Genomic DNA, 144,179 nt, shown 5'->3' on the forward strand with positions numbered 1-144,179 from the left:
CGTACGCGCCTGATTTAAAACTATATCCAGTGACAATATGAGAAGGGTGATGGGTAGGAATTATATGCTACCAATTTATTTGAAGGCTGGGGCTTGCATTAAAAGGAGGGGTGGGTTAAATAAATAAAATACATACTCTATATACAATAAAAAAAATAACTATTAAAAGGATTTTAATTTATTTTGATCATAATGGTTAATTAAATATTACCATTCATTCACAGATAACATTTATACATTTTTAATTTATATATGTTCAACAATAAATTTTATATTAGGATTAGTAACATCTAGGGGATTATTAGCATTAACTGATATTTATTTAATATTCCTAACTTATATTATGGCGTCTGAACACGAGCTTAGCGTAGTGAAGATTTTTCCCGGGGAGGCACTATTAGGTGAGATTTATTTCTATAAATATTATTGGAGATCTTTTTGTAGGGCTTTGCCTATGTTAGATTTTAATAAAAATAATTTTCATTTTTTTACTATAATTATAGGCGTTACTTCTAAAAATTATTAACTTTTATTAATCTTTTAGTAGGTAGTGGGTACATAGGGGAAAACATTATATTGGCTTAAAATGATATTAACGAGAACAGAGGAGAATTTCCCATTGCCCTCACACTCTAAGTACGCCTATATGCCTGAATGAGTTTTAATTATAATTCTTTTATGAAGTCACGGCTCATTATAAGAATTTTCTGTTAATATCTGTTATGTTCTACCCCCCCCCCCTTATTTCTTTTATTTTTGTTTCTCCTTGTTTCTTTTGTTTTCCCATCTTCTTTTATTTTGTTATGAAATTAATATATTATACCTTATTTTTATATTGCAATTGAAACTGGTTCTTACCAGTTTCATGAATGATTATATCGCGATTAAATAACAACTTTTTCTTTCCCCCTTTGTTTTAAAAATTATAAAGGTGGAAAACAAAACACCATTAATCATTTTAATATTTTTTTTTGTAATAGAATTTTTTTTTTAATTGTAATTTCTCTGATTCGAATAAACTTTAAAACTTACGTTGTCCAAGTGATTCCATGACTAAATCGATAAAACCTGGCCCCCTGTATCCAGTCATTGACCATCCCGGACCCCCGATCACGGACTGTATTATTCCCCTTCAGACTGGGGGACCCATCGGTCCAAACTCAACAATATCATTCTTTACTACAGAGTAAATTTTGGAAGGTGATTTGCCTTAAACAAATTTTCGTTATGTAGCGGAGCATATCCTATAAAATAAATCAGAATTGTATATATTTTATTTCAGTTATAATTAAGTATATTATTATAATATAAATGTAATTGTAAATTGAATTTAAATTGAATATAATATTAACTTTTCGTTTGTAAATTACATAACCTGAAGGATTGAATTCATTATATATATATACGTGATATTTTGTATAAAAGATACTTTTACTTACTTTACTTATTTTACTTATTTAATAAAACACTTCAATTATGTTCCTAATTTTTGATAAATTATGTATCTACTCATTTTTATTTTCTTCCATAAAATTATATTTGATCGGATTGTATAATTACTAAATGTATATTTAAATTTCCATATATTATTATGACAATTTAGTCAAAATTTTTATTTAAAAATAGCGAATGAAAATTAGATTTACTAAAAGTATTACACAATTGAGTATTTAAGCAGTAAAATTTGTATTAGAAAGCTATTCTTGTTTATTGCAGGTGTTTTTGGGCAATTAAAATTTTCTGTTTCGTTTTACAGCTGCTTTTTATATTAATTTTGTGAAGATTTAATTAGATTATTTTAATAATAACCAGTTTACTTATTTTAAAAAAATAGTCTTTTACATACATGATGGCATATTTTTTTTGGAAAGAAAGCTAGGTGTTTGGGGCGAAGGTACTTTATTGACGTAAAATACTATTTAGGGAAATTGCCATTCTCTCTTAAAAGGTTAGGCCTTTTGTTGAGTCGAAAGAGAAAAAATATGACAATGTTACAAATTTCTTAAAATCATTTAATATGCAAAAAATTAATGCTTATAAAAATGAATTAAATGCATTTGATCAGGAGTCAGAATCTTTAGAATATGCAGAGAAAGTACGCAAGGATATGGTTGTTCCCCAAAAAATATCATTAAAGGTTGGGTCAAAGGATATTCAGACTGACAACGATGAAGATGCTATATATTCAAGAGCATCAGATATGAATATACCTGAACATTTATCTATTGCAGGTAAAATTTGTACTATTTTAAGAGAAAACAATATTTGCTGATTTTATTGGGATAATTTATGAGAATATAATTTTTTTTAGATACTGTTAAAAATGTTTCTGTAGAAAATGATGAAAATATCAATGTTTCACCAAAAATATTTACAAAAAAGAAACATTTTCTAAATTCTTCCAATTATATTTTTTCAAATGGTGGTGACTCAATACCCTTAATACAAAAGTAAATAAAATTTATTCACACTATTAACTACTTATATATGTATACTAAAAATGAAAATTTAATTTTTTTTAAAAGTATATTTATTTATATATAAATTATGATCATAGTTTATTTTGTTAAATGGCTTGATTTAAGAAAAAATGGCTAACCCATAACCAATATTTTAGCCAAAAAATTAGGGATGTGAACCATTCAATAAAAATTATGGTCCAGGTTCAGGAATAAAATTTAAAAAAGGATTCAGGTTCAGGGTTTGTAGTAGTGTTGTTAATTTGCCTAACTTTGACCATCTCTATTGTGGCTTAGTCAAGCTTTTAGCCTAAAAAATTAAATTAAGCCTCTAAGTTGAGTCTAAACTTGAAGATTGATTCGAATATTTTTAAATAAAAACATGGCTAAGCTGTTTTATAGTCGACTAAAGTTTGGTAGTTTAACTAACAACACTAGTTTGTAGAAAGAAATATTGACTCAAAATAAGCTATACTATAAAACATGAATATCCAGGATTTTGGTAGTAGAGGATAGGGGTATTAAGTGGGGTTTTCCTTCATAAATTTTATTGAAGATATTTATGTCCACTTGTTAAAGGCCTTTTGCTATATTAAATTTGTACAGAAATAATTTTTTTTTTAATCTATGTTTTTTTTTATTAAAATGCCTTTTTCTAAAAATTTTGAATTATAGACATTTTAAAAAGTTATTAACTTGTACTAATTTTTCTTTTAAATTCTTCCCTATAACGATATATTGTATTCTTTTTTTTTGGAGAGAGAAATGTGTAGGAGGATTTTTTTTTTTATTAGCTTAAGATGATATTTAGGAGAATAGGCAAATTTTTGATGAGGGGATTACCCTTTGGTTATGTCAGAGACCTGCAGAGGCACCATTTGCACTGCCCGGCCCGGATTTAAAAATTTAAGGCCCGGCCCGACCAGGATATTTTTTAAAAAAATTTTTTACGGCCCGGCCTGGATTTAAAAATTTAAGTCGGAATTTTTTAAAATTATATTCGACCAGGTATATACAAAAATTCACCTATGAGGTATTTTACCATATTTTTCAGCGAGTATTATCGCTATTATTTAAAAAATACATGTAAAAAGCTAATATTTTGAGAATATTATATTGAATTTATAAAAATTATAAAACTGTTATTTATAAAAATGGATATTTTGAGTATATACTATATTTTATATTGCATTTATAAAAATAAAACTAATATTCATAAAAATGGTAATAATATTTGTCATATACTATATTTTATATTACATTTAAAAAAAATAAAACTAATATTTAATTTATAAAAATGGGAAATATTTTGAGAATATAATATATTGTATTTAATTTACTATTTAATTTATAAAATAAAAATAAATCGCTATTTAAAAAAATGCATGTATAATAAATAGTATTTTGAAAATATAATCTAATTGCACAATATTAATATAATTTATTTTATAATATAAATTTTTAACAAAAGAAGATAATTGTATTATATAATATTTTTAAAAAAATAATGAAAAATGTTGGATTAAAAACTTTCATGACTCAAGGTAAATATAATAAATGCAATAAATATTTGACAGTTTGCAAAGTAAAAAACCAGCATGATTGACGAAACCCTATACTCAAGAAAGATATTAAAAATTCACAAATTATCATGAAGAAAGAGAAGCATATCTATCTTTTCAGGTTGAAGATTACTTCTTCTTTCTTCAAGAATTCTCCCAGTAGTGGAAAAATTCCGCTCAACAAAGTTATCCACCTTTAAATGTTTCATCTATTTTTTCTTTATTTATGTAATTATAATATTCATCATCGGGTATTGACATATTACCAGAATTACCATCGCCCCATTTGTCATAAAACGATTCAGTTTGTTTAACAACAGTCGTAATTTGACTGGTCGATGGTATTTCATTTACTTCCTGAGCCTCTTGTAATTTAATATAATCTTTTATATAGTTTTCCGTCATTTTGCGATCTGTCCCTGACTACATACCTAATTGCTTGAATTTGGGACAGAGAAAAAGAGAAATAAAATGATACTTTTGTAAAACAAATTTTTCAATTAAAAAATGCTTTATATTAAGTAAAATCAATTACAAACTTTAAGAAGTGATAATCCTTTATTTGATTGTTTTGGTAAAATATATTCTAAAAATTTAGATATGAATTATAAAAAAATATATTAATAATACTTGAATATTGGGGCTTATTTAAGATATTCCTTTATTTGATTGTTTTGGTAAAATATGTTGTAAATAGATATGAATTATAAAAAAATATATTAATACTTTGAATAAATTTGCAAGAAATTAATAATTAGATCGATCTGTGGGTTGTTAGGTAGTGTTAACCATCACCCAATATTATATTAATCATAACTATAATATAATATAATCTTATAACCATTAACTCATAATGTAAAAATTTTTATAAAAAATATTAAGGCCCGGCCTGGCCCGGATATATTTAAAAAAAAATTTTTTAGGCCTGGCCAGCCCAGATATGTTTAAAAAAAATTTTTTTAGGCCCGGCCCGGGTATATTTAAAAAATTTAAAATACGGCCCGGCCCTGCCCAGGTTGGGCTTAGGGCCGGGCCTGCAGGTCTCTGGGTTATGTGTCATCTACAAAATTCCCAATATTTTACTTTCTAAAATTGATATAAAACAAGAAATACAATACATTCCTATTATAATACATTAATAAATTATCATTTATTATAAAATATTATTACCTACACTATAAAATTCACAATATTTCAATTTCTAAAATTGATATAAAACAAGACATTACCTATTAAATGGAAGTAAAAAACCAGAAAATTTTGAAAAATGGGAAGAGAATAAATAATGATTTTACAAAAAAATTTAAATATATTTTTCAAGAATTTTTAAATATTTTTTATTTACCTAGAACCTTAAAATTTTTAGAAGGATCCAAGTTTGGGTCTGACAAAAATACTAGGGTGGGGACAAGGGTTTGGCTCCAGGTTCACATCTTTGCTAAAAATATAATGCAAGCCTGGAGATTTTGGTCATAGATGACAGGAAGGTTTGGACATCTATTAACAAAACTTTGAAGCTTGGCCATTTTTGAGGTTAAATCTTAATTTAAAATTGGTGAAATCGAGTAATTTAACAACTATATCTTCATAAATTGTTTACTTATATATTTTTTAATATTAAACCAAAAGCAATATGTACTCAACAACTCCCACGAATCCTTCACCTGCTCAAAGATTAGAATTACTTGAATTAAAATATAATGAGAATAATCAATGTTTGGCAGAATTGAGGCAAGAATTTGAAAGAAATAAACGCCTCCAAAGACTAACAGCTTACACACTAATTTTTGTTTATTGCTTCTCAAAATTAATATCATTTTTTAGGCGATAGATTCAATTTAAAAAACAATCTTTCTTCGAATATCAACTACAACCAATAGAATAAAGATCATTTTAGGACTCATTTTAAAAAAACCAATTAATTATCAAAAAATAGAAAATAAGCTAAATTTAAATGTAGTTTATTTTTTTTAAGTATTATTAAAGAATTTTTTAAAAATAATGTTGAACCATTCTGTTTTGAAATATTATTTAAAAATAAAAATTAATAAGGCTTGATTGGCAATTTTGTAATATGAACAACAATCTTTTCATAAATTTATTTGTCATTGCTTTTAAATTTATAAATTATTTATGCGACAATAGTCATTTAAAAAAATTTTTTTAAATTTTTTCCTCCATACATAATTTAAGGGCTTTACAATACATTACCCAACACATGTTTTTTTTCTTCTGTCTTTTCATCTTATTCTGTTGATTTAGGAAAGAACCCCAAAAGATAACAAAGTATTTTTCTAATCAATTGTATATCATTACCCTTTTTATCATTCAAAATTTTGACTATTATCCTTTTAGTGAATTGGAATTTATATATTTTTTTAGCAACAAATCTTATATAATATATATTATAAAAATAACATAGAAAAAAAAATTTAAACCAAACCAGAATTGTACTAAGGAATGTTTATTATAATATTTTTTTTATATCATAATCATTAAAATAAAATGCACACTTGAAGTGGAAATAACTTTTCAAGTTTATTTTATGATATAATTATAAAATTTGAATAATATTAATTAAATTATATATATATTTTTTTAATTTACTACATACTTTATAATATTAGGGGCAGGCAGATATTTGCCCAACTTATATTCTGTACGTAATATATTATGTAATTCACATTAAACGCTAAACAATAAGAAGAAATAAATTAATTAGTCAAAACCAAAAAATAAAATAGTTTTTATGGTTTAAATTTACCATATTTTATAATTTTTTAAAATTAACAATTTTTTGTTTAAATTTTACAAAATTTTTTTGTTTATTAGTGCTGTGCCGATCCATAAATTTTTCACAGATTCCATATTTTCCGATATTGGTTCAAAACCGATCCGAAATTTATATTTATTTTTTTTACCATCCCCCTTTGAACCAAATGTAATAAAAATAAGAATCCATAATTTCTATGCAAAAAAGTCGAATTATGCATTTAATTTAATTTTAACATTTTTATTTCTACAATTAAGACTATAGAATAAAAACTATATTAATAATAGATTTAAAAAATAAATATTTAAGATATATTTTGAATAGTATATATGTGTTGGTATGAATTAATGTTAAACGTTACTTTTGAAAGGTAATTACTTACACTACAAGTTACTTTATAAATCATAATTCCGGTATAAAAATCTCAATCAAATATACAATTTATTATATAAAAATATAATTACACTGAAAAAAAAAATACCGGTACGTTGAAGTAAAATACATATATCTGCACTGAATTTTTTTTTAGTCAAAATTCGGGCTTTATAAATTTTTATTTGCATTTAAACAATAAACTATTTACAAAATTTCTGTAGGACGCGCTCGTGTCAAGAAAATAATCTACGCTAGACAACAAACCTTCTACGTGAACACTTGGTGTGATAGCAACATTATATTTAATAAATGGAATAATTTAATCTCTTTTTAATTAACTCAGGTTCTGTCCTCAGATTTATTTATTACACAAATATGATATGGCAATGTTATATAACGACACTAGAACTCATTTATCAAAAAAAAATGAGCGTTTTGCAAAAATGTGGATATAGAACATTATAATACCAACCGACGATATACCTTTCTATATTTATTCAGTTAAACAATCGCGTTACACATTTTTTTTGTATGGTGAAAAAAAAAACTACGCATTCAAATTATACTGATATTTATATATTAGAAAATCAGATCTACTGAGGTTTGAAGTTTCGACCCGGTTTTGTAAAAAAAAAGAATCCATTCTCAAACCCGGCCCGGATTTTTTTGGCCCCACCCCGGTTTTTATTAGCGATTTTTTTTACGCCATATTGACTTATGTTTTAAAAACATTATTTATACCAAAAACATACTTGTTGCAAATTATTATTTGGTACACAAATAAAGGCATTTTTTAATAATATAATAATAGCCTGGTAGTAAGTATTTCTTATCTGGCCAGAGTTTTTGAGTGGCCATAAAAAATATCATCATTAAAATAGAAGAATCTCACAGTTACTTTGGTTGAAATAAATTTGAAGGAAATATTGGGAAGTAAATAAAATCCCTTTATTTAAAATATTAAATAAACCTAAAAAAAATGAACTTCTTTGTTCACGTTCAAAATTCGTCCAAATAAAAATAACGTCGTTTCACTGTGTTTTTTAAAAAAGAAACGGATTTTATTCACCAGCGCGATCAACTTGAACGATCCCGTTTACAATAACTAATATTTAATAAAAATTTGTCAAAAATCATTCATTTATAAAAAAATATAAATATAGGCATAATTATTTGAATTCATAAAATCTATTACAATAAAAATATAAAAAAACATTCATTTTTTTTAAAAAATACACATATAAACCATTTTCTTTATATATATTCTCGATAGATTGATATATATTTTTACGAATTAAAATTTGATTGAATTGATAAATTTTTCCAAGTTTTTGCGAGCTGCTCTTCTAACGCACTCTAAAACACCGAGAGTTTCATAATTTAGCACGTTGTAATTAACTTTAAATGCCGAACTTCTTTTGCTTCTCTTATCGGAACTCTTATTTGTTGGGGGCGATGGCCTGGAAGTTTTACTTTCGGGCTTTTTAGAATTGCAAAAATATTCATTGCTGTCCGGGGAATCCATAAGCAATCTACTAACCACCTTAACCATGGAATACATTATGTTCCCCATTTGAATCCTTTCATGGTTCCGTGAGGCTTTGCTGAAACGTTTTAAAGTTTCAGTGTCCTCTGATTTGAAAACGGATTTGAAATTAAGCAGACCTACCCTCTCTTCTCTAACATTATCCACAAAACTATAGAACTGGGTGTTATGAATTGGGTAGAAATCTGTGTATGTGAGAAGTAGAGTGGCCCACTCTTTGACAGGCTCTTTTCGGCCTCTTTGGAATTCGGAGTTCGTATTCGGGAAGTAAATATGATGCCTTTTATAGTTAATATAGAATTGTATGTAGGACAGGGGGTCGCAGAATATTTCTTTCAGTTCGACATATCTATCAAAATTTTTATGGTTGATGCAGTAATCCCGATCTTCGGGGATTTTGTCACTCGTGAACGGGGTGTCCAAGTCATCAGTCAGATGATACAATTCGTTGTTATCGAATACAACCACTTCCGAGATTTCGAACGAAACTATATACTTCTTAGGGTTATTCGTCGTAATGGGATCAAAACGGATCATGTGATAGTAATGATCAAGAGCTGCTACTAAAATGATAATATCTTCCGTCACCTTTCGAATTGAATGATCGAAATCGTGCTTGAGTCCCAAGTGTTCGATCCAGTGATAATTGTGAAGCAGTTTTTCGTCAATCACAATTTTTAGCGGAAAGACTATCCTTTGAGTGTCTAGCTTAAGGGGCATGAGCTGTATATTAGGCCTCTGGGGTGGGAGATTTGATATATCTTTTTAGGTATAAACAAAAAATTTATAAAAGAAAATTGTTTAATCCTTTCTTCAATTACACTTAGAATAGATTTGAACATCAGCAAGTATATATTATTATTAGTTATAAATTTAAAAAATTATCATGAATTAATATCATTTAATAAATCGCCCGGTCTCGAGTTTTGTATTAAGCATTCGGCCCGGTATAAGTTGCAAAAAGTATTCTACTTAAGAAATAAATATATTTGACACTTTCTTATCTGAAACAAATACTAGAGACGAGGTTAGTGAATAGTTTAAAAGATTAAATAAAATTTGATCGTTGTTCAATAAATTGCTAAATACTGTCAAACAACGTGGCAGAAAAATATGTGACTGACACCTTTAACAACTCTTTTTTTCATTTTAAGGCCCGGATAGGCTTTTGATATTTGAATATAATATATATATATTACTTAGAATTGGTAAGACGTAATGATTTTTGATAGCCCTTCCTCTTTGGCACAAATTTAACTCTAAAAATAGATTCTTATAAAGCACCAAATTTTTATTCAAATATCGAAAGTCTGCGATATTCGTACTCTTTTCGCTTTTCTGAGAGATGTGGTCCCTTTCATTATTCAAAGCTTCGACCTTCATCGTAGTTTTAGATGGCGCGGGATTTTTAACGATAGGTTTAATCATATAATTTTGTTCCCTTAGAGCCATTTCGATCAAATAAGACGCGTTTTGAACGATGATTACATCCTTGTTCGTGAACACGAACCCGTTAAAATAAAACATCGGTTGCGGAGTCCCCTGCTGCTCGTTGTACTTATGGATGAATCCGACTAGGAATGTATCTATCTCAGTCAAGGTGGTGAAAAAATCAAGTGGAATTGTTTTATCCAAGTATTGATAACGTAAGTTCTCTAAAACCTGATTCACCAATGGTTTGGAAGTGTTTATGTAGTATTTGAAATCGAAATTCTTGTAGACCGTCATCTTGATACCGTAATCTTTAAAGAGTTCTTGCTTGGGTAACTTTTTTACTCTGTTCTGATAATATTCGTGGGCGCCGTATACGACTGGGCAGTATCTTAGGTTAAGATATTAAAAACAAGTTAATGATTTTAAATCATTAGAGTTTTTAAAAAGAAAAGGAGGAGAAAAAAATGGTTAAATATATATTAATTTACCTGATGAGATTATTAAACAAGAAATTTTCATCGATGGTGGAAAAACGAAAATCGAAGGTAGTGAAAGGCAAGGTTTTTTCCGATTTTCCCGAAGAATTCGAAGAAAGTTTAATGCTGTTCGGGTGCACGAAATCGCAATAGGCCGATAATTTGTTACAAGAGCTCCAATCGATTTGAAAATTGTCTACCAATAATATTAGGAGAGATGATACGGTTAGACAAATTCTGAAGACGGTTTCTTTTGTGCATCCGAACGATGAGACTTTAGTTAGTGGCATTGAATATCATAATTATTAGATTTGATTATTATATATTTTTTGGGGTATTTGTAAGCATATGAATATATTTTTTTAACATAATAATATATCTAATTTTGTTATCAAATTTTTTTTCCCACAAAATCCAGGGTAATAAACATATTTTTTTTAAAAATGTTAATATTATAACATATTTTCTATTTCAATTTACGTACAAATAATTATTTGAGCATTTTTATTTTCTTGATAAATTGATGCGTTTTTTTCATAATGTAATCAAACGTCATTATTCATTTTACATTATATTGGTAAATGTATATGCGTATATTTTAAATTGTAATGCCCTTATAACACGCACGCATTATCTTGATCCCTAGCAACAACAGAAACCAAAGATGAAACAAGATATTATTATAAGAGGTCTGTCCGAACCACAAAAGCTTGGTCATCTGGTCACACAAGTTGAGTATGAAAAAAAAATCAACATCAACGCAATTAATTCAAATTTTTCATATATGAAAATAATTATTTTATACACAGTGCGTCGTTAGTTTATAGAGAACGGTACAGCTGTCCTCGGCCCGAACCCCAAAATTGGGCAAGGCATATTTTCGAGCCATTTGGCAAATTGCGCTAAATATTTTTACGGGAGTCCGGACCTGAAAATGTTTTTAAAAATAATAATTAGGACACATTTATGTCGTTTTCCCTTCAGAAAAAATCATTACTGATCATGTAAAAATAATCGAGTCGGGCCAAAAGGCCCGATAGAAAATTTTCACCGATTCGAGCTGGCCTGCTCCGACCTCTAATTATAAATTAACATATTGCGCATCAATTAAATATTTCAATATCAATGTACTACTACCTTTAAGGAATATTAAAGAATTTGATTAATATCAATGAAAAATATTACAAATAGGTTATTTTTTTTTATTAGTCTGACTATTTTTTTTAAATCTAAATAAATCTACTAGGTAATGTGTCATAAATAATTTAAATTTATAAAATATTATTTCAGATAAAATTGTTTTATTAAAAAAATGAGCCCTTTTGCTAAAGAGTTTTCCTCAATTTTCTAAATATTTTTTAGTTAATACTAGGTGTAGAATCAATTCCTTGAATGAAGAAAAATTTACATTTGACCCATCGGCTAATCTAAAAACTAGAAAAGGTAAATTTCTAAGGAAAATTATTTTCGTAGTGTTAAAACTTAATCTGATTCCTATAAAAATATTCATAAACAATATTAAAAAATTTAAGCATTATTTAAAGATTACAAAAGTTCCAATTTTCGTTATGTTTAGACGATGCAGTATCACCCACCATAAAGAATAAAGCTTAGTTAAAATATAAAAATTTGATCTAATTATCTGAATCGGGTTTAATCATGCCATTTAACCACCTGAAGTCTAAAAGAAAAAACTCTGAAGATCATTAAATACCTCCAAAAAAATTAATAATTCTATTGATTTATAAAAAAAACAATCTAAGATTTAATTTTCAATATTCATGATCTTTTATGCCATTACTTTATAAGAATAACATTCTTTCGCTTTGCATCACGAATTATCTAAAAATAACCGCATGGGAACTTATTTTAATCTCTTCTAAACATAAATTGCAAATCTATTGATGAGTAGGGGCTTACCAAATCTTAGTTTGGATCACATGGAAATAGGGTGCATAAATTTTAGGCATTTACCTAGATGATACATGTCAGACAGTCCTCTAATATCGGAAGTATTGAATACAATTTAATTTTGCGTTTTTTTGTAATAATAAAAAAAATTTATATAAATTTATCAAAATTCTCTCATTTTTACAGCAATACTTCCCTTTTCTATGGATAAACGAACCGCCTACTAAAGTAACTGCTTCAGTAAATTTTAAAAAAGGGGTAAGAATTTTTGAAACCATTGTCTTCTTAACTCAACTGTAAAACGTAACCAAAAATCGTATGCCACCTTAAAATGTTATGCAATGAATCTACAAGAAACAGCCATTTGTTTTTTTCCCATCTATATATATTATTTCTAAAATGATCCACACTAGACAAAAAAATAACATGATTTTTTTTCTAAAATAAATTACAAGTAATCGAAGTTTTTAGAGAAAAAAAGTGAAAAGGGAAATTAACACATAAAAAATGTAGAAATGGTAAAAAAAAATTTTAAATATAAAGAATTAAGTTATAATAATTTTAACATAGGATGTAACTGTTATCGAGAATAACTTCACATAATAATAAAGAGTGTTAAGAGAATCGAAATGATGTATTAATTGGTTAACATTATAGCTTTTATGATACAATAATATATAATCTGGTAGCGAATTTACGGTAAGATTGGCTCCTGGTCATGATAAAATATGGGTGAAATTTTCATTTCTAACAAAAAATTTGGCTAAAAAAATTATATATTATAATATATAATATATATATGTATATATATAAAATATGGCGGATTCATTCGCTACCCTGCATTTACAGTTAGAGCAAAATACAAAAATACAGCATATTTTGTATATTTCCTCGCGAATTCATGCCAACTATAAATGCAGGGTTAAGATATATTAAAACAATTGAAAAGAAAGAAACGGGAATATAATTTAAAAAATAATATAATTCTTTTATAAGATGTGTGAGCATGAATAATTTTTTTTTTTGATCCTAATTCTTCGGAAGGTTATCCCCTTTTATTTTTTAAAATAAATTGGTTTCTGTCAATAAAAATCCGAGCTCTTTGCTTACTGCGGGCCTGGTGGATCGAATAGTCAACCTGTACATCTTTATTCAAATATTTTAAAAGTGATAATAAAATATTAATTATATATTCTACGAATCGTGAAAGGATATAGAAAATTTGTTGTTACCCTGCACAGATGTTTTTACCATACATAATGATGGGGTTAAGGATCTTTTAATGCAAACCTAAATGGAAAAATTAGAGACCTGCAGAGGATCAAAATTAGATCAGAGTCGGATAAATTTCTTTTCATTTTTAAACCCCAAACCGGCACAGGTTGTAAAATGTATTTTTTATTTTTGATCATTTTAGGGTCTTCTGGCAAGGACTTTTTAAAATTCTTTATTTTGAATAATCTTGATGTATATTGCAAATTATTTCGAAAGATTGATTGAACCCATAAACGTTAAATGATTAAAGAAGGCTCTGTTTTACAAGATTTTACAACATTTCCCAATAACAAATTGATATAGTTTTTTTTTTAGATTAAACAACTGGCCTGGCCCGAATTTTTAAAATCTTATCATTTTTCGGCCTGTTTCGCGTCGAGTTCCGGTCCTGCAGGTCTCAGAGAAAAAATTAATAAGTTCTCTCATCAACTCCGCGTGTTTATTACCGCGTTCAAAATTGTAAAGTAGTTTACTTAAAATGAAGTTGAATAAGCATTCTTTTCTAAACCTATATATATTTGTTTCATTAAAAATTTGTCTTATAAATATATTTCAAAGCAAATTATAACCATTTATAAGGCGTCCAAAATCGTTTTTAAAAAATTTCAAAACTTTCGCAAATTTTAAAATGTTAAATTTTAAGAAATTTATAAAATTTTCTAGAATTATGTTTTGGAATTATTTATTTTTAACTAAAGTCTCTAAAATTTGATAATTTAATTTTTTTGATATTTTGGACAGAGCCTAAAGTAAGAGGAAAATTTTTTAAAAAAATGAAAATATTAAGTTTTACCGATGATTTCCTGTTCGGTTCTAATCTCAACAAACATCCTATTGGTTGAGATTCGGTGTTGATAATGCCTGTCGCTACTATGTTATCCTCATTACTGTCTATGCCAATTAAAACTGTCAATCCAAAATTGGTGATCTTGGGATAAATAAAAAGAAAGAAATATGAGGGGGAAGGGAATTAAATAATAATCATTTTTTTTTCTAAAAACGATGTCAAATTTAAAAAAATGTAAAATTAATTGTTTTATAGGTTCCAACTTTGTCACGGTTGGCTTGCGCATCGATAGGGAAGGAAGCTTTGAAAACTTTTTGATACTCTTGGCCGGGGTTTACCAAAGTTTTCCATCTAAAAAAACAACAATCATTTATAATTTACAGCTAAATTATACTATATACACAAATAGCGTTAGAGCAACGCCCGAATTCGTTTATTTCACACAAATTATTAATTATTAAAGAGACCTATTTTGACAAAGATTAATAAGATTTTATGTCGCAGACTAAGATGAAAATTATATTCTTCTAACATTTCTTGGAACTATGAAATATTAATCTATTCCTTATTTTCTTTTGTTATAATTTTTCAAAGTATCAAAATAGGATTAAACGCGACGTGAAAGAAGCAAGCTCGGACGACTTCTTAGGAGTTTTTTTTATTATGTACCTTGTAATGTATTAATATATAAAAGTACAAATGCGCATATAATTTTCTATATTCCTATCCGAATTATACATCACAAACCTATATAATAGCTTTTATTCGTAACGAAAATGCAATTGTCTAAACGTATTCACGATAAACGCAAATATTTTTACGCTTTTTAAACGGGAAGGGGGAAGAAAGAACAAAAAATAACCTTTGAAAAAATCCGCTTTGATCCATCATAGTTTGAGGCGACTGGGCATCACAAAATTTGTTGATGCAGATCGGTAAGTAGGTATCTATCATAAACCATTGTTTGGTTCCTTGCTGCTTGTTAAGGCCCCCGCCGGTGAAATCGTTAAAATTATCGCTGAAAATGTTGCTTTTGTTTGACGCATTGCTGTCGGAATTGAAAAGTGTCGAACTCGTAAAGGGGTCGGATGAGGAGGGGTTTTGGGTTTGGATAGAGAACTCAACCCGTAAGCGAGGTGTTCGATAGAAATACTCCGAGGTTGGGTCGGCTGAGGGTGAGACTCGGTTGATAACTGAAAAATTTTGTTGGGCTTGTACACCTATCCCTAATTTGTCGATGTTTAAGGCTGAAGATACTAAGCTGATACGTGAATCACATGACAAGACAAAAAGGATAGAGGAGTTAAGGATATTAATTTAAGAAGAACTTTTTGCATATCTCTTGACTACCCCCAAAATGGCGTTTCTACACTTAAAAAAAGAGGTTTGTTACGGTTTTACAAACCAGGTTAATAATGGAAGGGATTCTGGATCCGGTTTTAAATTCTGAAATACTCTTTGGAATGTATCGAGTAACTAGTTACTTTTCAGATTTAGTAAAATATGTTAAATTTCATTTTAAAAATACCTTTATATAATAATGTCTAATTAACATTAAGCGCTACTGTAGAAAGCTTGTTTAGTCTAAGGAAGCTTATTATTTTGGAGAAAACCGAGTGCGACTTTTAGACAGGAATTATGAATATAGTTTATTATTAAAGTCATAAAAATTTACTAAAACCCAAATTAGAATCAAAAATGAATATTAAAGTTATTTATGCATTTTTTTCAATACAATTGTTTCGTTTTTAAAAAATACATACTAGGTGAATTCCAACGAAGATCAAAGAATTTTTATATATTAAACAAAAAAAATTAAATCGAAATTTTTGGGTAACATTATGGTTCCTTATTGGGAACACAATTGTTAGATCTTTATTTAATTATTCCATTCTTTTAATTTTAGGCATTTTAATATATTTTTTTATAGAGTTCTTTGTATAAGGGATCTAGACCGAACCCGAACCTCTGGACTTAAAAGGATATTAATCTGCAAAAAAAGAAAGAAGGAAAATGATTGATAAAAAGTTCGAATAAAATCTCACAGATTTTTTCCCCCTCTTCTTTAAAAAAAGTTTTAAAAATATTTCAAAAAGGATATAATCATCGATAGAGGCTACAGCTGGTTTTGAAAACGAACTCAAGCCACCGTTGGTCAAACTTCCCGTATTATGCAAGTCTTCAGGTTTCCTTTCATCTTTTCCGGTGGAATCAAAAAAAGCCCGAACGCTAAAATTTTCCAAAACGTAGCGCGCACTTTTGTTCCCGTAAAAGACGGTCACCGATTGGTTGCTCGATTTGCCACCACCAGCTGATTGGCCAATTTTAGCGCCAATTTGCAAGCGCGAATCTTCATAAAGAAGACCCGCGTTCTTAAGAGCGAATCGGCCGAGGATTTCTCTCAATGGGGTGTGACTAATCGTTGGATGTTCCCTAAATATCGTGTTTTATTTATACTATCATAATATTTGTAAAAGTAAGACATGCTGCAAATCGCAATTTTCGTGAGCTGATCTGCAAGCGCCTAATTTTAATAGAACACTTATTAATAAGTCAGACATGTCATCAAGATTTGTCATAACTACTAATTTTTGTTTATATGTTTTTCATCACTTTAGGAGATTAGGGGTATAGTTGGGTAATATTTCTCCATTTTAAGCAGGAAAAAAAACAGATTTTTTTAGCCTAAAACTTGAAGAGGTAAAAATATTTTATTGCGTTTCAGTTCTTGGCGGATTATTCTCGGTATGCAGCGCCCGTAGATTAAGTCGAATTGGCAATAGCCATGACTTAAAAAGTTCTTAAAAAATTAATCTTATTAGCCCAATTAAAATGATTCAAATAGAATAGTCAAATAAAAACTTTAAAACATTTTATTATTTGTTATTCTGGTAGGTCTGCGACCAAAAAAGACAGGCGAGAAATACAGTCAAACAACGACAAGAGAAAATGTGACTGTAATGAATGCGGTTAAAGACCCGCTAAGCTGTGAAGCCAGTTCGGTATTAAAAGCGTGGGGGAGAGGATGCAACGACTGAAACTTGAAAAAGTCGAGGTGACAAGAAGATGCATTGTGAAGCTGTGGAGTGAAAGAGTCAGGGATAAAAATGAGAAATTTTCCTGGTTTGGGGGTAAGGATGGAAGGGCTCGTATCTAGGCGAGCGTCATAGAGATATTAAAGTGAATTAAAAGTTGCAAAAATAAATTATTTAGCGAATTTACTAGTGTAATCATCTTATGTTTCACTAATTAGATGAAACAATGAAGGAAACTTGCCTTAAGGTGTGTCCATTGTTCATGTGTTGCAGCATAAATGTATAATTTGAATAGTAAGAGCAGGATTCTTTGGTAAAATTTGTAAGAGGCACTGGTGTATCCAGGATTTTGCTAAATGGGGGGGGGGCACTATTAGGTAAACTTTTTCCCTATAAATTTTATTGGAAATATAAAGGTCCACTTATTGTAGACCTTTAGCTATATTATATTTTTATAAAAATAATTCAAAATGGTTCTCACATATTTTTTAATTGCTTTCTTTCTTTTGAATTATAGTCGTATTTTAAAAGGTTATTGACTTTTATTAATTTTTCTTTCAAATTCTTCCTTATAATGATATATTGCCTAAATTTTTAGGGGGAAGGGGGGTGAGGGTGTGTAGGAGGGAATTTTTATTAACTTAAAATGATATTTGCGAGAACAGGCAAATATGCATTCCCCATTGGTTACGCGCTTGGAACCAACCAGGGAGTGAGAAGTGATCGAGGTATAGTGAAATACATCAAGATATTTTCAATCACGCATATTCAGTTGTAATCACAAATGCTAGGAAAGGTAGGTCATTAGTGGCGTTTCTGGGGAAATTATGATTTTATTTTGTCGTATATATAATAAATAAAGTATACTCGTCATGATCTAGTTGACTCATCGATAATAGTAAACTTATATCAATCAAATCAGCTCATAACTAACAACGGTTAAATAGAGGCTAAACGATGATTAGATATGCCAGAAAGCTGACAACGCACCAAAATCTTACAAACTTTTAGTGCGAATAATTCAAGACAAATTTGATAAATAAACCCTCCAAGCTTTTATTTCATTCCAAGATTTAGATAATTAAAATTATTGCAAATACTGTTGCATTAGATTAACTTAAAAATTTTATCCGCAAATAATATTTTAAAAAATTAATTGGTTTCATTTTATCAATATTGTCATCTTAAATGTTCGAATGACAAAAAGTTATTAAAAAAATGAGAAAATCGGCAATCGTTAATTTAGTGAGAGTGAGTGAGTAGTGTTGTTAAACGGCTCGATTCGAGCCTATTTTTAAAAACGGTGAACTCAATAATCGAGTTACCCATTTCTAAAAACCGGCTCAAATCGAGCCATTTAAACATTCATTGTATGATGATTTTTCAATTCCAATGATTAAAAAAATGTACTTAAAATTGGTTTATTTTTTTTTCTTCTCACCTATTATCCATGGAATAGCCACCGTAAATGTCCTTAGTGATGTTATTATTCGTAGATTCGTGATGATTCTCTCCCGCGTCCTTAAACGCGGAAATGATGGGGTCATTTTTGGTTTTGTGTTGCGTGGGCGCGAACAATCGAGCAAACACGTCTCCTTCCGCCTCCATTTCAACTAACCCAGGAACGCTACGAGCTACGGATGGAGATGGCGACGTCACTGAGATTAGGTCCAGGTTGTCGTTGGCGTGCTCTTGTGGAGGATGGCGGGTATGCTTTTTGGGAGTGGCCATATCTTCCGTTGTAGACGTCTTTTTATTGTCTAGTTTTAAAAAAAATATACAGGTAAAAAAAGGTTGTTTTTAATTTTTTTATTAGGGGATACCGGGGCAAAAAAACAGGGGGCATATCAGAACACTTTATTTCATTTAAAAAAATGAAGCTCAAACACAATATCGATAATTATGATAAGAATATGTGAAAAAAATTTTTAAATCCCTTTTCTATCAGATAACAATAAAATATATCATGATAGCACATGATAATATTCTAATCATTTCGCTCAAAGTGAGGGAACGGGGCATGTGGGAACACTTAAATGTCAATTTTTATACACGTGATATTAGAATGAAGAACCCAGCCAATAGTTGATGACAATTTGATAAAAAAATATATTAAATCTTTACAAATAAAAGGTAATTATTATTATAATAAATGAGGTAGCATATCATATCAAGGTGATTCATATTCTATTGATTATTCGACCTTTTTAAATAAATACATAATACAATATATAGCTATAAATTTATATATTTTGTAATCAATTAGATCAGGAATGTAATATTTGTGTCTAATAGCTTAACGTATATACACAAATTTGTTTCTATTAATAATATTTTACTTTGCTTAATTATTGAGATGTAAAACCTGTATATTATAAATTTAAAATAAATGAACTAAACAAATTTTTAATGGAAAATATAGTTTGAGATATTTCTAATTTTTAAATTATAAATGAATGAAATATAGTAAATATAGATATAGCACATAATTTTTCAATTATAGAAAAAATATGAATTTAATCAGAGATCTGCAAAGGCATCTTTTGCGCAGTCCGGCCAAACCCGTAAAAGAAAAAAAAATCGGCCAGGTTTTAAAAAAATTTTTTTTTGACCCGGCCTGGGTTGGGTTTTATATTTTTAGGCCCGGCTCGGATATTTTTGAAATATATGCCGGGCCTGCAGGTCCGATATAAATAGATTGGTGACACACTCCAATGTGTGTTTTGTGAGAAATAAAATGATGATGTCCTACATTTTTTAGTTAATTACATTTTGAAATTAAGCAAACTCTTTTTTGGGGGGTTATAAGTTAAAAAAGTTATCAAATAGTCTTATTTTTTTTTAAAAAAAAAAGCTCAAAAATGCATTTTTTAAATACTTATCATCAAAACCTAAAACTCGATATTAACTGTGCAAACTACGCAGATATTCTTATAGTGAGCAAGAATTGAGTGTTTCAAACGCTGCGTTGCAAGCGCAAATAAAGCATTTCAAATGACCTCGAGCAAATTGGTTAAATTACCGTTTGGCGTTAGCAACCATTTAAAAAAACGCAAATAGGTTTGCTTTATCATTACTTCTTTTATTCTTCGCTTTGTAATATTATATAAAAATGTAAAATAAATAACGGTTACGTTTTTTTTACTAAACATTTATGCCAAAACGTAAACTCTCAATTTGGTCGACTATTATACTATGGCATATTACTAAAACCGGTAAAGGTGTTAAAGTTAATCTGTGCCCATGATGTGGAGGGGGGGGGTAGAAAGTTAGTCATGGAAAAAATAAGAAATTATGAACTGGTATTTTTCTTGTCCTTTATTAGTCTAGTGAGAAGCGAGGCCGAACTGGAATTTTCTGGGAAAGGTGGCATCTCCTCGAGAACCACTGCTAAAACATCTGGGGATACCACATTGCAGAGTTGCACGTATTCCACGGCCCTTTGCTGGATCTCTGGATCTGAAGAACGGATATTGGAATCGGAATTTAGCACCTTAAGGAAAAATAATGTTTTTAGAAAATGATATATATAATATAATACAAGTAAACTCGGTTTTTTTAATATTGAAAATATTAAATTTATAAGGAAGCCATTTAATATACTACCTCAAGTAATTGATATTCGACCACACTTATTAAATACACTTTAAAAATTTTCATATACCCCCCTGTTAACGAAAAATTTATTATTTTCGTATAAAAATTGTGTTACACCTAACAACACCTTTATAACTGTGTTTATTCTGTGTGAAATTGAATTAATGAGATTTTTGCACACATTCTGAGATATCGGTTTCTATATAAATTCTAATTCATTCTTCAAAGATTTCTTTGAGTAAACCTCAAATATTTACAATAGGTTTGAGATGATCTTATGATTTTAAGGTTTTAACAGGTTTAGAAGTATGACAATGAAATTCATCTTAATGTGATTTGCTTCATGTTACAATAAACGAGTTGATGATATCTTGATATTTAACAATAATAATTATATTATTTAAAGAGAACACATCCTAAACCTTTTGCACTCACGCGAACCTATATGGAAACTTAACGGTTCTTAGCAATCATGATGGAAGGTTAGTGCTTAAATCGTATTGGTACTGTCTCAAAATCAATATAAAATTTTGATCATTGCTCCCTTGTTTATTTTACATGTTAAATTTATATATTATATATGATTGAACAACTAAAAAGTGATTTTTAGTGCCTTCCCCTTTATTATTCTTATTTGGGGAACAAGATTTTATCTCCTCGCGAAAAAAAACTGGCGCACGTGCGTTTACCATAGGTTGGGTCTTAGACCAACGTGCTAAATAAATAGATGCTAAAAAATATTTTCTTCCTAGGCTATATGAAATAACACATATAAACAACAAATTTTTTCTCCTTTTAAAATGAATATCCAATCGAATATAATTTTCGTATATAAATTAACATGGAAAACTTGCCTCCGTAGAAAGCCTCTAAAATCATCTTTTTGAAGGTTAGAAATACCGAATTTAACAACCATTTTTTACAAAATCTTCTAAATTAGTTTTATTTTTAGATGCCTTTATTCTGAAGAAGTTCAAAAAACCTATATTTTTATATTTATGTCTCTAATGGTAGATTGACTTATGGCTGGCGAATTAATTTTGGTAAACTTCTCCCATAATTTCCTCTCGTATTTGAGTTGATAATGATCTCAGGAATATATAATCCATTAAAAGAAAACAAAATTTAAAATGTTTATAAATAAAAATTAAATTATACAATAATTGTTTTTTAATAAAAGCAGACGATAGTTAATTTTAAAAAATATCGGGTAGATAAATATGGACGAACATTTTGGTTATCATAGCGTAATGAGCAAATATCGACAAATCAAGGCGACATTTGTTTAAAACTCAAAAATTAAATTCTAAATGTATTTCTACATTAAATAAATCATATATAATTGCATTAATTAAGATTTTAATTAAAAATTAGTACTGACCTTTCTATATGAAAATTAATGTGAGTAAAAAAAATAAATAAAGGGTGGTGGCATACCGACATGGCGTAGTAATGTTATATACTGACTGTTTTATAAAATTCAAACACCCCCATTTTAGAAATCTTAAAACTTTAAAAATATCAAAAGTTGAAAAAACCCCTAATTTGGAAGCATCCAGTTATTAAAATGTCTTACAATTGGCTGGCTGGGTCAACAGATTAATCGGAAAAAAAATGGAAGACAGACAAAACCTGCAAAATCTCTTCCTTGATTTCGGGGAAGAGGTTAACGAATTTAACGTAAGTAGATAAAAGTAGAGCTTTGGTCTGGTTTGAACACAGATGGAATTTGGAGTGCAGAGCCGCGAATTGCAAGGCTGGTCCCGACCTAGGATCCCCGGCTATCAGGTTACCGAATTCGCCTAGTATGTAGCTTTATCGTTATTTAAAAAAGTCTGATATATATAGTGAAAAAAAAACAATTTTAACTTAAAAGTAGCTAAATTAAGTTGTATAACACTAATAAAATTAAAAGAGCAGTTCATTGTAATAATTTTAAATTTGAATAGAGATTTTATTCAGAAAAGATAGGACAGATGCTGCCAAAATTCTTATTAAATTATATTTAAAAAAAAATTTCTTTAGTTACGTTTTATAACGAAGGATAGATAGAAGAATTAGAAGGATTTGTGGAAATTTTTTTAAAAAATATATTGATTTCTTTTTACCCTCCGACTTTGATCAAATTTTCATGGCAATAAAAGTAGTCCACCACATTATGATCATTGGGATTTTGCGATTTTGCCGTCACCGGAGGTCTCACCAGGGCTTCGAAAACCGCCTTTGCCGCGTAACCCTGGTACACGGGAAATAAAATGGAGATGAGAGGTGAAAATAAATTAATATAAGATCCTAATTTTAAGCATTAATTTAAATTCGTTTCTCTGGTCGTTTAAACCTCATCACCTCCAAATCCAATATATATAAGATTAATGAAAGAGAAAAATAATGAATAAAACGATTTTTAAAGAATCTAAAACTTGAAGGTCTTCGTGGTTAACTACAATTTGAACTGCCCGGTACCAGACCTCTTCGCTGACGTGATCGCCCGCCATTCTAATAAGATTCAAGATAGTGTCGAGGTACCAGGTCCTATCCTTGGCGTACCGCTCCGCCAAAGCCGCCATTTTGAGAACGGTCTCCTCTCGGGCGCCATAATCGGCAGGGGCTACACAACCCTCACCTTAAATAATTATATTATTTAAAATTATCGAATTATGTTTTCAGCGGGGAAACTATAAGCCACGGTCTTCCATATTTAAAATATAAAACGGCCCAACCTAGAGGAGCAAGCGGGGAAAAAGCTAGATCGTAGCTCAACGACTCAGCTAATTTGTTTTGAGGTGTGGGTCAGTGCCTCGAGATTGAGCCGATATTGCGAAACTAGGCATGGGTGTGGTCATCAAAGTTTGAAACCAGTATCAGAAGTGGGACATGCATGACCCTTCTTTAAAAAAAATTTTGAAATTGGAACCTGTACCCATTCATAGATTTCAGGGATAAAACGAGCCGAAACCGGTTATAACAATGGTATTCTTGTATGATTCATTTTAGGTGGTTTATCTAATGTTTTTTTTAAAAAAATAATATCCCACGCTTGGAACTAGTACGTCTTATTTTTCAATTAAGAAAAAACACCGAAACCAGAACCTCCATTCAAAAAAATAATAAAATTTAAAACAAAAACAGCGAATTCGGGTTTCAAACCTCAATACCAGTTACCACTAAATCAAGTTACGAAAAATTCGATTTTCTTTTATTTCTAAGTTTTTTTTTCTCCTTTAAGATCCAAGGTGTAACTTTCTCATATACCTCCTCTTCCCCATTTATTTTGAAAGAATTACAAAAAAATAATGAAATGAAAATGGGAATGTAAGGGGAGGGGAAAATAGCATATAAATAAGGAATTTTTATTTACGAAGAATACATGTAAATGACAAAAAAAATAATAACAAGGAAGTTAACCCAAAAAAAATTGTCCACGATTCCTAAACTAAATTTTATATAAACTGTATGTAAAATTAAGTGACCATGACAAACACACCTGTCAAATAATCGGCCAAAGTGGAGCAAACGAACTCGCAGTCTGCGGGATTGGGTCCGCAAGAGGCGTATAGAAGGTCGGCGGCCCCTCGCCTTACACTCGGGTCCCGCTCCCCTCTCAGAGCTCCAACTATGTGATCGCGATTACGGGTTACGGCTGCGCTTATAGGATCCGCGCGTGATCCGCAAGAACTTAACAAACAAACAAAAATAAATAAAAATAAGATTAAAAATTTGTATTGGAAAAATAAGATCGACTTTTTATTTTTTTACTTCATTCCTAAAGATAAAAGCATGTAATTAAATTTATAAAATAGTTGATTATTAGATAATTTCCATTCATTCTTTTCCATATTCTCATTTCTTTCTTTCTTTCCTTCCTTTTTTTTCTTATTATTACCCCGACGAGACCGTGACGAGCGATCCGAGAGCGGAAAGCGCGAGAAAACGGAGATTGGTTTCCCTATGTTGCAGAAAGCGGCCCAAAATATCGCAAGATCGACGAATCAAGGATGCTTCCGTGATGGGGTGATGACTTTTACTGGTAGTAGTCGAAGTGCTAAGTGCCTAAAAAAAATTAAAAATAAGTTTCCACTATTAATTTATATATATTTTTAGTTATTTAGAGATCGAGAATACTTTGTAGGTTAAGGCTACACCAGAACATTCTGACGGATAAAAAAATCAAAAATCGAGCGTTGCAAAATATATTTCGAAAAATTCGGATCACAAAAATATTATCCCTCTATTTATCAGTTAGTTGTGTTATAATTCTGAGCCGCTTTTGAAAAACGGCTAACTCTCTATTTAAGCCGGAAAAAAATTGCCTAAGCCTCCAAATTTCGCTAATAGATGTCTAGACATTTGTACTATCTGTGAGCCAAATCTTCAGGCTTGCGTAATATTTTTCTGGATAAAATACTGAGTTAGCCATTTTTAAAAATCGGCTCAAAATAAGACGTTAACAATATCTGAAACTATGTCCGGTGGTTGAACAAGAGATTTAAGAGCCGGGTAGCATAACTAACTTGTACAAAATTATTTTACAGGTCCAACTTCATGCCGACTTTTACTAAAGAGTAGCTAATTTCATAATATTTATGACATAATTGTAAATTTAATATGAAATCGCATTTTATTTATTTTAAGTATTTTTTATAAATTCCGTAGTGATAATTACTAAAATAATTTGATCATGTAGTTGGGTAATAAGACTGGGTTCGTAAATATAACTACAATATATAACTTAGTGAAATAATTATGCAATTAGGGATAACACATTAACGAAGGTTACGTTGTACCGTTTTATAAAAGTTTTAACTCGCTTTTATCCCCAAATTTTGCCCTCTGATTCAAAGAATAACTATGGGCAAGTGGAAGAAGAGAAAAAAAATTATATATAATATAATCATCACAAAATTGATTTTAATATCATCTTTTAGGCAGGCATAGCATAATGCTACCTCTACAGTTTTTACAAAAAATCAAAAAAAAAAATTATTTTACAACTGTCTTTTGAGGAAGTTAAAAATATGGCTCTTAGAAGATTCCAGCAATGTTTTCGAAAACGGACGTTACATGTATCTAAAAACCTTACTGTATATTATATTGTCTGTTTTTTAAAAAAAAATTAACCTCTCCTTCATCTCCTATATCTCCATCTTGGGCATAGGTTTCAATTGAGCTATAAAGATGGGCCACTAAATCTATAGCTTCGAATAGCACAGCATTACGCGCGTTAGAATGCTGCACCTTTTTGGATTTTGGAGGTTCGGTTGCCTGTGATAAACATTTTTGTATTAAAAAAATAAGAAAATTAAATTTAGTAAAAAATTCAATAAAATGTCATGATACGGAAATATTTTTTTATCAGCATGGAACACCAATAGAATTTAAATTAAAGACACCTATCATGTCTAAAAAAGGGGGGGGGGGCAATGATTAAAATATTTTAGGGTATAATTTATATGTGAATAGTTTATTTAAATTTGGAAAAGTATGATGGAATGGGGAGGGGGGGGGGGGTGTATAATTAGGATCATTAAATAAAAAACCTTGAGTAAGACGGTATCCAAGCATTCAAGCAGCTTAACTTTCGTGGCAGGTTCGAGGCCAGGCCCAGTCCAATTCTGAAGTAATCGGAGCAATTGAACGCAGAGCCAAGGAGCCGGTACAAAGTAATAAGTGTAGTCCTGTAAGTCGGTGTAAGAAGCCGTTACTATGCGAGAGAGCCTTGAGACAGCTAAGTTGGGGCAGGCTGTAAAAATATAATGTTATAGCATATTTTTAAATGAGAATTGGACATAATCTCCCCCCTCCCTTTAAATTAGAATTTTTAAAAAAGTGGGTGTAACTTTTGTAGGCGCCCGGGTCGAGCCCCACCAATTCGTTGACGAGAGGACATGCCGCGGTAACGACTCCCAAATGCTGATCGTTCAGTAGGTGGACCACCCGCCCAGCCCATTCAGGCATATTTACGAGGTGCTCGCGATGTCCGGAGCGGAGAAGCTTGAGCAAGCAAAGTGAGGCGCTCTGCTTCACGCTGTCGCTGCTGTCCCCTGTACATAATAAGTTTGAAATTAAAAACGTTTATGAGTCTCTAAATCAGAATGAGCTGATCTCTTTTTTAGAAAAATAAATTAGATGTCAAAAGATATCGGCAACCTGACAGATGAGAGAACAAGTTTTAAGTTGTATATAATTCGATTCGAATAAACGTTCCCATCGTAGTCTTTCTTATTTATAATCTTAATATTACTTATTTAAATTCGCATTCGTTACTAGATTGATCAGAGGAGCAAAGGAGAATTTAAAATAGTTTAGTTTTGCAGTGTGAAGTGCTTATAGTAAAAAAAAATAGAAAGAAAAATATGGAAGAATTTTGTTTTATATCATTTATAAGGCTGTGTCCACATTCGCAAATTTTAATGAAATCGTATGGTGCTAAATTTTTGAAATTTATAATATAAAATTTTCCAGAATTATGTTTTGGCCATGTTTTTATTTTTATATTTAAGATTGCTTTTTATTTATTTTTTATTAAAGTTTCTAAAGTTTGTAAATTAAAATTTCATATGTTTTGGACTGGACACCGCCTAAAATAAAAAAAATACATTTTTAAAAAAATTAAAATTGGCTAAAATGATGAATATATTTTTTTTTAATTTAAGAAGGATGTACAACACAAGGCCTTAATAATAAAAAAAAAGTGCTATAACCTATTATTTGTAAAATTTCAAAAAATACTAATTGGTGTTTCGGTCTAGAATTGGAGTGTTCCAATCGACATTTTCAAAATTTTTGAGTTAGAAGTGGTTAATAACTTATTTATTCCCAAAATATATAAAAATAAAAACTAGATTAAAAAAATATTAATTTATTGTCAAAATTGATCAATAACTTTTTCCTATATTTTATTTTAAACTTTAATGTTGATTTTCTCATTTTAAACATTTGCGATCGATTTGGGTCTTTTGCCTCAGATGCAAAAAATTCTTCTAAGAGTTTTTTTAAATTAAGTTATAGTTATAAGGGTGAAAAAAATTGCTAAAGTTGATATGACTAATAGGCAAGTAAATGATTTGTTTATTTTTTGGAAGGTGAGATAAATAAAACATAAAAGAATAAATGAAATAAAATACGTGCTACTATAGTTTTGTAATAAAATTTTTTTTAAAACGACCATAAAAAGGGAAAATAATTATTATATGATGGATCATATTCGTAAATAAGTAAATTAGGGAGGTTGATAAAAAGCCCGATTCGGGTAGTTTTTACTTGTGACCCGATAAGGATTTTAGCCAACCTAATATTATGTAAGCCTAGAGATTTGACAAATAGAGGTCCAACCCTTTCTGCCACCCAATAGCGAAATCTATGGGCTTAGGTGACATTATTTTGGCTATTAAATCTTAGATTCGGGTCGGCTTTTTAACAACTCTTAAGCCACTAAAGAAAAAGAATAAAGAACTTAAACGCTGTATATATATAACTAGAAGACTAGTAGCTATGTCTTAGGGAGAAAATGCGATCATTTTTTTTGTCAGAGATTATAATTTAAGCGATAAGACAGTAGGGAAAAGAAATAGAAGCCTCAAGAATCGTTATCTTTACCGGTGGTCAATATTTTGGGGATATCCTGACCGAAGGCTTCGGCCATCTCTTTCGAAGATCCAAGGTTGGAGATGCAATTGAGAGCCAAGCATACGAATACGGGATTTTTGCTGGAGAGATCGTTCTTCAGTGCTTGGATGACAAGTTTCATGAGCTCGTTGTGGGGGCTTATCAGAACAGATATGAACAGGTAGCCTATTTGCTTCTCTGTGTACCTTGTTAATTATTTTGTTATATTTATATATATAAAAAGGGGAATATATTATAGATGGTTAAATATGGTTTCGACTCCGGCCCAGCTGTTCTTATAAATAGAATTTTTAATAGCCTTTCTTTTCTTCTGCAGATGATTTTTTAAAGAAAAACTCAATTTATATACGTTAGGTTAAAGGTGATTAACTAATACTTTTTCTATTGAACGTCAACTTCTCTTAGAGCTTACAAAATATTTTTTTTCTCAAAAATCACGAGAAAATTTATCGTTTTTTTACTTATTGGAACTGAGCAAATTAACGGCCTCCATACGTCCAAAATCGATGTCGTGACCGAGCAAGAATGCGAATAGAAGCTTGCAAACGTATTTCTTCTTTTGATAGCCATCCAGAGTTCGATCCCCGGCGAATTTAGCCCTCACGTGAGCTAGTTCCTTAATTTTTAAACGCGTTTAAAAAAGTACAAATATAATATGATGGGCAATCAAATTCAAAAACTTTTTTAAAAAAAAGTCAACTCCCTCCATTTATAAAAAAAAAATCATCCCTCCGGTCCTTTATTAAGTATAGCCTTGTATTAAAATATAATTGAAATGGCATTTCGGCGAGCCACACATTAACTGGTAAAGATGACCATCTATGACAAACTTTCAAGAAAAACTTATAAGGAAGAAGATTCTTGATTGGATTAGAGGTATTCAAAAATCTAAATTTTAAATCTAAGCCCAAATAGGAATGTTCAACAAATCAGCTAGTTATTATTAATATATTTTATTTATGCAATTTTGAGAGACCAAATCTGCTAGAAGAATCCAAATTGTATTAACCATAATAAGAAATAGACAAAAAGGAGAAACCTTATTGACCCGTTTGATTTCCGCTTCACGCGACTTGCAGTTCCGAATGTCACCTATAAAGGTAGCGAGGCCTCGCATACCGTCGGAGTTAGCCCCTGCACCCGATAGCACTCCTCCCGCGGCGCCAGCTACTCCCCCGACCACGCTACCCAATACGGCCGCCGCTGCAGATGATGCGGAAGCAGATGCTGAAGACAGTGCAGAAGTAGCCCCAGAAGAGCCCATGCTGCTATTACCACCACCGAGTTTCATGACAGCTGGCATTTGGAATGGATGGTTAAAAATGGTGCTAGGTATGTGTATGTGTGTCTAATGTGTTCAAAGCGGTGTCGAGAAGAATATATGAGGAGACATGAATAGTATTCGATAAGTTAAGGTTTTCATGAGATTCAGACGTTTATTTTTGTTGATTAATGAAAGTAAGTAATTTAAATAGGAGTTTTTGTAAAAAAAAACAGGTAAAATCAAGATATTTATGTATAAAATTATGAAATTGACGTTGTTTGATTTTGTGGTAAGCCTAACGCTTAAGTGGTAAGTAAAATAGGATAAGCGATTTATGAATATTTATGTGGTAGTTTGGTCCGGGGTATTTGTAGAATATTAATGTGGTAGGTTGGTCCGGAGTATTTGTAGAATATTACGAATTACACTATTTACAGTGATCTGTCGAATTAATTAGTTTATCGTTTTGATACAAATAGATAAAATATATTATTTATTTTTAAATAGCCACAAACTGAGAAGAAATAAAGACCGATAAATTTATATTTAAGTAGGTGATAATCGATAAAAAATTTTTTTTAGATGAAATCACACGCCGAATATTGGATAATATGGTTTACCAATCGCTATTAATTAAAAAATGCTTTTTCTATTGATTAATATGCGATTTGGAGATAGGGTTATTCAAGTATGTTGAATGTTGATTGATTTATTTATCTGTTGCAAATAATATAATAAAATAATGTAATTTGATTCTAGATCCCATCTAGAGTATACTCAGATCTAATTTAAGACCCCCCCCCCACTCTCTTTATATAAATATATTAAGTAACCCTGAGTGAATTCTATAAAGGCATTTTTGTATCTTAAGCAGAGATTTTAGGTTTTTCTTAGTGTAGGGGTGCCCAAATTGGGCAGGTTTACTTTAATGTAGTGGTAAAATTATATAAAAGGAAAAAAAAATGAGAAATGGAAAGAGAAACGGAAGGAAAGAATAATTCAATAAAAGTTCAAATTAAACCCACCTAAAAAAATGATGAATATTGATTTTAAAAAAATAATAAGCTAAATATTAACTGAGTATAGTATCTAAAAAAAATTCCTTTTTTAGAGCGATTTTAAAAATAATTTTATCGATTTTTTTGCTTAGTTGGTACGTTAAATTATCTTATTTAAAATTATGTTATATTTCTAAATTCCTCCCGATAAGTGGTTAACGTTCGAGTGTATAAGGCGCGTGGTTGGGTGGGACATAGCTCACCCGCCATTTTACGACTGTTTATTTCACTCAAATTTGTTATTTAGTTTTGATATTTTAAGACATTTATTCAGTTAAACCTTAAATTAATTTAAATGTAAAAATTAGCATATAAAGTTGTTTTCAAATAATTATTGCCTCCAAAAGTGTCTATATCTTACAAAATCATTCAATAAAAAAAATACGCATTAAACTTTAAAGAACAATTTCGCATAAAAAATAGAATAAGGCCAAAAAAATCAACGGGTTTTTGTATCGTTGGCTAAATATTATATTGTTCTATATCCACATTTATTGCAAAATAATTATTTTTTCGATAAATCAATTCTTCAGTATCAACAATAAAAATGTTAAAATAGAATTTAGAATGATTCTTTTTGCATATTTAGTTTTTTAAATGCTGTCCTAAAAAAAATTTTTAAAAATGGATACAGAACATTATAATACTCATCTGCTACGCCACTGTATACACCACTAAATTCAAGGGTTAATATGATTAGAAATTAGGTTAACGAGTTTGGAAAAGCATAACATGCTAAATAATCGGATTATAAAAGATCTAGAATTAAAACTAGTTTTTCCTTTAATTATTTTTCGTGGTAAAAAAAAACAAATTGCATGCATGCATAAAAAAAATCGTCTGTGTTTTAAAAAAACCTAGATAATTTATACATATAAATATTAAATGGAGAATATATCACTCTTTAAATTCTTTTATCTTTTAATTACAATAAAACATGTGAGAACAATAAATTTCTAATGAGATTAAGGAGTTCAAAAATGATTTACGTAAAAATAAAGTATTAGGTATCTAATATGCTATATATATTAATTCTTTAGAATCAAATTATATGACGCCTAGAGAAGAAGCCTGACGTCCAGCTGTAGATTAAACCGCCCTTCATATAGGACTTCCTGTCCAGCGAAAAATAAGGTGACTAAATGTAAATTGTTAAAACTGCTAAAATTTCACAAAAATTGATCATTTAAATCTTAAAATATCTAGATTTTTTTTAAACGAATTTTATTATTTTTCCAATTAACTAATAAATATATACAAATTTCATTATTATAAAAATTTTTACAATTAATTTCTTAATTGTTTTCTAAGTTTTCAGAATTAAAAAATTTAACGCTTATTTTACTAAAGAATAGGGGAACATAAATCATATCGGTTTTAATTATTTTTTTAAACCTGTCATTCTAGGTATATTTTTCAAACAAAAAATATTCGAATATTGGGATTTTCGCTTCATTATTGTGCATATAATAATAGCGTCAATTTTAGTAAAAATAACTAACATAATCAAATAAAATAAAGCTGTGCCGGTCCACAAATTTTCCACCAATCAGATCCGATAACCGATATTTATATTGATTTTTATTTAGCATCTAACCTTGAACATGTCATAAATTTTCTGTTTAAAAAATATCCAACTAATTCACGAATGATTAAGTGTATTTTATTCTCCAAAATTTAATAATCAGATTTAAAAAGTGTGCAATGTTTATAGTTAAATGTTATGTTGCTAAATGCCTCGATTTCGCTTATTCTAGGGCTAAATCAAGAATTTAGCCAATAAAAGTCCAAACCTTTCTGCCATATGCGGGCAAAATCAATAAGCTTGGGCAATTTACTTTTGGTCAAAATATCTTGAATTAAACATCTTTAAAAATTGGCTAAATGGATCCGTTTAACAGCACTGTGGAGATGTTTAAAATCATTTTCTTGTCGCAAATAATATCATCAGGGATGTGAACCCTTCGACAAAAAAAGGGTCCATGTCCGAGGGTCCAGTAATAAATTTAAAAAGGACCCGAGTTCAGGTTTCGGGTTCAGGGAACATAAAAATAATGACTCAAAATAAGACTTTTTTTTCATTCATTTTTTATTATACTTCAATATATACACATTCATAATTCAAAATGTAATAATTTATATTTTAAATATTTTATTCAATCGCACAATCATGATATCTTCTAAAATATCATCCTTGAGATTTCCACGTAAATTAGACAATATATATTTCAACGATGAAAATCGACGTTCTACGCTTACCTAAAACAGATAGTCGTTTTTATAATATATAAATTATTGTACTTATGTCGCCGGTACAGCCATGACGATTCTAGACAAGGTATATAATTCTGGATATATTGAAGAATTTTCCTCCCAGAATTTTAAAATATTGTATCCCTATTTATTCTCTTAACTTCTGAGAACTATTCTATTAAAGATACAATAGACATTTTTTGCTCCTTTCTATCTGATGAAAATTTGATTTTTTTTTCTCTATCTAATAGTAAAATTTGCAGATCATCAATATTGCTATCATTATCATTGTTATCGCTACAACCAGTAGATATTGTCGTAGCCTCCAATATATTGTAAATAATAGAGTTTTGGGTATGCCATAAATCCTCAAGATGGTCTATCTATAGCCATTTATTTTTGCTCAATACTCAAGAAAACTTGATATCGAGGGTCTAAATATATTGAAGCATCACTATTTTGTAAATATTGTTGCTCTCTAATTTTCATATTTTCTAATATTTCATATGAAAAAGAACTTGTAAATCTTTCTAACTCTAATCGACATCTTATCCATATGCCATAAAAATCCGATAAACATAACTGTTCTGCTTGCAATCTTAATGTAGTTATTTTTAAAGGAACCAACAGACTAATAAGGTCTTTTATTTGATTCCAATCATCTTCTGACAAAATGACTTCACATGCTTCTATAATAAAATCATTAAAGAAATCTTTCAAACTTATTAATCGCTATAGCATCATACAAATAAAGGACCAACGTGTTGTGCAATCTACTATTGCCATTTGCCGTTTCATAGATTTTAATATTCTTGCAATTGGGGAGTTCTTAAATATTTTACAACATCCCTTGCTTTATCAATTATAGTTTTATAGTGATCATTTTTTAGGGAATCATTAATAACCAATTGTAGCGTGTGGGCTGCCTATCTGATACAGTATATTTTTGTGGAGAAATCTTTTATGATTTCCTGTAAATCATTTTAACTTATGTCCTCATAATTATCAACATCATCATCATATCATCCATTTCTTCCAGTGAACATTCATTTAATAATTTGATTGAATTTACTAGATTAGCACATTATCCGTAGTAATTGTATAAACGTTTCTTATAGGCATATGAAATATATTTGTTTCTAATATCATCCTTTTTATATTTTCAGAAGTTGAACGCTCTTTAATCTCCTTCATAGCTTAATTTCTTAATATTATATTATTTCCTTTTATATTACTGTATATTTATTCCTAGAATATTTCTCCCTAATCTTTGGGCGGAATCAATTTTTAATGAAATTAATTTGTTTTTTGTTTCTTTTATTATTTTTGCTTGTATTTTTTTTTGATTCAATAACCACTAAGTCCTTAATTTTAAAAAGGTTAATTGATTTTCCAATTGCCTAACTAATAGGATCAATAATTTTTTTTAAACCAGAATCATCAATAATATTGAAAGGTCCACCATTTATTGTAAAAGCTCAACTAAAACATTCATCAAATTCTCCTCAGACATTTGAATATGAATGCTTTTTTTAAAGCAAAATTTATCAATATTATTTTCACCCTTCTTTACAATACTGACAGTAGACTTTGTAACAATGTCTTCTTCCAAAAATTTGGTTTTTCTATTTAAATATTCCTCAAAGATTATAGAATGATGTCTTTTTAAATGTCTTTCCAGGTTAGTATTGTGTGAACCTTTTATCATTATGTGGCAGGTTTTGCACTCAGAATCCCCTTTAGTTGCATTATAGTACTCTAACAAAATACCTTTTATTTTATACTAAAAGAGATGTTGTAAAATATTTAAGAACTTCCACAATTGCAAGAATATATAAATCTATGAAAAGTCAAATGGTAATATTAGATTGCACAACATATTGGTCCTCTATTTGTATGATGCTAGAGCGATTAATAAGTTTGAAAGATTTTTGTAATTAATTTATTATAGGAGCATGTGAAGTCATTTTGTCGGAAGATGATTGGAATCAAATAAAAGACCTTACTAGTGTGTTGGTTCCTTTAAAAATAACTACATTAAGATTGCAAGCAGAACAGTTATGTTTATCGGATTTTTATGGCATATGAATAAGATGTCGATTAGAGTTAGAAAACAAGTTCTTTTTCATATGAAATATTAGAAAATATGAAAATTAGAGAGCAACAATATTTACAAAATAGTGTTGTATATGCTTCAATATATTTAGACACTCGATATTAAGTTTTATTGAGTATTGAGCAAAAACAAATAGCTATAGACTATCTTGAGGATTGGATTTATGGCATACCCAAAACTCTATTATTTACAATATATTGGAGGCTACGACAATATCTACTGGTTGTAGCGATAACAATGATAATGATAGCAATATTGGTGATCTGGAAATTTTACTATTAGATAGAGAAAAAAAATCAAATTATCATCAGATAGAAAGGAGCAAAAATTTTAAGTTTTAAACAAATTAAATTTTGTTTTTTTAGTATGAAAGTAAAAGATATTTTGTTAGAGTACTATAATGCAACTAAAGGGGATTCTGAGTGCAAAATCTGCCACATAATGATAAAAGATTCACACAATACATACCTGGAAAGACATTTAAAAAGACATCATTCTATAATCTTTGAGGAATATTTAAATAAAAAAACCAAATTTTTGGAAGAAGACATTGTTAAAAAGTCTACTACTATCAGTATTGTAAAGAAGGATCAAAATAATATTGAAAATTTTTGCTTAAAAAAAGCATTCATATTCAAATGTCTGAGGAGAATTTGATGAATGCTTTAGTTGAGCTTGTTACAATAAATGGAAGACCTTTCAATATTATTGAGGATTCTGGTTTAAAAAAATTTTTGATCCTATTAGTAAGGCATTTGGAACATCAATTAACCGTTTTAAAATTAAGGACTTAGTGGTTGATGAATCGAAAAAAATACAAGCAAAAATTATAAAAGAAACAAAAACAAATTAATTTCATTAAAAATAGATTCCGCTAAAGATTAGGGAGAAATATTTTAGGAATAAATATACAATATATTAAAGGAAATAATATAATCTTAAGAAATTTAGCAATGAAGGAGATTAAAGAAAGTTCAACTTCTGAAAATATAAAAAGAATGATAATAGAAACTTTAAATAAATTCCATATTCCTTTAGAAACGTTTATACCATTACTAAGGATAATGGTGCTAATCTAGTCAAATCTATTAAATGAATGTTCATTGGACGAAATGGATGATATAGATATAGATAATGATGATAATAATTTTGAGGACATAAGTGAATTTGACATACCGGAGATAATATAAGATTTTTCCACGAAGATATACTGTATCAGATGTGCAGCCCACACACTACAATTAGCTATTAATGATTCCCTCAAAAATAATATCTTTAAAACTATAATTGACAAAGCAAGGGATGTTGATAAATATTTAAGAACTCCTACAATTGTACGAATATTAAAATCCATGAAAAGGCAAATGGCAATATTAGATTGCACAACCCGTTGGTCCTCTATCTGTATGATGCTAGAGCGATTAATAAGTTTAAAAGATTTCTGTGATGATTTTATTATAGGATCATGTGAAATCATTTTGTCAGAGGATGATTGGAATCAAATCAAAGACCTTACTAGGGCGTTGGTTCCTTTGAAAATTACTACATTACGATTGCAGTAAGAACAGTTGTGTTTATCCGATTTTTATGGCATATGGGTGAGATGTCGATTAGAATTAGAAAAATTTACAAGTTCCTTTTCATAGGAAATATTAGAAAACATGAAAATACGAGATCAACAATATTTGAAAAATAGTTTTGTGTATGCCTCAATATATTTAGATCCTCGATATCAGGTTCTATTAAGTATTGAGCAAAAGCAAATGGCAATAGACCATCTCGAAAATTTATGGCATAACCATAACTCTATTATTAACAATATATTGGAGGCTTCAACATCTAATGGTTGTAGCGATAGTAATGATGATAGTTATATTGACGATCTCGAAATTTTATTATTAGATAGAGAAAAAAAAATAAAATTATCATCAGGATCAAATAGAAAGGAGAAAAAAATATCGATTGTATCTTTAATTGAAAAAATTCTCAGAAGTTAAGAGAATTAATAGGGATAAAAATATTTTAACATTCTGGGAGGAAAATTCTCTAATATATCCTGAATTGTATACCTTGTCTAGATTCGTCATGGCTGTACCGGCGACACAGGTACAATAATTTATATATTATAAAGATAACTATCTATTTTAGGTCAGCGTATTTTATTCTTTGAAATACATATTGTCTAATTTACGTGGAAATCTCAAGATGATATTTTAGAAGATATTATGATCGTTCGATTGAATAAAATATTTAAAATTTATACATATTTCATATTGAATTATGAATGTGTATATATATTGAAGTATAATAAAAATGAATGAAAAATAAGTCTTATTTTGAGTCATTATTTTTAAGTTCCCTGAACCCGAACCCCGGACTCGGGTCCTTTAAAAATTTATTACAGGACCCGGACCCTTTTTTTTGTTGAAGGGTTCACATCCCTGCAAAAAATGTCTATTGTATCTTTAATAGAATAGTTTTCAGAAGTTAAGAGAATAAATATGGATACAAATATTTTAAAATTCTGGGAGGAAAATTGTTCAATATATCCAGAATTATATACCTTGTCTGGAATCGTCATGGCTGTACCGAAGACACAAGTACAGTAATTTATGTAATATAAAAATGACTATCTATTTTAGGTAAGCGTAGAACGTGAGTTTTTATTGTTGAAATATATTTTGTCTAATTTACGTGGAAATCTCAAGGATGATATTTTAGAAGATATCATGATTGTGCGATTGAATAAAATATTTAAAATATAAATTATTTCGTTTTGAATTATGAATGTGTATATATTGAAGTATAATAAAAAAATGAATGAAAAAAAAGTCTTATTTTGAGTCGTTATTTTTATGTTCCCTGAACCCGAAACCTGAACTCGGGTACTTTTTAAATTTATACTGGACCCGAACCCAGACCTGGACCCTTTTTTTTGTCGAAATGTTCACATCCCCGATTTTAAGTTCCTTTTATTAATTTATCATTATAAAATTTTTCATAAAAATAAAATTAAAGAAAACATTATATATTACAACAATAAAAAAAACCAAAGACATTTTTAAAAAAATATCGGGTCATTTTTAAAAAATATCGGCCAATATTAGCACCGATCCTATCCGATATTTAATCTCAGCATACCTTACCTTGCGGTGTTGTTAAAGTAGCGCGCTAATTTAAAAAAAAATAGCTATAGCGATAGCTAGCTACTTTCAATTTTATATAATAAATACACATAAAATTTATATTAAAAATCTGTTTTAAAAAATTTAAAATGTCGAAGATAGAGATTGATATTGAAAATAATTTTGGTACAGATCATATTGACAAAATAATTTCCCTGGAAAATTATATGGAATTTCCTTTTCCTAAATTAAAAAAACATTTAAATCTTGATAAAAAAAATTAACAAAGGGTATAAATTTCGTTGTAAGCTGTGCCGGAAGGTTCAAAAAAGACTAGTAGTTTCAACTTAAGGAAACATGTAAAATTAATATATCAAACAAATTTAACATCAACGTGAAGTCCATTCCTTAATCTTTAAAATAAAATTTGAATCAAAACTGTTTCTAATACAATTTTTTAGATAGATGAGTGTATGTGAAAGTTGATTTTTTAATTAAAAATTACAAATAATTACTCATTTTATATCATAAGACTCATATATTTAATGTATTTTATAAATTATTATCTGTATGTTAAACGTGTATGTTAAACATACTTAAACGTTTAACACTGCGACCTTATATGAATATTTATCTTATTGAAGTATATCGTCGGTATCATAGTATTTTATCTAAATCAACTTTTTGCATATTTTTTTTTCTCGATAAATCAATTCCATTTAGTACTATTTTTTTCCATATCAACAATTATGATGATTATTTAAAAATAAAAAAAATTAACGATCAATTTGGAATAATCATTTATAATGAAACAAAATGAGTATTTCAAACGCTGCGTTGCAAACACATATAATGCACCCTAAAAGGAATCGTCTAAATTGGTAAAATTACGTTTGGCATTAGTAAATATTTAAAAAAAACGTGGTTTGCTTTTTTTCAATACCTTTTTATTCTTCATTTTGTAATATATATGTAATATAAAAAAAAATATTAACTTAATTATATATCTCAAAATGGAATATTTAGAAATTAAAGAAATAAAAAAGCAGACGATAATATAATTTTCAATGACAAATCTTTTTTTTAGAATCTTTAGGACTCATTTATAGTAAATAAATGCGTAATATTCAAGGGTGGCCTAATTTAACGCTATCGAAATCACGGCTAGTTTTTCATAACGTTAATAATTTTTGAAATTAGTAGCGTATGTTTTTCAAATTTTATCATAGCGTTATCATCATAACGCTCCATTTTTATAAACTATACTTATTTATTGGCTTGATTTTGAAACGCAACGCTTGAACAAAACGCGTTTACTGTAAATGAGGCCTTAGTTAACATTTTATCGACGATATTAATAAATGAACCTCAATTTAAACAAGGATGCGTTACGTTTTCTTATTAAATTACGACAAAACGCAAACGGTCAACTTGCGTGAGATATTATATTTGCATTGCATTGTTATCCCTTATTTTAAAAAAAAAGGTCGAGTGCGATCTACTATGCATCTTTCCCCCAAGAGCGGAACCACCAAGACGAAAAAACATGATCCATGCTGGTATTCGAACGCCATCGGAAAGTGGCGCTCTAGCCGACTAGGCCAAAGACGCTTTCCGAAAACCACTATTATTCAAATACATATTATAAATTTGGCAGTCCCTATCCAAATGAAAAATAAACAATACAAATTTGATAGATACTACCTTAGGCAGTACCTTAGCTTATTCTGCATTATTTTAAAAGTTTAAATAAAAGTATAATAAATTGGGCGGGTTAAACAAAATTTTCAAGATAAAACCTATGGGCTGATAAGCATCGGGTTAATTTTTTAAACAATTTTTAGATGTCGGCAAGTTGTGGTTTGATCATATTCCATGTAAACATTTCATCCTCACAAAGTTATTATTAAAAATCGAATCAGCTGATATCGGTGATCGGGCGATATCAACTTGATATCGATAAAATAGTCGAAAAGGCCTGTAAAAGGTTTATATTTTAAAATTAAATTATATGATATTATTACTTTGATAAATGGAAAAAAGATATAAAGAGGCAACTAATATTCCTAAAGGGCATTTATATTTATTTTTTTTTTAAAAAAAGAGCTTTGTGAATATGTTATTTTATCATGTCATTATTTTAAAAAATAATAATAAATAGCTTTTGTTTTATTTATTATAAATTTTAATTATCCTAGACGTAATATGATCGAATTTATTATTCCTGATATAAATCCCAGAACACTTGACCAATGGAGATGCCATCGCCAGACCGGAAGCAACCCGCATTAAAATGTCCCGTGTACTTAATTTTTTTTATTAAAGAAAACTAGTTATTTTAAAATGTTAAAATCGAGATTGCGTCAATCGATAATTTTTTTTAATCGATTCAATTCGATATTATAAAAACCGATATGATATTTCGATCGATATAATTTTTTTTAAATATAATAGCTATCCTCTAAGCTCACTTATTTTTGTGATAGGTAGGTATGAATATAAATCAAGGATCCGAACCAACACAAACCCTTAAAGCCGGATTAACATAACCAAATTCCACAAAAAGTGGACCCTCAATAAAATTTAAGACATATTACTTTCCCACTATAAGAAAAATTTGCAATACGCCTAGTTTAGAAGACTTCTATACGATTGGCTAGCTGATACCGTCAAATGGCAACAAAAATATCTAAAAAAAAGTTAGATGCTAATCAATCAAAACTGATTGTTATCTTGAAAAGAATTAGAAGTTCAAGTTAGTTGACAAACCTCTCTATAGGCTCGATTCAGGTGACAAAATTTAGATGTAAAAACGGTTCGGCTGAAATTCCTGGTATGAATAGAGCAGAGTCTTCTAGAACCCCAAGATTAAATGTAAAATTATTAAATGTGATTGATTATGTATGTCAATGAGGGTTACCCATTTTAATGAATAGAGTATATAATGGTTTGCATTAACATTTAGATTCGATAATTCATATTATCTCAGCTCTATATTTTATAATACTAGAAATTTATATGCATCACAACCTTCAAATTTTGTTTGATATGATAAAATACACTCGTTTTTAAGAAATTTACTGAAATTTTCTTATACTTAAGAAAATAGAGCAAATAAACAATAAAAAATTTTTTGATCCCTTTTCCCATGATATTTTTCAAACATGACATTATTTTATCATACTTTTTTTACAAATATGGTGCTATTTTATTTTCAAAAGGGGTTGCAAATTTAAAATGAAATTTTATCAAAAAAATTTCATCATGATATCTAATGATTAATATTGTTTGTATTGGAGACACACAATATTAAAATTTTTCCACCAAAGTTGGCTTGTGGCTGGTACCAATTCATTTTTTAAATTTAGATATTGGTTTAGCCCATAACCCATTGTAGCCCAGTTTAAAAAAAGAGGCATTTAGGAAATAAATCTTAAATTCAAAATTTTTATTTTATTCTCCCATTTTAATGTCATTATACTAATATTTTACTTTATTTTATTGCAAAATATGAAATTAAAATAAATAGTAAAAACATATCTTACTTCCTAATTATTTTAAAATTTATTTTATAATTGTGACATTCAAGCATTAAAAAAAAAGAAATAATTGGAACATAATATAACCTTAATATTTTTGTGACATGGGCAGGTTTTATTTTATTAGTGATGTTAGTACCAGCCCAGTCTTTCCTGATCCATAAGATGGCCTTGCAGAATTCTAATTTGCGATAATATTGATGCCATTCCATGTGGGTGATATGGTGGTTTATGTTTGTTCATATTCTATATCTTTTACTAATAACAATGTGTGACATAATTAGAGATAATGTGGGATAGTGATCTGCATCGGGCCTAATTTTTCAAGCCCGGTCCGGCCCAAAATTTTTTTAAGAAAGTTTTGCTGGCCCAGCCTAAACCCAAATTATTTTTAAAAAGATTTGCCGGCCCGACTTGAATTTATTTAAATATAGAAATTAATTTTTATAATTACTCAAAATAAAAGACATATGTTATATGGCGTTTAGTTTCAATAAATAAAATCAAAAATTTTTATTTTACATAAAAAATTATAATATAAATTTGATAAATTTAGATATATTTAAAAATTTCCAAGGTCCAACCCAACCAGGCCTGAATTATTTTAAAAATATAAGGCCTGGCCTGGCCCAGACCCAATTATTTTAAATAAAATTAAGCCCAAACCTGGCCCAACCCAAACGGTCTTCGGGCCTGACTCAGGCTGGGTACAGGCCGGGCCTAACTTTGCAGATCTCTAATGTGGGCTAACTATCAGGATTTATGCCTAAGCCACATTTATTTTCCTAATCCATAAAATGTATTAACTTTAGCCTGGTCTGTAATAATTTTTTATGAAGTAAAACAATATAAAGTTGCATTCAAAATATCAATATTTGAGTAGGCTGGTATCATTTTTTAAACAGTATCTATGAATAACTCATAAAATGTATAATTTTGATTATATATTATGTTTTAACTATTTTTACAATATAGTTTACATTCACCATGTAATTTATATTTTTGTAAAAGTACTAAAATAACCTATATTTTACAGACTTTAATTGTGCATTTATATCAAAAATTGTGATTTTTTTTTATGAAAAATAAATTCATCAATTCTTACGTATTAAACCTGACCCAGAACTTACTTTTAATTATTGAGACAATTAAAGTGTCAAGCATTATTTCTTTACAAAGAAAAACACCATATTATGATCCAATTTTTAAATATTATTTCAAGCATTTATTTCTCATATTTAAGTTACAAGATTTAAATAAACAAAATCAGTTTAAAATATAGAATAAGTAAAATTTAGTATTAATACTATATTAAAATAATCAATAATACACTGTACATTTAGCATTAGAAATTTTATAATAAATAAATAAATAATATAATAAACACATCACTAAATATATGTCATGTAATGCATTCAATTAAGGCGACCAAATTTTTTTATCATTTTGATAAATAATTATATTATGAGTCTTAATGTATTAATATATAGGAGTTTACAAGTAATATTAAACTTATCTTCAAGGTAATAAAATAGGTAATAGATTAAAATATTTAATTCCCACGTAAATAAAAATGTGACTACTTTATGGTAGAATAAAGAATTCAGCAAACATTATAAATTTAATATTAATGTCCTGGATATTTTTCTGTCAATTATTACATTAACAAAATGTGTGTCGTTTAAAACCGTATGTCGTGACACCTTATTTAAACTCCACTAAAAAATTATTTTAATAAAGTTATATAAATTATGATACTTATTATATAAAATAAAAATATATAATAATATAAAACATATTCTATATATTTCTATTGTTAAGAAATTCTAGCAAAGAGCGTTATATAATAGATTATACACCAAAGCTTAGTGTTGTTAAAAAGCCCGATAATTTTATGTAAGGCAAAATATTTCACTCATAGCTGGTAAAATTGCTTGGACTTCTATTTGCCAAATCCTGATGCTTACATAATAATATTTTAGCCTAAAATTTTCCTTATAGATGACAAGGTTTGGTTTGGACCTCTATATGCCATATCTCTAGACTTGCATAATATTATTTTGGCTAAATCTTAATAAAATCGATTTAAACAACTTAAATCAAGCTTTTTAAAAAAACGAATGCAAGCATCCCAGGCATTAGTTCTAAGCTGGAAAATTTGAAATCTTTGAAGTCACAATTATATAAATTTTTGAATATTTTTTCAAATAACATCCTTATTTATATTATAATAGCACTAAACTAATTATTAATTAATATTAAAATCAATTAGAATATTTTGTCTATGTGCAAGAAAGTTCCTTTACTCTTCAAAATTTACAAATTTATATAAAATTACTTGATGTTTTCAACAAACTTTATTTAAATATAATAAATTTATAAGAATTTAAGAACAGCCTTATATTTTATTTTCAATTCAAAGATTTCTATAATATTTTGAATTCTTATATTACTAAAATCAAATAGTATCCCTTGGAGAGGGAGAAATTCTTAACCTGGGATTTTTCATGCATTGATCCTTTTGCCTTTCAAATATAAATAGAGATGCTCTACTAGACACCGAGGCGAATAAACTCGCTAAATACCTTTTTTAAAGAGTTGGGAAACCGGATTTCTATTAGGACCGAGGAGAAAGATACTACATACTTCAAAAGTTGACTCTAAGTATAAAAAGTGTAATCATCTCAACTTTATACTTTCAATGGCCCAAACCACCCTGATTGAGCATCCTGTGCTTGGGATATGCTTTAGCTATTTAGTTTCTAATTATAAAGTTAGCGCCAAAAAGGAACTTGTATCTCAATCAATAAATGATGGCATAATTTAATGATAAAAAGAGAAACGCGAGTAACTATGAATAGAAGTCGAAAAGATCAGTGGCCGCCAAAGCTAAGCCAATAGTGCTTTTTTCATGAGGAAATCATAAATTTTCGCTTAAAAAATTAATATTATACTAAATTATTATTTTTATCGGGATATAACTAAGCATTTGCTAAAATAATTATATACTATATACGAATTGTATAAAATATAAAAATTAGTATTTTTATTTTTATAATTCATACAACCTAAACATCAATATTGTAATGTAATCAGGGTTGGCAGTCGATCAATTGACGGTCAAATTTTGTCAATTGACAGGAGGAGTACTTGATTCTAAATACTCTAAAATATTATTGGCGGATAAATATTTTGATATAATTAACTAGTATGCATTAAAAGCAAAATTTATCAATCTTATTAGGTTCCAATTTATTTTGAAATATATTTGTGTAATGAAAAAATGTATTAAAAAATATTAGACTTTCATTTTGTAATTTAAAAACAAGATTTTTTTTTATTACTAAAATAAATATATATAATAACTTAGCTAAATCATGGTTTATTTTTTTAATAAATTTAAATTTTTTAAAATTTAGCCAAGTATAAATTATATTAATTCTCATTTATTTTACTTTTCTATATTTGAATTTATAAATTAATTTCCTATTTAGTTTTTTAGGTCAGATTTACAAAATAATTTATTCAATTCTAGTATAAGGTTGTATATTATATTTAATATTTTATATAATATTAAACCAAATTAATGAAATAATTTGTCGATAATTATAACATAATTAAGATTGATAACTATACAATAATCAAAATATTTTAGAGTTAGATTTTAATATATTATGGAATATTGTCAAACCAAATCATCAAGTTTAGAAACATTTTCAAGAAGTACGCAATGGTAAATCAGTTAAAGAGTTATGCAGGTTTTGCAAGATGTCTTATATTACCCACGTGATAGAATGGTCAAGCATTAATTAAGCAGCTGTCTGATGAAGATATATGTTAAATTAGTGAGAATAATCATCAAATTGATGGTATTTTGCTATATGACTTAGGAGAATTTGATTAAATTATCTCTCATCAATCTATGCAAAATTAATTGTAAATCTAAATCTTGTATAACCGGTTTTATAGATAGAATAAATCCTAAAAATTAGCTCGATCAATTGTTTTCAAAGGCTGTATATGCAAGCAATTTACCTTTCTACAACCTTGAAAATCCCTATAAGAATTTTTAAAAGAAATACGTCCTATTTACACTTTACCCAGGCAAAGTCAGATCGCTGGATATCTTTTAGGCAAAGCGTCAGGAGATATGAAGGCGAGAGTTAAAATATAATAGATCATGGCTGGAGCAACATGAGAAACGAGAGTATTATTAATTTTATGGTGATGACGCCTGTTCCAGTATTCTACAAATTTTTAAATGAAGAAAATCGCCATACAGCAAATTATATTGCCCAGGAACTTAAAAATATAATTCATGAATTGCATCTGGTAAAATTATATTCTTAATTTAACGATAATGCAGCGAAAATGAAAGCTGCCTGGAGGATTCTTAAATCTGAATCTATTTTAATTATGTACAATGTTATGGTTGTGCAGCACACATATTGCAGCTATTCTTCATGATTTTGAAAGATTGAATGTCTTCAGTTTCCATATATAATTAAAAATATTGTTAAATTTTTCAATAAACAGTTATCAGCTGAAGTATTTTCCCGTAATAAGAATCAACATGAGACATACTATCTGCATTAAGAACAATAAGATGGGCATCGTCATGTATGGATCAAATACAAATATGTAAGAAAGCATCAGCTGTTAAAGAAGCTTGTTCTAGAAATTACCAAAAATATATTAAATAAAGAAATATTTTAGATGAATTTAAAATTTTTTGCTATAATCCAACCTTTAGATACCGCATTAAAATGCAAAGAAATAAATGTACTTTGGCCCAACATAATAAATCAGATGTTTAATTTGGAAAAATAATACAATCTTGTCATGATTCTATATTTTCTCTTTGAAAAGAGAAAAAATGATTTAAATACATGCTGTTTATCTATTGAATCCCCAATATCAAGGGGAGCTTTGATGAAGCATGTAATACAATAGAAGAATTAGGTATTTTACATGGTGGTGATAATCAAAATATTTTAAGTCATATAAAAAATATCAGAAGTAAAGGGGGCATATTTAATAGCCAAAATATGTGAAAAGTGGTAAATTTCATAAGAAACAATCAGATTTGCGCTTTGCCCAGCTCTTCTTTAATAGAAGTAGCTAATAATATTAAACATTTCCAAGTTCTCTTCTTCAGAAAGAAATTGGTTGTTTTGGGCAATATTCACACGAAGAACAGAAATCGATTGAAGACCTCTACCACAGGATAATTAATAAGAGTACATCATAACTTAAGATTGATTAAAAATATTAAAGTAAATAAATTACATATGAATAGGAACTAGACCATGCCACAGAGGCGAAACATTAACTAGGGAATGACATTAAAAAATATTATGAAATTTAATATTGCATAGATTCATTATTATCATATATATACAAAATAAAGTTAATGTAAAAAACATTCATTGACCGATCAAATATCGGTCGATTGACCGATCTAATACACAACCCTGAAAATATCTAAAACTATTTTTCTTAAAAAAATGTCTAAACATCTAAATTTTGGCCAAAAAGTAAGAATTTTTAAAATCTCTCTCCTATATGATCTAAGCGAAATCGTAACCCTATGTTATGTTAATCATGCTGCAAATTCATTTATTTTAAAAAATTCGCATTATTGATTTACATTACCTTCTAGGTTTTTGATTAAAAATAATGATTTTTGTTAAAAGTTAAGAGCTTAGATTATTTAGAGTCGAAAAAAATAAATTATTGACTTATTAATTATAAGATAAAAATATCATTTACATAAAAGTATTTTTATTAAAATTTATATTACTTTAATTATTTTTCGATTTTTTACTCATATAAACAATATTGCTTAGTTTTATCCACTAAAGAAGAAAAAAAGTATTCTGGTTTTAAGACAAAAAAAAATAACGCTAGTAAATTTATTCGTGTTTATAAAAACACGACTTACCGTAAATCTTGGTAGTACTTAAGGTATTTCTGAATTTTATTAACTCTTAGGGTTTCAGGTGACGTCAACATGATTGGAGAGGCAACTAAAGGAGGGGGGAGGGTAAGGTAAAATTTTATTAAACATACTTATAGCTTATGCATAAAATAATTGGTACTTATTTATTAACATATATATTTCGATTGTAGTTCTGAATTGAATCAAATCATTCAATATCGCAAGTAATCTTTTTTTAAAGTTTTATTTCAATACATGCTGGGAAGTTAGGATTATGATTAGTAACATTACAACCAGGTAATAACATTTATGTTAACACTGTTTATTTGTTAATCTTCAAAGGACAACGCTGCCAATGGAAATTTTCGAAAATTTAGGTCGAGCCTGTAATTTTTATAAAGGAAAACTCCGAGATTAGCTTAAAAAACACTTTCAAAATTCTGGCCCAGCTTGTTAAAGTATTTTGCAGCTTGACTGGACAAACTTAAAAATCCTTTTCATGGTCCGCCTTTTGAGCCATGTTATCCCTTTATTCTTTGTTACATATTAGTAACAAATAGTGTACTACATAAACTCTTCTTTTTATTATTGTATTTAAAGAAGCAATTTATATTACTTTTAAATTGTTAAATGAGTTTGTAGCTATGTTTTATAACCGTATTGATTTACATTTTATAAAAAAAAGATAATACATGAGAAAATTTAATTAGATTGTATTTTTTAGTTTTATACTATTTTAATAGAATAAATATACAATTTCACTTGATTAATTCTTATCCATATATTTAAATTGAGCTAAATCCCTACAACTTAATACTCATTCTACAAGCTAATTTTTCCCATTTAACAATTTTCATTCTACATATCAATTCCTGGCAATACAGACTTTCAATATTCTTATGCATGAAATAATCCTAATGAGATATACGGAAAGTGGAGGGGGGGGGGTGTTTTTAATAAACTTTTCTTCATGTAAAATTTGGTTCTATTTCTAAACTGTTTATAACATTCATAAATTAAAGGAGTCTTAATTATATATTTGAAAATGTTCTCATATTTTGTTTTCAAGGCACTCATTTTACTAGCCTCCTGAGGAGGGTGAGTGTGAAAATGATAATTTTGACTTTATTTGATATATCTGAAATATAAAAAAAGAAAATGAAAACAATGTTTGCAGTTGAGATAACTTTTATTATAATTATTTATATTCTATAATTATCAAGAATTTTTTCAAAAAATAATGTTCAAAATATGTTAATATTTACAATGTATTTATTTTATTACATAATAGTCATCAATATTTAGTATAAAAACTAGCTAACCATGTAATATATATATAAACAGTTAAAATAATGCAGGATTTAACTTACAAATCCGTTTTAAACAAGTTTTTTTTTAAATGTCAAAATATATAATATAATAAAATTCATCCGATCAAATCTAAATATTATTTTTATTTAAAAAAATGTAACTACATATTTTGATAAAAATAATTTAATCGCAATAAAGAAATTTCTCATACACTCATTTGAAATTAGAAATATAAAATCGAAATAGGTAAAAAAAAATTATTTTAATAATAATACAATAAAATAATGTTTTGGTGTAAAACGATAAAATATCATAGAAAAATATATGTATAGGATTAAGGAATTATTTACAAAGATGTATATTGAACATTATAAACTAATGATATGAGAAATTTCTCTCCAGTAACTATAGAGAATCTTAGAAGGTTGACACCTTATATACAAACCCATCGTTTAAAACTATGGCCGCCAGATTATAAATATAAGAAAAGCCTATTAAAAAAAAGAGAAAAGAATTTTTACAAATTAATACAAGGGGTATGCCAAGATATTCAAGTCTGTATGATTTCCATAGGAAATTGTTTGAATTAAGTATAAATTATCTCTCTAGGAAAAAGGGGAATCGGAGGTTTGGCATTTCGAGCATTCATCTGCTGAAAAACAATATAAATAATTGTTGAATATATTATAATTTAGAATATTTATTTTTCTCATTCATCTTTGAATGTGTGGAAATGCATTTCATCATGGAACCTAGGCAAATGTAAAACAACTGGGGTGCTCGAAGGAGGGAATATAGTAGACATAGATATGCAGATTACCGGGAGTCGAGGCCTGTGCTTTGATGCGGAGAAAGGGGTCTTCTGAGGAATTATGCCCTAGGGAAACCCGAGAATGGAGGAACAGAAAACAACAAATTAGATGGTGGCGGGGATCCAGAAGTCATGGGAGAACGTGATGATGTAGTACAGCTCCAATTAAAAAAAACTACTTTTATCCTTTTCGGATCAGACAGTAACTAATCTAACAAGTTCCCAAGCTCCTCGCATATTCATCTTCTCCCGTCTCAATCGGGCTTTCCACTCCACTCTTCCATGTCTCTGCACAATCCTAATGGGGTTGCACATACCAGTTTCAACCGTCGGATCTAGTGCTGGGTCGTTTCTTGTACCATCTTCCTTCTTATCCACCAGCTCTTTTCCTAATCCAGCTGGAGTCGGCTCATGCAATGTCCCGTCTACCTTAGGCGTCACGTTATCCCATGACCTCGTGATCTTTGCCACAGTTCGATTTGTTGTCCTCTCTCTCTTCCTCCATTCTTGGTTTACCCTAGGCTCCTCAAATGACCCCTTTCTCTAAATATAATGCGCACATACTCGACTCCTGGCAGTTTGCACATCTGCTGCTCCATATTCGGCCGTCGACTATGTTACCTCCTTCGAGCACTCTAGTTGTTTGGCGCTTGCCTAAGTTTCAAAATATCCAGCTTTTCCTCATCATTGGAAATTTTCTACTTATGTAAGTTCATCCATATAACATTTGAATAATTCTAAGAATAAAAATTTCCTATTCCTTCTTTCTTTTTACCTTACTTCCTTCAACTTCACTTACAATTTGAATCACACTATTAAATTTATACTTACATATAATTTCCACAATAAACTGTCAACCAATTAATTACATTCTTACACTAGGATTTAGAACGGGATATAAAAATTAACGGTAAAAAATAAGAATTTTGCTTAATTAAAAAATATTAGTTAAATAATAATGATAAAAACCAGCGAAATTTCTACAAGAAATCACAATGAGAAGCAAATAATTATAGGAAGTACTCTTCAGAAAAAATAGTATTATAAAAATTTACCATGGGTCTCATCTGCCTAGCGACCAACGCCATTTTACTTTTGTGCTTTTTGCTAATAATGTGCTATATTATATAAAGAATATACTTAGTTTTAAATCTAGGAAGAATAAAATATAAATTGTTCTAAATAGCAGGGATCCCTGCATGAACCGAACCGTTATGCTGAAATGTACATGTGTAACTTTATGAACCTTAATCGTAACCAAACCATTATATCAAATCACTAATAAGTTTTTAAAACTTTTTAAAACCTTGGAGAAAGATAGGTAATATTTAAATCTTAAATTGTTGATATTCATTCTTTTTTTTCGAATTTTATTTTAGTTTCATTGAAGGGGGGATTTTAATTTTATATAAAGAAATATAAATCAATCCACTTAGTTTGTAAGAAATCGTAGGCAAATTTATATTATTAATCATTAAAAAGTTTCAACCCTAATGAACCTTCTTCCTAATATTATTTTTATTCTTTGATTTAAGAAAAATATTCCACCCGAAAATACCTTTATAATTTTTTCTAAAACTGAAATTGCAACTTTTAACTTTAAACTGCTGAACCATTACCCACACTCCTGTATTCGATGAGTAGAGTATGATTTGGAACCCAAAGAAAACATTCTGGTTGTTGGATAATTCACCCACCCACTTCTCCCCTTATATTACTCACAAAAAATTTAGTTTATCTAATAAAAACAATGGTCAAAGGTGTAACAGAGTGGTATGGAAATGTTAAACTTAATGATTTGATACAAACCTCCAATCTCGATAATCTGAAAGCTTTATGAGCAACCATTTTTTTGGTATAAGGAGATTCGTTTTTCTAGTTACTTCATGTTAAAAAGATTGACCCTTATTTTGAAAGAGAAGAAAAAAATAAATAAAATAATTTACTTGATCCATTTGAACACTGGAATTAACCCTGATTCCACAAACAGCACATTGGAAAAATCTTCCTGCTCTATTGTAAAAACAGGGTTGTTGCTGAACGTTTTGATACAATTGTGCATTGAAAATGCTATTTATTTGCATCATTTTCTTGCTGTCTATGGATTTTAGCGGATCATCTGCAGCAGTTTCTTCATTCTCGGTTTTTTGCTCTTTGCTATCTAATTCTGCCTCAGAATTTGGCTCGACAATACTTAGCATGCTTTGATCACCCACTATGTCTGAATCTGAGATGGTGCTAGCATTAAGCAAGATATTAGTCGGCACAGCCATAGCAATTATAGCCGCCGCTTTCTTGGCCTTTTTATTATTTTTGTATTCTTGCCAATTTCCCGATTTCCTTTTAGTATTTTTACCGGTCTTTTTTTGAGCATTCACGACATCGGCTACTTTAATGTTTCCATTGTTGGTATTTATAGAGTCGGTAGTGTCAGCAGTAGATGAAGTCATAACTTCTGTCTTGGCTGGAGCATCTGCATATTCGGACTTAACTGCGTCGGCTAATTTTTTAGCCTTTTCTTTCTTTTTGTGCTTGACACCTAGAGATATATATATATTTTTTTAAATTGTACATATAATAGATTGCGTTTTAGCCTAATATATAGTATAGTAATAAATATTTTTGTCGTATTCTCAATTTATCAATGAATTTGAATCAAATGCTGCTTTCTTTTTAAGTTCTACTCGCGATTTTCGCGAATATCCATCCCTCGAATACTGTCTTACCTTTCAAATACTGATACAAAGTCGATATATTCAATTATCGATGCCACTGGCCGAAATCACGACCATTCGCTATTTAAGAATTATATCATTTACTTAAAGAGCCAATCAAAAATTACTGAAACTAATTTATATTGATAAATCATTTCACTACTTCTTTGCAGAGATAAAAAAGATCTCTAAAAAAAATTATTGAGCATGGAAGAATAAAGATTGATTAAATTTCACCTAAAAAATGCTAAACCTTTTGTAATTTTACGTATAATCTTCAATTTTTTTTCCAAACTCCTTCTTATCCGGGAAATGGCGAAAACAAAATTTTAACTAGGATAATTTTTTTTTCTCTCTAGAGAATAATCTCAATCTAATTTTAGGATTTATTTTTAATGTAAGAATTAAAAAGTTTGCGAAATCAGTCAAGCGGTTAATTAAGATATCATCAGCTTGGTATCGATATCAGTTTATTATCTCTGATTTCTAATTTCCATTTTAAAATCCTCCACTAGTAAAATTTGTGGGATAAAAAAAAATAACCAAAAAAATGAACATCAAAAGAAAGGACAAATTTTATCGTTTTTTTTTGTATTTTCAAAAAAGGAAATCATTATTTCGTGATCATTGTACATTAAAATAATATAGTATAATGATTTTTCTTATTCCATTTTTTTAAAAAAACGTTAAATTAACTAAATTTATCTCCACCAGACAAACACGCGAGGTAAATAGAAAAATCGCTTTATAATTTATGCAAATAAAAAATATTCAGAAATTTTTTTAAAAAAAAAATAAAGAGGATTTCAAAAGCGAAACGATTTAATTTTACATATAATTTTTTTTTTTCATCCTAAGGACGTGGTGGGAAGAATAAGAAATAAATCAGAGTATCGTCGAACCCCCTTTTTTGATATAAAGGTTTAGGTTCGGTTCAGGAAATTAAAATTAACAAAGGTTCAGGTTCGGTTCAAAAATCTATACTGGAGGCTTATAGAATGTTGCGGCATATATTTTTTTAAAGCATATATGATTCGTGAGAACTTCAACTTATTAAATCGAAATATTCAAATCACAGTCATCTGATCTTCGAATAACTAATATTCTAGCTATAAAAATATTCAAGCTTTTTAAAATAATATATTACAAGACACAAATTAAAATAACCATGTATCATTTTTAGTGTCTATCTTATATACAGTATAACCTGTCTAATTTGGTTTACCATGGGGAAAAGGATTATTGCGCAATTTCGACAGGTGCCCAATTTATCAAGATTTTTTACATTTTAAAAAAAAATATTTTACCATCTGTTATAAGTATATCTATAGTTTAACAAAAATGTGAAATTATTTTCAATCATTTTTAAATAATATTTTTTATTTTTGAATTGATCAAACTTACGAGTAAAAATGCGTTATTTATTTCAACTTTAAATCAATTTTTGAGCGCGTTTTTTTCCAGTTTTAAAATATGATACTGGAAATGTATTACCATACTTGGAATACCTACCCTTACGAATTTCAGAAAATTTCGTTGTTTCCCCACAGATTTTTTGTATAAATTCTAAATGACTCAAAGGATAACGGGCAAAATTGTCTACAATTCATAAGATAGGTATTCTAAAAATGCTGGAATACATTTCACGTAAAATCAGATTCTTTTAAATTAAAAAAAAACGGGTTCAAAAAAATAAGACATTGACGCTAAACATATACATAAACTTTTTATACAATAATAAGAAGGTACACATATATAAAATTATTATAAATAGTTGTATATATGAAATAAGAATAAAAATTAATCGAGGCTGTGTCCTAAATCAAAAAAAAAATTCTCAAAAATTTTGCGAATCGCAAGACTTTCGGGAGATTTGCGAGATACGAAATATGTCCCGCATACATTTATTTTCAATTTTAAAATGTTTGATGTGAATGATTTACTATTTCTATTTTTTATATTATTTGTTGATACGACTGAGCGTAGAAGAAGGCATAGATTTTTAGAAGGCCGGTATATATGATATTATTTATATTATATGTATTATTTCTAGAGATCAAGGACTTTTTAAAATATTTGATAGTTTTCCATCTTATCCTGACAAATTTCGTCAGATGTTCCACATCACATGCATGTGGAAACATTCAACTACATTCTTATGAATTTGGAGTCTATAGACACAGCTATAGTTATACAAAAACTCTATTAGTATGAAGCATCGACTATATATAACACTCATGTATGATAATTTTTTTTTTATAATCTGTATATATTTTAGATATTTGACAACTGGTATGAGCTTTAGAAAAATAGCATTATATGCAAAGATAGGAAAAACATCAGTAGGCACAATTGTCACAGCAACATGTAGGTTATTATGGGCAGGTCTAGAGCCCAATCTCTGTTTACCAACAGTTCAACAGATGCTTGAAATATCAGCAGGATACTTCAGGAAATCAGGTCCTCATATAATAGGTGCTATTGATGGAAAACATGTCAAAATAAAACAACCTAAAAAAAAGTGGATCCACATTTTATAATTATAAAAATTCAATTCCATTGTGATTCAAGGTATTTCAGATGATAAAGCTAGGTATTTATATATTTTCTAAATTTTAATTCTTTTCTAGATTCATGTTGATAGAAGTTGGGTCCTGGATCTATATCAGATAGAAGTATATTTTCTAAAAGCCTATTTTATGAAGGGATGATCAGAAAAATCATAAAGATTCCCAATCCAAATTTTTTACCCTCAACAGATATATTATCACTTTACGTATTTGTAGGTGATGATTGATGCATATCCTTTAATGGATTTTATTATGAAACCTTATAAAACAAATTTGAATGATAATAAATTAAATATTAATACAAAATTATCAAAAGCCAGAGTATCTATAGAGATGCTTTGGCATCATGAGTGCCAAATTCAGACAGCTTTATAAACCATCAGAAATAAATATTACCAATACTATACAAATAGTTAAGGCTGACTGCCTATTGCACAAAATTATAATTGATCTTGAGGGAAATCATGTTTTTATTTGTCAAATTTATATAATTTTTTTATAAATATTCAATAAAAAATGCAATAAAAAGCGTTGTTTTGATTATATTGTATAAGTAAGATATTTGTAATTAATTTAATGAGAATGAATAAATTTACACTTTTTAACATTAAATATAAAAATATACAAAATATGTTAAACATATTATAAATATGGTATTAAAAATTAAGATATAAGAATATAATATGTATAAATTATTACATATAAATAGATATAAATTCTGAAAATTTCATTTCCATTTCTCTTTCTATACGATTAAAAGTTGTTTGGAAGGATTTAAAAAATCCCTGAACATGATGAATATCATCATATGATACTTTTTTGCAAAATCTATTTCAAAAATAAATAATTATTAAATATAATCAATATTTATCTCTAAATATATCAATCTTTTCAGTATCATATTTTTTAATTTTGTTTATTCTTTTAGATTTAAAATTTTCCAAATTTTTCTTCTTAGAGGTACAATGAGAAATATTTTCTTTATTTGAATTGTCTAACTATTATTAAATTATTAAAATATATAATAAATATTCAACTTCTTATATTTCATTCTCAGACATATTCATGTCTATAGGACTAAATGAATTAACTATATCATTTAAGATATATTGTGCATTTGGTTCATCATTCTAAAATATAGTTTATTATATAGATCTAATTTCATGTTATAATGCCTGTGATGATGTTTGAATATTCAGCACATCTTGAATGATTGGTCATAATCCTAAAATATAGATTATTATATAGTTCTAATTTCATGTTATAATACATGTGGAGATATTTTTTCATTAAATAGAATCCTTAGATAGTTTCAAACTGAAACTAGCTTCAGAATGCTTACAAATATCTTCAATATTTTCTTTTAGCCAATAATAATCCTCAATAAATTTGAGTTGCTTGCTATTCAAAATATTAGCACCTTAACCTAAAATATAAATAATATTTATATATATTTATAATTATACCTGATTTTAGCAAAATTTTTTTTTATTTCTATAAGTAAGATCATATCTCTTACCAATCTTCTCCCATTTGATTTTGCTACCAGCGGTGTCTCTGTATTTAAGGTCATTAATACACCACAAATATCTATAAGGTCTTATAGTTTCCATCAATTGAAATTTGTTAGCCATTTTTATTCTCTCAATTCGCAAAAAAGGAAAAAATGATTAAAGTTTTATGAATCGTATAATTTTTAATAATCACGCAATTTGCGCAAAATCGAAAAAATCATTTAGGCCAACATTTTAATATTCCATTAAAAATGGCTTATATTATTTTTTACGTTAGATTCGGGCAAATTGCGCGAGATAATTTTTATGGAATTTTTGATATTTAGGACACAGCCTTATGAAATAAAATAATCTCATCTTTATTTGGTACAATATGTTTTATTTGCATGGCGGTCGATGATGTCTCTAATCAATGACAAAGAGTTAATTTAGAAATATTATAATTTTTAGCTATGCTCTTTGAGTATCATGATTTAGAAATTTAATAGCCTCAATTCTTTAGGCTGTGTCCTAAATATCAAAAATTGCATAAAAATTATCTCGCGCAATTTGCGCGAATCTAACGAAAAAAATAATATAAGCCATTTTTAATGGTAAATTAAAATGTTGGCCTAAATGATTTTTTCGATTTTGCGCAAATCATGTGATTATTAAAAATTATACGACTCGTAAAACTTTAATCATTTTTTCCTTAAACTTTTGCAAATTGAGGGAATAAAAATGGTGAACGAATATCAATTGATGGAAACTATAAGACCATATAGATATTTAGGGTGTACAAGTGACCTTAAATATAGAGACACCGCTGGTAGTAAAATAAAATGGGAGGAGATTGGTAAGAAATATGATCTTACTTATGATGAAATAAAAAAAAAATTAGCTGGAATAAAGGCAAAGTTTAATAAAATTTTTGCTATATCCACAAAATCAGGTATAATTATAAATATATATAAATATTATTTTATATTTAAGGTTCTGGTGCTAATGTTTTGAATAGCAAGCAGCTCCAATTTATTGAGGATTATCATTGGCTTAAGGAAAATGTGGTTGATATCTGCAAGCATTCAGAGGGTAGTTTCAGTTTGAAACTATCCAATGATGCTACTCATAAACAAATATCTTCACATGTATTATAACATGAAATTAGAACTATATAATAATCTATATTTTAGGATTATGAGCCAATCATTCAAGATGTGCTGAATGTTCAAACATCATCACAAGCATTATAACATGAAATTAGATCTATATAATAAATATATCTTAAATGATATAGTTAATTCATTTAGTCCTATAGACATGAATATGTCTGAGAATGAAATATTAGAAGTTGAATATTTATTATATATTTTATTAATTTAATAATAGTTAGACAATTCTAATAAAGAAAATATTTCTCCTTGTACCTCTAAAAGGAAAAATTTGGAAAATTCTAAATCTAAAAGAATAAACAAAATTAAAAAATATGATACTGAAAAGATGGATATATTTAAAGGTAAATATTTATTATATTTAATAATTATTTATTTTTGAAATAGATTTTGCAAAAAAAGTATTATATGATGATGATATTCATCATGTTCAGGGATTTTTTAAATCCTTCCAAACAACTTATAATCGTATGACTGAAAAAGAAATTTATGAAATGAAAATTTCAGAATTTATATTTATTTATATATAATCTTTTATACATATTACATTCTTATATCTTAATTTTTAATACCATATTTATAATGTTTAACATATTTTGTATATTTTTATAATAAAATTTTTTATATTTAATGTTAAAAAGTGTAAATTTATTCATTGTAGCAGTCTTCCTCATTAAATTAATTACAAATATCTTACTTATACATTATAATCAAAACAACACTTTTTATAAGTAATGAATGCAACAAATGCCCATTTTATAGTGATCATAAGCAAATGAACAAAAAAAAATCCTAATAGGAATCTAATTAAATCTCAAAATTTAAGTTAAATGAGGGAGCTGCCAGAAATATCAAGAGCCAAAATTGACTGTATATTATACTTGTAGAGAAACCTAATATAAAATATTATTGTATAAAGTTAAAAATATTTCAATCCTGAAAATGCTTCCCCTTGACAGAAATTGTATTGGTTGGAATAAATATGGCTATTGCTAGACAGAGGTTCAGTACTCTCTAATTCTCATCTTGTTTTCGAAATCGATCATTATTTTGAACTGAATAAGCGGAAAGAAGTGTATTGTCAAGTGCTTCAATAAAAAATCAGGGTCATTCCATGACAAATCAACCACGATTCGGCCGACCCCCTTCGATTTTTTTAAAATTTCGTAAGCAAAGAAAGGTCAATGTAACTAAGAAATAGCCAAAATTTTAGCCTCCTGACATTTATATTTTTGAAGATATTAGGGTTCAAAGTGGCAAAAATGACGTATTTTTACCATTATCTGCCTTCATTCAATTAAGCATATCTTAAAAACTACATAATTGTAAATAACAAATTTAATATCAAAATTACGTACAAAGATTCTACTTTTAGATAAAAAAAATTTTTTATTTTTTTTTCCAATTTCCGGTCATTTTATTTAATATATAAGGACTAAAACAATTTTTTGGAAATAATACGACCTTCAATTTTTTTAAAAAATTTAGTAGACATTATTAAACTCTTCCTTTATATTTATAAAAAAAAATTGGTCTGGGACGCTGCCATCTTCATTCTCAAAATCGATAAAAATGTTTAGAAAAGTGTATAAATATTTCCCTGAAAGGGGGCGTCTTTGTATAAAATTATATATTAATCAGTTTTTAATGGTTTTTCTTGGACTATTTGATATAATTTAAAGGATTATTTATCTTGTAAGTGAAAATAACAATAAATGGGGCTTTCATTCAATTATAGAAATTGTCTATCGATAAAAGAAATTCAATTTATTACTTTATTATAAAATTTTTTGCCCATATAACATATATTTAATGAATATTAATAAAATATATTCAACCAAGTTTATAGTTCTTGAATATATGAATCATAATCTTATCCATTTCATAGACGCCAAAAATAATATCAAAATTTTCTCTACTCAATTTTTTAAAATAATTTGATATTTTTAAAATATTACAATTATGAAATTATATACAAAATAAAAGTATTATCATAAAATTACCCAAAACAATATAAATATTGGATCGGATTTTCTAAAATCGGCATAGCCTTACTAAATTAGAATAACAATAAATAAGTGTTTCAATTAATAAAATAAATAAAAATTTTAAAATTGATTCGCGCCCAGCGAGATCATTTGTCATTAAAATTTTTAATCAATTAATTTTTATATTTAAAGAAACTAATGGTTGGTACTTAGAGATATTAATTTATAAAACAATATTTATTAATTCATATTTTATCATTAACCTGTCAAAATGATTATTTTATTATATCAAAATGTCAAAATGATTATTTTATTATATCAAAGTACAAGTATTTTTTGTTCATGGGAAATATTTCGGGCGCGAAAGGGTTTTAATCATTCAATAACACATGCTCACTATATTAATTCATTTTTTAATAAATTTCTTGGTATTTTGATTTCTATCAACACCTAACCCCAAGCCTGGAAAAACTATAGACGAATATACAGTTAAAATTGTACAAGAATTTTATTGTATGGACGAAATAAGCAGAATCATGCCAGGCAAGAAAGATTGCGTTTCGATTTTGACCAAAGACGGAAAAAAGAATACCATACATAAGAGATTAATTTTAGATAATTTGAAAAAAATTTATATATTTTTTAAAGAAATGAGGCCTGATGTTAAAATTGGTTTTTCGAAATTCGCAAGCATTCGCCCAAAAATTATATACTTGTTGAAGGTAGTGGTACACATGTATGTGATTGCAGCTACCACCAAAATTTAAATTAATGATCATTGGATCAAATTTAACCAATGATATGTTGCCCTTTAAAACATACAAACATATTTTACACTTAATAATTTGTAATTGGCCTCAACCATCCAGTTATATGGGCAAATGTGATAATTGTTTAGGGTCAACACATTTACGCGATCAAATAGAAATATTGTTTCGTTCTAAGGACATCGAATTTATAACATACAAACAATGGCTATCCGTAGATAGAACCACTCTTGAAACAATAACCAAACCAGTAGGTGAATTTATCAATGCCTTTTTTAAAAAAAATGGAATCTTTATCATTTTTTTATTTCAACGCAACAATCGTTGTATCAAAACAATCTAAAATTGAACTTAGACGAAGACCAATATTTAATTTTGTGATTTTTAAGAAAACTATAGATTTATACTTTAGGATGAAGTACAAAATTATCATTGGAATAGGGCTCAATCCACTGTTCACCCTTTTGTTATATATTATAAAGATAATTTTGCCAATATTTGTTGCCTAAATTATGTAATGATATCCGAATCTTTGCAACACAATACAATAGCAGTACATAACTTTAAAAAAACATTGCTAAATTTTTTAATTAATAAAATTTTTTGTTTTCCGGTGGATCCGCTGCACAGTATAAAAATCGTAAAAATTTTATTAATATTTGCTATCATGAGATGGATTTCGGGGTACAGGCGAAATGGCATTTTTCTGCTACAGCACACGGGAAAAGTGTTTGTGATGGGATTGGTGGCACTGTTAAAAGATTAGCCTCTAGAGCTAGTTTACAAGGCCTTACTCAAAGTACACATCATATGAATTGTACGAGTTAGCTAAAGAAAATATTAATGTCATATATTTTGAATAGATGACCAAAATAAATAATGATTACGAAGATCTATTACTCAGGGAAAGATTTTAAAAACTAGATCTATACCTGGAACACACAAAATACACACCTTGATTCCAACAGATCTACATAATTTAAAAGTAAAATGTATTCCAATTCAATAGAAAGTACTTTAGAATAGTTATCATATAATGATGAAAGTATAATTATTGAAGAAATATCAGGATACCTAACGTATCCTTATGATTCTAATTGGTGGTTAGCTTTGTTTTAGTGAAAAATCAAAAGCAGGAAGAAATATATATAAAGTTTCTACACCCATCCGGACCTTCTAATTCCTTTACATTTCCAAGTATAGACGACACTCTTTGCTTGCCCAAATGTCATATCTTAACATTAGTTTCACTGTTAAATGCTACTGGCCGTAGTTATACTATACATTGTCGTCACAAGAAAGTAAATGCGCTACCGAAAAATTAGAATCTTTTAAAAGTGAGTTTAAATTTAAATTATATCAATTTTTTTAATATTTAGGGCGCCATATATGAAATGCACAAGATTCTGGTTCATATATTCAAGAACTCGAAACTTAATTGAACATATTTTATTAATATTTATTAAATATATGTTATATGGGCAAAAATTTTTATAATAAATTATAAATAAAGTAATAAATTGAATTTCTTTTATCGATAGACAATTTCTATAATTGAATGAAAGCTCCATTTATTGTTATTTTCACTTACAAGATGAATAATCCTTTTAATTATATCAAATAGTTCAAGAAAAACCATTAAAAAATTATTAATATATAATTTTATACAAAGACGCCCCCTTTCGGGAAAATATTTATACACTTTCCTAAACATTTTTATCCATTTTGAGAATGAAGATGGCCGCGTCCCAGACCAATTTTTTTTTATAAATATAAAGGAAGAGTTTAATAATGTCTACTAAATTTTTTAAAAAAATTGAAGGTCGTATTATTTCCAAAAAATCGTTTTTAGTCCTTATATATTAAATAAAATGACCGGAAATTGGAAAAAAAATAAAAATTTTTATTTATCTAAAAGTAGAATCTTTGTACGTAATTTTGATATTAAATTTGTTATTTACAATTATGTAGTTTTTAAGATATGCTTAATTGAATGAAGGCAGATAATGGTAAAAATACGTCATTTTTGCCACTTTGAACCCTAATATCTTCAAAAATATAAATGTTAGGAGGCTAAAATTTTGGCTATTTCTTAGTTACATTGACCTTTCTTTGCTTACCAAATTTTAAAAAAATCGTAGGGGGTCGGCCGAAAATCTCATTTTTTTTTGCTCATTTGACGTGGAATGACTCATCAGGTTTTATGATCTTCATCTGACAATAATATTTGCTCTCGGAGATCATGATTTAGACACATCTCCTTTGATTTCAATAAAGAAAATTAGAGAATCCAAAATGTCGTGATAACTTTCCTAATTTAAAATCGTGCATCATTAAGAGATGAATGGAAATCGCCGAAAAATGCATATTAATTATATTTTAAACAAGTTTGCCATTTTAAATTTCGAGGAAAGAACAAGGGGGGCCGGGCAAAATAAAATCAGAAAATATTAGCCAGAGTTGACATAGAGTTTGATCGCAAAGATGCATCAAATGAGAAGTTTTATTGTCACACCAGGAGAATAGGGTATAAAATTATTTCGATAAAGGGTAATTCAAGTGGAGAAAAATAAAAATTATTCTCCTCTGCATCTTATGATGCAGCCAAAAAACTTAAATTATATAATATAACCTTTTTATTTAAAAAATGATATACTACGTGTCCTATAGTGAAGGTCAACGGTCCGGTCCTATCGGTCTTGGACCGGGACCGATCTTTTTTTGAGGACTGTGGTCCGGATCAGTCTTTTTATCTTTTACGGTCCAGACCGTGGTCCGGACCGGTCTTTTATTATTATTTAAGTTTGCTTTACTATTCAATTAATATATTTTATTTTATGATATTTTTTCTAGATGAGTTATTTTAGATTTTGTTAATTTTTATTTTACAATATGAAAACCATAAGTTTGTCTAAGAAACATTTTACTTATAGTCACAATAAAAAACATAGAGTATGTGTTCACTGCAGTACCAAATTTAATGTATCGTCAGCAACAAGTAACAAAATAATTGTTTATAATTTTTTAAGCAATAAATTAATCAAAATAAGCAGTATTATTATTAAAATATTTTGGTTATTATTTATATAGTTCTATTTTTTCTTAAAACTGTCTGAATAATTCATTGTCAAAATAACTTAACCTTATTCATAATAAAATAATTAGGTACCTTAAGCAGACATCTGATAAAACATAAAATATATATTTCTAATGATGAAAATGAAAATATCTCAAAATCACAATCTACTCTTAATTTTAATATGCCCTCCACAAGCACAAAATCACTTTCTTCAATACCATTGGATAAATTTTATTGTTTATATAATACTCTTATATTTAATAAAATGATAAAACAAATTAAATTAGGTTAAAAAAGTTTTTTAAACAAATAAAAAGTCCGGTCATTTAGGACCACGGTCTAGATCGATCTTTTTCTTAAGGACCGTGGTCCGGTCCGAGGATATCGGTCCAGTTCGGACCAAAGACCGGACCGTGACCTTCACTAGTGTCCTATTATAAATTTTAAAAATAAGTGTCCAACCTTTAATGTGCAAATCGTATTGCACGACAGAGTTGAGATGAACGCTGCAGGCCTCGCAGTAAAATTGGGATACCTTACAATTGTCGATTTTTACAATCTTCCCTATTTTAAAAAAATATAAATAAATTAGTATAGTGTGTGTGTATATATATAGTATTATGAATATCTTATTTACTTTGTTGGTGCACTCATATAATCCCAAATGAAATCCCTTATAAACTTAAACCTCTCTTAATAAATATTTTTAAAAATTGGAATTTTGGGGAAAATTCCTAATTAAGCTATCTCAAAAAAATCGTTTTTATTTGCGCTCACGTGAAAGAATTATGGCGCCAAATATTTCCAAAAGAAATTAATCGCTAACTTCGTTTACATAGAAAATAAAAATCATTTTTAAACCAATAAATTTATTGAAAAAAATGATCGTATCTTCTATCAACTCATAAACATGTGAATGAACGAATCGATTTACCTTCTTCTACCGCCTGTTTAGCGGCTTCAAAAGATTCGGCCCGCTGAATGTGTCTTTCTGTTTTGGTGTGGGCTTCGTGGAGATATTCAGTAAGAAATTTCGCGTTACACGCTTCGCATTTTATAGTAGCTTTAGCGTATTTCGCCTTCCTTCGAATATAAAAAAAAATTATTCACTTTTAGAAATAATCACATTCATATTTCATTTGAGTAAGGACTAGGATTAAAAAAAAAGATTTTCAGTTTACCAAATGCAATCTTTGGTTAGGTTTTTTTAATTCCTCAATTCCGTTTTGCTGTTGACATCCATGCGCATGCCCATCATCGACCATATGCTCATCCGATTATTATAGGGGCATGAGTTAGAGTCAACTCAAAACATTATCCCCCCCCATCACCAGATTAAAAAAACTAAGTTACAATAGGTAGCGTGGCATGGATTTTTTAAAATCGTTTTCATGTAAAAATAAAGATTAAATGAATATAAAATTGTTGGGCTAGACACTTGGAAACCACAACCCATCGAACCCGGGGTAATATGGACCTGGAGCGGTTTCAAATCCTCTAGGAAAATAGGTTTCGATTAAGTTCCTTGTTATCAAAATTTCCGCTAAATAGAGTCAAAAATTTTCACATTCATGGTGAGCATGTTTTTTCTCGTAAAAAATATTCATTTTGAAAAAAATAAATAATATATTTTTGAATTTTGGTAGAAATAAAAACATCATATATCATCCTCAAAATATTGGTTATATATTATATATATATAAGTGAAATAAAGAAAAGGAAAGGAAAACTCAGTAAATGTAATTACTAATTAGATTTGTGGTAAAAAAAAATAAAATAAATCCCTATCATATCATCTCTGTCCATCCATATCTATCTAAAAAAAAACTAGTGAAAAAAAATGTAATTAGATTTAATACGAATCACTCAAAAAAATATATAAGGAGTAAGGGAGGGATGGTAGATGGGATAATATTAGTTTATATTATTATTATACGATAATATAATTTTTGATCAATACCATTTTTTTTTGTTGCTGGCAAAGTGGCAATAGAGTATTAAAACACATTATCTATAACTGCGAAGATGTGTATTTATTTATATTTATACAAAAAAAAATACCACAAGTTGAATAAATTAAAGTAGGAACTACCAGTGCTCATAAATAAATATTATTTCTATATTTATAACAAAAAAAGGAGAAGGGAGTGTTAATTTTAATAAAAAGGAGTTTAGTAAGTAGTGCCAAAAATGTAAAGCACATGACGAATATCGGTTTGGTGTTCCGGTTTGTAAAAATAATAATATCGGTTCGGGTTTAACCTTTAAAACCCGGTTCGAGTATTTCGACAAATTACGTATAAAATGAGAACCCTTTTTTTTAAAAAAAAACAACTTTATCTAATAAGACTTCATAAAGAAACTAATGCCCATTTAATCATTTATTAATATACTGTTGTCAAAAAGCCAGATTTGGGTATCAAGATTTTAGCCAAAATAATATTGTATAAACCTCAAGATTCGGCAAGTAGAAGCCAATGACATATAATAATATCTAGACTGACGATGCATTCATTAAAAGTGTACGTCAATAAAAACAGCTGGGGACGCTATTTTGAGTAAAAATTTTAAATGAGAAGCCAATTTATTCCTACATCTGTGATGCAAACTTAAAAAGAATTGATCATCGAGATAATAAGGAAACAAGTTATCAATTTAATAGTAGTTTTTAACATGAGAGAATAATTAAGATATATGGGTTATCAATGGCGGGTCCAGCTGATTTGCATTCAAATGCATTTTTATGGATGCATCGTCAGTCTAGGTATAATTATATGTCATTGGTAGAAGCCCAAACCTTTATGCCATCCATGAGCAGAATCATCAGACGTACAGAATATTATCTTGGTTATAATCTTATTCGAGCCGTTTTTAAAAATCGACCCGAATCGGGCTTTTGAACAACAACTAACTAATAACCTTAAATTCATAATTTATCAAATAAAACGGTAGTATTTTAATCAAAATAAATAATTTAAATGAATTTTCATTGAACGCCGTGGTAAATTTATTTATATCATATTTTCGGAATTGATTTATAATTTATAAGGAAAATGAAGCTTTTTTTTATGGTTGAGAATATTCATATAGGTCAACTTGGGTAGCTGGGCATTTCCACCCATAGCCAAATACGAAAATAATTAATATCGAGAATGCCGATTTCAATCAAAAGTGATAATATAAACAGTTTAAAATATCAAGGGTTCAAAGATCCTTTTCCAGAGGTTCGGTTCAAATGTCAAAAAATTTTTGAAGGTTCAATAAAAAAACATAACAATTTAAGCGGTTTGGATTCCTGGGAAAAAATTGTGTTTTTAAATTTTTCCTTTGAAATATGCTATTAGCCGAATAAAAATTCACCCACCCAGAGAAAAAAAATCATGGGTGGTCCTAAAAATGTTCATCTCTTCAGCGGGTCGCTGATAAAATTAGAAATTATTGTTGACAGGATGACAATTTTGAGAAATAGTTTGAGTCTTAGATCACATGTTTTTTTTTAAAAATAAACAAAAAAAGGTAGATGCTCTGATCCCTCATCTACCGGTAAAACAAAAAATAATTACATTTTTGAAAGAAAAAAATAATCGATTTGGAATAAAATAAATAAAGGTAGTTTGTCAAAAAAAAAGAGTGACAATTATTTAATTAAGTTAAAGTTTTTAAGTGGCAAATTAAAAAAGATAATAAATATAAAAGCGATTTATTTATACTATAATTAATTTTCATTTTTCAATTTAAAGCCAGCTGGGTCAAACTGTGGGAGTTCTGCCCTCTTTGACTAAAATCCCTATGCACCAAACTCATTTCCAGCATCCATTCTCTAGGATTTAATCGGACCGAACTGTTTACTCAAAATGGATGCTCTAAAAGGTGATTAGAAAATATAATCCATGTTATGAACGGGACACGTATTCAAGAATGTGTATCCCAATGAATCCCTGACAATTTTTTTGTTGGTTTAAATGTATGTGGAAAAATTTATATTGAAAAAAAACGAATAAAAATAATAGTCCAAAAGTTTATGGAAGACAAAATTGTCGAAAATTTTGGGGTAAGATTGCAAATTGTGGAATACAATGAAAAAACATCCATTTTGAATATTTTTGTATAACTATCCGAACCGCGTATTGATCTTAAATTTTTCATTCGGGCTGGATTTGGCTAAGTCAACATTTAAATTTTCCTCCTCTTAAATTTGATTTTGTAAATATTATTTTTTTTGGAGAAATTAACACCAAATATTTTAAAAAAAGCGTATCCAATATTTTTTCCGGTCTTATTAGTAGTTATACTTGTAGTCTTCATTATGAAAAATAAATTTTGTGTTGTCTTTAAATGCAAGTATTTGCAAATCGTTAAAATCTGTTTTTTTACATATTTTTTAGGTGAGGGATTGTAAATGCTTAAAAACCAATAATATCCATATGATGTGGCTTTACAAATTGATGATGAATTCTAATTAGTTTATCAATATTATAATTTTACAATATCTGCTTTGACCTCGTATTTTTTTTTAATTTCTAATAATATTAAAGCCATTCTTATTTTCTATATTTTAATAACTAATTTTTGATTTAGTTGCATTTATTTAATGAATCCAAAAAATCATTAGTTTTTATATATGGGGAATCAAAAAAATTTGAATATCCAGAATTATATAAACTTGCCCTTATAGTATTTGCGGTTCCTATAACACAAGTATCTGTTAAAAGGGATTTTTAGGGGCTAAAATTTATGTTATCGTCACAACGAACAAATATGAATCTACTTATATTAGAAATTATACTTATTATACGTCCGAATAATATTTAAAAATGAGTTATAAACAAATATGAATCTACTTATATTATAAATTATACTTATTATACGTCCGAATAATATTTAAAAATGAGTTATAATTCTTATATATTTTATATAATATATATATTATTCATAGATATTTATGATAAAAATAAATTAATTTAATCTATTTTATAGATAAACAATATTATTATTAGCTTAAGTGATGGCAAAAATTTTAATTAATAATATTCACAATTAAAATCATTGTACGATGGTTGTTGCTTCAATAAAAATAATTTAGAAAAAAATTTATAATCGTAATGAGCCTTTACAATTAGCTGAACCGAAACATTATAAATGAAGGTTCGGGTCCCTCTTATATATATATATATAGATGTTTGAAAATTATACTCGTTTATCTAGGAATTAATTGATTTTTAATTATTTTTTTCTTATATTGTTTTTCTTAAAAAAAACTAATATTTATAACGCTTTTCGTTAACTTGAATGTTAATAAAATTTTAATTTTCTTTCTTTTTATTTTTTTATATCCGCCTTTCTTTCCCATAAGATGGTGTTATATAGCCGATTTTAAATTAAGATTTTGGTTAAAATAATATTAGGCAAGCCTGGAGTTCAAACATTTCTGCCATCTATGTTCAAGAAATATATCGGGCTAGCCGTTGTAAAAAAAATAGATGTTTAACAACGCTACCCATAAGTTAATAATTTAAAGAGAGAGCTAAAGAGATTGGATTGACTAATCCCAAAAAAAAATTTAGGCCGAGCCTGAATTTCGCGATTTTATTTTTAAAGATTACATGTAGGCAAAAATTTATGACTGACTTGTGTAGTAACAGCAGAATTTGGTAAATGGAGTAAAAAAAATATATTTTATCAAATTTTACTTCTCCAGTCTTTTGTTAGGCATGACCGTCGCTTTATTCGCCAAAAATCCGTATAGACTGGGATCCCTCTTAGCGGCCTCGGCCTTAACCGCCTCGAAGACAGGGTCTACCGGGGCAGAAAATGCGGGAGTAAATTGAGCAGGGGGTCTTGTGGGTTGGGGGTTGTAAGTGACACTATTGCCATAGCGCGGGTTGGGGCTGCTGGTTCGAGGATTAAACGGAAAGCGCCTGCCGGGAGGAGGAGGGCGATTCATGGAATAACGCATAGAAATGTTAGGATAGAATCCGGTAGGTCTACCAGGAGAATTTACACGATAAGGAGGCGGATTTGGGCCATTCATAGCTCCAGGCCTCACGAAATTGGACCTGTAAGAGTTGTGAAAGTAATCCATAAGGTTGTTTAAAGTTGGCTCTTTATCGCGTGGATATTGATCGGTAGAAAATACTTCGTCCTTTTCCGAGAGTGTAGTCGTAGCGAGAAGGGCCTTTTTAATGGCTCTCGTCAATTTTTTGCGCAGGTGAAGGTGACGTTTATCGATAGAAGATCGTTGAGGCTTGTGGATCTTTTTCTCCGGGATCGATTCGAATCTCAAGAATTGAAAGGGATTCTTCGATGATAAAAGTGAATTAGGATCGAATGTACAAGGACTGGCTTCGGGTAAGAATAGCGTCGAGTCGAAAGTAGGTAAGCGCGCGAAATTATTATTTAAATCGAGAAGAGGTGGTTTAAACGGGGAATCTAATGGGATGGCGTTAGCGGGGGCTACTATAAATTGATGAGCCCGAGGATCGAGAGGAACGTTGGCGTGCAAGATTTTGAATACGGGAGGAAGCGGGAGTAGTTGGTTAAGAAAAACGGTATCGCACATTATTTTGAAATTTTTTTTTGTATGTTAAAATATAAGAAAATAAAGACACAATTTAAAATCTCGAATTGATAAAAAAAATGTTTAAAATGATGTTAAATTTTTTTTAATCAACGTTTTTTTAGCGATAATTTGCGAATATTTTCATACACATATATATCTTTTTTCGTGAAAGTAAAATATCGATATTTAAAAAAAAATAATTTTTTCTCCCGATATGGTCAATATATTTACAAAATATAAATAAGTATGCGAATTATTATAATATATTACTAAAAATTGGATATAAAAAACTTTAATATTTAATAATACTATATTAGATTTTAATGATTAAAAAAAAATTTTTTTTTAATATTAAATTTATATATATTTTTTTTTAAAATATAATAAAATATTTCATATTATTTTTGCTAAAATTTTGATATTTAATATGATTATTAGGTTTAAAATTAAATGAAATGTTAACTGAATAAGGAAAAAGGTTCGTCTTTTTTTTTTGAAAATATAATATTATTATTAGTGTATTTTACTCTATATTTCACCGTTTTTTTAGAAATAAATAATGAATAATAATATAATTTTTGAATGAAAAAAGAGATGGTAGAGCCATTTAAAACTAAATAAATAATGGTGTATTATAATAAATTGAAGATTCGTTGTATTTTAATATGACGAGGGGGGGGGGGGATAGATGCTAGTCAAGTAAATCAAGAATTAATTTTGTAAGGTAACTTGTAGGCCACCCGCTGGTCACTGGTGCTGTTAAAAGGCCCAATTGATTTTCACAAAATAATATGCGAAATCTAAGAATTTAAACAAACCTAGAGATTTTGATAGGTGCAGAAAAATATGAACATCTATTTGGGAAATCGCGTGGCCCAGGTAATATTATTTTGGCTAAAATATTGACGTAGACGTTTTTAAAAAATTCCCACTACTAGTCACGCTTTTGGTTTAAAAGCGTAGAATAATTTCTCAAATACGCCATAATAGTTATTAGCCGACAATTTTATCGGAAAACCCGAATAGCGGGCGATTCAAGGTTAAGAACAATTAAAAATATGGCGCGGCTAGAGGATTACAGTAAATAAGTGTATGAAGAATTCGGATGATAAAAAATGTTTGACCATTTTATACAGTTTGTAGCATTTAATTTTAGTATAATGAAAATATAATTGGTATAAATATTTTTTTATAAAAAGCAAATTAGCATTGTAATATCGCTTTACAAAAGTAAAAGAAGCAGCATTGGACACATAGGGTAGGAAAGAAAGTTCTCGAGCTATTTTCGTCAAGAATCTCGCGATTTCATAAAAATCTAACAAGAAACGGGATAAATTTTTTAATCGAAATTAGAAACAAAATGTTTTATAAATATCGCAAATGGGGATTAAACTATATTATAATAATTAATTTTTATAGTACATGCATGATAAAAAAAAATATGCGATTCAACAAAAAAAACGGAAAAACAAAATAATATGGTGGTGGACTTTGTTGCACAAATAAACAGATAAGAGTTTAATTCGGGGGCATCTGTGTGTAAAAGATAAATATCGCCAATCAAAATAATTTAATCGGAAACCCTATTTTAATTACATTATATCTCTTAATTGGTATCATAAAGCTGCTACATATCGACTTGTTAGATTATTAGATACTATCTTACCCCCCCCCCTCTTTTTATTTCATTATATAATTCAAAAAATTTATAAATATAAATTATGTGTTGGTTATTATTTATTTTATTTTTTTTCAAATTAGTTTTTTTTTTAGATTTTAGCCAATATTTTATTTTTAAAAATTAAATTTGATTATATTTTATCTGTCCAATTTAAACCATTAAATTGCACTTAATTCCCCCAGGGAGCCTGAAGGAAAGTTAGAGTTCAGAAATGTTTTAAATCCTTAAAAATTGTGAATCGTATTTATATTTTTTAAAAACATTTAAAGGAATATTAAATGATAGAGAAGTGTGTTTAAATTGAGGCCTTAAAAATAATTGGGGAAATATAGTGATAATTCTAAATTTGGAAATCTTAATATTTACCCCATTTATAAAAAAATTTATAAAAACTCAATTTTAAATATAGGAGTCTACTTACCTAGCATCAATCTATATTATTTTCAATATTGCTTTAAAATTTTTTTTTAGGATAAGTAAGATTATTAATTTTTAATAATTTTTGTTTTAGTAATTTAGAAATGGGAACCCTAGGGTTAACTAGCCAATCTTGATAAATGGCTAGTTAATTTTTAACTTTTAATCCAGGCCTAAACAGTGCTTATGAATTACAATTAACTAATTGGAAAATCTTATGGTGTTGTCATTTAATGCTTATATATTTCAATTCCCATTCTTACACAATTTAGAAAGATATAAAGATTATTAATTAATGGTAAATTATTTAAAAATAAAGGCTGGCCTAAATATCTAAGAATTTTTTTTAATCCAGGATAAAGTTTTATCTAAAAATTTATCGGCCGCAAGATTTTTTTAAAAAAATACAAACCCACCATTTACTTTTTGAAATAAAAGTGCCCATCCTGCAATAAAGTAACTTAGGCCCTCACCCTTTCAAAAATTTACATATTTTTTTTTAAAGCATCCAATAATAATGAGTTCTCATAAACCCCTCTTATAATGTAAAAGGAAATATTTTAAATTTATTTTTCATAGGCTCATAAATTATTAATTGGCTAGTTAATTGAGGAAAGTAAAATATTCTTAAAATATATGAATATGATAGAAAATAGTAAAATATAATGAAATTTTTTTTTATATATATTAATTATATTTTTTTATTATAATTTAATAGGAAAAAAAATTTATAAATTATTTAAAGATGTTCATTTTTTTAAACTTTATAATCTAAAAAGAATATATAATATTTTATTATTAAAATGTAGATAATCATAGTATTATTATAATATTGATAATATAAACACTAAATTAGATGACAGACTAATAAGAATATTTGGATAGCCAAATGATTTAAAATTTTAATGACTATCCAAAAATTAGTTAAAATTTATTCAATAACTTAGCTGATACCTGAAATTGATATTATTTTATAATATAATTAATTACACAATTATTTATACCCTATCTAAAATTACCTAATCTACTTAAAACTTTTTTTTGAATAATATAATTTATTAATTAGTACCATAAATTGAAATTGTATTACATTCAAAAAATAATGAATAAATGTACTACTTAACCATTAATAAGATGTTTGCATCCATTCTTTGTTAATTTCTTATAATTTTAAAATTTATTGATTTAAATGCAAGTTATTTATTAATATAACTGTTATGCACATTTGCCCAATCTAAAATATTAAGGTTTGATTGTTTAAGAAAATTAGAAAATAAAAATTAATGTCAGACATTTTCTTATAATTATATTTAAACGTTAATAAAGTAAATTAAAAATAATACCTTAAGCTTATGGGTTACAGTGAACTAAGAAGAGCAATGTAAATTATAAAATTCCCCTAATCTATATGAATTATAATAATTATTATTGTAAAGAGGAAACTCAAAATACCTAGGTTGAAAGTGCGACAGATCGCATATGCATGGTAATGAATCGCAATGCAAAAGATAGCAAATATTAGATAAATTTACTTTTTTTAATAAAACTATATTAAAATATATTAATTATATTAACCTAAATAAATAAACAATTGAACGAGAAAAAAATATATTAATAATAATTTTTAAATTGTTTTTTTATAAAGTTGGCAAATAAAACTTTCGAAAAGCAAAGTCCGATTCTACCATTGCTTTTATTCAAAATACAATAAACAAGACATCAAAAATTACATGTTTATATTGTTGAGAGTCTTATTAATGGCCTTTAACATATCTGCATTTAAAATATCCAATATTACAGTACAATTTGTCCTGGAGGATTAAACCATATAAACAAGTTATTATTATGTTTGAGTTCTGGTATTAGCTAAACGCTTATGCTAATTTATTTAAAACTAGGCACATCTTAAAACATTTTAAGGGCCATTATTCTCAGGCTTTAATGTCAGATCTTCTGAGGAGGCATGCATAATAAATCTTAAATAAATCTTTATTAAACATTAAGCCATAAATTTATTATAACAATAAGCTAATGAGTAATGACAATACTATAACTCCTAAAAAACTTGTTAACCCCTTACCCCCCCCCCCTATTCTCGGACAAAAAAATTAAAATTCTCAAAAAAATAAATTAAATAATTAGTAAAATATAAAAGGATATAAATAAATAAGTATTAACCATGATTTTTATATATTAATTAATTTAATACTACGATTATCATTTTTTAGAATATTAAATTTAGCTATCACTCTGTAATTATGGTTTTAAATGAATAAATTTTTAATACTTTAATGGCATAATTTAAAACAGGGTATATGATCAAATACTTCCAAATATGGTCAAATTCAATTAAATGTTTTTTATGACAATATAATTTCTATTTTAGTAAAAAATAATTTATGTATATTATTACATTTTTCTAAATTCTATAATTAATGTCTCGCTCTCCACGAATAGCCTTGTTCTAATTTATATTCAATCTTATCATTTTCTTTAACTTCTTTAAATCAATCTTAGGTTATGATATAATCCTATCAATTCTGGTTGTCGAAATCTTTAATCGGATTTCTTAGATACTTCTTATAATATTCAAGGTGAATAAAACTCATTGAGCCCGAAATCTGATTGTTTTTTATGAAAATTACTGGTTTCTACAAATTATGGCTATTAAATATATCGCCGCTTTTACTTCTGAAATTTATGATATCTCTTTAATATTTTGATGATCATCAATTTATAAAACGATTAATTTTTGCATTTCTTCATCAAACTCGAGTAAGATGCTCCCCTTATATTGAGGATCCAATAAATAATCAGCAATGCGGTGTGAGCATATGTATTTGGATTGTTTTCTTTTTTAAACGTATCTTTAATATTTTTTTTTTAGGTTTGTGAATTATAAGATCATGGACATGATTGTACTATGAGTTTTCTAAATTATCATCTCGTTTTTTATGTGAGCCAAGGTCAATAAGATAGCTAAATGTTTATGAATAGCTTAAAATGTTAAAATTTTTGTCCAAAATATCATTTAATATATTGGTAATTTCTCTCGGACATATACTTCTTCAACAGCAGCTTTCAGAGCTTTCTTGCATATATGAATTTGCTCATTACATTTTATTCATGATGCCCATCTTGTTTGGATAATTCTACATAATGTAATATAAATTGGCAATTAGTAATTTTCTCAAACCATGCTTAAGTAAAATTATTATATTTTATATATTTCGATTCAATCAAATTAATAATGAGAAAAATTCTTTTTTTATATTTCAAATTGAAATTCTGATATTTTATTATGATGATTTTATTATTTTAAATTACAATTAAATCTATGCCTTGATGATACAAATATATTAAAATAATTTGTAATTAAATTAGATTGATAAATATGCTTTAAATACATATTAATTAATTTAATCAATATAGTTATTCACCATTAAATTTTAGAATATTGACCATTTTTGACCAGTCAATTGACCGACTTGCCAACCCTAGTTTAAAATATTGCCATTATCGAATCTTAAATTTTAATATAAAGAATGGTTTGTAGTATTACTAAACAGCTCTTGAGCCGATTTTTAAAAACGGCTAACTCAACATTATAGGCAGGAAAATATTGCCTAAGCGTCGAGATTTTGTCAATAGATGTTCAATCCTATGTACCATCTATGAGCAAAATCGTTAGGGTGCATTCACAGTAGAAAGCGACACGACAAAATAGAAATATATATAATTACCAATGACTATTCATAGTAAGCTTTTGCGACGCGCGACAATTCCGCCACATTTGTCGCATTAAACATAAAATCAAGTTACAAATCATTTTGTTTTTTTTCTATGCGACATAACTACAATATGTCCGAAAAAGAAAATTTACAAATTTTTGAAATGCTTTTAAAATAATAAATGTTATATATACATATATATATATATATATTTAGAATATAAATAAATATTATGTTAATAATTTTTTATAGAAAATCAATAAAGAAGATTTGATCAACTCCATCAGATACCATCAGCGACAGGTAATTAAAGAGTATATTAATTTGAAGTATTTTTCTTTTGCAGTAGAGATGGCCAAATTAATGGAAAAATTTAAGAGAATGCTTTGTGAGGGAAAACTATAGAGCCAAGGATTCAGTATACCAATTTGAAAAAAAAACAAATCCTGTTATATCTAAAATTAATGAAGCAAATATTGCTAGAGCAATGTATGAACAAATGAGTGGTAATGAAAATTATTATCAATATAAAGATGGTAAATATACTAATTATTCTTAAGATTTTATTAATACATAGCCATTGAAATCCCCTGCATAGAGACAAGTAGTGATGCTACAATTTTAAGGAATGATTCATGTTTTATATAAATAATATTCTATATATTTAGCATCACCATCTTGTATAAGATCAAATTTATCTTGCAAAATAATTAAAAAGAGGGATATTGATCAAGGTAATTTGCATCATTTGTAAATATATTTATAATTTTAAACTAGATCTATTTGAGCAAATTCTTGAAATAGAAAAAATAAAAGAAAATAGAATATCAACAAACTCTTGGATCAATGTTATGCTTGAGCAAACCTTTGCAAAAGGATTTGAAAGTGGAAAGAAAAAACTTATTAAAATTATTTTTGATTTATTGTTAAATTATGAAAGTGATCATGAATAAAAAATATTATATTGCATTGTTATTATTTCTTTGAAGAGCTTTTATATTATTTTCATCATATTTAAGACACATATAATAAATAAACTTTCTTTTATTAAATAATTACAAATCAAGATAAAAAAAAATAGAGTAATATTTTTAAAATTTATTAAATTATAAAGTTATAATTGCCATGATAATTTATTTCTATAAAAATATTCAGAAAAGGCATCTCTAATATCTTTAGAAACCTTTGAGGGGTTATTTATAGATTGAGGATTCCATAAATAATTATTTTGTTTAGGATCTTAAATATCCTTGGGGTGGAGATATATGTTTTCTTTATCAATAACCAAATTATGTAATAGTGCATAAGTTTTCATAAATATAAATGTTTCGCTATTGGTGACATTGGTATCCAAGGCTCGATTAAGAATACACCATTTAGATGCCAATATGCCAAAGGTGCATTCCACCATTCTTCTGGCCTTTGAAAGGCGATGGATAGTTACATCCTGTTCCCAAATATCTAAGCAATTTTGATTATATAAAATAAAATTAATATAAACTTATCAATTTTTCTTCTACTGATGATTTTTAATAAAATGTGTTTTTTTACCATTAGTTTTGATTTAATATGGGTTAAAATATAATAAAAAGTTTTAATAGGAATAATTTTAAAGTTGTATAGATACCTTTTTTAAAAAAATAAAAATATGCTTGTCGCAACTACTATGAATGCTATGTCGCTTACGACGCATCAGCTGCTCTGTCGTTCAATGTCGTGTTGTGTTTGTCGTATCGCTGTCTCTCTCTACCGTGAATGTACCCTTAGGCTTGCATATTATTTTTCTGGATAAAATATTGAGTTAGCCGTTTTTTAAAATCGGCTCAAATTAAGCCGTTTAACAACACTAATGGTTTGATCAATGACATTTTAAATAATTTCTCAAATTATTTTAACCATTGTTGTATCCTTTATAGGATTAGTAGCCTTATTTCTCAAAACAATGGGAATTACGAACAATTAATATAGTTTTAAGAACTATGAATGTAATGGAGAGAAATTACAATGAAGTAGAAAGGGGGCCCTAACAATTATTTTTATGACAGAGTTTAAAGTGCAGTTGTACGGTTAACAATTTGTATTAGAAATAAATCATAAGCCTTTGTAATCATTATTGTAATCATTATTCATCCCGACCCTAAGATTACTAGTAACGTTAACATTTAGAAATCAGAGATGGGCATTACTATTGACAGGATAACTAGCTCAAATTAAATGTCTAGTTTTAATACATATAGTCGAAGAACAAAATAGGATTTCACCTCCATTAATGCCAATAAGAGTACAAATATAATTTTAACCTAATCCCATATTTATAGAAGTATATAGTAGAGATATATCTGGTTGGAAATGAGGATATGATACAAGTCTGATGAAATATCTATTTCTTTTGAACCATTTTTTAACACCACATCTGATTTTATTCTAGATTTATTTCACTATTTCCCAAATTACATCCGACATTATACCATTTCTCAACATTTATTTCTTTTATGCCGTCTTCACTAATTTTAAATAAACCCCTAACCTCTTCCCTTTCCATATCATTCTTATTTATAATTTTATTTATTTGCCCCTGAGAATCTCCCGGGTAAATATCGGAGACTTAATTGACAATGGGGGAAAAATTAGATATAGATTATTAGATTTAGATATTAATGTTAAATTCGGGAAAAAATTTCGTACAAAAAAAATCTAACTATCCCGGACAGGAAATTAAGATTTCATTCCATGGGTCTCATTTTTCATAAAATGTTAACGGGCTCGGGTGGGAAAATTAGTAAAAAAAATTTTGTCGGGTTCACGGAAAAACACTTAATATATGGGCCGGGCTACTTGTGCAAAAAATCTTAACACCTAATCATGTTGAGCGCGAGCCGAACTTTGTCTTATATTTGATAACATAAACTCTTTACATTGAATTCTTATGCCAAATTTTTGCTAATTGCGGGGATAACTTTTTTTAATTAGATCATGTGATATTATTGTGTTTCCCAATTTATTAAATAATGTCCGATTTATTTATCTTTAATATCTATGGCCGTAAAATTTTTCAAAATTAAATTATATATTATATTTAAAAATTTTAGCGAAAAAGTAAAAAGGCCGTCTGCTTAGTCCTGGCCAAACAGACTTCCAACCACAATACCCTGGTTTGGCTATTTTAAGTTTATACATTAATAAAAACTGATTGTGATTTATATATTTTTTCGGTATAAATAAATGATCTTTTACGTAGTAGGTAGCCTATTTTTTTTTTAAAGACTGTTTAGAGGAATCAATTCAGATGGCTGAAAAGAGATTGTATAGAAATAAGACGAACCAGAACACGGGTTCTAAATACCTTTTTTATGGGGGAAACTTCTTGTATGTATTTGTATATCATTTTTAAAGTATATCTAAAATTTGTATATTTCTGGAAATTTTTTTTTAAAGGTGATCTGTATCTGTATTTAAGTTACTTTTTTTTCCCTTCTCTGCAGTGTATTTCTGAGACCATATTTTCCTATGAATTAAACAGATAATTAAAATATATATATTTTTTTTAGAGGTTATGATTTAAAAGACGGTAAAACTCTAATTTTATTCTATTTCACTATCGAGTAATTAATATAGGTATTTAATTAACTAACTTACTAACTAAAACTAAATAAATTATCAAAAATTTCCTTCTAATTTAAAAGAAGAAAAAAAAATATATAAATATTTATATAATCTTCAATTGTTTTTTTTTTGTAAAAATGACCTTTTTAAATTCTTCTTTTTTTTAGATAAAAAACTCAATGAATAATAAAAATAAAATTACGAATTTGCACAAGGAGCTACCATATTTTAATAAAGATAGTCAACTTCAGGCAGGCATGTATTCAGGAAGTTTTCATTGGGAGTAGAAACAAATTTAAAGGAATTCCACCAATATTACTAAATTTATGTATATGTTAGCGACAATATATATTTTTTTTAAAACTTTAAATCACTTTTTGAGCGCATTTTTTTTTTTAATTTTAAAAATCTGATTTTTTTTAGTAATGTAATTCCAACATGTTTGGAATGCCTACCCCATGAATTTCAGATAATTTTGTCATAAACTTTTAAATTTTACATAATTTATATCAGTTTTTATATAGATTTTTTTTAATATAAATTATAAATGACACAAAAGTGAATGGTAAAATTATTTACATTTCATAAGATGGGGTGTAATTCTAAACATGCTTTAATACATTTCCGGCAAAACTAGATTTTTAAATTTAAAAAATGGGCCCCAGAAAATGATCTAAAGTTGAAAAAATAACACATTGTCGCTAGCATATATATATGTGTATATTATTTTTTTTAACGGAACTGGCTAGTGTTGTTAAACGGCTCGTTTTGAGCCAATTTTTAAAAATGGGTAACTCAATATTTCATCCAGAAAAATATTACCCAAGCCTGAAGATTTTGCTCATAGAAGGAACTAACGTCTATACATATAGTATCGAAATATCGAAGCTTAGGCAATATTTTTCTAGCTAAAATATTGAGTTAGACGTTTTACAACACTAGAACTGGCTAATAAATATTTTAATATATATTTTTTTTCTCATAAAATTGGCATTTTAAACTTCTTTTTAAGGCCATATGATTTTTTTTTTTTTAAATATATGATTCAAGCATGATATTAACGAGTCTTTCCTAACATATAAATATGAAATAAATAAAATATATTCAAAACAGAAATGATTTAGTATAAATATATTACATCGAAAAAAACAAGAATTATACTAAAAAATTAATCCTGCTCTTAAAATATATATATATGTCGTATTGGGATATGGAAGGATTCGGAATCCCATCTTGAATCCCCACTAATTTATTTATTAAAAGCGAATTGGCTAGATGACCATTAAATGAATGAAATAATATTATAGTACTGTTGTAAAAAGGCTAACTCAACATTTTTATTATGCAACCCTTAAGATTTTGCTCATAGGGGGCACAACGAGGCTTGGACAATGATTTTCTGATTAAAATATTGAGTTAGCCGTTTTTAAAAATCAACTCAAATCGAACCGTAACAACACTAATAATATGTAAAATAATTTAAACATTAAAGGTTTATAAATTAACTTGAAGAATAACATATTCAAACTTAAAGAACGAGTAATTCTTTTAAATAGATCATCGTATATAAATATGTGGAATATGTTTCAAATAAAATCGTATAATTTTCAGCCGCAGGTCGAGCAAAAGTGGGCCGTAGGGCAAAGGGGGGCCAAATATGGGGCCACAATGTCCCACGGGGCCTTTAGCCTACCAGCCCGCCTCTGGAGTCATTTAAAAACTGTGAATTATTAAAATTTAATATAAAAATGTTCTGTTCAGAGGAAACTCGGGTTTGGCTCCAGTTCAGCTCGGGGTTAGCAATTTTTGAATTGATAAAAAAAAATTCTATATTTAATTCATAATTAAAAAACTAGACATAAATTTAGTAAAAAAAAATAAAATTTTTATTTTATTAATAGGCAAAATATATTTAAAAATACAAAGCATACTCATGTATTAATTTAAAATTTTTTTATTTAGATGTAATTAGCTTAATATCTTCAAAGAGTTACTTGCTCTTTCTCGATCTACGCAGTGAAAGAAGGAATTTCAGATGTGAAAAGGATCTTTCAACGCTAATCTCTATAGAATATATTTATATGAAAATAAGGGAAAATAACTTTGGTTAGAGGAATAGGAAAAATGATTTTGGAAAAGTTATATAAATCAGGGTACATAAATATATAATATTTTTCTTCTTATCCAATCTTTTAAAATAGTCAAATTCAATCATCGTTCCAATTCTTTTCTCTGCAAGTTGGCCCTTTTTTTAAAGTAATTTCTCTTGCCTTTCTTTAAGTTTTATTAATTTCGCTAAATCATCTTATACAATAACTTCATCCTAGCTATTAGATAAAATTCTATAAATTAACAAGATGCCTTTTCGCACAAATCTATTCATCATCTTTAATATTTAAAGATTTAAACCGTTTATATTTAAATAAATTGAAAATTAAAGAAATCTCATTAAATTATTAATATTTTTTATTTACCATTTTACTAAATGATTTTAAACAATATTCTGAAACCAGTTAAAAAATTTTCGGGTCGGGTTACAAAATTTTTCCTAAAAAACCCGGGTTTTCTTCTCCACGAATTTGGTTCGAATCCCTGCCTTTAACCCCTCGGGGGGCAATATGCGCATTTGAAATCACCAATTTAAAATCATATTTCTGCTAGTAACATGAGTTGCTTTATCTGAAACCGTCAAAATAATTAAAATTATATATATTTTTAATCATATTAATCTACTAACAACTTTAATAACATTTATATTTGAAACAGGAGTTAATTACATATGAGAATGACATGTATTTTTTTAAAATTTATTAATGTTAAAATTTAAAAAAAAAAATAATAATAAGATTTTATAATTTTAAAAGTCGTATAAAAATATTTAATTTTGATGATTAAAACATATTTAATAAGATGCAGTTACATACACATCAATGCAACGTTTTTCTTTTATTTAATCATTTTTTTTAGAATAGCTACACTTCCTAATATGGCTAGTATAGTGGTTGCATTCATTACGAAACTATTTATTAAAAATTTAAAATATATTTTATATTTATTCAAAATAAAACTTTTTTTTTTTACTAAAACAATAACAAGAAATTTGTTATAAATTGACTAATCGTATATTTTAATTATATTCTACATACATATAAAATAAATTATAGTGGTATTAATCTACATAAATAATTATTTGTGATCCTGAATTTAGATGTTCGCCTTCCAAAATGTGGTATCACATCAAGCACAAGAATTCGAAATATTGGCAAATCTCCGATGGATGACGTTTATTGATGTCATTTTCAAAAACGGGTGGTACATACACCCACGATTTCCTAGCGCTCCTCATCAATTTTCTAACCCTGATTTTCATTTTTTGAAAAGTAACGGAAATTTTTCGACGATTATTTGTTTCCGAATTTAGCGTTTTTTTTAAAGCCTTTTAAATGATAATATAAATAATTTATATAAAAAAAAATCATGTTAATTTATAAAAATTCTTGAAATAATTTAATATAAATTTAAAATTCAACGTTCAAAACATTTTATAAAAAAGTAATTTAAAATGAAATAATTCAGTATATCAAAAATTTTTTTTATAAAACCTTAATAAGTTTTTAAACATTTTTCGCGTTCCTGGTTCGTTCTAATTCTGAAAGCGAACGAGGAAAATATTCTATTTTATAATTAATAATGATAATTTAAAAAAAAACCTTTATATATGAACTGAGAGATGGATAAGTAAAAAATAATTCACCTTATCGGTATCGCTAATGTTAATGCTTTGTAGTGAAGACAGGGCTGAATACCCGTTGTTTCCATATCTCGCGAATGATAATTTCTGAATCACTTTGCGTTTTAGCTTAAGAAATTTCATAATTTTTTTTATTAAATATTATTTGTATAAAACAAAAAAAAAATGAAAAATAAGAATATTTTTTTATATAAAAGTAATAATTTTAAATCATTTTGAGCCAAATATTATGGTTAGAAAGAGATAGAAATAAACAATAACGACAAAATAAATATTTTTAATATTGTTTTTTTTATCTCGAAATATATTTTTTTAATGACCATTTTCACATTTTATTATTAATAATTTATATAAATATTTAAGAGTTTAAAACTAAAAAGTGTTTTTTTTAATTTAATTCATTTCATTGTATATCTAATATTTAAATTTTAATTATAATTATCATATAAAAAAAATATTATTTGAAGGGAAATATTTTATAAATTTAAAAGCAAAAACAACTATTAATGTGTTCGGTAATTATCGCCAAAAACTCATAATCATATTTAACTGCAAATGATATACTTTGTGCTTTAAATTTTATAAGTATAAAAAAAAAATTAAATATAATATAAAGTGAATGTGAATGTGTAGGACACATTATATATATTATATAATAATTTCTAGCTTATAGCTATTGTCCTTCTACAAAAACATGAACAAAATATTTACTAGCAAAATGAAAGAAATAAAACATAAAAAAATTGTGTTTTTTTTTCTTCTTTAATATAAAAAAATTTAATTTATCTTAAAAATTATGGGGTTAGCCTTTGATTTTGTTTTTATACATTTAAAATTTTAATATTTAAAGATAAATAATAAATTTTGTTATTTCATACATCATCCATCAATTTTTGTCGTTACTCGATTTTTAAGACATTATTTATAAAAAAAAGTAACAAATATATACGTCACATCATTATATGGAATTCATGGGGATTTGGGATCATTCATGGAGAACGATTTTTAAATTTTAAAAAAATCTCATTTGACCGGAAATGTATTTCAGTAACAATTTTGCCACGAACTTTTAAAAACAAATCCTAATTTTTAGTTATTTTTGAATGATCTGTTCATATAAATTTAGAAAAATACACAAAGGTTTACAGCGAAAGTTATCTAAAATTCATAGGGTAGGTACTTCTATATATACTGATATACAGTTCCTGATAAATTGAATTAAGAATTTTTTTAAATCGCTCTCGGTAACTGCTTTAAAATAAAGAGATTTTGAAGCCCCTTTGGTAGTATTTTAATTTTTTTAAATATACCGTGTCCGGGCCGAATATTTTAAATCAAATAAAAAATTTCAGCCTTGTCAGGCCTGAAAATATAAAATCCTGGCCGCGCAGATAGTATTTCTACAAGTCTCTGCTGTATCCCAATACAACACTGACATTATTATTAAATTAAATAATGAATCACATTATTATTAGATTAAATAATGAATCGTCATTATTATTAAAATTTAAAACATTTTTCTTATGTATTTAATCTTTTTTCTTTTTGGAAAAATAATAATTCATGCTTTTCCAACCGCGCGTAGTTTCATTTTAACATGTTTTCATATTTTATTTAACAATAATTTATTATATCTACTTCATACACATGCACAATAAAAAAAAACATACCCTATATTTTTATATTTAGTTTGATTAATTGTAAGCTATTACAGTAATGGCTTTCATTTTTAATTTTCCTATAAAATAAAAATATATTTCATAAATTCTTATAAATATCATGTCTTTATATTCACCTTTTTTCTCAGTCGTCAGAATATTCTCTTATTAAATTCATTTTTGCTCTTCGCTTTAACTCAAATTTCCTATTATTTAAAATCATTTGAAACTTAGATTAAATCTCTGGCTGAAGAGATCATTAATATGCGCTTTGATCATAACTCATGGTTACAGGTATCACTTTTAACATCGGCTTACGCTCATCCCTAACTCTTTCTATGTAGATTCATTGCTTCCCATTTCTCAGATGATTCATATATAAGCCAGCTTTCCCCATTTGCTGACCCTTTATTAGCTGAAACCAAGACTATTTGGGACAATTTCGTCCAAACACTATACAGACCTCCTAGTGTTCACATAATGATTAGTATATTATGCTCAATGAAGGTTCTGTCTTTTATCTAAAATTGAGCCTTCATTATTACGATCTAGCAGTTTTTCACCACGTGAATCAAGGATCTGATTGTGAGTTCCTGGAAACCATACCCTCTAACAATCTCGATTTTCTTCTTTTCGCAGATGAGCTAAGATTTGCTATTGGATTATGGCTCAACTGCGAAATTGTTTTATCTCCAATGTAAACTAGTAAAGCCAGTGTAAACATTGTGAAACCAATGTAAACATTGTGAAACCAATGTAAACATTGTGAAACCAGTGTAAACATTGTGAAACCAGTGTAAACATTGTGAAACCAGTGTAAACATTGTTAAACCAGTGTAAACATTGTTAAACCAGTGTAAACATTGTTAAACCAGTGTAAACATTGTTAAACCAGTGTATAGAAAGAATAGTCATTACCTCCTTCCAGTGTTGTTACGCTACTTTTAAAAGTAGCGCGCTATCGCTACCGCTATTTTATAAAAAAAAGCGCGCTACCACTATCATTTTCAAATGAGTAGCGCGCTATTAGCTACTTTTTATGCTATTTTGATTTTTTTTTAAAATATTTTTACGTAACATTATTTCCACAAATAAAATATTGGTATAAAAACATGACTATAATTTGTTACATATATATATATATATAATTTATTTATCATTGCAAATAATAACATTTCGGTACTGTCATCCCCAAATCTAGAGCGATGATCAGAAAGTATAAGCTTTGCCATACTAAATAATCGTTCAGCATTCACTTTAGCGCAACGCAGTATTAAATTTAATAAACACACTTTTTATATGAAAAAAATCATAAAAATATTTAAATGTGTATTTTTAGATTTAAAAAAAGCATCTAGAGATTCAATAATATTATTATTATTATTTATTTCAAAAAAACCATCTATGGAAGGCCGCGGTTTCGATCTTGCTATAGTATTAGTATCGTGGTTAGGCATGACATTTTTTAACGTTACCATCAGCCTATCAAGTTGTCCTTTAGATTCAGTTAAATTATTGTATGGCCAATTTAACTTAAATCTAGGATGAACGATAGCAGCTATTACATTATCATCATCATACAGATCTGAAATCTAATTTATATAAAGCGATTGTATTTATAAAAAAAGAAGAATACCTTTTTAATTTTCAAAATTTAAATTTATCTGAGATTTAGATTCATTTATAAAAAAATATTAAAATAGCATTAAATTATGGTAAATAAAGATTTTAAATATATAATTATTATACACAAGGTAATTAATAATATATTAATTTTGAATTTTATATTAATACTATATATTAATAGTATAGAAAGGATAATTTATATTTTTCTCATTTTCCAAAGAAATTTCGCTATCTTCAACAATCTCACACATTTTTAATAACTACATTTATAATGCTAACTACATTTATAATGTATAATTTTAAATATAAATTTAAATTTCATAAAATAAAAGGATGATAATTTTTTTAATATTTTATAAATGTATTTATTATACTTTCTAAATTAGTAACGAGCTACGGCTATCGCTATTTTCCAAAAAAAGTAGCCAGCTAAAGCTACCGCTACTGAAAAAAGTAGCGCGCTATTTTAACAACACTGCCTCCTTCCCCTCTTTTGTCGAATCAGTTTCCTATGGAATTTCAAATTCAATAGCATCATTTTGCCAGTATTTAAATCCGTTGGCATTCGCTCTAGATTGGAACCAACCACCATATTTAGAACTGATGGAAAATGATCGTATAGAATATCCTTAATTCTTTAGGCGAGGAATCAACTTCTGGTTTGGACCTTCACCTGCTTTGATCTAAATGCAGCATCTAACCAAAATGTCGATGCTCTCACCCTTGCAGAGACCCGAAAAATCACCAATTACATCTCCATAGATTCTTCTTACTCATTCATATCTATCGCCTGCTTCATTTTAGGCACGTTTCGGCATCAAAGCTCAGCACTTAAGACTGATCAGCCTAAGGAATTTATTATTTAACCACAAAGGCTTGTTAACACAATTATATGCTCTAATAAGTTTTATTACTTCCATCGAATATTATTTCATGCCTCCTTATACTTAATTTTCTTCTCCTTAGTTTCTCTTTACTATTATCCCTTTTAAACAATTTGTTTTTAAATTTTTATCTCTTTTTTTTCCTTAATTACAATTTTATATTAATCGCCTTTATTATTTTTTGTCTTCAAATTAATTGATATATACTTTTCATTTTTAACCTATTACATTAATTATTTACTTAAGGCTGTGTCCAAAATTTTTTGAATAAAACATCAAAAATTAAATTTTCAGAAATTTATAGAATTATAAAACATTTCTGGAGTCTTATATTATTTTTTAAAAGTTTTGTAAAAATTAAAATAAAAAATAAAAAAAACTGTTGTAAGTTTTAGATTCGTACATATTTAATTTGCATAAATAATTCTGTTGGATTTTGTGGTATATTTTAGCTTCGTACTTTATATGTAATTTGCATAAAGAATTCTTTTGGATTTATTATTATAACGCGTGATAAAATAGATTTGAATAGTTATGAATATTAGTTATAAAGAAGATTGAAAAGAATATAAAAAGGCCAATTTTTACGATACAAAGCGATCTTATATAATTATTAACTTTTTGTATTTTTTATTTTATTTTTATTAATCTTTTTTTTATTATTTTTACTTTTATAATTTTGTTAATTTGATAATGTTATAATTTTGAATAAAGAATTAAATTGATTTCGTGATTCATAATTATTATTAATTTCTTTTTTATATATATATTTGTTTTCTATTTCATATTTAGGTTTTGAGTCCAATGTCAAATTACTCATTGTGACAATGGTGTTGGAGAGAGGAGGTGACAGGACCTTTACAACCTTCAGTCTAATGCCAACCAAACTCCATACAAAAAGAAATTCAAAACGGAAAAGGTGTAAGAAAAATATGAATTTGACATGATGATATTTAAAATGTATGTTGAAAAAAAGAAATTATTTTGATAAGATTAGGTTTATGTAGGAATATAAAATCTAAAATTAAAGACAAAGGTAACAATCATAGCAGATAAGTCATAATTGTGTTTAATTATATTTAGAAGTTACTGGTAAACTAAAAACCATTTGAATTTTGAAACTAATAGAGACTATGATATTTTGGATTTTAGAATTATTATAAATTGATCACTAGAAATAACTATGATAAAGAAAAAGAAACATAAAGAGCGAAGATTAAAATTAAACTAAAATTTTAGGCGAATCAGATTAGAATATAAATTTATTGTTAGAAAATAGTTGATGTTGTAATTAAATTCTTATTGAAGATTTACGTTTAACTTTTATTTTAAGGGCTGCGAGAGAGGAAACAGCCTCAATGATTAATGTGAATGTAGTATATTAGGTTGTAGATTAACCAAAAAATCTATATAGAGAGAATCGGCTTTTCGTCATTAGAAAATTTATGCCGCATTCGAGCTCAATTAGAGATCGGATTTTTATTTTTTTGAATCATAAATAAGATTTGAGATCAATTATACAACATTATTCTAATAATAACAGAAAGAAAAACATGTTTTAGAAATATACATATCAGTTTTCAACAACGGTTGTGCGAAAAATTATAATGATTAGATTTCATAAGTTTCAAAGACGTGGGGTGAAAACCATAGTGATTAGAGTTAATAGGTTGTTCATAAACGTGTGTATGAAGACTTTTATGATTAGGTGTCATTGATTTCTCAACAAGGTATGTATGAAAAGAGATTTATATATTTCAGCAGTTTTTTTTTTTAAAGACTGAGTGTCAAAGAGTACATGAGGAAATAAATACACTATGATAATTTTTTTTATAGAAAAAAAAGATTTTGATATATATTTTAGAATAGGATTTTTAGATATAAATTTAGTATAGACATGGCTGAAAAGAAGATGAGGATCAATAGCTAAAGGATGAGTACAAGTAAATTTTTCAATAAAAATATGGGTCTAGGCTTCATTAAGGGGAAAGGGGTGATAGAATGTGATATATTTTTATAATTTATTATGTATATTTTTGTTTATTATAAATTTAAGGCCATTTATTAAAGGCAGAATTAGATTAGAGGAGATAAATGTAGATATTAGGATGAAGTTGGTATAATATTTTATTAGTATAGTTGTATTAGGTAGTTTATATTTGAGAATAAATATAAAAAAGTGATAAGATATTTCAGAAGTTATGTAAATAGATTATTTTAGGTAGAAGTAGATTAGATGTGATTACCTGAAAACTTAAGGTAAAGTCGATATCTCAGCAAGGGCAAACTGTCGTAGAAGACCCGGAAGTCTAAAAGATAGATACGATTACAAGAATTAGAGGCAACAACCAATCCATTACAAGAGAAAGTGGAAAACAAGCGAATTGATAGAAAGTAGGGTCAAGACGTTATGCTGCAATCGTTAATCGCTGACCAATAATAGCCAATTATTACCGAGGCTTTAGTCTAAGATACGGAAATCGACAATCATAGGAACAAGAATTCGTGAAAACAATCGTTTATCGCAGACCAATCAATGGTTTATCGAGATAAAGAGCTAATCGTGGATTACAAGAGAATGAAAGAAAACAAGCTACGATAAATTGTAAAAAAATTAAGACAGACTAGCAAAAAACAAGAGATGAAAAAGAACTGGATGGCATCGATAATCGTTCATCAATCGTGGATAGTGAAAAACAGTCGTGTATCAAGTTCGTCAGTGGCCTACAGAGATAAAAAGCTGATCGATTAACAAGGTGACAAGCGATAGAAGATAGAATTCAAAGATTTCAAGCAACAATCGGATACAAACGGTCGTTCGAACTAAGAATACTAAACAAGAGTCAGCCTTCGTTAGAACTTAGAAGACAGCAAAGATTAAGAAGAATAAATCGAGATCGAAAGAAGATTGATTATTCACAGAATGTTGGGTCTAATTTAAGTAGGGAGGTGTTGTAAGTTTTAGATTCGTACTTTATATTTAATTTGCATAAATAATTCTGTTGGATTTTGTGGTATATTTTAGCTTCGTACTTTATATGTAATTTGCATAAAGAATTCTTTTGGATTTATTATTATAACGCGTGATAAAATAGATTTGAATAGTTATGAATATTAGTTATAAAGAAGATTGAAAAGAATATAAAAAGGCCAATTTTTACGATACAAAGCGATCTTATATAATTATTAATTTTTTGTATTTTTTATTTTTTATTTTATTTTTATTAATCTTTTTTTTATTATTTTTACTTTTATAATTTTGTTAATTTGATAATGTTATAATTTTGAATAAAGAATTAAATTGATTTCGTGATTCATAATTATTATTAATTTCTTTTTTATATATATATTTGTTTTCTATTTCATATTTAGGTTTTGAGTCCAATATCAAATCTCTCTTTGTGACAAAAACAACAAAAAAAACATTACCAAAAAAACTTAAAAAAACGGACAAAAACGAAAATAAAATACAAATATAACAATGCCACCATTAATTATTACTTGCTAGTTTTTCGTTAATATTATCCAAATAAATAAATTTTAGATAAATTTTTATTCATATTTATTATTTGTATAAATTTAAAAAAAATCAATTTTTGTAAATGACCAAAAATGATTTAAAACACTATTTTATTTTTGCATTAGTAGCTTATGTTATTTTCTTCTTCAAAACTTAATTTATTTATATTTTTTATCATTTGGACAGCCCAAATAAAGAAACAATTGAACCAAAATTAAAAGCAACTATAAAAAAATTAAATAAAACTTTATAATTTGGCATAAATATTTTAGCCCTATTTTTGATTTCATAAAATTAATTTTAATCTCTCACTTATTTACATCCTCATGTTAACAGATAGACACTTAGATTCTCCTTAATGAATGATACACCGCATATATAAAATCTTGACTTGGATATGATTTATCAGGTATTTAAAATGTTAATCGACAGGTTTATTAATTCATCATTATAATTACAAATACCATATAAACATTTTATTTGATTAGTCGAATTAGGTAAGATATTAATTAACTTGTGGCTTAACTGTATAATTATTTTGCATCATTGTTTGAAACCACAACCAGCGTTGTTACTTGATATTATAGGTCGAGATTTTATTAATTACTTATTGTGTAATGGTTCATTTTAGGAAATAATCTAAAACAGATTAAAAGATGTCGATAAATGGTATAATACATTAGACATTCGTAAAAGTGGTTAGAGTCGCTGAGTGGACAAATGGTTACAACATTCTGGGAATGACGAGTAAAAAAATAAGCTGAGATTAAAATTCGGATTAAGAGTTAAGTTTCCACGGGGCGGTTCATTCACCCATAGGATTGGGGATAAATAAAGAAAGAATATGAAAGCTAGAGCGTTCCCTTTTCGAGACCGATATGCATAGTGTAGACATGCATCATGTGAATCAAAAATTAGTCAAGATTAAAAAGACATGAATAGCGAATCCAAACATTGAAACCCTTAAAGCAAGACAAAAAATTTGTAGCCATGATGGATAAAAAAAAGTCTAACATAACATATGTATAAAGGAAAACGTATAAAGATAAGCAAATGATAGGAAATGACTACAAACTGTTGTATAAGAACTGGCAAAGAATAATAATGGTGTCAAATCATCCAAAGCATCCTTAATAAACTAAACTAACATCGATATATGTTGAAGTCTATAGAATCATCTATAGACATATTAATAAAATTTTGCCTTCAATCAAAACCTTAGATCCTTTAGTGTAGGCTTAATAAACAGCAAAGGCGAAGGAATTTTTTTATAGGAATGTCTTAAACAAAACTATAATTGAGACGTCTAAAATCCAAATTTTGATATTATGCAGAGAGTTAAGCTCTACATGGAAAACTAGAAACGATTTTTAAAGAAACAATGCTGGTTGATATAGAAACTTAAGTACTAAAAGAGTGAGAATAGTAATTACAACTATGATAAATAAATAAATATGACAATATTAGCAATTTATATTGTAATAAAAATATAAACCTGTTACAAAATACCTTAGTCGTATTAACAAATAATATATATATATATACTAGGAAGGTGGAGTAAGATTATTATTTTTTACTTATAAGGTCTCAATGAATAAATTAATATCCCATATCAAAATGAAAACGTGAAATAATTAAAAATTAAATATCTATAACATAAATTAAATTGGGTGCATAGAGGATCTAAATAAGATATATTTTCCTGATAAATCATCTATCATCAAAATTACATAAAATATAATTTTACTAGTAATGGAGTTCTACATTGCCTATTCAGCAATGATCTAGTATCTCAGGAGTCAAATAAAGTTTTAAAGATAAATCACTGAATAAACATTCTTCAAATACAAATAAAAATGTGTTACAGTTTAAGAGTATTTCGTTGAAATTCGAAGTATTCATGTTGTATGAATATATACATAAAGAGTTTGAAAAGTGTAAAAAAATAAAATAAATCAGGAATGAATTATAAATTATTATACATATTTGCGGAATACCGATTAAATGAGTGAATTTAACCTTTTATCCTCAACTTCTCATTTAAACGGTTTAAACTATGATGAGCTATCTTATTAGTAGGGGGTGGGGAGGGTCTTAAAAGAATATTAGGAGGCGGGTATTTTGATTTAATATAATTTTGATAAAGGACGGGTTAGGGTACCCTCAATTCCTATATTTTTATTTTACATATTTTTTTCTGTCACATTTGAACGCCTACTAGACTTCATATTTATGAAATTCTTAATCGGTTATAAAAAAAACAAAATATTTTACTCCAAAAGAATTAATATTATGAAAAGAATCTATAAATGTAATGTGTCAGACATTTGATTCTCTATATCAATTAAAACTCTAACCGTGATTCTGAAAGAGATGAAAGAATTTTCTAAATATCTTACTGGATAGTTTGCTACAAATATATGGATATAATTTTATACTTTGGTGAAGTTTGGCTCCTAAATGAATCACTTAGCTTAGCAAAAATTTTCATAACTAATACAATTGTTTCACATCTTAATGTATAACTGATATATTGGAAAAGGGAGAAAACTTTAATATTAATATAACAGTGGTGTTAATTAGTGTTGTTAAACGGCTCGATTTGACCCAATTTTCGACTAATTCCATATTTCAGCCAGAAAAATATTACATAAGCCTTGATATTATGACATTAATTTAAGAGAATTATAAATTTTAGAATTATACATAAAATTCATTTTACTCTAAGCGTTAATGTCAAAATATCTCATAGAAAAATATCAATGGATAAATATATAGAAATTCGTATCAAATTTCGCTCATTTGGTAGAAATTTTGAGTGCTACTTATTTTAAAAATTTTTTAGTTACGAATTACAATTGATTTACCAAAAAAATATAAATAAAAAAATTCTTAATGTTTGGCGAATTTAGATCAATGTTTGAGCTATTTTCGTTACATATATACTCCTTTAATATAATAATATTCTGTAATCATCTATTGTGAACTTTTTAAGTTATTATTATATGAATAAATTAAAATTAAATAAAGGTTCCTCAAATAAATTGAAGAATAAAGTAAAATATAAATATTTGTTGGGGTAATGTAAAAAAATGTTTAAAAACAGTTTTTCTCAAAATTTTATAAAATCATTTTGTAGGTATGCTGATTTGATAATGCAAAAGGATGAATTGATTCTAACTATATTTGTCTTGTGAAAAATCCCTTTAGATATAAATCAAAACAGTAAATGGTAGAAATAGGTGTATTTTTTAAATTATCTTACCTTAAGCAACCAACCCTAAATTTAAGGAGTTATTTTTTAAAAGCACATTTAAAATTCATCTTGAATCACTAAAAATGAAAATATTTTAATTATTGCATGAAATATATTAACATTAAAATAATAAATAATTGTATTATTCATAATTTAGTGATTTCATTTGTAAATTTAAAATTAATTTATTAAGTAGATTAATAAAATTAAAATAATATTGGTACTTATAAATTTAACCCATAATCAGTTTATAGCTTATATAAATGATTTTTATATAATATATGAATTAAGTTAGAGCATTATATTTAGTAAACCATATTATTTTCTTTATTATAATTATTTGGTCTTTTATAATTTTTATAGATTTTAGGATAGATTTTGAATTGTCAATCAAAATTTATAATACGATTTTTATCTAGGCTATATATAAAAAATTATTATCTAAGTAATAAATGATGATGGGTTACAATTATAGATACTCCAAATGTTATTTAATTAATTGACTTAATAAATTAAATTTAAATATGCAATAAAATCAGTGAATTATAAATGATATTGTAATATATTTTTAGAAATCATTTTTTTTATGAAAATATATATTATTTAAAAATTTTTTTTTTGAATACACAAGGTTTTAATGACAAAGTAATAAATATTTAGAACATATTAGATATTATAACTTATTATAAAAAACGGTTTCAATTATCACACAGTTGTATAAAATGAAAAATATATAATTAGTAAACGATTACGAAAAAAGCATAAATTTATATTAAAATAACATGTGGAAAATATTTAATTATATTGAAATTTAAAAGTATAAAAAAAAATTAAAAAGGAGAATGCTAAATAAAAAATTCGGGCTACGAATTTTTAAACATTAACAGATAAAAGAACAAAAAGCTACACATCACAAAATGTTCTCTAAAAATATATAAGAATAATACAGTAATGTATATGGGCCATACAACAATGGTCTGTAGCACAACTGGTATCAACAGCTTCACAATAGCCGAGGGAGTTTATCGAGGGTCGGCTATCAGCCCACTTCTCTTCATAACAGTAATAGTTGTATTAGCACAGTCTATACCACAAACAGTCAGGTGGAATATGATTGCAGATGATATTCTCGCCGAATCCAAGTAAGAAATGAAAGAAAGATTAGTGAGTTGGATAATCCTAGAAAAGCACGGACTAAAAGTTAATAGAGTAAAGACGGAGTATATGGTGATAGTAGGAGAAGAAATAGAGAGCATAAATGAATGATATCGGCAATTGAAAGCTGCAAATATTTGATCTCTACTAAACAAACAAACGGCACAATAGAGAAAGAGATAAAGAGTAAAATTAATCAAGGGTGGCTAAAGTGGAGATCTTTATCTAGAGTGCTCTTTGACAAAAGAATCCTATACAAATTGAAGGGAAAAATTGACAGTTCCATAGTACAACCAACTATTCTATATAGTTCGGAAACATGGTCAACAAAAGAATCAGACGCGAGAGTCTACAAGGCCAGAGATGCAAGCCCGGCCCTAAACCCGAAAATTTTTTTTTAAAAACCCGGGCCGGGCCGTATTTTTAAAAAAAATTTATACAACATGAATTATTATATTCGTCAATTAGATATGGTTATAATGATTATATATAGTTATAATTAATATAATGTTTGGTGAAAGTTGCTAGCTAACACTCATAGTATCTATCTATATATATAATAGCCATATTCAAGAAATGAACGTTTTCGTATCTTGGTAATGTTAAATTTTTTTTGTATCAACTTTCATATCTTCATAACGTTAATTTTTTCACTTTCCTATCTCATAATGTTAAAATATTTTTTTTCCATCAACTTTCCTATCATCTTAATGTTAAATAAATCGAGGGCTATTATTATCTCGCTAATGTTAAAACTTTTTTTAAAAATTTTTTTATGGCAAAACAGAGATTCGAACTCGCGACCTATCGTTCGGAAGGCAAACGTTCTTACCATTGAGCCCCCCCCCCTTCAATATTATATTTTGATATATTTGTGTATATATATGAAGCTTTATATACTTTGCGCATGCGCCTAATTTTGACGTAATTTTTGAATTTCTCACCAATATATTTTTACCGTTTTTCAATTAATTATACCGCCAACAATATTGGAATCTCTTGAAATGACATTAGCTACCCATTTTTATCATGCTTCCTTCATTCTTGATTAAAATTTTAAAAGTAATTATTAAAATTTTGATCTTATAACTATTCTTTAAATTATATTTAGCTATTTGACAAACAAAAATAAATCTCACAATACACCCTGACATTAGCTACCCATTTTTATCATGCTTCCTTCATTCTTGATTAAAATTTCATAAAAGTAATTATTAAAATTTAGATCTTATAACTATTCTTTAAATTATATTTAGCTATTTGACAAACAAAAATAAATCTCACAATACACCCCAAACAATATTGGAATCTCTTAAAATGACATTAGCTACCCATTTTTATCATGCTTCCTTCATTCTTGATTAAAATTTCATAAAAGTAATTATTAAAATTTAGATCTTATGATCAGGCCGAGCCCAGGCCTGCAATAAAATTTGTTTTAGTTCAATGTCTGACTCATAGTTAATAATAAAAAAATTCCCAAGCCCAGCCCCATAATTCATTTAAAAATACAATCAGAATATGAAAGTCGCATAGGCCTTGGTTTTTTGATAAGGCCTGGCCATGTCTGCGAAAAAAAATTTCCTGGCCAATGTTATCTCTATTTTAAATTTTACTTAATATGATATCTATCACAATTTTAAATTTTATTCTAAAATCTAAATATAAAATTTAATTTAAGACATTGTTATTAAATTACAATAGAAATAAATGGAATATAAAATTAAATTTAAGAAATTGTTATTAAATTACAATAAAAAATAAATGAAAATTATATAAAAGTTGCATTGGACTTGGTTTTTTGATCAGGCCTGGCTATGTCTGCAAAAAAAAATATCAGGCCAATGTCTATATCCCATATTTAAAATTAAAAAATTTTCAAGAATCTCTATTTTAAATTTTACCCAGATATTTCTAATACCCATAATGCTCGCGGGTTACATTGCAACAATTTTACCTCTTTTTCTCTTAAATTTTAATATTTTTATAAAATATATTAATAAAGCATATTTCGTATCATATACACCTAACTAATTAGTAATTACCCACAATAGAAATAAATGGAAAATAAAATTAAATTTAAGACATTGTTATTAAATCAAAATAAAAAAAATGAAAATTTTATGAAAGTTGCATGGGACTTGGTTTTTTGATCAGGCCTGGCTATGTTTGTAAAAAAAAATTTTCAGACCAATATCTATATCCCATATTTAAAATTAAATTTTCAAGGATCTCTATTTTAAATTTTAGCCAATATGATTTCTATCACAATTTAAATTTTGATATTTCTAATACCCTTAATGTTCACGTGTTACATTGTAACAATTTTACCTCTTTTTCTCCTAAATTTTAATATTTTTATAAAATATATTAATAAAGCATATTTAGTATCATATACACCTAACTTAATAATTACCCATCAACCCGTCATTCTAATTTAATTAAGTTAATTTTATAAAAAAAAGTTTCATATATATACAAATATATCAAAATATAATATTGAAGGGGGGGGGGGGGGGGGGGGGGCTTAATCTTCCGAACGATAGGTTGCGAGTTCGAATCCCAGTGTTGCCATAAAAAAATTTTTACATTAAAGAGATAATAATAGCTCTCAATTTATTTAACATTAAGATGATTGATAGGAAAGGTGATAGAAAAAAGATATTTTAACATTAGGAGAAAGGAAAGTGATAAAATTAACGTTAAGATGATAGGAAAGTTGATAGAAAAAAAATTAACATTACCAAGATACGAAAACGTTCATTTCTAGATTTAGGAATTTTTTTGTGTTACCAGTTATTTGAAAATAATATTTAATTTTTATTCTTTGTAACGTTAATAAATAGAATACTATGGAAAATAGACAATCTCCCAAACAATTAAAGGAAAGTATCCGCAAATTACGGAATCACATAAAATCCAAATATAATAATCCTAAATTAGTTTCATTAACTACAACTCATAATCCTAATTCAAATTTATATCTCCCAATTGATTTATCAATTAAAACTGCTATGATTAGCGCATGCATAAGCCGTTTTCATCAAAAAATTAAACAAATCTTCCCTACCACTTACACTTCTATTTTGGGAAATAGAAAAAGATTAAACATAACAAAAGAAGTTTTATTTTCCAATAATTTAGATAAAATATTTTTATTTTAAGGAAAGTGGTCGTAAAGTGCGAAGTCATATAAAATCCAAGAAACCCAAACCTATAGTAGCTTTAGTACCTACACCTCAAAGTATTAATTTAAATAAACCTTTTCCTATTGATATATCAACTAAAACTGCTAGGATGCGGGCATGTGCTGCCCGTTTTCGTCTAAAGCTTAAACAGATTTTCCCCACCACCTATACATCTATTCTTAAAAATAGAAGTAATTTAACACATTTTAATACTAATGATATTCACTTAATAACTGAACATACTTGCGGGCCTATGAATATCATATGTCAATTTTGTTTTTCCATGAATTTCATAGCTGAGAGACCGACCGACGGTAAATTCACACAGTGCTGTCATAAAGGGAAGGTTATCCTTACCCAAATACCATATCCTCCTTATTTAAAAAATCTTATATCAAACCCTCAAGATAAGTTACATAATAATTTTATGAAGAACATACGTTCTTATAATTCAGCAGTAGCTTTTGCATCGATGGGCGCAAAAATTTCGGAGCTTACAGGTAGTGGCCCTTATTGTTTCAAAGTGCACGGCCAAATATATCACCGCACATCTAATTTATACCCACCTTCTAATGCTTTGCCTACTTATGCCCAGTTATACGTGTTAGATACGACACAGGCTATAGATAAGCGTATACACCATCCAGCAAATAGTAAATGTAATAAAGATATTATGAAGCAATTAGATCAGTTAATACGACAAATTAACCCCTATGCTCTTAGTTTTAAGACATTAGGTGAAGTCCATCAATCTGCATTAGAATTAGCAACTACTTCTAATACAAAACTCCCAACCATTAATATGATCTTTAAAGGAGATCGTTCTAGCGATCGACGCCGTTATAATTTACCATCTATGGATGACGTAGCTATGATTTTCAATAATGAAGATGGAGAGCCTCCTTTCAAAAGAGATATTAAAGTCTATCCTAAATCTAATGACAACGATCTCATTATTCTTAATGTATTGAGCCCAAATTTAGACCCCATGGTTTATCCTTTACTATTCCCTCATGGTGAACCTGGTTGGTCTCCTAATATGATCGCTGATGGGTTCGAAAATAGGGCTAGATCTAAAATATCTATGTTACAATTTAAAATTGCACGTTTAGCCGTGCGCCATAATATTTTTAATCCTCTTCTTAATGAAGGACGTATAACGCAACAATATATAGTAGACTCATATTTACAAGTAGAGGCCAATAACATTAACTATATAAAATATAATCAGAATAAGCTTCGTGTAGAAGAATATTCAGGTTTAATGGATTTTTTAGTAACTTCATGTTCCACTTCAATAGAATCTCCAATAGGCCGCCCTATTATTCTACCTTCCTCATTTCAAGGGTCTCCCAGGAATATGCAAGAACGGTATCATGATGCTATGACTATTGTTTTAAAATATGGTAGACCTGATTTATTCATAACTTTTACTTGCAACCCTACTTGGTCAGGAAATAAGTGAAAATACTGATAGACCAGATATAGTATGTCGAGTTTTTAAAATAAAATTAAATGCATTTATATCGGATATCCTTAAGAATAAAATATTTGGGACATCTTTAGCTTATGTGTATACAATTGAATTTCAAAAAAGAGGCCTACCACATGCCCATTTGTTAATTATATTGAGTAAAGAGAATAAAATTGAAACATCGGAGGCAATAGATAACTATGTTTCAGCTGAAATACCTGATAGGCTAACAAATCCAAAATTATTTGCTATTGTAACACGCTGCATGATACATGGCCCCTGTGGCATAATAAATCCCCAATCTCCGTGCATGGATAAAGGCATGTGTACCAAAAATTTCCCCAAGGATTTTCAAAATGCCACCAAATCTAATATTAATGGCTACCCCTCATATAAAAGAAGGAATTTGGCTCCAATTTTAATATCTAAGAAATGGGTAGATAATAAATTTGTTATCCCGTACAATTCTTATTTACTACTAAAATATAATGCGCACATAAATGTAGAAATTTGTACTTCAATTAAATCGGTTAAATATATTTTTAAATACGTATACAAAGGGTATGATTGTGCTAATGTAGTTTTAAATGTCGATTCTCCCCCTACTAAATATGACGAAATTAATAATCACATAAATGCACGCTATGTAAGCTCATGTGAAGCTATGTGGCGCTTATTAGAAAACCCCATGCATGATCGTTCTCATGCAATTATCCGTTTAGCAGTACATATGCCATTTAAACAGTTAATTTATTTCCAACAAGGACATGAAAAGTCGGCCATGGAAAGAGCTATTTATAAAAATACAACCCTTACTGCTTGGTTTATTTTAAATCAACTTTCTCCTTGCGCTAGACAATACCTTTATGGTGATATACCCTACCATTATATTTTTATAAATAATGCCTGGCAAGAACGTAAACGTGGCCATAAATCTATTATAACACGTATGTATTCTACAGATATCAAATGTGGGGAACGCTTTTATCTTCGTCTACTTCTTCTCCACGTGCCTGGAGCTACGAGCTTTGAGTTTTTGCGAACTGTAGACGGTATATTATTAAACACGTTTAAAGATGCCGCTATTAATAGATCATTATTATGCGATGATAACGAATGGGAAAAATGTCTAGATGAGGCCTCTCTATTTCAAATGCCATCTCAATTACGCCACACTTTTGCTTTTATATGCGTTTTTGGCCATCCTCAAAATCCTACATCTTTATGGTTGCGTATAAAACCTTTATTAATAGAAGATTTTTTGCAATATAATAATGAAATCATAGCAACCAATTTGGCTTTACATGATATTTTAACAACTCTCAGTGTTCATGGGTACAATTGTAAAGATTTTAATCTTCCTACTCCTGACCCTATCCCTCAATCTAATTTATATGATGCTATAATAGAGGCAGATACTGCATGTGTAATGGTAGCTAATCTTAATTTATTACAGCGTAACGCTTTTGATAAAGTTATCCAGGCTATTGCCGATCCCTCTTTTACACCTAAATATTTTTACATAGATGGTCCCGGTGGATCAGGCAAAACATATCTGTACAATACTCTCATGCATTATCTTAGAGGACAACATAAAACTGTCATACCATTTGCTACCACAGGTATATCTTCTATCCTTCTTATAGGTGGAAGAACTATCCATAGTGGTTTTAAACTTCCAGTACCAATTTTAGATACATCCGTTTCACGCATGAAAACTAATTCAATAGAGGCTCAGAACCTTAAAAATGCACACTTAATAATTATAGATGAAGTAAGTATGATGACTAAACATGCTTTACGGTGTATAGATTTATTACTTAGAGATATTATGCAAACATCCAACCCCTTCGGTGGTAAGGTTATCTTATTAGGAGGAGATTTCAGACAAACACTTCCTGTTATACCTAGAGGTACTAAAACATCTATATTAGAATCGTGTATAAAATGTTCACCTCTATGGCATATTTTTTTGCAACTTAAATTAAAAGATAATATGAGAATTTTAGACGATGATTCTGAGTACAATAATTGGCTCTTACAAATTGGCGAAGGGAAAACACCAACCTTATCCCCCCTTACTTCCGACTATGTTGAAATTCCTCTAACAATGATAGAGGAATCTTTAATATATTCTATATATGGCGATTTCAATTTACTTAATAATGTTGAATACCTAGCGCAACGTATTATTTTAACAACAAAAAATAAAGTATCATTGGCATTAAATAATGATATAATTTCAAAATTACCATCTCCAATTAAACATTACTATAGTTCAGACTCATTAATTTCAGATAACGTTGATGATTCTAATAATTACCCCATAGAATTCTTACATTCACTAACACCTTCGGGCATGCCTCCTCATATATTATCCCTAAAGGTCGGTACTATCGTAATTCTTCTACGAAATTTGAATCCTTTACGCGGATTGTGTAATGGAACTCGCTTAATAATAAAAGGCATGCATATATATTTTTTGGATGCTGAAATAATTACAGGCATAAACAAAGGTTACAGAGTTTTTATACCTCGCATAGATTTAGCGCCAAGCGAATCACAACTACCTTTCGTATTAAAACGTAGACAATTCCCAATTATCCCAGCTTTTGTAATTACTATTAATAAAAGTCAGGGTCAAACATTTGATCATGTAGGTTTATATCTACCAGAACCTGTGTTTTCTCATGGCCAACTTTATGTTGCTTTAAGTAGATGTACTTCCAAAAAAAATAATAAAGTTATGATTGCTCCTACAAAAATGCAAGGAAATTTACTCTCTAATAAAAAGATATTCACACAAAATATAGTATACACCTCAATTATATAATAATCTATTATGGTGCCAATGAAATAAAGATTTATCCACTCCTAAGTAATAATAACAATATAGAGTTATAAATATACTTTAATTATATTTCTCTATTTGAAAAACAACCATATAGCTCATAATACGACCCCAAACTATACCAATTTCATAAAAGTATTTAATAAACAAAAATAATTATCACAATACACCCCAACTATGCCAACAATATTGGAATCTCTTGAAATGACATTAGCTACCCATTTTTATCATGCTTCCTTCATTCTTGATTAAAATTTTAAAAGTAATTATTAAAATTTTGATCTTATAACTATTCTTTAAATTATATTTAGCTATTTGACAAACAAAAATAAATCTCACAATACACCCCAAACTATGCCAACAATAATGGAATCTCTTGAATAGCTACCCATTTTTATCATGCTTCCTTCATTCTTCATTAAAATTTCTCAAAATATTGTATACACCTCAAATAAATAATATCCCATTCACCATCGCTAAACCATCTTCATCACCAACAATAGTAAATTCTATTTTGTAATTACAATTTACACGTTTTATTTCAGGTTATTTACGGCAAACTACGTGCAAGGGAATTACAACATCATCTTCAAAAACGACACCACATTGAACAAAGAAAAGAAAACTTCTTCACCATCGCTAAACCATCTTCATCACCAACAACAGTAAATTCTATTTTATAATTTCAATTTACACGTTTTATTTCAGTTTATTTACGGCAAACTACGAGCCAAGGCAAAACATTAACAAATAAAAGTCAAGCTTACATCCCTCTCAATTTTGAAAATATTTTAAATCTCCTTTTTTGGTAAAATTTTTGATATTATAAATTTTATTATATTATATTTTTATATGGCTACAAATGCATATGTGTTGTAACCCGATAATCATCAAGTCTTGAAGTATAAATATTTATTATATTTTCTTATAATTCATATCTTTGTCTCTTTTTTTCTATTTCTTCTTTCTTTTGTTCATTCTTTTTCTCATATCTTTGCTCCCCTAAAATCCATCTCCTACCTTCACGCGGTGGGGAGTGAACATCAGACTAACAGGAGCTCTGGTAAATAATGATAGTATTTAGGGTGCTAATAAGAGATATTGTTTCATTAAAAATAATATTCCCCGTCATTTTTGACGGGTTATCAACTAGTTACATAATAAAATTATAGTTTTCCTGCCATGGAATAAATACGCAAAAGATTAAATACATTATTTTATAATATATGTTTATTTTTTATTAATAAAATATCATTTTTATTTTTTTTATAAATACATGGTATATTCTCAAAATATTATTTATACAAATTTTTTATAGTATCAATTTGTAATATATTAAATATCTGTTTAGAATAAAAAAAAAATAAAATATGTTAGTGTTGTTAAACGCCTCGTTTTGAGCCGATTTTTAAAAACGTCTAACTCAGTTTTTAAACAGAAAAATATTATGCAAGCCTGAAAATTTTGCTCATAAAATGAGCAAAGGTCTAGATATATAGTATCGAAATTTCGAGACGAGCCGTTTAACAACATTAGCTAATATACGTGCTTATTAAATGATAATACTCGCCGAAAAATATGATAAAATATGAAATAATCAATTTTTTGTATATACCAGGTCAAATATAATTTTAAAAAATTCCCAGCCGGGCCTAAAAAATTTTTTTTAAATATCCGGGCCGGGCCTAAAATTTTAAAACCCGGAAAAACAAATCTGGGCTGGGCCGTACAAATGGTACCTCTGCAAGTCTCTGCTACAAACTATGGAGATGTGAATGCTGAGGATGATTGCTGGAGTAACAAGAAAGGATAAGGTGCGAAGTACAAGAATACTAGAAAGTTTAAAGGTCCCATTAAGACTATGATAATGGTATTCAGACTTAGGTGGCATGGGCACACAATGAAGGAGGCCTATGAACTACATAGGAAATAAGGTTGAGAGTTTGAAAGTGATGGGCAGACTTAAAAGAGGAAGGCCAAAACTTCAAGGGGGCCATAAAGTTAGAGCCAATATAAATAAGTATAAATTAAATAAAAGAGATAGCATGAATAACATAAAGTGGAGAGAGATATTGAAAGAGCTTACCACCAGAAAAGGTGAAAGCTAAAGAGAGATAAAAAAATTGGATCGAATTATTGTGATAGCAATGTTTTGTTTTAGTTTATAAAAATGTGAGACATGTGCTTTTTTTCTTATGGATTTCGAAACCGTTTTGAAAAGATTCAAAGCGGCGTGCCTAAATGAGCAGGATGATGTAGTTACGATGGAAATGAAATGTTTATCTTTTATTTACTCAGCCCTGAGATGAGGGTTATGTATATTATTAGAAAGTTTTTTTTTGCCGTTGGCAGGTTTTTTTTATCTATGTAGAAAGTGGGTTCAAGAAAGCACGGGAGATTAATCTTACTGGGAAATTTAGCAATAAGTGTATTTATTTTGTTGTAGATTAATTTTTTATACTAATTTATAATGAAGCGCATGGTATCAAAAACAGTCTGCGAATTGATTACATTTGTTGCAAGTGTACTGGTTTAATAGAGGTATGTCCAGGCTGAAACTGGTTAAATAACGAAAAGATTCGTTATCTAAGTTGATTATTTAAGATACTGGGAGTGAAATTAATGTACTGAGGAGGGATTTGTATTGATGACCATCGCTTAAGTTAAGGTAAGCTAAGGAACGAGTAAAAATGGTAGATCCCGATCAGATATTAAATGATTAAATAGGGGATTATTGAGTTAAAATATTTAAATAGATCTTTTCTCAAATTTATTTTTATAATCCAAGTAAATTTTCTTAAGAAATGGAAAATCATCCAACAGAATGATTTGGTTCATTGTAAAAGTTATTTTCGAGTTTTAAAGATGTTGTACCAAAACAAGGTTATTATATCATTCATCGCTCTTACCTGGGAGATGACCAATGTGTAAAATATTATAACCCAAAATCTTTTATTAAATTTAAATGTTAAAATATATAATATATTTTAAAAATGATTATTAATCTTTAACCCAATAAATAATTAATAATCTAAGTTTTATTTTATGCCCAATCCCAAATATAATATAGCTATAGATTTGAACATCATTATGATATAATTAATTAACTCAATAAATAAAATGGAAACAAATTTAATACCCCAAATATAAGGTAGATAAGGATTTGAACATTTTTCATCTAATATATTTTTAAATACTAATACCCAATAAAAGCCCAATTTTACCATAGCATATAAAATAAATGTATTTAAAGAATAAGTTAATGTGCGAGGTCTTCTAACATGGAGAACAGTTTACGTTATAAGTCCAATCACAGTACTGACCAGCTTCGTTAAATACTAAACCAGATGGGCAATTCATGAGAGGATAATTCCCTACTCTACAATCCACGTACTTACTGTCATAAAACATAATTTTTTTTTAAACATCAAATATAATTTTAAAATTAATATAATTTTTCACACATTTTTATTTTCGAAGCTATTAATTACTCCTGACGGCAAATTAAAAAAATTAATAATCTTTATAAAACCTTTAAAAAGGTTATTTTTTAAATACTTGCAATCCGGTGGATAACTGGCAAACCCTGTTCTACCATTACAAATCTGATTAGTATTCGAGATGCAACCATTATTACCACCGGTTGTTACTGGAGGGTTAGTATGCTGCGTAGTATGCGCGGTTGTAACAGGAGGATTTGTAACAGGTGGATTTGTAACAGGTGGATTGGTGCTACCACCCCCGCAATAATAATTTAACTTATTTTGTACGAAACTAACAAGGGATTGAGTCTTTTCTTGAGATAACTCCCAAATCATCACCCCTTGATAATTATTTTGGCATGTCCATTGAATCTTATTTTAAGATGGGTTTAATTAAATACGATGGGCAAGGTTATAATTTTGCAAACATATAAATTTTTTTTCCTCCGTCAAATTTATTAAAACCTTAGCCTCCAGACTTCTTTCGTTGTCGTAACTCAGCCAATCTGTACCTATAACTGCGTAAGGAACCTTTGCAGTGTCATCCCAATATTCATTCCAATTTGAGTTACTTATCTTTTTTTTATAATAATAAAAAAAAAATGTGGGAAATTGAAGTAGGCAAATATTTTATCAATTAACATCATTCAAGGCCAAAAATCCATCACCAGATCCAACACCTACAGATGGCGCGCCAACGCTATAATTAGCGGAACTTTGTAATCGCCATGTACGACCATAAAATGCTAACCCAATTACAATTTTGTCACTTCTGAGACCCTTATTTATCCATTCGTCCGCGCATCCCTTCTAAAATATTATTTCAATTTTATTTTTATGGTTTTAAAATGTTAGAGACAATTTAATAAATTACTTTGACAAATTATAGATTACCGTTGTATAAGGTGGTTGTCCAAATAAAGGTGCGTTGTGTCCAGTGTTACTCTCCCACCCAGCTCCATGGAAGTCATATGTCATCAACAATACATAGTCTAGATAACTTTATATTTATTTGCAATATTCATAACATTTCTAAGAAGAAGGAAATAAATTAAAAAGTTTATTTCAGATTAAATATACAGATTTATAATTTATTTTAAGAGTTTGATATAAAATCACGATTCTCAATTTCTACTACCCATATTCTAGTTAGTTAAAAAAAATCATTTGGAATATTCACTTATTCATCGCGACTTCATCGAATCCAACAAAATTTTGAACACCAGCTGGAACGGCTGACATAATTAATAAATTCGATCCTAGAGTTTGTCGCAAAACCTAAATTTTATAGATATTGATTTAGTTTCGAATCATTTTCATATATTAAAAAACATATGGGCTCTTGATATTTGCCAATTTTACCCCGCCCTGATTCATAGCCAATGTTTTCAGTTCTGTTCTAAAATTGTCTTTATTTTATTTTTCACGGGAATTAATAGGGCTCATAGAACAGGGGCTTTATTTAAACTATAAAAACATAGGTCTAGCTATAAATTCCAAAAAAAATAATACGAGAATACATTAGAAGAGGCAAGAGATGTAGAAAAAGATATCCATAATTTTAGCTTAGAAACTTACTTGCAACAGTTTTCCATATTTTGCCTTTTCGCTCGCGTAGGGATATTCCCAATCAATATCGATCCCATGCAACCCATATTGTTGAATTACAGTTTTGCAGCTAGTAGCAAATGTTTGAATCAAAGCATCTGTACTAAGTTGACTGGAATGAAAAGGGATAGTATATAAGTGTTTTATTTTTTTCTGTATAATTTTAAAGTATTTACTCGAACATCCATCGCCAGGTTGCTCCTCCAACACTTGGTAGAATTTTTAAGTTAGGATATTTTATCGTTAAATTCTTTAATTTTTGGAAATCCGCTAATTATAGTGAAGAAAAAGGAAAAAAAAATATTTATACAATTTTTAAATTGATAGTAAATACGGCCTATTACTGATTTAATCAAAAAAATTTTATATATCAGCTGTTTTTACTTTAGAAAAAAAATACAAAGAGTTTACTAACCTAAATAAAAAAATATATTGGGGTCAGAGAGGTCAGAGAGGTCTAACTAATTTAAAAACGATCCAAAGAGGAAAATTATTTACAAAGCGAAGCAAAATCAACTGGAAAATTCTTTCTAATTGGATGTATCCGATGTTATAAAGAGTGTTAAATTAAGCATAATCACTGTAAAGCTATTTTTTTTTATATCCCTTTACATTTTAAAGGTAGATGCACAATCCCTATCTCTTAGAGTTATACAGCTGCGAATATGTTTATCAAATTAATATTAATATGTAAATATAGATTCCTTTACGTTTAAAAAATATCAAATATTTTTTCGTTGGAACATACCTGGGGAATCAACTCTAATTTTTCCATCTGCTCCTATTGGCACGAAGGCATAAAGTAGATGAGTGATCAAATTACCATTTATATTTGATATATCTAAATTCTGTTGGCTCCAGGATGGTATGTACCCGACAATAACTTTAGCCGACACTTAATCGTGATAGTTATTTTTGTTTTATGAATTTAATAATTATATAGGATATTTAACTTTTTTTTTATATCTTTAATTAATATAAATATTTTAAAATAAAAATTTAAATAAACTTAATTATATTTATAAATAATAAATTATGTCCCCAAATAGTCACAAGTCTAATAATCAGGATTTTATCATTGCAATAAAGTTTACAATATGTTAGCAAATTAAATCATTTATTTAAGAGCAATTTTTTAAAAATTTAAAAATTTGCATTTGCAGAATACTTACTCTATGAGTTGTAGAAAATCTTGCCATTGGCTTTTGAACAAATTTTACTTTTATATATTAATAATTTTTAATTGATTAGCCTTAATGATAATAGTGGTATATTCGGGATCAAGAATGAAAAACTACAAGAAATGTTCCTCCAAAAATAGAAAGACAGTTAGGAAGATGATGGACTTTTCCTTAAAAAAATTTATAAATTAACTTTGATATAATATATCTTTGTAACCTTAAGAATAAAAGAAAATTTTTTATAATATTTGTCCAACTTAAAACTTTTACTCGATTTTTAACAGTAAGAGAAACTATTAATTAGTAAAAAAATTTTGATGATATAATATATAATAATGATAATAAATATATTATACCATAGCCCAAGACGCAATATGTAGCAGCCAAAGTAAGATAAAGTGAAATCATTATATATTTTTTTTAAAAGATACTCTATCTTATTTTATCTTTTTTTTTAAAAAGAAAATAATTTTTTTTTTTACCAAAAAATATAAAAATGTAAATATTTTATGTTATATCTTTCTCTCTCTATATTTTATTATACACATATATAGGGCTTTCATGGCCTTCGATAAAATAGGGTATGTTGAATCAACTGTTTCAATTTTCGATCAAAACAAGGTATATAAAAACAGAAAATAGAAGTTTTTTTCAAGTATATATAAAATATAACCATATAACTAACACATAATATCTAAAAAATAAAATAGTGTTGTGCCAATTTTTTCTTCTTCTTTTGTTTCTTTCACCTGATCCAACATTTTTTATTTCTACCCATGATCCATATTATAACAAACCAATATTTAAAGAAGAAAAAAAAACTTTTAAAATATTGTATATATATATATTATTATTATATTAAATAAAGGGAAAGTGTGTGAATCCAATGTGACCATTAGGACGTGCTTAAAAAGTCAATTTTTAATTTAGACATACTCAATAGAAAAAATAAACGTTTGTACTCAAAAAATAGGTGATATATTTTTTGTTTATACCCAAATTCAGATTCAGATATTACTAAAACTTATGATCGAGTTGGAGTCGAATCTTGGACATAAATGTCCTGATTCGGACATAAATATCTGAAACCCCTGAACAAAAAACACTGGACAAAAATATCCTAGAACAAAAAAACGGTGAGACAAAAATACCTTCGGTCAATAGACACTGAAAAAAAAACGCATGTAAAAAAAAATAACCTCGGACAAAAAGATACCGGACAAAAATATCCCAATTTAATTTTTTTTAATGATTATATAGGGGGTTTTTTTTATATTGAATTATTATTCTTCACTTGTTTAAATATTTTAAGTGATAATTTTATAATAATCTTATATAAATCTTAGCATATTAAACAAATTTTGTCCATTTTTTTATATAATGATTCTGCCCCTTATGGTGATCAATTTAACCTTAACACTAACTTCGGGAAATAGTGTTTTCCTGTTTGATTACCCGTTAAATAGTGAATATTAACCCTACCCCCGTATCTTTCTTTCTACTATAACCCTAATCTTACGGCTAACGCTGCCCGCGAAAATCGGTAAAACCTTTAAATACTTACTGTCTGTATTCAATGTCGGTTAAATATTTTAGTACGAATTTTCCAGTCATCATTAAATATCTATACCTAATTTTTTTTTCCAATTTTGCATAAGGTGCTCATATATCTCTCTTCTCTATCGTCGTTTATTTCTACGTTTGATATCTATTTAAAATTAGATCAAATCATTTAATAAATTGTTTGTTTTTTGCGAATTTACCTATGATCGCTATTATAATATGGAAAAAAATACGGTCATTGATTTTCATATTAATAATAATAATCAAAATATAATCTTGAAATTCAAAAAAAAAAAAATAAACCAAAATTTCAAGGCCCGGGGCTGACCTACAATTTTATAAAAAAAATCAGAGATGTGCTATGCCTTACTTGATATTTTATGTTATAGTTCGGCCCGACCATATCCAATAATTTTTCATGCACATTTTTATAAATTTTTGAGTAAAAATCTTTTAGTTAAGAATGGAATGGAAAGAAACTAATATATTTTTTGCCTTTTCTTATTGAAAAATTATTAAAATTTAGATATTTATCCGAGGATATTTTATGCCGAGTGTCTTTTTAATCAGTGATACTTCTGAAATTTGTGAACTACCATCGCGTCACTCATTTTAGGCTTATTTAAATTGAATATATGGCTTTAAAAATGAAATTATTAAAAATCGATAAATTTATTATTTGTTAACCATATCGAATAAGAATATTATATTTTATAATTCGCACGAATACGAATAGTAAACCAATCAAATACGTGTATTTGTTTTGATGACCTAACTATATAGAGTGCGCGTAATGGCTTTAGACGAATTTTAACAAAATCAGAGCCTTTCTAACGAAGCGGATTATAATGCAATAGCTTCATTTAAATTTTTTGGAGGGTAGTAGGATGAGAGGGTTAACAAAAACTTTTAGTAACCAGATAGAGGATTAAGCATCATTGAATGATGGAGGGGTAAGGGGGGAGCGGTTTCTAGAAGGTAAAAATAATAATGGAACATATTAACCCAGCAAAGTTGCCAGATAAAATTTCTTCAAGAGCATCGTAGAAATTTTTATTATATATATTTTATATGGAAGTCTTAGCCCAACTCTTCCCCTTTTCGGGCCTACAGCTCACTTTTGCTCGGGGTTAGGATAGGTTCCAATGGTGACATATTCTATTTTGGTTCATGTAATAATAACTTATTATAATAATTTGAAATTATACGAACTCGGTTAAGATATTAATAAGAAATTAATTTATTCAATCAACTATCTTGAATTTTGTACCCAACAGTTCTTTAAATTTTTAAACCAACCAAGAAAGAAAACATTATAGCACAAATTATTCGCTGCATAGGAGTTTCTAGTATTTTAATATGGGGAGGTAGTGGTGAACAAAATAATATTTATTAAGTAAGTTTCCCCCTATAAATTTATTAGAGGTTTTATAATATAATTTTAAGAAAAATAATTTGGGTTTTTTTTATATAAAAATACCCTTTTTCCGCAAAAATTATAAATTATAGCGGTTATTTTAAAAGATTAATTGACTTTTGCCTATTTTTATTTCAAATTATTGGTTATAGCACTTTTGGGAAAGAGGGAGGTAGGGGGCTGTGTAAGAGGAATTTTTTTATTAGCTTAATGATATTTAACAGAACAGACAAATTTACGAAATGACAATTTTCTGTATTCCCCTCCCATCTCATTCACTTTCGTTATTCGCCGGAATGTCAGTATTTTTTAAATATTCAAAAAAATATTGCAAAAATCTTAAATGACTTTTGATAAGTAACGAAAAAATAATTTAAAAATGTGGCGCCCTCTGCATGCTATAAAACAAATAAAGTTTTAATAAATTCTGCAAAAAATGTATAAAAAAATACTTGCTAAATTTAATTTAAAATTTATGTTATTGGGATTTAATTTTTTAAAATTAATTATTTTCGGTCATTCGTGACTGATAATTTTTCTTAATTCTGCCTCTAACATAAAGGAATGCAATCTATTACTCACTTTTCTCCACTCAGTCTCTTCCAAGCATTAAAATGCGCACTGATGAGGCATTCGAATTAGGTTCTAGAGGCTCCATATTAATTTTAATTTTTTTTAAAAAGCGATATATAACTTTCATAATCGAAATATTAAATATAAAAGTATTTTTAGTTAACAATATGAAATCAGAGACGTATAAATACAATAAATAATACATATATTTAAATAATTTTCATAATCATCATCGTCAGCTGTTTTTATAGGATAAGTGGTTAAAGTAGTATGTATATAGTTCTTTTAATGGTACTCTGTGAGTTGGTGACAAGACATATATAATACCTAGATTGACGATTCATTCATTAAAATGCATTTTTAAGCGTCGTTAAAAGCAAATAAGCTGGACCCGCCATTTTGGTAACACATATAGTATTTATTCTCATGTTAAAAACTACTGATATTGATAACTTGTTTCCTTATTATCTCGATGATCCGGTAATTCTTTAATAAAGTTTGCATCAGATATAGCAATAAATTGGGCTCTCGTTTAAAATTTTAATAATGATTAGTGTAACCAAGATGGCGTCTCCAGCTGATTTGCATTGATGTACACTTTTAATAGAATGAATCGTCAGTCTAGGTATTATATATGTCATTGGTTGATTTATATGTAGTTGCAAAAATTTTAACTTCATATTAAACATTATTTTTAAAATGATATTAAAAAACATCTTTAACAGAAATGCATTGTCGAGTGGAAAACCGTCCTAATGAGTTGCCCATCTGACTTACAATTTGACGAAGCTCCTCAATATCGTGACTGGGTATACCGTTAGCCGTACCCCGTGTTAGAAAGTCACATATTTAACACCTTTTTTTAATTGGAACAATTAGATTTTTATTCAATATACTTCCTTGATTTTGAAAATAATAGACAGTCCTAATATTAAAGGAGTCCTTAAACATATTTTCGCTAATGATACCCTTGCTAATTTTTCCGAAGAGACCTATAGCAATGCTCAAACACCCGATTTATTAATTCCACAACTCGCATTGTACCTCATTTCACATAGGAAAAAGTAAGAAAAACAATCCTATTTTTTAATCGCGTTCTACTCACGTACTTGATGGTATCCAATCAATCTTCCTTCAGGACATCACCACTCCATTGATATGTACATATACTCAATTCTCACAAAATTGCCAACATATTTAATAAAATCTTAAACAGAGACTTCTCCAGTTTCGTTACCTCCTTACTCCTTGGTGCCAAACTCCTAGCCCTTTAAAACCCCCAATGAGGACAACCGACTCGTCACCATTGGTTCAAATAATCGCAGATTGGTAGCAAAAGCAATTTCTTCAAGAATCTAACACAAAGCCTGTCACATACTCAGCCCTGATCAATTATGTGTAGGCGTACCCAGTGGGTATGAAACGGCAGTACATTTTACAAGAATTTTCCTTGAAAATAATCTAAAAAATAAAGCTCTCGTTCGAAATCGATTTTTCTAATGTTACGCATAACCTGTAGAGATAAAAGATGTAAAAAAGAGGAGGGATGAGAAACGGGAAACAAATTCTGGGATTTTAACATAAGAGAATGTACGACTTATTTTTGGATTTATATTTAGTAGTGCTGTTAAACGGCTCGTTTTGAGCCGATTTTTAAAAACGGCTAACACAGTATTTTATACAGAAAAATATTACGCAAGCCTGAAAATTTTGTTCATAGAAGGAGCAAAGGTCTAGACATATAGTATCGAAATTTCGAGATTGAGTCAATATTTTTCTGGCGAAAATATTGAGTTAGCCGTTTTTAAAAATCGGCTAAAACGAGCCTTTTAACAACATTAATATTTAGTAGCGATAGTCTTAAATATTGTGCCGATTTGCAACTCATGCTTGAACGGTAGATCTTTGAGAAGATTGACTTAGATCTCTTAGAAAATATAATCGTCGATGTATTAAATAATTTTTAAATAATAAGAAAGCCTGATAAGCTATTAATTCATTTAAAATTTAATCTCTTAGTAGAATTAGTTTGGTCTAAAAAGACCCTTATTGTAGTGCCACCACCAATAGAAGAACTAAGATTAGTAAATTCCTTAATGAAAAAATATTTGAAAGAGACATTTTTGATAATAGAATTGTTAAGAAAAGAATTATGGATTTGACTTGTTAAGCGATAAATCTGTAATGTGTTTAAAATTATTAATAATGTCTGGAATGTTAATTATTGCAAGACCAACAATGTTGCTATCGTGTATTTAATAAAAGGTTTAAAATTTGAATAAAATCTATTAGTGTAAATATAAGCTTCTCCTTGTTGCATACTTTCACAAGAAATTAAAATTTTTATTATAGAATTTTAATAAATGGGCTCGGAATACAAAATAAAATTTCCTATTATGAATAGTTACTGCAAAATATTGTTATAAAATGATTTTTCTTTTGATAGAGAATTCTTAAGATTAATTTTTAAAGAATAAAGTTGAATTTGCATAAGCTAGAAACATTCGTGTGGTATACGCTGCAGTGTGCCCTCCTTTAGTTCCAAATCACATTTAATTAGATTGAAGTGATGACATTAGGGATGTATTGGGGGGGGGGGGGTTAAAAAGTCCACCCCCCCCTCCCACTAATCTACTTGTTATTTTTAGCCCCTTTCCCAAATTTTAAGAAGGGGTTGAGACTTCTTACCAAAAATCTTTTAATATTTTTTTCAAAAGTGTTATCCTTTTTACTTTATAATTGGTATAAAAGTCAAAAGGCTTATATAGTCCCAAATAGAATTTTTTTAGAGTAAACTCGACAGATTTAATAATTATTTTACAGTTAATGTTACTTTAGTTAATTGCATTAAAGGTGGGTTCAGAGAAGATCCAATCGCTATTAAGTGTAAGTTAAAATATTGTATTTTAGAAGATTATAGCTATGAGTTGGAGTTTGTATTATATCTATATTACATCATTCAAGACCAAAGACACAAGATCTAGTCCCTAAAAACAATGCACTCATAACATATTTAGATTTTTAATCGCCTATTAGGATCTTAAGTTGATAACAGTTATGAATTCATCGCTATTTATCCTATTTTTTCTATTATTTCATGCAAAAGCCAAATAACATTTATTTAGTTAAATAATTTACTAAGGATTCGTATTCATAACACTATTAATGTTATTATTTTTATCGCGAAAAAAGCCAATAGTGAATAATTGGACACGTTATTAATTACTTTTAAATTTTATTTGTACCAGTTATATCGTCGTGCAATAAGATAAATAAATAATGGAATAATTTCCTATTAGTGAAATAATAGAATTAAATAATAGAATCAATTGCATAAACCGCATAATAAAATATAAAGTGGTAAAATTAATATAAATAATTGCTATATCCCAAAATCATATTATGAAAAGGTATAATAAATAAAATGTTAATGTCATAATTATACAATCGCGAATTTATTACACAAAACTAATGGTTAAATCACCCACCCACCAACTTCAATAAGGCTTATCCAAGTTTTTATTCTAAAACTTAAAATCTCAACTTGAAGATTGAGACTCATAGTTTAGGATTAAAACTTGGCTGATTTAACAACACTGACTCAGACATGAGCTTGATAGTGGTCCATCTCTACAGACCTGACTTCTACACATACTATGATTCTTTACACTTATTATTATAATTTACATCTATGGTTAAAATTTAAAATTATAAGGTACAATACAATTTTTTAATTAAAAAAAAACATTTTAAGATTTGTAAATCTAATCAAATAATAAAAGTTGAAATTGAATTTTTATACCCAATCCCATAATACAATATAATATATATACTAGTACCTAAAAAATAATAATAATAAATATAAACTAAATTTTGCAATAGCATTTTTAAAACTATGTAAAGAATAAATTCTATGCGTGAGGTCTAACACGGCACACAATTAACATTATTTTCCCAATCACAATATTGACCAGCTTCATTTAGTTGTAAATTTGATGGGCAACTGAATATGGGATGGCCTACCAATCTGCAATCCACGTACTTACTGTCATAAAATATTTTTTTGTATGAAGGGTTAAAAAATAAAATTTTCCTATTAAAAACTATTTTTTAAAGAAACATAAAATTTTTGTTGTTCTTTGATACTTGCAATCTGGTGGATATTTGGCAAGCCCTGATTTGCCCAAACAAATCATATTAGTATCCACGTTGCAACCATTAGAACTTCCGGTTGTCACAGGAAGATTTGTGTGTTGTGTAGCACCTGAGGTTGTAATTGGAGAATTTGATAAAGGTAGAAGTATGCTATCTTCCCCGCAAAAAGATTCCGATTTGTCTAGGACAAACTGACTCGAAGATTTGTTATCTTCACCGCAATAAGATTCTAGTTTATCTTGGACGAACTGACTTCGAGATTGGGTTTTTTCTTGGGATAATTCCCAAATCATCACACCTTGATAATTCTTTTGGCATGCCCATTGAATCTTATTTTAGATGAGAACATGAAGGATAGGATATATAGACATTTCTACAAGATTTAGTGATCATTAAATTTATCAATAATTTTGTTATGATATAGACATATCCATATAGCATTTTCGATATTCATTCAAATTAATTAAAACCTTAGCCTCCAAGCTCCTTTCGTTGTCGAAGCTCAGCCACTCTGTTCCTTTAACAGCGTAAGGAACTTTCGCTGTATCATCCCAATATTGGGTCCAAGCTGAAATATTTATCTTTTATAAAATGAAAGAAAAAGATAATAAATCGATTTTTCCCGAGAGATAAACATTTATCTCTTTACATCATTCAAAGCCAAAAATCCATCACCAGATCCTGCACCGACAGATGGTGCGCCAACGCCATGATTACTCGAACTTCGTAATTGCCATGTACGACCGTAAAATGGCAAACCAATTACAATTTTTTCGCTTTTGAGACCCTTTTTTATCCATTCGTCCACGCAACCTTTCTTAATAAATTGTTACATTTTTTCTTTGTGGTGTTAAAAAGTTACAAACAATTTAATAAATTTTTTATTTTGATATCGAAATAAATTACCGTTGTGTAGGGTCCTGTACCAAATAAAGGCGCGTTATGACCGGTGCTGCTTTCCCATCCAGCTCCATGAAAGTCATACGTCATCAACAATACATAATCTAGATAACTTTTATACATCACTACTAGTTACTTATTTATAATATGCATATAATGAGTGAAAAGGTTAAGAATTATGGCCAGGGAATTATTTTAGACCTTAAATATTTAAAATGGATGTTTTTTTTTAGATTGTATGGTTTAAAATTATGATTTTTTTTTAATCTTCTATCAACTACATCTAGACAGAGATATAAAGTAAAAAATTATTTAAATTTATTTGTTTGTTTTACTTATTCATCGCGACTTCATCGAACCCAACAAAGTTTTGAACACCAGCAGGAACGGCTGACATAATTATTAGATTTGCTCCTAATGTTTGTCGCAAAATCTAATTTTTTTTAGTACATATTCCAATAATTTGTTTTAGAATAAATGAGCTCTTTAATTTATCCAAATGTAATGGCCCTTATTCTTACTATCCTTACCCTAATTTAAAATTTCTGATTTATATTTACTAAATCTTTTCAATAAGATTCCTTATTTATAAACAATTATAAAGTTTAAGCCATTTAAAATCTTTTCTAACACCCAAAAAATATATCTAGGAAAGTTAAGACCGTGGAGCCTGGTTTCATTTATTACTTAAAAGATAAATGAAAAAAAACAAAAAAACGAGAAAAAAAAGTACTAAAAATAACAATGCCACTAAACACTTAAAACAAACCAAAGTAACCTTAACTAAACATCTATAATAATCATAAATACAAACCAAAAAACAACCTATTTCTTATTATCGGTTAAGAGGCTTACCTTTAGTAATTTTCCGTGTTTAGATCTTTCGCTCCCATAGGGATATTCCCAATCAATATCTATCCCATGCAATCCATACTGTTGAATTACAGACTTGCAGCTAGTCGCAAAAGTTTGAATTAAAGAGTCCGTGCTTAGTTGGCTAAATAAAAAATACAAATAAAAAATTATTTAAAAAATAGTTGCTCATATTTATTTTGCAATGCAACTTACTCGAACATCCATCTCCAAGTTGCACCTCCAACACTGGGCAGAATTTTTAAATTAGGATATTTGATTGCTAAATTCTTCAGTTTTTGGAAATCAGCTATTATTCATTTTTTTTATTATTAAATAGTAACAGGTTTAACTTATATGACACCAAAAAGAATAAATAGGAAGTATATATAAATCCTATAAAAAAAGATATCAGCTGTTTTTCAAACAGAGGGAGGGTGCCGTGATATTCCCCGCCTTCGCTGCACTTATGGGTCTATTATAAATTTTAGGAAAACGAAAATCTACCCAGATTTTTGTATAATTTTACCTTCAAAAAATTATATAAAATTTTTAATTTTTTATTAAAAATTCACCTGGGGATTCAACTTTGATTTTTCCATCTGCTCCTATTGCCACAAAAGCATAAAGTAAATGGGTCATCAAATTGCCATTCACCTTCGATATGTCCAGATTATTCTGACTCCAAGATGGAATGTAGCTGACAATAACTTTGGCCGAAGCTTAATTGTATTTTTTTTTAATCGTATAATTATTTATCTATATCAAATCAATTATATTTGAAAAAATGTTATATCCCTGCTCGTAAAGCTATCCTCAAAGATCTGCCTAAAAATTTTGAGGCTGTTTCATCCAGTTAATTATATATCGAATTGTACAACTTTAAAAGTGTTTTTAAGGGTCAATATATGTTATATCCTTTTTTTTCTTCTATTTTTACGATTTATATATAAACAACATAAATAACAATAATATTATAGAATTCTATATTTATGGGTATACATATATAATTTTTTTTTTTTCTAATCTTTATACATTAGTTAAATTTAGAACTTATCTGATTTTGGTCAAAAATAATCGAAATATCAAATAAAATATAGTCTGAATTAGTATTGTTAAACGGCTCGTTTTGAGCCGATTTTTAAAAACGGCTAACTCAGTATTTTAGCCAAATATTGCCCACGCCTCGGATGTCCAAGCCTTTGTTCCTTCTACAAACAAAATCTTCAGGCTTGCATAATAGTATTCTGGATGAAATATTGAGTACCGTTTAACAACACTAGTCTAAAAAATTGGTCAATATTTGCTATCTCTCAAACGAGTTTAGCTTTATGCAAAATGGGAATAATTTTTAACATTTTTTGGCAAATATTATTTTAGTATTGGAATGAAGAATATAAAACATCTGGATACGACACCTTTAAATTAAAGATAATTTTACTTAACTAAAATTTAATTTGTAGTATTTATTTATTATTCATAATACCATATCCCAGGATACCGTATAGAGCAGCCAATGTAAAATAAAATTTTATAATCATTTATATTTTAGATAATTATAATAGATAAAAAGTAAATATTCTATGGTACGATTAATTTACATACACTATATATATATTAGGGTTAATATATGGCCCTTCTACTAAATAAGGCATGTTGAACCAACTGTGCCTACAAATTATTTATATCAATTTTTATTTTTATGGAGAGCTCTATTTTTGTAACCTGTTCAAGGCAACATATATATCAAATGTGATCCAAAAATATCAAAAAATTTGCGCCAATTTTGTTTTTTTTTTATTTAAGATCCAAATGCCAAATAATATATATATATTTTTTAAAAATTTTCAATTCTATTTTTAACATCGCAAGAAAAATAGGTATTGATATAATTTTTTTATCAAAGTATTGGAAAATGAAAATTAAAAGATATCTGAAAAATTAATTATATAAAAAAAATTAGAATCAAATTAATGTTAACTATGCCAATTTAAACTTTGTATTTTAGGTTAATCACTGCCGGTTTTAGCCTCTGAGCATGGGGCAAAAAAAACCTAATTTATAGACGTTTGAGCACTCTTAGATGGGTAAATAAGACTTTTTTAGATCCTCTCCCTCTAAAGGTTCCATGTCAATTCAGCGAAAATTTTATTACGAATCCACATTAGCGAATAGTTTTCTGAGAAGACAATATCGCGATTTTTTATAGCGAAACATATAAAGCGAATACTTACAGCGATACTTTTATGGCGAAAATTTTATAGCGAAGTCATTATCGCGAAACCCAAATCGCGAAAACTATTTGGCGAAATATATCGCGAAGATATTATAACGAATTTAATATCACGAGGTCAATATTTCAATAATTGTTTAGTGTTGTTAATTAGTCTAGTTCTTTCGCCTACGATAGTCGTAGTCGAGTCGACTAAAGTTGATTCATATTCGAGCAGTTTAGTCGGCTTAGTTTATACATTGTCGACTAAATAGAATTTTAGAGCTGAACTAGCATTATTATATATTGGGGGGTAAAAATTAAATTGTAAACATGGTAAATTGAGATTTCAGTGAAGATGAACTATAGGAAAGTTTATTTTCATATAATCCTTATTTCTTAAAGTTATTTTGAAGCATGAGTAAAAATATATATTATAAACATGTCAATAGTATTTCAGCGAAGATGCATCATGGAAAAGTGACAATTGTCATAATGGTTATTTTTAAAACATTTTTGAATTTTTTTGAAGCAAATGGGTACAAATATAAAATTGTAAACATGATAAATTAAAATAATGAGGATGTACTATAAAAAGTGACAATTGTCATAATCGTTATTTTTCAACTTTTTAGAATTTTTTTCGAAGCAAATAAGTAAAATTATAAATTGTAAATAAGTTAAATTAAAATTTAAATAAGATTTTACCATAATAAAGTGACAATTGTCATAATGGTCATTTTTAAATTATTTCTGAATTTTTTTAAAGCAAATGGGTAAAATCATAAATTGTAAATATGTTAATAAATGAGGATGTACCATAGAAAAGCGACAATTGTTTATATTCGTTAATTTTAAATTTTTGAAAATTTTTGTATTAAATGGGTAAAAATATAAACTGTAAACATGTTAAATTATGGAATTTATAAAGTGTTCTTTATTCGTTGAATGATAAGTTATTTTATTTTTATACAAAGATTGCATTCAAGATTAAACGAAAAGATATCCGAAAAATAATAAATGTTAATTTAGATTATATCTTGCAAATATTTGTTTAGAAGCGCACTCTTAGGTGATGGGCATAAAAAAAAGATAACAACAATCTAACCATTTTGATCGTGGTGTGAAATTTCTCATAAATGAAAAATAGTTTTTGGCTTATAAGTTTATAGTGATAGAAAAATCTATCTAGAAATCCTTGTTCCACTTAACTATAATAATTAAATCTATAAACGCTAAACAAAAATACACAATTTAATCATGGTGAATTAAAAAATTATTTTTACTCACTTTTATAGTGGCAGAAAATTAATTCCAACCCAAAAATAGGGAAGATTGATACATAAATATTCATTTTTTTTAAATAATTTAAAATTTATATAATCTAAATTTTTAAGATATTTTAAAATAACTACAAAAGTAATAAAATTATTTACAAAAATAAATAAAATACCAAAATAAAAATAGCAACTAATTTCAGATGTGTAAGAAAATTAATGTATTGCATATTTAGTTTTTGATAATAAGTTATTCCCCAAAATTTTTAAGCATTCTCACTAAATATCGATATTCTTAGATTTAACAACTTATTTAAGATTACACTTTGCTTAGATAATTAGATTCCTCCTTGTATATATTTATTTTAATTAAAATGTGCATAAATTAGAGGTGTTCACGACACCAATCATGTTAGCATTAAATACTACGCCTGATGTTCAATTTTTTTAGCCAGATCGGCCCAATCACGTAAGGCAGAATTTTTATCATGCCCATCATTCCCAAAAAATTTACGGCTTATTTTTAAAAATGTTATGATTCTGCGTCATTTATTTCCATATTCTTATATACTAAGAATTCACCAATCAAGTCATATTTATAAATCAAAGTCCTTATTTAAAATTTATTTTAGATCTGACAAAATTTTATTGCACTAACTATTGAAAAAAAAAAGATGAGAGATTGACAAAATTCAAAAACTTTTAATGAAAAAAATGAAATGAGCTTCTTTTTTTATTAAATTAAAAAAATGTTAAAATTTTTTGTAAAGTTTCAATAGTTTATTCATTTTTAATTAAATTTGTGAAAATTCTAATTATTCCGTTTTGAATATAGTTTTCTAAAGTATTTCCTAGGGAAACTTGTTAAAAAATGTGAAAGGAAGAAGGTCAGGTTTTTACAGATATTACTTTAAAAAAAATTCGAGTAATTCGCGCGATTTCTAATCATGCACAACACGCTCTGTGATTTTTTGGAAAAGTCCGTCACTTCCAATCACCGTTAAAAATTTAAAATTTATACTCACTTACGATGTGACCTTAGGGACATAAAGATATTCACGGCCCACGACATCTATCATGGACCATAAAAAAAAGGCACACCCATAGGAACATCACCTTATTAATATTAAATTGGCCCGCATACTCTTATAGATACTACAGATTCTTTAAATTCTCCTCTTCTTCAAATCTCTTACTAGATAATTTTGAATTACATCAGTTGAACCGTAAACGTAATACGTGATAAAAGCGTTTTCGCCCTCTGGTTGTGGATACAACAGAGCTACGCTAGGTTTTCCTCAAAAATCCATCAAACTGGATAGTTAATTAAGGGGAGAAAAAAAATGAGGAGCCCTTCACACGTTTGTGGGCAAGCCGCACGTACTTGTACGCGCAACAGTCCGAGAACTGTTGCTTAAACGTCTATAGGCTAATCAACAAAAAGAAATGGGCAAAACAAAAGCCTATACCCATGAACTGCCAAAATAATTTAATTACTTTAAGGGTGGGTGGTGGCTAATTTTAAGTTTAACATCTAATGTAAGCCTTGATAGTTACTAACAAATAATTGAGAATGTGTTCATATCAATTGAGATTAGAATTTATTCATGAAAATAAGGAAAAGCTAAATGGGTTTACCACAAATTGTTTAAAATAGGTGAAAAATTCCAGTGAATAGGCAAAAACTAGTCAGTAATCGGTTTATGACTATCCAGCAACGAACACCACACAACAAACGGTTATTTTTTCCTTTTTCCAGAGAAACAAAATACTCTATGGAGTGATAGATAGATTATATAGCGAATAAGGTCTTTGATAATGATAAAGATATGAGAGAAAGGAAACTATGACGCAGAAATAAGAACCAGCTCCGTAAGTTTTAGGAAATGGAAAAGTAATTGTTGGCCAGGATTAACAAAAGGCATTTTGGCTTGATTGTTATATGATAGTCTATCACTCACGGAAAGACTCTACCAACAAAACATATTTACAAACCTCGCCACCCCCCTGTAGACTGGTTTCTCCATAAATGAAATAACAAGTGAACAAAGACTAAAGAAAAAACACTAAGAAAAAGCAAAACTCCAGGGCCAGATAATATCACAGCAGAAAAACCAAAAAGAAATAAATAGCACCTATAACAATATCGCTACCTATTTACCCTCATTTAATAGAAATATGGGAGAGCGGAACTACTGCAGTGGGATGGATCAAAATTCTACCTAAGTAACTACCCAAAAAAACTAAGACCACAGAAATTTAAGGCTTATTGAGCTATAGCCATCACATCCTATAGCATGGAAAAAAGCATATCACCCACACCAAAATACATAAGTATATACTAGCCAAGAAAAGAAAATACTGGATCCAAAAATTAATTTAGAAAAATAATCATGCAGAAAAACTAAGTACAAAACCCCCTTCTGCCTTACATTTGTGAATTATAACAGACCTATTGATAATGTTAACCATGCAGTTTTGTCAGAAAATAAGATAAATAAAAGCTGAAGTCAGTGAAGTAAGTAATTCACAGAAAAGGTGAAAGACAAAATCAAGAGGTAAAATTGAGAGATGAAGAAATTAAATAACCTGAAAAATACAGGAAAAAAAAAATTATGAGAGGTTTAGGTAGTTCGATTTAATTTTTAGTAGTTTTTTTATAGATTTTTTGTTTTTATTTAGCCTTAGGAATTGCTTCAAATTTAAGTTTAGATCCATTATGTCCTTCAAGGCTCTGTAGAACCATAATGTCTTATATTTGCAATATGTTTTCCCATTAAAGGAGTATAACCAATTAATGGCATCAATAACAAGGCTATTGTTGCTATGATTTCTTAAAATATGGGCAAAGAAAGTAAGACGTTTCTTTTTTAAAGACACGTGAACCTGGGTATGGTTAGACTTCTTCCAAAGATTTTCATTTGAGATAATATTAGGGTAGAAGATTCCATTTATTATTCTAAGGCATTTATTTACAAACGTTTGTAATTTCCTAGTTTCGGTCTTGGTAATCTCCCATGTATCACCGCCATAAAAGAGAATCGGGATGATGGTTGAGTTGAAAATACAGAGTCTTGTGAAAACGGATATCTCTCTAGCTTTCCACAGTTTAAAAAATTTATAAAAAGCCGCCCTAGCATTTTGTAAACGAATTTTTAGTTCTTCTTTACAACTACCTTTATTGTCAATGGTTACACCTAGATATTTAAAAGATTCTACTACCTTAACCAACTTTCCCCCAACCACCAAATTATTCAGAAGAGGCGCCTGAGACGAGGGCATTATCACTGTTTTATCAAAGTTAATATCCAAGCCAACCTTAAGACTAAAGGAGTTTAATATAGCGATCAAATTTTGGGTTTCTTCCAAACTTTTTGTTATCAAAACTATGTCGTCAGCATAAGATATCACCCTATTTTCCAAGAAAAAAGACTGACTGGAACTTAATTCTAAGAGATTCGCAGTAGCCAGCGTATCTACTATGATTTTATTCATAAGTATATTAAACCAAATCGGGGAAAGAACACATCCTTGTTTTACCCCTTTTTTTGTCCTAAAAGATGGAGAAACCTTATTATTGATTTTTAAGGAGGCAAAAAGACTACTATAATGTGTTTTAAGGATCCTTATAATATTAGAGTCAATGCCACATTCGGTTAAAATCTTCCAAAGCGCATCATGGTTAACATTATCAAAAGCACGTTTAAAGTCGATAAAAATAAAGTAAAAAGGTAATTTATACTTCTGACATTTCTGCATTATAATCTTTAAAGCTAATATTGGTTCGTTTATATTTCTACCTGGACGGTAAGCACAAATGTATTTAGACAAAAGGTTTGGTGTAGAGGAAAGAATGCGATTTTTTAAAAGAACCATAAAAACTTTTGATGCAATAGACGTGAGAGCGATGGCTCTATAATCCTTGAATTTAGATGGATTTGGAATTTTCGGGAAGTTGCAAAAGATAGTCTTATTCCAATCCGCTGGCATCATCCCAGTCAACCATATCTTGTTAAACAAAGGCAGTAAGAACCGAGAGATCGTTAAGGGAGCTGCTTTCAGATGTTCTCCTGTAATGTTATCTGTACCCGGAGATTTATTATTCCTAAGCTTCTTAATAGCGGCCACGATTTCAACCAATTAAAAGTTTGCGTCCAATTGTCCAACATTTTGACTAGTGTATGGGATTAAGGTAGGCCTCCTAGAATCAAAGACTCCCATATAGTGGTCAAGCCATAACGCTATCTGTTCGTCGGGGTCAGTAATTAACCTATTATTATCCAGTCTTATAGTTGGAAGTGTCTTGAACACTCTGGCTTTACAAAAATAATTTAGTTTCTTGTAGGCGTCGAAAGTTCTATTTTCCCTCATATCCTATTTAGCAATAAAGATCCTTCTATCTCTCCTTAGGAGTCTATAAATTGAGGTCCATAAGTGACCATCGCGCTCACCTCGTAACTTGAGCTGAGCTATCATGCGAATGGTGTCATCGGATAGCCATTCCTGTCTTGGTGGAGAAATGTTGATGTTAGGGAGATGATTGCAGGCATCAAACAAGTTGTTTTTGAAAGACGCCCAACATTCTTCGACAGATTGAGACTCCGACGAGGATAAGAAAGTTGCCTCCCTATCATTTAAGAATAGATCGAGCTGTAGTTTGACTGCAGGGCGTTGCAGGTGTGTTGCATTTCTCTTTCAAACTACAGCTCGATTTAAAATAAATCGAAAAACAAAGATATTTAAATTATCAAACGTTTGTGGCCATTTAAAATAATAATAATATATTGTAATTAATCCAAACCTAAATTATAATTATTAATTAATAATACTAAAACAAATAAAAATATTAAGTTAATAGAATATATTGCAAATAATATTATATAATATAGTATTGGAATGAAATATTGATTCCATGGGAATTCGTAATATTTAATTTCAAATCATTTACTTCCACGTCAAATCGATCACGATTCGGCCGACCCCTTTTAAAATTGTTAAAAATTTCTGGAATTATCTAGACAGGTAAAAGAGTGAGAAAGCCGTTTATTTTAGCTAGCTAGCACACCTGGTTCTCGATATAGGGGCTCAGAGGTACAAAAAAGAGCCACTAATCTGTAAAATTTTTAAAATGCTTATATCTCAAAAACTATTTATAGTAAAAAATATTATAATATATCATTTTGTAGGTAAAGAAATTTTCTAATGAGCTAACAAAGGATAATAAATATTGGTGCCATTATAGGCTTTTAACATCCGGTTTACCTAAATTGCTTTACCTGTATTTTTAAGCAAATTAATGAGTTTGTTTTCGAATTTTTTTTATTGCTTTTTATTTATACACCATTGCTAAATATATATACAATATCAAAACCTTGGTGACGTAATCGACTCCAAAAATTGATATATAAATAGATGGCGCTTTATGAAATTACGGATTATGGTTAAAATTTTGCTGCAAACTTATCAATACCCAGATATTTTCACTTTTTATATTAAAAAATTTTGATCTATTAAATATACTAATTAACTGAGGAGCAGAGTGGGCATATGCCCATTAGACACTTAATAATGTAAGAAATTTCCAATAATAAATATCTTTCATATAATTTTTTTTCATCATTTGATGAAGATAATGGTATAATTTCAGTCGTTAAAACTTTTTTTACTCTAGATATTTTTTCTTCGAATATTTCTTTTCACATAAGCGTTTTCTTTTAATAAGAGATTCCCCATTTGATTGTAGGGACATATTAATATTATAATAACCTCTTGATTAATTATATGAAGGGGAGAATCAATATCTACATTGCCATTTGAAGTATAAGGAATGTTTGCTAATTTTTGTCTCCATGAAGAGCATATTAACACATCTAAATTTGGTAAATTTTTTGGGTCATCCAGGATAGATTCTTTCTTAGATTCTCACGAAATCTTTCTTAGATTCTCATGATAACATGTCTCTGTAGATTTAATGGGTTGCAACATTTTAATATTTGGTACGTCCATCTGTGATATAGAATAAAATTTTAATTGATCTACACCTAGAATACATGTTTTTGCACTCTCCAAATCCAGATTGTTATTGGTAGACAAACGATAAAATTAATCTGAACGGACAGGTTAAAATTATTTTGCAGAAAGGGAGATAACAATTTATTTTGTAAAATAAAATAAGTCATTCGCTCTTTATAGTAGCAAATTAGAGATCTTGTAAAACATTTTAACGATAGTGGGAGGAAGGGGCAGAATTGGAAAATTTTACCACAATTTTTATAAACGTATCAATATTTTCATTTTCCTTAAATTAGCGCCATCTACTTTTTTCTTCAATTTTCTGTAAAAATGTATATTATGTATTTATAATTTTTTGGGAGGGGGAATTTTATCAAACCAATTTGAGTTTTAGGGTGAATTCACAGTAGAGAGCGACAGCGACACGACAATCACCACACGACATTAGGCGACAGAGCAGCTGATTTGTCGTAAGCGACATAGCATTCATAGTAGTAGCGACATGCATTTTTTTAATTTTATAAAAATATGGTTTCAATAACAACTTTAAAATTAATTTTATTATATCGGTACATGAAAAGAAGGAGAAAAAATAACCTGAATGTAGGAAAAGAAGAGGAAGGAGAGTTCTCAGTACTTTTCCCAAAACTTAAAAACAATCCAGAAAAATTCTATAACTACATGAGATTAAGCAAAGTATATCATTGTTTAATTTAATTTGGAATTTTAATTTATTATTTAGAAAACCTTTTATTATATTTTAACCCATATTAAATCAAAACTAGTGGTTAAAAAAACAAATTTTATTAAAAATCCCACATCAGTAGAAGAAAAATTGATGATCACACTAAGGTTTATATTATTTATTTTATTTTATATAATCAAAATTGCTTAGATATTTGGGAACAGGATGTAACTATCCAAGTTTAGCCTATTCATATAAAATGGGAATATCAACAATTCAAAAAATAATTATTTCAACATGTACTGTAATTTTTGAAGTATTTGAAAATATCCATTTGAAACCACCAAATTTAATTGACTTCAAAATAATATCTGATCAATTTGAGAAGTCTTGGAACTTTCCAAATTGTGTTGGAGCCATTGATGGCAAACACATTGAGATGAAAAATCCTGCTAATTCTGGGAGTATATATTACAACTATAAACAATATTTCTCCATGATACTAAAAGCATTGGTTGATGGTAAAGGTGGATTTATAGTAATTGCTGTAGGCAGTTATGGCAGTGAATCAGATGGAGGTGTGTATTCAAATTCTTTGTTATCAAAAATGATTGAGAATGGAGACTTGGATATTCCACCACCAAAAAACCTACCAAATACAAGTATCATTCTGCCACATGTTTTTCTGGCAGATGATGCTTCCCCGTTAAAATATTATATTATGAAACCTTATAAAGGTAATGATAAAACAATTTATTTTTTTAAGATTAAATAAGAAAAGAACAATTTAAAATTATTACATACAGAAAAAGAAAAGTAAGAAAATCAATTTTTTTTTAAATTTATAAAACTTTAAAGGTTATATTACATTTTATTTTTACATATTTAACAGGTAAGTTGACAAATATTTAAGAAAATTATAATTATCGCCTTTCAAGGGCCAGAAGAATTGTGGAATGCACCTTTGGCATATTGGCATCTAAATGGCGTATTCTTAATCGAGCCTTGGATACCAATGTCACCAATAGTGAAACTATTATAAAAACTTGTGCACTATTACACAACTTGGTTATTGATAAAGAAAATATAGATCTCCGCCCTAAGGATACTCAAGATCATAAACAAAATAATTATTTCTGGAATCCTCAATCCATAAAAAACCCCTCAAAAGTTTCTAAAGATATTAGAGATGCATTTTCAGAATATTTTTATAGAAATAAATTACCTTGGCAATTATAGCTTATATTTTAAAAATATTATTCTATTTTTTTATATTGATTTGTAATGATATAATAAAAAGAAAGTTTTATTTATTATATGTGTCTTAATATGATTAAAATAATAGAAAACATAAATCTATACCACAAGGATATACAAGATCATAAACAAAATAATTATTTATGTAATCCTCAATCTATAAAAAAAACTCTCAAAAGTTTCTAAAGATATTAGAGATGCCTTTTCTAAATATTTTTAGAGAAATAAAATTATCAAGACTATTAGAGCTTAATAATATAATAAATTTCAAAAATATTACTCTATTTTTTTATGATTTGTAATAATTTAATAAAAAGAAAGTTTATTTATTATATAATATATGTCATAAATATAATTAAAATAATATAAAAGCTCTCCAATGAAATAATAACAATATATAATATTTTTCACTCTTCATCAGTGTCAAAGTTTAAGAGAATATCAAAAATAATTTTAATAAGCTTCTTCTTTCCCCTTTCTGATCTTTTTTCCAAGGTTTGATCTAGCATGACATTAAGCCAAGAATTTCTAGATGATCTTATTTCTTTCATTTTTTCAATTTCAAGTATTTTCTCAAATAGATCTAGTTTAAAATAAATAAAAATATTTACAAATGTTACCTTGATCAATATTTTTTTTTTAAATTAATTTTTTGCAAGATAAATTTGATGCAATACTAGTTGATGGTGATGCTAAATATATATAGTATTTTTATATAAAATATGATTACAATCATTCCTTAGAATTGTATCTTCACTACTTGTATCTATGTAGGGGATTTCAATGACTATATATTAATAAAATATTAACAAAATTTAGTATATTTACCATCTTCATATTGATAATTTTCATTACCACTCATTTGCTCAAACATTGCTCTTGCAATATTTGCTTCATCAATTTTAGATACTACAGGATTTGTTTTTTTCAAATTACTGTATTGAATTCCTGGCTCTATAGTAGGAATAAGGAAAGCCATATTGTGATATAATTGCCAAGTGGGAGTTTGATTAGCCCCTGACCCACTCTTTGAAGATTTCAATTTTTTATGCTCCCTCATAAAGCAATCTCTTAAATTTTTCCATGTTGATTTAGCCATCTTCTCTACTGCAAAAGAAAAATATTTTAAATTAAACTCTTAAATTACCTGTCTCAATATTGTTTTCAGCTGATATTAATTTCCAAATTGAATTATTTTTCAAGGTATTTTTATAACCTATACATTTTTTGTCATAAAGACAAGGATGATATCTAATGGAATTGATTAAATCTTCTTTATTGATTTTCTATAAAAAATTATTAATATAATATTTATTTATATTCTGATATATATTTATATAACATTTATTATTTTAATAGCATATCAAAAATTTACTATTAAAATATAGTCATTGGTAATTACATATATTTGTATTTTGTCGTGTCGCTGTCGCTCTCTACTGTGAATTCACCCTTAGACGTATGAACAAAATTAATTAAGTGTTATTTTATGAAGTTGGAGTAGAAAAATGAATTTGATTGGTTAAGAATTATATATTCAATTTCTATTTTTAATAATTTAGAATTTTATTTATTTGTATTTTATTTATGTTTAGTTACAAAATTTGTAGGAATATATATATATATGTTAATTTAATAGTAAAGGTATACAAGAATTTAATAATTCTGTTGGTATATTGATAGTTTCCTAGAAATGATACATAAGTATATTAGTATGTTGGTAGAAGGTGGACTTTATTATATCATGTTGCAGTCAAGGTTTGTGTGGATGAAAGAAGTTTTTTAGGAGTAAGCAAAATATAATTTTTATAAAATATGGTAAATTGCAAGGATATTTTTTCTCTAAATATTTTTTAAATAAATGATTAAATTTTGAGCATTTATTAAAAATATACCGCCCATGGACATGAAGAGAGTAAAGAGGGTCCCCGTCTATTAAAAATTAACGAATTTTTAAGGGTAAGAATTGCCGAGCCCGTCGAGTAATTTTCTAAAAAATGGCCTGATAGGCGTGCCTGTCTTTCAGATCTCAGATTCTCACACTACGTTTCTAATATCTTCTTGATATATCACATTTTTTAATAAAAACTTTATCTCCACACTGTCCATCACTCTCACCTTAGCGACCCTAAGTACAAAACCCTTTTTTTTCAAATGTAACCCTTCCAAAAACCGGCAAAAAACGTGCCCATCACCAGTGACCCCTACAACGGGGGGAGGGGGGGTCCGAAGCAACTGCTTCTATAAATTTCTATGGGGGTACTTCTTTTTTTTTAATTTTTTATTTTAAAATTTTTTAAAAAATATTTATGGTCGATGTTTAGCAAATTAGTTTGTTATAAGATATTTTTTATCATAAAATTATTTTTCCACTTTCAATATTTGACGCAAAATTAAAATTTTATCAAAGTGAATAGTAAAAATTTAAATATTAAATCTTATATATAATCATTTATAATTTTTAGATCATTGTCAAAATATGCCCAAAAATATTAACCAAAAAAAATATAAATGCTTATCTCGCAATCAAGCCTTCTGGGGGAACAGGCAACAAGATGGCAATATGATGAGCCTTATTAAACTTATTGCAGATACTGAGCCTGTTCTTAAAATGTATATAAAAGATAATGAAGAAAGAAGAAGTGAGAAAAAAATTAAGGGATTAAAATCTAAATTATATTCAAATCTGTTATCATATAATAACATAAATATTCTTATTGAAACAATGAAAAATATGGTTATAAAAAAAATTCAAAAGGAGATTGTATTCAACAGGTGCTATTCAATTATAGTTGATGGCACATATGATGTATCGAAATCAGAAGCAATAGCTTTGATAGTGAGATATGTTGAAAATAGCGAGACACCTAAGCCCGTTGAAAGGCTAATAGACATTTATTGTACGGGAAATACAACGGGCCTCGATATTAAAAAGAATATAATATCCAAGCTTGGCTCCATGAATCTACCCCTCGAATTCCTAGTGGGGCAAAGCTATGATGGCGCCTCAAACATGAGTGGAAGAATTAATGGAGTGCAGGCTTTGATTAGAGCGGAGGCGCCAAAGGCAGCTTTTATTTGGTGCTATTGTCATCGTTTAAATTTAATAGTTGTTCAATTATGCCAATCAGTAAAAGAGCTGCGAAATGTCTTAGGAATATTAGACGAAATTTACGTATATTTTAATGGTGTTAAAAGATATGAAGTGCTCAAAACATGTCAGAGTGATTTGCTGACAAAATCACATAGATTTTTACGCATCAAGAATACCACTCGGTAATATTATCTTAATTGTTTCGATATATAATGTTTATTTTATATTTATAGAAGCTGGCTAACATCATATAAGGTGATTGTAAATTTTTTCCTACTTTATGATGCTTTGAGGGCAGCTTTGGCAAATTTAAAGGATTCTGAAGATCCTGCCACTTCCACTATGGCTAGTGCTATAGTCTATAGAATAGAAAAATTTGATTTTATTTTATCACTATGTGTTTTGGATAAAATATTGTTGATAACAAGCTTGGCTTGTACAAAATTGCAAACCATTTCGAAGGATATAGGGTGCAATAAATCAAATTCAATTGGCAAAAGATTGCCTGATTAATATGAGAAGTATAATTTAAATTATTATCTTTTATTATTTTATAATCCTAAAATATATAATAACACTGAATTTTTGGATGTCTTTTCAAAGGCCCAAGATGTTATGAAGAAGAGAAATTTACCTTTTGATTTTGAAAGTTCAAGACTTCAAACATTACAATCCAAAAAGGAGAGGTGTATATATATATATACTTTCATCATTAAATATAATATTTTATTTTAGCTTTAAAATCAGTGTGTTTTATGCTGCACTTGATTTAATTATTATGCAGTTTAGTGAAAGATTTAACGATGAATCGATAAAATTTTTGATTCAAACATCATTTTTTACCCCAAAGGGAATGGCGGAAAAGGCAATTGTTAAAGATAATATCAAGGATATATGTGAATTTTATAAATTAAATACAAGTCAAGTTTTTTTGAAATGTTGATGTTTAGAAATATTTATAAAATGGCTAAAAAAGAAGATTTGTCAGATTCTGAGAATTGTAAATTTATTTAATTAAAATATTTTTACTAATACATTATTTAGCTTCTTCTGATGATGATAATAATTCTGAGATGAATGATTCAGACTGCAGAAACTATTCATTTATTTTATCTTATAGTCTGTTTATAAATTTTTCTGCTTTCCCAAATTTAACAATTTTATATAAATATTTATTAACTATTCCTACTACATCATGTACTGCCGAAAGGGTCATGAGTAAAATTAAACTAATTAAAACAAGACTTCGTAGTGTCATGAAAGATCCATTTCTTAATAATTTAACCATTTTATCAATGGAAAATAATTTATTTAAACAATTAAATATTGATGAAATTATAAATTCTTTTGCTTTCTCTTCCCCTAATTTATCTAAATTATTAATTTAAAAATAATATTTTTAAAGCATATATTTTTTACATTATATTTATATTATAATAAATATTGAAAATTATTTTTGAAATTTATTGGTGTCAAAAAACAATTTACAATGGGGGGGGGGGGTACTTTAGGGGGGTATTCTGCTTCTATCCCTCAAAAAGTGTAGGGGTCACTGCCCATCACTCGTTAATACAATCTATGAGAGAGGAGCTCTATCCAATCCCCTTACCCTGCAAAAGCCTGACCACATCAATCCATAATTATATTTATATTTTCTCCAATTCGAAATCAAATTCTTTTTTTTGCTATGATAGACAATTTGATAACAGAAAAATGCATCCAGCCTATTATTTTTGAATTATTTTTGATTTTAAGATAAACCTAAAATAAATTATGAAATTTTTACATATATATAATTTATTTTTATAATTTAATTTGTTTCTTATAAGTTAAAAGATGAACTTTTTTGAACTTATGATCAAAACAAGCATAATATTTTAAAAATATTTAAGAGGTATTTTATTACTACCATAATATTGTTATATACAATTTATACTATTACTATTACACATAAAGCTATAAAAACTCAACATACCTCTAAATTAAACTAAACCAAAAGTGTAGAGGTCAGAGTTGGCCAGGTTAAATAAATATTCTTTAAAAAAAAAATTTTTTTTTTTTAGCTACTGATGCAGTTTTATAATAAATATTATAAAAAGATACAATAATATTTTTTTCATTTATACTTTTTAACACAGTATATATATTTAAATATTTATATTTGGATAATTCAAAAAAGAAATTATTTTGAACTTTAATGTGTGGTTTCATATTTTATGAGCCAAAGTTTTTTAAAAAAGGAGGGTGGTGGATATGTCAATTTGAGAAAAAATAAAGTTATCCATTGTTTTGTAATTTTTTTTGTTTAAGCTTGAGTAAGTGTGTTTCTCTTGATACTTTTGGGAAAAGTGGGAAAACAGGTGTAATCCCAGATGGGAGATTTGCCCATAGCTAATGGGATTGTTGTGAGGTAATTAAGTTTAAGGCCCTCATCTTATGAAAGATTGTGTAGTTCTAAAATTTTCAGGATTTTTGAATAGTCTAAGATTATTGACGAATGGCATGGTTGACAACTCTTGATTTAACCCATGTTTGTTTTTAGTTTAATTAATAAGTTGTAATTCAGATAACTCTGTGGTTGAACTACGCGGCCAAGTCTATGACCTAGGGCAACTCTTAGTTGTTCATTAGTTAAGAGGTTCCCTAAGTTTTTACTCGGCAAAGATTACAACTATTTATGTCCATCATTTTATCATTGTTCTTCGAGGGGAGAAAATGTGAATAAAATTGATTTCTAAATTATGAGTAAATAATTATTTTTGTGAGTTATATCGGGAAAAGCGTTATTTAAAAGATTGTTTTGCTACATGGCAAAGGCCTGCTCCAGCAAGCTATAAATAGAAAAGATTATGGTTATTTCCAGTCAGAAAATTTTTTAAAAGCGGTTTCTTAGGCATATTTTAAGGTAATTTAATTTGACGAATTATTATCCCTAGTTTGGAAATATAAAGTATTTCTTGTAAACATGCTTAGAAACAGATTTGGAAAAAGGTTCCATCTGGAAATGACCCAAGCTGGATATTAACGAGTTGTGTGATAGTCGGGAAGAAAGGAAAAGAGTGATGGAGTAGGAAGCGATGATACGTCAGAAGTATCCCTTTTATTAAGAAGATTAGGTAACCTTCAATTAAAAGGGGTTACCTTAAGGATATAAAAAAAGATTCCCAAAAAAGTTAAAAATAGGAACTCGAACAAAAAAATGGATTAAAAATAAAATTAGAAATTAAATATCGTTTATTTCAAAAGGACATAAATCAGAAACCTGAAGGCCCGGCCCTTAGCCCAACCCGGGTACACGGGCCATGCCATATTTTTTATTTTGAATCGCCATTATATTAGTTATAAAAATTAAAAATGAATATGGCATATTTAAAAAAACTAAGACCGGACCTGAAAATTAAAAAAAAAAAATCCGGGCTGAGCTTTAAAAAAAAATCTGGGCCTAGCCCTGTAATTTGACATTTTACGCATAACTTATGGTATAAATTATTTTAAATAATAAACGGGTGTGGCAAATTTAACATATTTGACTCACCTATAGGATTAGCATTTATTATTAAATAATTATATTTTAAAATAAAAAGGAGTGCTATGACACGTAACGCGAACGGGTAATTAGGTATACTCCAGGTTTTTTTTTTCATGATTCTTAAATTTTCATTTTATTAAATTTCTATTATCTAAAATTTTTAATATTAATTTACAAGCTTATATGTAAAGAGTTAAACTACATTTAAATATTTTGAAAAATTCGTTTTGTTTTATTTTATTATATATATCACCTCATATTTTTTTATGGACAATATAACCCCGGTCTCGTAGTATTATCTTTGTTGAGATATGATGTAGAGGGCACTAAACAAAATGATATCTTGATTCAAAAAATAGAAATAATTTCTTGATATATTTTGTAATTAATTGTCCTTTCAAGGAAATTCCTATTCGCAGTGAAACAGTGTCTTATTGTGATATTTTGGGTGAATTTTACCCTTAGGCGTTGACAATTAGGAATAAAGGCTTCATTTGCTTACCTTGCGTAACACATTATCATGAGTCTTAAATTCCAAAAAAAAAACTTAGACTCGTCGCTAAAATCAACTTTTAATCATTAGGTAAATGCATCTTTATATTTCTTTGGAAAAATTGTGTCATTTTTCTTTTGATGACCTTTTGAGACTTTTTCTTAGCCTCCTATTATTAAATTAAAATGTACACCGTTACTGTAATTAAAATTAAAATTACCTTATAAAATTTATAACCCATTAAATGAATCATTCTGTTGTTAGACGTTTCTTTCAATTTTTGAGTCAGATGAACAAGATTTAACCTGCGATATTCTTTGATAATCAAACTGCATTTATCACTAGATGTTTGTAAGCCCCAGGAATGTGTGCAGATTTGTCGATATCAAATAATTTATTAATATCGTCTCTATTCCTTTCTCTGTTTAGATAGAATATTTGGGCTAAGTTATATTATTCATTTCTTAATATGTAAATCAAGAATTTTTTGGAGGGTAATCGGATCAATCGGAATTCCACGATGCATTTGGAAATTAAATTCAAACATAATTTTTTTTAAAAAAATAAAGATTATCTTCTTTTTGCAAATGTGCAAAAACCATTTAAAACAATGATTAAACCACTAAATTTTAAATCGGCGTTTTAGTAATTGACATAATTTAGAAATATAAATTATCAAATCATGATTGGAATCTTGAAATTAACCTTAAATTTACCATATTAACAACATTTTAATCAAGGTATAACTACAGGCAAAATCTTGCTTTTCAAATATTAGTAAAAGAGGCAACATCTGGCGTTATCTTTTACCCAAAACATTATAACATTTATTTAAATTTTGTTATAATATTATATCATTAAAATATCTTTTCTTTAATCTAATATGATCATTATAATATGAGTAGAAAAAATTTTTTTAAAAATGTAATTCAAATTTAACTTATAATATATATTCTTTTTTTAAATCTAATATTGAAAAAAAAAATATGTTAGGTCTCACACGGAGTACATTGAACATTATATTCATCATAGGCGTAGCCAGGAGGGGGGCAAGGGGAAATCCCCCCCCCCTTCAGAAATTTATCACTTTTTGTAAATATCATTATAAAAAATATCCCCCTTAGTCCTCCCCCCACTTCCTGACCCTCAAATATGTATGCATATATCTTAAATAATAATTTAAAAGAAAGAATGTAAAAGTTGATATTTTTTTATAAAACTATTCATCATAATTTATAGATTTTTGAGAAAATAAATTTATAAATATATAAAATGAACCAAAAATGTTTTTTAATAAATGGAATATAAGCCAAAGATAAGTCTTAAGACAGAAATGAAATGTATTATATATTAATAATAGATCCATAAAATTACTAAATAATATAATATATCAAATTTTTATAAAGTGAGTAATTTTAATTTATTAATCTTAATAAAAGTAAAATATAATTTTAAAACTGATAAAATTAAATCATAAATTAAAAAAATATTAAAGCACAATACAAACAGTGGAATATTATATGTCGTAGATTTACAGTATATCTAATTATCAAATGACAATCAAGTAATTTTTACCAATATAGCGAATAATCTATTTTACAGATAACTATAAAATATTGATAAGGACATCAGAAAATATCTTTTAAAGACATTGTGGGATGAATAATATGAAGATTAAATTTAAATATGATTTATCTTAAAATAAATAAATGGCGTTAGATAATTGAATGCAAATTGTTGCTATATTTAATATCAAGAGCATTGATTAGTAAAATTTATTAAATTATTAACTGTAATATATTCTCTAACTGTCAAATATGTCTGTAAAAGTGGAATTTTACCTAGTATTTTATAACCAATTCTATATAATAGAGTAAAATCAACTATATGTCTACTTACTTTTTATAAATGAATTACTTATAATTGTTTGGAATAAATTATTACCATGCTTTTATATTAAGGTATATACAATACAAGTACCCCCAGTAATTTTTTAATTTCCCCCTCCCCCCCCCCCCTTATGGAAATCCTGGCTACGCCTATGATATTCATAGTCACAATATTTGTTAGCTTCATCAAATTGTAAATCTGATAGGCATCTCATTACAGGACGTTCTAGCGATCGACAATCCACTTATTTGCTGTTTGAAAACGTTTATTTTAAAATTATATATAAATAATCTTCAATATATTAAAATTTAAATAAATTTATTTTTTCTGAATAATTTTCTTTATCATCTTTTTTTTTATAAAAAAAAAAGTAAACTTAAAAATATATCTTTATTAAATACAAAAAAAAAAGAAAACCTTACATATATTAATATTTAATATTGAGGAAATGAACAAGAACTTTCTTACTTGCAATCCGGAGGATATTTTGCAAGTAATTGACCGTTACAAATAGTATCAGTATCAGTGCTGCAATTATCGTTAGTATCGATTGTAGTGGGCGTATACCATTCATCCGTGGCGGTAATTGGTGAGTTTGTAACAGTTGTACCTTCTCGCAATAGTAGTTTATTGCATTTTGGACGAATTGAATGAGAGTTTGGGTCATTTCCATAGCTATATCGTTAATCATCACCCCTTGATAGTTGTTCTGACAAACCCATTCAATCTAATTTCGGATGAGTATAAACATAAAGGAGAATGTATTTTTTTATATTATTTCTATAATATAGACTTTGCCAATTATACAGAATCAGTAATAATTTTCAAATATTTTATCCCATTTTCTGATAACTTTAGCTTCCAAGCTCTTCTCATTATCGTAACTCAGCCATTGTTTGCCTAAAACAGCGTAATGCACTTTCGCTATGTCATTCCAATAATTGTTCCAACCTGCAATATCTATCTTAATTATAAAATATAAACAGATGAATATGTTAGCATTAATATATTGAATAACCATTTACTTCGTTCCAAGTCAACATTCCATCAAGACCATTTCCAGGGCCAATTGACGCTGCGCCAACACCAAAATTAATTGCATTTTGCAATAACTAACTACGACCATAATATGCCAACCCAATTACAATTATATCGCTTCTAAGACCCTTTTTTATCCATTCATCAGCACATCCTTTCTTAAATAATTAGATTACTTATTTTTTAAAGTTTTATTTTAGGGTGTCAAAACGTTAAAAATAATTCTATAAAATTATATTTGAAAGATTAATAGATTACAATTGTGTTAGGTCCTGGGGCAAATAGAGGTGTGTTATGTCCAGCATAACTTTCTAATAAGGATTCATAGAAATCGTATGTCATCAACATAATCTAGATAACTTTATATTAATCATATATAATCATTTCTTTACATTTATAATATTTATGTGACAATATATTTAGTAGAAGAAAGAAAATTCTTCCTTTGCAGATAGGGATATAGCGAAAAAAATAATTTATATATATATGTCCATTCACTTATTCAAGGCTACTTCATCCAATCCAACAGAGTATTTAACATTAGCAGGAGCTTTTGTCGTAATGGATTTGATCCTAGTGTTTTCCGCAAAATCTAAATTTATATATTAAATAGTTAATTAATTAAAATCTTATTATTCAAAAAGTGTCTCTTACTAAAAACATTTTACTAAAATCATTCCCTTATCCTGATTTGCGATCGAGAATGGCAATCTTGCCGGGTAGTCAAAAGCGGTTTTAAAAGTTCACTAGACCGGGTAAGAGATAGAATAATTTGTTAGGGCCAAAAAAAATATAACTGAATGAGTAGGCTAAATTACAATCATGTTCACTGTAGGCGATGCCAATGATGTTTAACCGCACCAAGTGGAAGTAGAGCAAGAGTGCTAGCCAAACTTTTAACAAATATTAGACGCACAAGAAATTAGTATACAGTAAAAATAACTAAGAAAGTAGGAATTTCTAATGAAAAATTCGTTTAATCTCAATTATTTTTTAAACGAAAAATAGATATCCAGCACACAAATAAAAATGCAAGATAAATGCAAATAAGTTAGAATGATCGGAGATGGTTTTTAAATTGCATTACAATATGATGAAGTTGATATTCAACGACCAAAGATATCTTTTAAATTTTGTGCTGTAGGTGTTTACTCATTATATTTGCTTAGGAATAACTTAGCAAATTTTCTGAAATTATAATTCTCATTTAATTTATCTCAGAAGATAAATATGTATATAAACAGGATGAGAAAAATGAATAGCATCCATGTAGATATCGGAAATACATCAGGGGAGGCATTAGCATGTTCATATTTATTACGATAGTTAATGTTGTAAGTAGGAATCTGAGAGATAAACCACAGAAAATATTGTTTGCCGATAATATTAGGCTATGATCGAATTAGAAATCTAAAACGTGTGGTCTTTTAGTCCTCACACGTACACCTATGGTAGAGTTAGGCAGGCGTGAGCAGATTAAAAATTTAAAATTGGGAGGGTGAGCTAGCGTGTTAAAAATATTTTAAAAACAGTAGGCTGATAGGCAGGCGCAGGCGAATAAATTAAAAATATTTTATGAAGTAAGTAGAACGGACTTATATTTTAAACACTTGTAGGCCTCGGTTACACAAAATTAATAGGTATAAAGGGTCTGGCAAGCAAATATTTTAGGAAAAAACATAGGCGGGCAAGAGAGGGCTTTTGGCTAACTCACCCACTATAATCGGATAGTAAACATAAACTCAAAAAAATTTTTAAATGGGAAATGAGGTATTGTTCGATATAAACATGATTTGACGAAGAACTTAAAAACAGGTTTTTTATTAGTTACAGCCAATGGCAGTATACTAATGGGTACATTTGTTCTTTGTTTGGAACGCCACTTTCACATAACGAGTATAATATATATTTAAAAAATGGTCAATTTTGAGAAAGATATTTGGCCTAGTAGTTGAGTGTGTATAAAAGCAGATATAAATCCTGTGAATTTTTTTTTCTCTGAACTAATTAGGTAAATGTGTACAATGGAATATGATACATTATAAATCAAAACCGATTGCTTGCATAGGTGGTTGTTGTTTAGCAATTGTTATTTGAGGAATTTTTTTATTGTGACTTGGCAGTACAAACATAACTCAATAAAAATGTTGACACAAGGAATAAATAATAAAATTGGTATACTGGTTTTACTAATATTTTGGATCTATAAATAAGAGATGTAAAAGTGGAACTTTGGCTGGAAGAAGTGAAGAACTCATAAGGAGTTTACAAAAAAAATGCTCCTAATTCAAATGGGCAAATTATATAAATAAGTTAGAGAAAAGTTAGAGGGAATAGCGGATATGAGCTGCAAAAATATATTAGTATTGGTAGAAAATTAGGCTTGATGTAGATCAATAAACAGATATGGTGGGCGATGTTTAAATAGTTGAGGGAAAATAAAGATGGAATGTTAATATGACCGATTAATACTAACCCTTAAATTGTTTTTTTTTATGTTGATATAAATTGATTTTTTTATATATATTGAGAGATTGATTTTTTTTATATAAATTTTTATATATTTTGTTATATAAAGTAGATTTTTTTTTAGTTCAAAAAAGGATGTAAAATTTTAAAATATATATTGTATAAAATTAAATAATTTATTTAAATAAACGATTTTTTACATAAACTAATCTTCTAAAATACTTTATGGATTACATCAATTTTCCTAAATACTTTATGGTGGCAGCGGTGGGATTTTCTTTAAACGAAAAAACAGAAGATGATACAACCGTGAAACATGTAGAAAGGCAAAGAGGCAGGAAAACAGAAGAAAATAAACAATTGGTGAGATATGGAGACCATGATGAACGACAAAATTTACTATCTAATTACGATAACAGACAACGATGGACAGCAAGAGGCCATGACTTTCAAAGAAATATTTATCAAGGAAATAGTTATAACCCCAGATACCAAGGAAATAATTACAACCCTAGATATCAGAATTATAACGCGAATTATTACAACAACGTCAGAGCAAACTCTCCAGGATCATACAATAATTCTTCGAGATATGATAATAGAGCAGTTATAATAAAAATGACTATAATAATAATAGATTTAATAATGATTATTATTACAGATATAACAGACATTATAACGATTCAAGATGCGTTCATAGATATAACGATAATCATAATATTGGAAATCGAGGAACAAATCAAGTATGCAATTGTAAATATCATAACAACGACAATAATCAATCACGATATACAAATAAAGTAAACACTGTAAATATAGAAGAGATAAAAGAAGATGATAATTACAAACTAGAAAGAAAAGAATATAATTTATACAATTTAGACATAAACAATATGGATACCGATAATAATTACACAGCTAACGATGCTTATAAGGTCACGGTATATTTGAACGACATGCCTATTTTGATGCAGATTGATACCGGATCGAAGTTTAGTATTCTACCGATTCATATCGCGAAAAAGATTGGAGTAAAAATCTTAAATAAATCAGATATTAAATTAACTGGTTATGATGGAAA

General features: G+C 27.9%; 5 protein-coding genes and 3 long non-coding RNA genes across 8 annotated transcripts; 4 read left to right on the top strand and 4 right to left on the bottom strand.

The window, feature by feature from the left end:
- The first annotated feature begins 1,926 nt into the window (after nt 1-1,926).
- LOC135931742 (uncharacterized) lies at nt 1,927-6,989 on the top strand. The gene is made up of 3 exons (XM_065469029.1): nt 1,927-2,231; nt 2,312-2,450; nt 5,651-6,989. The coding sequence occupies exons 1-3, from the start codon at nt 2,018-2,020 to the stop codon at nt 5,850-5,852; spliced, it is 555 nt and encodes a 184-aa protein (XP_065325101.1). The 5' UTR covers nt 1,927-2,017; the 3' UTR covers nt 5,853-6,989.
- Nucleotides 6,990-13,401: 6,412 nt separating this feature from the next.
- LOC135922551 (AP-2 complex subunit alpha-2-like) lies at nt 13,402-43,889 on the bottom strand. The gene is made up of 19 exons (XM_065456941.1): nt 43,795-43,889; nt 29,896-30,837; nt 29,318-29,472; nt 28,827-29,041; nt 27,068-27,271; nt 26,768-26,970; nt 26,349-26,492; nt 25,114-25,280; nt 24,715-24,905; nt 23,651-23,853; nt 23,339-23,466; nt 22,863-23,043; nt 20,934-21,126; nt 19,075-19,393; nt 16,700-17,031; nt 15,461-15,866; nt 14,862-14,949; nt 14,605-14,739; nt 13,402-13,682 (listed from the first exon to the last, which is right to left on the bottom strand). The coding sequence occupies exons 2-19, from the start codon at nt 30,157-30,159 to the stop codon at nt 13,599-13,601; spliced, it is 3,612 nt and encodes a 1,203-aa protein (XP_065313013.1). The 5' UTR covers nt 30,160-30,837; nt 43,795-43,889; the 3' UTR covers nt 13,402-13,598.
- A 5,706-nt stretch (nt 43,890-49,595) lies between these two features.
- LOC135930873 (uncharacterized) lies at nt 49,596-70,616 on the bottom strand. Its single transcript, XM_065467670.1, has 6 exons — nt 69,748-70,616; nt 64,992-65,140; nt 64,520-64,621; nt 52,221-52,813; nt 51,330-51,392; nt 49,596-50,112 (listed from the first exon to the last, which is right to left on the bottom strand). The coding sequence occupies exons 1-6, from the start codon at nt 70,614-70,616 to the stop codon at nt 50,050-50,052; spliced, it is 1,839 nt and encodes a 612-aa protein (XP_065323742.1). The 3' UTR covers nt 49,596-50,049.
- Nucleotides 70,617-76,592: 5,976 nt separating this feature from the next.
- On the top strand, nt 76,593-77,173 carry LOC135922491 (uncharacterized). The gene is made up of 3 exons (XR_010570930.1): nt 76,593-76,748; nt 76,792-76,981; nt 77,023-77,173. It is a non-coding gene; the product is annotated as an uncharacterized LOC135922491 (long non-coding RNA).
- Nucleotides 77,174-83,081: 5,908 nt separating this feature from the next.
- LOC135931411 (uncharacterized) lies at nt 83,082-84,048 on the bottom strand. The gene is made up of 2 exons (XR_010573036.1): nt 83,803-84,048; nt 83,082-83,484 (listed from the first exon to the last, which is right to left on the bottom strand). It is a non-coding gene; the product is annotated as an uncharacterized LOC135931411 (long non-coding RNA).
- Nucleotides 84,049-95,694: 11,646 nt separating this feature from the next.
- Nucleotides 95,695-104,158, top strand: LOC135930874 (uncharacterized). The gene is made up of 6 exons (XM_065467671.1): nt 95,695-95,885; nt 98,762-99,020; nt 99,064-100,479; nt 100,628-103,372; nt 103,957-104,076; nt 104,120-104,158. The coding sequence occupies exons 1-6, from the start codon at nt 95,695-95,697 to the stop codon at nt 104,156-104,158; spliced, it is 4,770 nt and encodes a 1,589-aa protein (XP_065323743.1).
- Nucleotides 104,159-106,687: 2,529 nt separating this feature from the next.
- On the bottom strand, nt 106,688-118,380 carry LOC135930875 (acidic mammalian chitinase-like). The gene is made up of 14 exons (XM_065467672.1): nt 118,297-118,380; nt 118,040-118,207; nt 117,861-117,971; nt 117,382-117,719; nt 117,165-117,280; nt 109,250-109,396; nt 108,678-108,771; nt 108,472-108,613; nt 108,074-108,171; nt 107,788-107,893; nt 107,536-107,703; nt 107,359-107,469; nt 106,970-107,265; nt 106,688-106,808 (listed from the first exon to the last, which is right to left on the bottom strand). Exons 1-14 carry the CDS (start codon nt 118,378-118,380, stop codon nt 106,688-106,690), a joined length of 2,100 nt encoding a protein of 699 aa, XP_065323744.1.
- Nucleotides 118,381-129,385: 11,005 nt separating this feature from the next.
- LOC135922318 (uncharacterized) lies at nt 129,386-130,551 on the top strand. The gene is made up of 3 exons (XR_010570849.1): nt 129,386-129,495; nt 129,539-130,065; nt 130,221-130,551. It is a non-coding gene; the product is annotated as an uncharacterized LOC135922318 (long non-coding RNA).
- The last annotated feature ends 13,628 nt before the right edge of the window (nt 130,552-144,179 follow it).

This window comes from Gordionus sp. m RMFG-2023, chromosome 1, assembly GCF_954871325.1.
Source record: "Gordionus sp. m RMFG-2023 chromosome 1, tfGorSpeb1-WG-v2, whole genome shotgun sequence".
In the NCBI taxonomy this organism is placed as follows: Eukaryota; Metazoa; Nematomorpha; class Gordioida; order Chordodea; family Parachordodidae; genus Gordionus; species Gordionus sp. m RMFG-2023.

What these genes read in the sequence shown, in the direction of transcription:
- LOC135931742 (XM_065469029.1), top strand. Translation starts at nt 2,018, where the DNA reads ATGCAAAAAATTAATGCTTATAAAAATGAATTAAATGCATTTGATCAG. An exon ending in TGAACATTTATCTATTGCAG is followed by an intron (nt 2,232 to 2,311) that starts GTAAAATTTGTA and finishes AATTTTTTTTAG; the next exon opens with ATACTGTTAAAAATGTTTCT. An exon ending in TCAATACCCTTAATACAAAA is followed by an intron (nt 2,451 to 5,650) that starts GTAAATAAAATT and finishes TTAAACCAAAAG; the next exon opens with CAATATGTACTCAACAACTC.
- LOC135922551 (XM_065456941.1), bottom strand. Translation starts at nt 30,159, where the DNA reads ATGCCAGCTGTCATGAAACTCGGTGGTGGTAATAGCAGCATGGGCTCT. An exon ending in ATATAGGAGATGAAGGAGAG is followed by an intron (nt 25,281 to 26,348) that starts GTTAATTTTTTT and finishes AATTTTTTTTAG; the next exon opens with GCACTTAGCACTTCGACTAC. An exon ending in AAAGGACAAGAAAAATACCA is followed by an intron (nt 19,394 to 20,933) that starts GTTCATAATTTC and finishes TTTTAAAACTAG; the next exon opens with ACAATAAAAAGACGTCTACA.
- LOC135930873 (XM_065467670.1), bottom strand. Translation starts at nt 70,616, where the DNA reads ATGTGCGATACCGTTTTTCTTAACCAACTACTCCCGCTTCCTCCCGTA. An exon ending in CCAGTGTTCAAATGGATCAA is followed by an intron (nt 51,393 to 52,220) that starts GTAAATTATTTT and finishes TATATAATATAG; the next exon opens with CACATTATTAGCAAAAAGCA. An exon ending in CTAGGCAGATGAGACCCATG is followed by an intron (nt 50,113 to 51,329) that starts GTAAATTTTTAT and finishes GTTTTTCAGCAG; the next exon opens with ATGAATGCTCGAAATGCCAA.
- LOC135930874 (XM_065467671.1), top strand. Translation starts at nt 95,695, where the DNA reads ATGTATATGGGCCATACAACAATGGTCTGTAGCACAACTGGTATCAAC. An exon ending in GATATTCTCGCCGAATCCAA is followed by an intron (nt 95,886 to 98,761) that starts GTAAGAAATGAA and finishes TATGGAAAATAG; the next exon opens with ACAATCTCCCAAACAATTAA. An exon ending in CATCTTCATCACCAACAACA is followed by an intron (nt 104,077 to 104,119) that starts GTAAATTCTATT and finishes GTTTTATTTCAG; the next exon opens with TTTATTTACGGCAAACTACG.
- LOC135930875 (XM_065467672.1), bottom strand. Translation starts at nt 118,380, where the DNA reads ATGACGTATGACTTTCATGGAGCTGGATGGGAAAGCAGCACCGGTCAT. An exon ending in GTACAGGACCCTACACAACG is followed by an intron (nt 118,208 to 118,296) that starts GTAATTTATTTC and finishes CAATTTATTAAG; the next exon opens with AAAGGTTGCGTGGACGAATG. An exon ending in AAATATCCACCAGATTGCAA is followed by an intron (nt 117,281 to 117,381) that starts GTATCAAAGAAC and finishes ATTTTATGACAG; the next exon opens with TAAGTACGTGGATTGCAGAT.